The sequence below is a fragment of the Saccostrea cucullata genome, unplaced genomic scaffold (assembly GCF_032062105.1).
Source record: "Saccostrea cucullata isolate Sc308-1 unplaced genomic scaffold, CSIRO_AGI_Scuc_v1 ctg689, whole genome shotgun sequence".
Taxonomy (NCBI): Eukaryota; Metazoa; Mollusca; class Bivalvia; order Ostreida; family Ostreidae; genus Saccostrea; species Saccostrea cuccullata.
Genome location: NW_026929140.1, coordinates 1 through 101,481, shown reverse-complemented (window position 1 = coordinate 101,481; position 101,481 = coordinate 1). Strand labels below are relative to the sequence as shown.

The 101,481-nt window shown below is 33.3% G+C and overlaps 5 protein-coding genes and 1 pseudogene across 5 annotated transcripts; 4 read left to right on the top strand and 2 right to left on the bottom strand.

Annotated features, from left to right (window-relative positions):
* Positions 1-4,674: 4,674 nt before the first annotated feature.
* Positions 4,675-16,612, bottom strand: LOC134279892 (uncharacterized). Its single transcript, XM_062762305.1, has 11 exons — positions 16,490-16,612; positions 16,276-16,339; positions 14,074-14,106; positions 13,557-13,745; positions 11,808-11,972; positions 11,348-11,485; positions 10,860-11,060; positions 10,236-10,415; positions 10,048-10,113; positions 9,569-9,665; positions 4,675-6,115 (listed from the first exon to the last, which is right to left on the bottom strand). Exons 2-11 carry the CDS (start codon positions 16,337-16,339, stop codon positions 5,926-5,928), a joined length of 1,323 nt encoding a protein of 440 aa, XP_062618289.1. The 5' UTR covers positions 16,490-16,612; the 3' UTR covers positions 4,675-5,925.
* Positions 16,613-25,141: 8,529 nt separating this feature from the next.
* On the top strand, positions 25,142-43,775 carry LOC134279890 (von Willebrand factor D and EGF domain-containing protein-like). The gene is made up of 9 exons (XM_062762303.1): positions 25,142-25,189; positions 35,688-35,758; positions 36,081-36,275; positions 37,389-37,550; positions 39,408-39,422; positions 39,673-39,947; positions 40,059-40,145; positions 41,308-41,727; positions 42,746-43,775. Exons 1-9 carry the CDS (start codon positions 25,185-25,187, stop codon positions 43,016-43,018), a joined length of 1,503 nt encoding a protein of 500 aa, XP_062618287.1. The 5' UTR covers positions 25,142-25,184; the 3' UTR covers positions 43,019-43,775.
* Positions 43,776-50,378: 6,603 nt separating this feature from the next.
* On the top strand, positions 50,379-55,992 carry LOC134279885 (uncharacterized). The gene is made up of 4 exons (XM_062762299.1): positions 50,379-50,762; positions 54,271-54,586; positions 55,244-55,415; positions 55,534-55,992. The coding sequence occupies exons 1-4, from the start codon at positions 50,619-50,621 to the stop codon at positions 55,826-55,828; spliced, it is 927 nt and encodes a 308-aa protein (XP_062618283.1). The 5' UTR covers positions 50,379-50,618; the 3' UTR covers positions 55,829-55,992.
* A 6,759-nt stretch (positions 55,993-62,751) lies between these two features.
* Positions 62,752-70,275, top strand: LOC134279884 (uncharacterized). The gene is made up of 8 exons (XM_062762298.1): positions 62,752-62,845; positions 63,049-63,118; positions 63,390-63,422; positions 65,020-65,211; positions 67,263-67,427; positions 67,621-67,971; positions 68,289-68,373; positions 68,855-70,275. The coding sequence occupies exons 2-8, from the start codon at positions 63,049-63,051 to the stop codon at positions 69,219-69,221; spliced, it is 1,263 nt and encodes a 420-aa protein (XP_062618282.1). The 5' UTR covers positions 62,752-62,845; the 3' UTR covers positions 69,222-70,275.
* Positions 70,276-82,142: 11,867 nt separating this feature from the next.
* On the top strand, positions 82,143-83,778 carry LOC134279883 (uncharacterized; annotated as a pseudogene).
* A 363-nt stretch (positions 83,779-84,141) lies between these two features.
* On the bottom strand, positions 84,142-85,935 carry LOC134279888 (uncharacterized). Its single transcript, XM_062762302.1, has 5 exons — positions 85,759-85,935; positions 85,498-85,641; positions 85,173-85,311; positions 84,869-84,967; positions 84,142-84,384 (listed from the first exon to the last, which is right to left on the bottom strand). Exons 1-5 carry the CDS (start codon positions 85,869-85,871, stop codon positions 84,142-84,144), a joined length of 738 nt encoding a protein of 245 aa, XP_062618286.1. The 5' UTR covers positions 85,872-85,935.
* Positions 85,936-101,481: the final 15,546 nt, after the last annotated feature.

Below are 101,481 nucleotides of genomic sequence, written 5' to 3'. Positions count from 1 at the left end.
TTCGAGTTCTGAATTTTAAAAAGATGACTTGTTTCAATTTCTGCTTCAATTTTAATAATAATGAAATTTTTTTTCTAATTCGAGAGATTGACAGTAGTTTTTTTCTGTTTTTTTTTTTATCGTACATAGTGAGCTTTTTGTTATTTCGTGCCATTTGTATATATGCAAAGCCTTATTTTTAATAAAGATAATTTATTTCCACTTGGGGCTTCAGAGGCGAGAATTTTTACAATTGATGCTAGAGGTTACGCGGCGCCAAGTCAAAAGTATCTCGCAGTTAACCTCTAGCATGCTGGAGTAGATAGACCGTCTGATCTAGAGTCACGGTGTATGTAGTTCATTCTTACGTCGCAGGTTGAAATCACATATGGGACGTTAAGACCAGTCCTTCAAATGAGACTGTATAAACCGTGGTCTTGTGTCGCAGTAGGTGTTGGCATGAAATAAATCTTTCACTGCTTAATGACCATGGATGCCGAGTATAGGTTAAAATTTGCGGCCGTCTACCGTCGAATGGTTTTTGTCTCCATATGAATAAAAGAAATCCGAGAAGGACTTTAAACAACATATAAACAAAGATTAATAACTGCGGTTTGGAGTTTGAATATTTGGACGATTCTATGTTACAATATACATGTAAGAGCTTTGAAGCTTTACTTTCGACAGAAAATATTCCCAATAAACAATCAATATATGGTTAATATCGGACGAACAGAAACACCCTGTGTCTCACCGTAAGTCATCTGTTTTTGATAATCTGAAAAGGGTGTAACGTACTTAAAATGGCAAAGGGCATATGACAGTATTTTGTCAATGAAAACGTTTGGATGACATTTTCTTTAATATTGAGTTGCTTTTAAAAAAAATTGGAAAAAAATGAATTCCCTGTACATGTAACAATAGTATGGTTTTTTGGACCGGTACTTAATTATTCCGAAACTATCCTCTGCCACATAAAAAGAAATGACCTTACAATTGGAAACATGTCAAACCAAACACGACCTTTGTTTAACTTTTTCTGCAAACAAAGTCTTTAAAAATCATAAAAATTTTCCAAATCATTTAACAGATGTACATCAACTTTCTTGTCATTTGCCTGCTTCTGTTACATGTATTAAAATTTTCTTTTAAAAAAAACATATACAGGAGATTGTAGAATATAACTACATAAAAGCTATCATTTTGATTAAAAATATTAAAAAATCCACTTTGTCAAGTAGATTAGTTGTACAACATGATATTAGAGTAAATCATTACTCTTTTCGCATGGTGTCCTTTGGATTTATGTAGCGTAAGTAGAATAAAGCCAGACTTCTTTTTCTTTAAAAAAAATTGCTACAGATCTCACGCCTGAAATTGATTTCACGACCTCGAATTCATCAGTCTAATATTAATGCCTATCAATTTCTTCACATAATTCTTAATCTATGACTCAATAATCTAATGTATATAAACATGATTTCATTTCTTTGACACATTAAGGGAAAATAAAACAGAATATGTTCCAAAATAGTTTTTGCAACCTTTTTCGCCTTTCTTTCTACTTATATTCTTTGAAAATAACTAAATATTATAACTAACATTTTAAAACATTAAAAAGATTTTATGATGTACATGTTATATAGGGTGACGCATGCAGCTGTCATGGTAAGGGTGTACTAATAACTTAAGCAAGGGGAATGAAACAGTGATAATGCAAAAAAGTACTGAAATATTTATTGTAATTTTGATACAAAGTGAAATGTTTGACGTATATCTTGGAAATTCCTTTGCAGCAGAATATAATAATTTGTACAAGGTTTATGAAGACAAAAGACTTTCCAAAATTTAAATCATTAATTGGATTGATTGTTTTACTGAAGGAAGGAGACGCTTTAATAGGATATTTGTTTTTTACTCCAGTGAAAGCAAGCTCAGGAAGAAATGTGTCATTACTTGAGATATTTGTTATGATAGACCACCAAATTTAAGTGAGAAAATAGTTGAAAATCTTTACAATCACATAATTATTAAATCCATAAAATATCGCTGACCTTATACTTCAAACATATAAGATATGACAAAAAGAATGTACTTATACTTAATCCACATTAGATAAACGACACTGCAAAGACAGTGGACTCGGATCGTGATTGTCCACATGCTCATTCCTGGACAGGATATCCATATCTACCCATACGATTTCGAGATATGATCATATCTGACAATTGATAAAATTAGGCCGTGTTGTTATAAAAATAATTTGCCGGGTAAGAAATACATGTATAAGACTGTGAAAGATCCTTAAGCTTCCATGAACAGAACTCTATTGAGCATGTCACGCGACTGCCCGCATCACGTGATTTGCGGATGTGCAGAACGATGGCAATTGTGTATTAAAGTCGGAAAGAACTACTTTAAAAATAATGAACACTGAAACCTTATTTTTTTCTTTTATTGAAGAAGTTCAAGTAGTTGCGATCATTTAATCATTTCTCGTATGTTTCTTTTTGCACTCGTCTTATCTTGACATTAACAACAACATTTTACATGTTTTTCTCTTTTAATTGCAATTGTCAATAATTATATTTGCATAAAAAACAAATAATTGCCATGTTGTTACATGCTGATAGTGATTACTTTTAAATCCATTCAACTAGTATCAATTTCACTTAACATTCAAACAGTTTTTATTATATACTGAGCAAAATAAGTTTTGCAATTGATTTTCCCTTGGTATAATTTTAAAATATTTTTTCTCTATTGTTTTATTATGTTTCTACTCATAATCTATTGAGATAAAGTTAACAGAAGACAAACTTGTTTTTTAAACTTGACGCGCGGAATTCGTGTCGTTAAACGTTTTGACAATTTAACAATACAATAGGTTATGCTCGAACGCACACGGTCCGAGAAAAAAAATGTTACTCGAAAAACCTTTCGAACACGCTTGTAAAAGAAAACCGGTAAGAAATTGCAAAAACGTCTAATGGAGAAACGACCAGGACTTGCCGAAAATGAACGTCAGGGGGCTATAGGGATGCTAACCGCTGGCCGCTCACAAAAAGATGTTGCTGAACATTTTGATGTGCATCCGTCTACCATATGTCGGCTTTCAAACCGATTCCGGACAACTGGAAATGTTAGTGATCGACAGCGTTCAGGACGTCCACGAAAAACGACTGTCAGACAAGATCGTTTTATTGTTACGACGTCGAGACGTAACCGTTTCATGGCTGTTCCTGAAGTTGCAGAAGAGTTACGCCGCGCTACTGGAGTGAGATTATGCGGGCAAAGTGTTAGAAACAGGCTACGTTCAGCAAATCTTCGAGCTCGCAGACCCCTAAAAGCTGTGCCTTTAACTCAACGTCATCGGCAATTTCGCCTTGCATGGGCCAACACCCATCGTCGCTGGATTCAACGACAGTGGAATGAAGTTTTGTTTACGGATGAGTCACGTTTTAACGTCGATTTTGCAGATGGAAGAGTTCGAGTTTGGAGACGTCGAAATGAGAGATGTGACCCCGAAAACATCATCCAACGTGACCGTTACGGTGGAGGAAGTGTAATGGTGTGGGGTGGAATAAGCCATCGGTGAAAAACTGACCTTGTGACCATAAATGGAACATTGAATTCGCAGAGGTATTGTGATGAGATCGTCGTTCCTTTTGTTGTCCCCTTCCTGCGTCGAGGAAATGCAAGCATTTTCCAGCAAGACAACGCCCGTCCGCACACCGCACGCCACACACAAGATGTCCTTTATCAGAATAATGTTGAAATCTTAGATTGGCCTGCGAGATCGCAAGATTTGTCACCAATTGAGCATGTTTGGGACATTCTTGGTCGTCGTGTAAGACAGCGAAATAACGTCAACAACGTTGCGGAACTGACCCTTGCCCTGCAGTAGGAGTGTAACCAAATCACTATGCTTCAGATTAGAAACCTTTTAAGGAGCATGAGACGCCGCTGTATTGCTGTTATTGCTGCAAATGGAGGCCATACGAAATATTGATACTGAATGTGCTTTTACATCCTGTTTCCTCATCAGTTTCACGCTAGTTCTCACGAATCAGAACAAGACTGTCAATAACATTTGCATATTTTTCTTATGTGAATACAAATCTTACATTTTAATTTCATTATAAATATATTATGTCTAATTTTTTGGTCATGTTATAAATTAAATATCTCTAATTGCTAAACTTATTTTGCTCAGTATATTTGCTAATGAAATTCAAAGGCAAGGTATCTCTTTTTCTTGCGCTGAATACATAATGTACAAACCGGTCACGGTAGCCTAGTGGTAGAGCGTTCGCTTAGTGATCGGGAGGCCCGGGTTCGATTCTCGTTTGCGGCGCCGCGTCATTCCAAAGACGTAAACAAAAGTAGTAACTGTTCCTTCGCCAAGCGCTCGGCACTAGAAGTGAAAGTCACGGGTCTTTCGGATATGACCTTAAAGACTTACGTCCCGTGTCACGGTAGGCGCTGGCACGATAAAGAACCCTCACTGCTTAATGGCCCTGAGTGCCGAGTATAGGTCTAAATTTGAAGCCCTTCACCGGCATACGGTGACGTCCCCATAAGAGTGAAAAATTTTCAAAAAGGGCGTTAAGCAATGTACAATCAATCAATCAATCATAATGTACAATCACGACAAGAACACTAATTTCTGTAAAACATTTTATAATAACAAAAGATATTCAACTCCGAATCAACAGAGTGCCCCTATCCTTAGGAAACGCTCACATTTTCACTTTCAGAGGGAAAGCTGTACAAATTGTTTATTACCTTTTATTTCCGTTGCTCATTATTTCTTTTATCGTTGTAAAGAGTATCGAAACTCGTCAAGTGGCAAAAAATTACACCATGAAATGACATGTGCCATTCCCGGGCGGAGAGCAAAATTTAAAACAAAAATGAGTTGGTTTACATGTAAAAAAAAATTATTTCAGTGTTTAAATACTTTATTGAAAAAATGAAATTTGTTTACGACTTTGAGTATGAAATTTTTTATGATAAAAATTAATAAACAGATTCTTTAGCCAATCAAAATCTCTGACCAGGATCAGCACATACCATTTAATGGTGTAATTTAGAGATGAAATAAAATAAAGGCAAGAATGTTATATATGGTTGTAAAGATATATTATAGTAAAATACAATGGTACATGTAATAAACAGTTTTTCAATGAAATGTAAACGAGTATGTTTCTGTGAAGGGCGTACCCCATGTTATTCGTAGTTGGATACATTGTGTTATTATAACATTGCATAGTTAACATATTATTTTAACAAGTGCCTGTGAATTACAGGTATCTCTGGATTTTTTTTTCCAAAAAAAAAACATTTCAACTGATAGGTACATTTAGATAGACAATGTAACAGTGAGTTCGTACCGTAATAATTAACTTAAGTTCTCTAATTAAGAGTGGAACATTAAAAAGTAATAAAATTAAATATGTATATATGCTCTTGAAATTTAATGAACGTGAGTTTTTTTTTTCATTAAAAATCTTTAGTTTCTGTCATTTTGTACAATTTCGTAAGAAAGGTAAATTTCCTCAAAATTGACATTTTGAGATACCTCCTGTGTAAAACAGACGATTGATTTCTGTCTTTCTTGTATAATATATTAAATACGGTAATTACTCATTACATCTTATAAGTTAAGCAAAAACGTCTATTGTAGATTTGTTCTTATTTTCTTCAAAGTGCAAAAAAGTTATTTCCCATAAAATCCTTAAGTAACTGTACCCTAAAACTACCCAGATTGTATATACAAGTTATCACTAAACATTGCATGTACACTGAAGTTAACGTAAGTAATTACAATCTTCTCCAATACAGTTTTCACACAATTAATCTCTAGCCGGCTCCCTTTAACTGTAAGTTAGAACCTTCAAATTCTTTTAACATACCGTCTTCATAATTTGAAGTTAATTATAGTTACTGCACATCATTTATCATACAGTAGACGTTGAAATCAGATTGCCTCTCTTCTTTGGAGACAACATGCTCTGGAATCTTCAAATATGTGTATCGATTTTCCGGTGACTCGTAGTTGTCAATTAAATTAACCAGTTTCTTTGATTGAATATAAATATCCTCTTTCTGCCAAGGCCGTCGGACATTTTGTCTAAAAGAAATTATTTTAACAGCAATAAAAGTGTCAATTCTCAATCAATAAAACACATATAGCAGTTTATACAATTTCTTGTTGATTATTACCCCTTCTCTTTAACAGTTTTTCATGTTCACAGGGTATATTGTCTAAAGTAGTATGGACTTATATTGTCCTACTTTTATTCGTGTGGTAACATTTCCAAGATAAAACTGAAACAAAAACTGAGATTTAACTGCAAATGTGCTTACAATTTTTTCAGACCAAGCTACACGTACATTGTAGTTTCATAGTGCAGGGAAAAAATTTTTGCTCCAACATATTCATGCTGATTTTTTTTATTTATAAAAAAAAAACCTTTGTTTGTTGATCTGAATTCTTTCTTAATGCTTTTTGTGTTGATTTGAATTCTTTCTTTCTTTGCCGATTAAGTAATCCTTATCCTGAAGTTACCTTTCCTGTTTTAAAGTAAAGACATTGCTACCTGAAGAAGCATCATGCTAACAAACTTGGATGATTTAAACATTGCAGTTTAAAGCAATAAAATCGTTTTATATAATCATAGTGTACATTATATTTCACCAAACATTGCATTGATATCTTGAATAAACCAGTTTTCTTTGTCTGTTCTCCATTTTCTGCTAGAAATAGATTTTCTGATGCTACTAGGATTTTGAATAGTTCAAAGCGTAGTTATGCTACTTTTATCTTTATTTGATAATGATGGTGCAGGCAATGCTGTTTTTAATTGCTAATCCTGTTGCTACCTGTATGCTGATGCCTATTTTGCTCCTAGGCACCTTATTCAACCATGCAATGTAATTTCCAGCGGTTCATTTTTATGTCTTTCTCAAAATTTCACTTATTTTGCAAAGGAGAAAGATAATTGAAAAAAATTAAAAACAATTGCATATTAAACAATCATAAGAAAAATATAAAAATGGAATATTGTTTTGTTTTGTTTCAAATTAAAACACACCTTTTGTGTATTTCAGGCAGATATATATAACTTCATGCTAAAGTTTTTGTTAATGCAACTTGGGGGAAAGGTGGGGTTGGGGAAGAACTGTGAAAACGTTAACATCTGATGACAATTATGATCACTCATGTTACATGTTATGTAACATAAAAAAGTATTTTTCTATTTTCTATATCTATATAAATTGAGCAATTAAATTTGGGGGGGGGAGTGGGGTACCACCATCTTTATTCTTCATTCTTGTAAAATCCTTACGGTTTCTACGTGCTTGATTTTATGTAATTTACAGATTATCAAAATAAATAAGTTAGACATTAAGATTTGAATCTTAATTAAACTATATAATGTAAACCAAAAACATAATTAAGTTATCCATAAAAATCCGATGAAGTTAAATCTAAATCCTTATTTCCTGGAAGATATTATATGTACCTCTTATAAAGAACAATTGTTATATTAAGAAGATTATTGAATTGACACAAGTGTAAGAATTCTACTGATAACCTCTACTTTGCAACAAAAACACATTTATCAAATAAAAATTGCTAAAATGATAAGTTTTTGAAATAAGTATACCTTCTGATTCTAGTACAGTTAAAGACATATTTCAAAACAAAAATTGTTGCTATGTCAATTATTATATAATCATCATAATACTGAGATAAAGGAAACTGTTTTGAAAATAACACAGCTAAGTTAAGGACTCCAAAAGCTATTGCAGAGCTTCGAGAAATCGATTATGACGTCACGGTGAAAATTTACAGATGGATCTCGGCGAATAAATAATAATTTTCTTTTCCATACACTCTTACATACTGTGATTTCACAGTTTCTCTGTACTTTATTTGCAGATCAAGCTATTATTGAACTTGTAAATATGAAAATTAAAACTAAATAAGCGTGATCTGACTACAATTGAGCGAAAGTTTTGAATGCATTATTCAATATTTCACAGTCTTATTAAATTGATACCAAAGAGGTCTCATAAAGCCGCGGTCACGCACTTTTATACATAAATGTACAATCACAGGAACAACCCCTCAAAAATCACACTAAAGGTCAATGATATCCGCTGTTGTCCCTACTACATGTACAATGTATTTAAAAAGTTCTGGGAGCAAGTTGTTAGCTGTTGGTTTTTTCCATAATTTTACATTATTTCAATGTCTATAGCGTAAATGCCCGATTTTTTTCAAAAGACGGCTAAATTTTGTACAATTCCCGGGAATGGGGAAGCTGCTCCCAACACTTTTCGAGTAACAGAATTAAAGAAACACAATCAATTTCATAGTGAAAAATAATCCGTATATCGTTGAAATTTTACGTTCTTTGTATCCGTACATATTTTTTTCTAATTTTAACCATATCATGTGACAATCAAATGTACGTAAAGTCGCTTTGGCCGAATCCCATACATACATATATATTAGTACAATCCCCATTGAATTGAAAAGCTCATGATAATAAAAAATGATATCAATATTATATGATGATCGTCAAGCGAAAACCACCCTTAAGTGCATTATTATATAGCGAAAGAGCGTTTAAGTTGACGAAATAAATAATTGCCGCATTTTGCAAATACATGTACCGTGAAGACACATCATTAATTATATTTCTTCATACAGTAAATGCCTATACTAGACAACATAATGAGCAGTCTTAAGTGTACTGTAAATTCCAAAATCTAAGCGCGGAATTAATTATCGCGTAATTTCGCAAGAAGCACCACACGCGAAATAAAATTACTCGCCTTTATTTTTATAGTGCTGAAATCAATGTAAAATCTCTTAATCAAGAGTCCATTCGCGAATAATTATTCTCGCGATTTGCCGATGAAGATCCCATTCGCGATATAAATAAGTGTCCTGCTTTGTAGTGAGAAACTGATGATCCCATGTCCAAAACGTTCGTAGACAGTGTAGACATTCACTTTTTTGAATATCGAAACATTTCAACAGTTTGAATGTGTAAGAATTGTTGCGCACTGCACATTGAGTATAGTCAAGTAATCAGAAATGTTGAAGTTTGCTTTTATTGTGTGCTACTTAAGCGTAGATTTATATAGTAGATGTGGGATCTAGATCGAGGCCACAATGTGTTTTAATTTGTATTTATAAACTGAATTGTAAGATAAACACAAGTTTCTAATCGCTTTTTTAAATGTACCTTTTCAGAGGTATCTAAAACAAATATGCTAATAATCAGTAATAAATCATTGTCGCTAAAATGTCCATACGTTTCAAGCATTTTCATTACTTGTTATTAAATAATATAAAAATCTCTCCAACTCAGAAGTATTTTTAAAAATAATATCAATAGAGCAATCAATATCTCCGAGAAAGAAATCTGATTCAATTAAAAATGGACATGATTCATAATCAACGTTAAAATGTTCAGACAAATGACTGTACATGATTTGTTGTTTTGTAAATTTATTAATATTTCAAAATTTCTGAAATAAATCTATCAAAACGTCTCATACAAACCTTTTCTTGAAAGCAACGATTATGAGTGCTGATGCACTCACTAGAAGTGTTATCATTACCAGGGCAGTGACGATAACAGATAGCTGAGATTGGCTGTCTAAAAAATAATTTTAAAAGATGCTGTAGAGGAAATTTTATGCTAGACGTCCCTCAACTAAATAAAAGAAACAACATATATTCTATATTTCTTCTATTCATTTTGAATATTTTCTGATGACTCTATGTTAAAAGGGGAAATTGTTGCATTTATTCCAGAGCCAAACACTAAATATATACCACACTCTTCATGCAAATTGTTTGCTACAAAGTTAACCAGCAAGGATGCTTCACGTTTTTTTTCCTCGAAAAGGCACATGGCCAAGATTAGCACAAAATTTAATATTAATCGCAAGAATCAAGAAGCGCATATCACACAATTTAATTGGGTTTAAGCTTGGTTCATGAACTGTAATTTTTAAAGTAAAGGTACATGTACTTACCATATAGTAAGAAAGACTCATTAGACTTATCACCTGTAGCATGATCAGTACATGGTGCATTGTTATCTAAAATGCAAAACAAGATAAAAGTTTAATTAAAAATAAACAAGACACAGGTTTATTGTGTGAATTTACATTAAATTTTATTCATTATTTTTAGATATAAGTTCAGAAAAAGTATAAAATACCAAGGCAATATCGTTCTTCACATTTATTCAAAGGTTTCAGGCAATACGCAATGTGACGTCCACAGTTTCTCACATATATGTAATCATTTTCCTGGCAGCAGGACTTAGAGAATCCTAATTCAGGCCCAGCAATGCAAATTTTTCTTTTCACAATACCTTCATTTACACGAGGATGTATTCCTGAAATTGAAAGCTTAACATTATTTCACCATTGATTTTACTATAACTCTACCTTTGGCACTTTACTTTATTTCTTTCATTTTCATACTTTGATTTCTTGGCAATTAAATGACTGTTTTTATTCACAGGAAAATAGAGCTGTAAGAAAAAAATGCAAGTACATGAACTAGTATCAGGAAGTTGCATTCCATATCATGCAACTCATGTAACTCTTGCAACTCATATTTTCATGCCATTACCATCCTGTACCTTCGGGATCAACTATAAAGCAGTCGTACGAAGGTTTTTATGTTTCAGAAAAAATATAACATAATATTGAATTCAAATAATTTTCTTTCCCTTGTATCTTTAGCAAAGGTTTCTTCGCAAACGAACTGACATTAATTTAATCAGCAATGATGTTTCCAACAAATATGTCTCTCGTTAAGGAAGCATATCTTTTACCTTCCATCCAAACAGGGTATATTGCACCGCAAGAAAGAACACCTGGACATTTGTTCAGGAGTTTTGATTCTCCAACATCTGCCTTATACCACCCTGGGAGTAAAGTCCGGTCACATGGTTGCATCAAGTGTTTATATGTGCAATTTACTCCTCTATTCTCTGCATATGGAAATTTTGGCAGGTTGTTAGTTTTACACGGATCTGTATAATTTAGAAAAAAATGAAATTACATGTAAGTCAATTGTATTTTTTGAAAATAATGCGAACCAATGCCTTTAAGTTACCAACATATATGAACTAGCAATTAACGGTTAAAAATCATTTTAAGATACAACATCGAATTGTGCTACTTTAATTTTGTATACCTGTTGCTTCAGCACTAATCACAATACACTTCCTTTGGGAGTTAATGTAGCCTACTTTTATTTTAGCCTTCATACTTTATAAAGTTATGAACTGCATTTAGTTTTCCGAACCTCATTACTAACCTGATGAACAAAACTCAGATAAAAGTTTGTTGTTCTCTCCGGATGATGGTTTTCTCGGTGGAGTAGTACTTAATTTTCTTTCATTTTCAGTTACCATCCAGAATGGAATGATCTGCTCACAAGAAGAATCTTCTTCACCTTGAAAAATGTATTTACATGTATCAGGTAAGTCTTAAAAGTCAGTCTATGCTAAAATACTGATTTAAAATATTAATCAAGAAACAGAATTAAAATCAAGGATAGATATCATGAAATTTACATACACCACTGATTTTATATATTATATACATATGAAGAATATTATTATCATTATTATTATTATTACTGATAAATAAACATTTCACTTTAAGCAGTAATATGTAAGTAAGCTTTATCTGCATTAACAAGGTTATCAGATTATTCTTTTTCTTCTACGGACTTCCGAGATAAATTTTAGAAAAGCGAAATTCTAAATATTTACCAAAGCAATATCTTTCGGAGCAGGCACCTAAAGAGGGAAGACAGTACGCATTGAATGAACAACAGTGCTTTATTCTGATGGTGACTCTTTTAAGACATGTGTTATTAAAACCAACTTTGCAAACGCTTCTTTCCACTTCTTCGTTCTGCCTAGTTGGAAGAGTTCCTAAATTATTACATTAAATAAAAACTATCTGAATATCTCTCATTTAATCAAGGATAATTGAATATAAACATTGGTATATATACAGTGGTGAAGATTTCAAGGTTTGAAATTTAATATTATCATAAAGCATAAGAAATGACCGACGACACGAAGAATAAAAATTGTCAAATATTCGGGACGCACTGTCCCTTCCTCAGGACAAAGAAAGAAGTTATAAAGTCATAGGAACATAGGGAAAAAAAAGAGAAACTAAAAACAACTACATGTACCAATAGTACTAAACTACCAAACACTTTTATTTACAATGTTTCATGTTGAATTCTAAAGTTAATTAACAATAGTAAAGAGAGAAATCCAGACCGCTATGAAATACGTCCGGTCTGTCGGGTGTACTCTGGTGAAGTGGGATTTAAATAATCGAAGGAATTAATTAAGCTTTTCAATGACGACAAATCGTGCACTATTTCATTTTCTCAAAATAGCATTATTATACATGGTAAAGAGAACAAATTTTATTGTTCGTATCGTTTGTCAATTCTAGTACTTTATATACAGACCCTGAGACGTGCTACTACCGTCATGGCATGTGAATTAAAATTATAATACATTTTTTACAATAATGAGCAACAAATTTTATGTATTAAAAGGTATTAAATGACACATCGTTTCAAAACTTTTTTTCACGTTCTTTAAGTGTAAAGACAAGAGCGGAGTCCATATATATTTTTTGCTTCAAATTAAAAAAAATTATACCGGTACTTCTTTATTTCTTTGAGAAACAATATTTAATAAGCCATGATCGCCTTGATAGTATATTGAATTCAATGCCCTTCAAACTGTTGTACAAAGTTGATTAATTTGAACATATTTTCTTTAGAAGGAAAAGAAAACAAACAAATATATATTATACATTACCGTGTAATTTCGTTTTGTTGATCCATTTTTTTTTTTTTTTTGCTCCAAAAATATCACAATCATAACTAATTCAATAATAATATACTAATACAATTTGACATCCTGACCCATCTATTGCCAGATTTTAAATGAAATGACTTCCGAATGAATCTTTCACGATACTTGCACGAAAGTCACACATTTCTCACACGATTCTTACACGAAAGTCGCACGTTTCTCACAAGCTTCTTGCACGCTCGCTACACTGTTTGCACGAAACGCTTTGGAGCTTACACGAAACGCTGCACGGTTTAATCGAAACGCTACACGGTTTGCACGAAACGCTGCACGGCTTACACGAAACGCTACACGGTTTGCACGAAACGGAAAGCGCACGAAAGTTACACGAAAGTTTTTTGGGGTAGTAACACGTCTCAGGATCTGTATATACATGTGTATGTATATATTATATAATAATAATGTCTATAAATACTTTATGATATTCAGTGTTTTCTTGCTAAATATTATGATCTTAGGTTAAATTAATGCTTAAATACATTCAGTGGAAAAAATGATCGTGAAAATGCAGAATTGAAGCACATATTAGATTTGCCAACTTAAGAAAAGAAAAGCAATGAAAAAAGAAAGCCAAATAAAGAAATGTTGTCATTCGTGATATTTTTAAGTTACCATTAAGCCAAGAAGGGTACACTGCTCCACAACTAAACAAGCCTGGGGGGTGATTCAACATGTCATTCTTAAATCTGTACCAGCCTGGAGTTATGAAGCGATCACAATAGGGATTGTTATTAAAAGGACAGTTTTTGGCTCGTAGTTCTGGTTGGTAAGGTGCTGTCGTGTTTGCAGCATGACAGGGATCTACAATGGAAACATTATCAAGGTAAAACATATTAACATATTTAACACTAATTTATTAATTTTAGATTTGTAATAGGAATCCATTAAGTACATTGTCTGCATTTTATCACGCGAAAAAATGGAACACATTCTTAAAATATAAACGTACAATTAGTGATAAAATCTTGAAACCATTCTAGAAATTTTTATTAAAACCTCTTTTGAGAATCTCCATTTGAGTTGAAATTTTAAAAGTGCATAAAAATAGAAAATGAAAAAATATAATATTGAATGTACAATTGTACAAGTATCATATGATACATGAATATTCCACTTGCAGCCTACTTACCATCTGTTTCACAAAACCACATCCAACTTGCATCTGAAAATATGTTAATTTAGACAGTCATTGTTAAACGAAGAAACTCATTTATTCAAAACTTACACATTCATATCCTTTAAAATTTTATTTTTTATTTGCACTTGTTTGTATTTGGATATCGAAAGAAAGCACTACATTTTTGAAATTTTACCTACTTAAATATTTCTTTTTAAAAACGTCGGTATTCCGGATTCGAGTAACAAATTATATCTCGATGCAACAAAATACGAGATTTTCATTTTTTTTTTTCATCTATCTTCTCACAATAATTAACCATTTATTTGCACCATAGTTGACATAGTATTATTTATGTATATTTTGAATTTCATGACAAGGCAATATTTTTCACCAGAGTTGGACGGGTACAAAAAATATATGTAAGTTTTGGTCTCTTTTCTTACAGAATGATAAAAAGTATAAATCCACAGTAGATCATCCTCATCTTGTGTGAAAAGTTAAATTAAAATGACAACTTTAATAAGTGTCAGAGAGGGAGGTAAAGTATAGATAATTTCCACTTGTAAGGTGTAGAAACCATTCAGTTAAAGATTTTTTTTTCAAAAATATATGTTTGTGACATTAAATTTTGATTTTGGATAACATGCAACCTAATTGAGTTAAATGAGGACTATATGATCCATTTTTCATTTTAATGTTCCAGGAATATGAGAGCCACCTCTGCATTTTCAAACATTAATAAATATAATCTTAATTATCGAATATATTTATACAGTGAAAAAAAAATGTTACAAAATTTTAGATACATGAAGTACTGATTTGGAAAAATTATAGATATTCTGAAATTGTTAGTAGATGATTTTTCATTGGAAATATCCAGCGTCGTGTAAAAGTAAATCATTTGATATTTGTGTACTCTCTCAGTTTAACAATTCTGTTTTAATTTTCGATGAAATTTTGCAAATCTGGCATACGTTCTCAATTTCAAATTATCTTTATATTTCCAGTCATACGGACACGTGGTCGGAGGCAGAATACAGATTTGTATATAATGTCAGCTTTATATTGTTAGAAAAGAGGAGCCCCTGGTTTGATAATTTAAGTCAGGGTTATATATCACTTTACATACGATAAACAAATTTTCATTTAAAAGATATTTTTCTAAAAATTACATGATAAAATGGTATGATTTTTTGAAATTATTATAAGCAATGTGACTTCTAAACAATTATCCAATAAAAAAATCAAATATCAACTACGAAAATCAATGTACCATCACAAAGCTTGAAAACAATAAATCAGTTCTTTGTGGCACGTAATTTGTGTAATCAACTACTTTTTGCGACTATTATAGTTTCTTTACAATTGCTTTAATTAAATCAAAATTTTAATTTAATTTACCCAAGGCTGTTTTAGTGTTGACCAAAAGATATCTGTGTGATGCCCTGGCCTGCCAAACCGTCGGATATGACTTTCATTGGACACAATAGGATTTTAAAAAGAAATGTCTAATACAAGCTTCACCCCTCCACGGAGTTTCAAGGATCTAGAAAGATGCAGTAGATGAGGCGGCAGATAGGTAAACCCTTAATTCGGAAGTACATTGTATTTATGAGGAAACGATGTCTTGCATTAATTAGAGCGAGAACTGATCATTCTCCATTGTGATTATTTTTTGTGAATTTCCATTTTGAGGGTAACGTCATGTCATAAACACTTTGCTTTATAATCTGACGTAATACGTACATTAGATTTACGCAACATCAAATTGATACGAGATATGCCTCATTAACTATGAATTCAAGAAATTATTTATTTCTGCATTTGTTCTTTATAGCATAACAAATGTAAGATGAGCAAGCATACTTAAGAGTACATCTTTATAGCTTTGAAGTGTTTATTCACTCGTACAAATGAAAGAAATGCTTGTCCCATCCTATTGAATGCCCCAAAACTACTTGTCCATTAACCTTTTTAATGTTCTTACCCTGGTATTAATTTTCTTGACTGGTCCTTTATGTACCGAAAGGAAGGGGTGAAGGTAAACAATTTTAATCATGAAATCGCTTTGCGACTCTAACAATTTCCTGCCACATAGCCTCGTTGGAACATGTTAATCATCGTCATATACTTTTAGTTATTTTAAATTATGACTATTATGAATTTCTTTAAAAATATTCTATGTAACCAAAGATTGTACAAAGAAATCACCTGTCAAACTTATAGACACCATGCAAAACAGCGTAGTCTTTATTGCCAGGGATTGTGACTTCATCTTTTAAAGAAAAAAATATTCCAGAAAAATGTCAATTGAGAATACACATATTTAAGTCTACATGTAAGTGTTTATACATTCATTTTTTTACGAGAAAAATATACATTTTCTAGTAATAAATATTTAAATGATTAGAAAATCTTCACTGACCTTTGTAAACAAAATGGATGTCAAAATCCTAGTGTGACTGCCATCTTAGTGTGTTTCTTCCTATCAGGAAGGAAAACGTATGGCGGCGAGATGTTCCTAAAATAGGGCAGTTCATCGTAAACAAATCACTAGTTTGCTATATTACTGTGCTTAAAAAACTTGTGCCTGTTAACATGGTTAATGATTCTTGAAATAAAAAGTTCATTGTATTCCAATGATGTGCAATCATTACAGTGCTCTTAATACTGACGTACTCTTATATTAAAAAAAAAAGAAACATGTAAAACAGTTTTGAACATTGATCACTACACCAGAATATCCAACGGAATACATAAAAAATGTCACAGCATTCTTTCTCATATTTTCAAAAATAAAACTTAATGCTTAAAATTTTATATATATATTAAACGGAATATTGCCTTCTTTGCAGGTTAGTTGTAATGCTTATAATGTATGTGTGCATGTTTTATTCAATTATATGTTCTGTGCATAATTAAAAAAAATGCAATCAGCTGACTTTTTTACTTCTGAAACGCTCGAGCAACGTGAGTTTAACTTTCTGGCATATTTCATTTATATATACATGTAATCGTACAGGAAATTATGCCTACCTCTGACGTGCACTTTTCTCCCTGTCTCAAGCAGCAGGAAACCTTAAAAGCAGAATGCAGATTTCTTTGTCGGTTGTGTTTAGAGAAGACGTAGATAATGTTATGCGTACAAGATAAATTATAGCATTAACGTTATGGAAATAAGTTTACAGGGCTTGTTCTTACAATTCAAAATCTGGATTAAAACTATTTGAAATTAAACGCTTCTCAATATTATGTTTATAAGAAATTTAAAGACTGAAAATTTTGCAAACAAGTAAGGATTTTTACATTTTACAAAGTACAGTTAGGTCATGATACATGTTATAACAGAACAGGCGCTGATTATCATTCCGCTAACATTCTCAGATTCCAGCATTTTCCCGGATCGCGGCTTGATGAGATAAGTACGACATTCTTAAAACAATAAGCAAACTATTTGGATGAAATATTTAACGTGATCCTGTTCAGTGTTGAGGAAATTTATAATCAATCTTTTCTAACATACTTTATTTATGAATACTGTACCTTTATTTATGAATACTGTACAGATTGTTTATGAAAAACGGTTGATTCAAGAATTTTTCTTAAAGATTGATTGTGGGAGGCTTCATACTTAATCATTACAAAATCATCGAGGGATATTACAAAATAAAAAAATTGATTTAATGTAATAATTCATAAAAATGTGAAAATCATATGTGTTGGGTAGGCAAAGTCAAACAACATCATTCCCACTTAGCAACATATATACCAAGATATGTCTCTGCATATAGGCACAGCTTGTTACACTTTTGAGAAGGGAATGGGGCCAAAATGATCTGGATTATACTGATAATTTTTACTAACTGAAGGCAGCTCGTTTCTGTTTTTTTTAAAAATCAGGGTAATTCTCAAGATAGTAAACAAATAGGTATGCTGCTTATTTGACATGTTTCATTAAACCATAAATTAAATTGAAATGCAGTAAAAATAAATTTCACAGAAGTCAAACCACAAACTGAAAGCATCAAACAACTATAATCGGAATATTTTCCGCAGATTAGTGGGGATTGATGTGGTGGGACGGGATCTGGACAAATCAAGTGGCTAAAACGAGACTGTTCCAATGGACACACATGCTTTATATCATCATTGAACATTTAAATTTAATTGAGGACAAAATTAATTTTTGCTACATGTGCTTTTATAGAAAAGATAAAAATAAATTTAAAAAATCACACGATCTTTCATGTATGTAGCACCCATTACCAGTTTTTTTTTTTTTTTAAGAAAACATTTTTTGATGTTGCTATTTATATAAAATGAAAATTTTAATTCGAAAGCTGATGCTCTCTTCACACTTTTCGTTGTTATACAGTTGAACACTGGCAAACAGGATTAAATAAACAAGCAAAAAAATGTGGTCCCCCGCTTTCGGTGTCTTATAGTACATTGAATGCCACTATTAAAGACATATTGTGTTAAATAAGTATAAGCCCTATCATATGTCTTGCAATAAGAAACATAAAAGGTTTGAAAATAAGGTTAAACATGAAGGTCAAGATCAATGGGTTAAAAATAAAATCATGCACGGAAACATTTTGTTTCAAGCGATATTTATGTCAAACATGGAATCCCTATCTCTACTCGATCAAATGAAATAAGGAAAGATTACATTTTTGATAAGCAAGTCAAACTTCAAAGTCACAAGGACAAAAATTACCGTGTATTTGAGGTAATACATATGTAAAATATGAAAGTCCTACTTTTTTATTCAAAAGTTATGTTTAAGATTAGAGTTGTTGAAAAGTAGGTAAAAAATTGAAGATCACGGGATACAAAATAATATCCTATTAGGATATTGAAAAAGGTCTTGTAACAGGTTATACACATGTATAATATGAAAGCCCCTAGGCTACTTTTTCGCTTCCAAAAGTTTTGACCAAGATTAAAGAAATATATTAATTTTTTAATAGTAGTTCAAACTTTAATGTCAAAGTTGCAGTGTCAAAACCATAATGTAGAAGGTGTTTCAGCAAACATGTCCCGATTTTGTGGTTTCGAGATAAGGTTAGGAAGTAATATTGTAAGGATTTTTTGTTGCACCTGTGCTATTCTCATTTGCAATTGACTGGGTTATGAAGAACACCATACAAGGCAAACGACAGGGATTACAATGGACACTGACCTCAATCCTAGAGGACCTTGTTTATGCTGATGACCTCGGCCTCCTTTCAAACAGACACAAAGATATTCTGCAGAAGGCAGAGCTCCTTATTAAAACATCTAACAAAATAGGATTGAAGGTGAATACCAAAAAGACATATGTTTTAATAGTCAACACCACTAACATTAATCCAGTACTGATCAACGACAAGCCACTAGAGGGTTTTGAGAAATGCACATACCTTTTGAAAAGTTTTGTCAGAATAAATACTAATAAGTAATGGATTACTGTCTTTTGGGGTTTTTTTTCTTTTTGATTTTTGTTGCTTTTTTTTTTTTTTTTTTCTTCTTTTTCTTTTTGTTTTGTTTGTTTTTTTGCAAAGGTGGTCAAACTATGAGGGTCAAGGTCAAGATGTCAAATTTTGTAGTATCTAAAAAGAGAACTTGTAAAAAGAAACACACATTTAGAACGTGAAAGCCATAAACTCACCTAACCAAAAGATTTGAGCTATGTTTTAGTTCGTGCTGACAAAAAAAAAAACACGGACAGAAGGTTTAAAAAGTATATTCCCCCTAATTTTTCATTACGGGGGATAAAAAAGAAGAACAAGATTTGTTTGTGAAACACTTATTCCATGTATGGCATCTTATGAAAGCCCAAGTCCCAACCACTCAAAAGGTATGGCCAAGGATAAAGGTTTTGAAAAAGTAGGTGGACTTCCAAGTTAAAGGCAAATGGTCAAGATTAATGGTTTCAGGATAAAAAGACTTAGCCTTAAGAAATACACAATTAAATATAAAAGTCATAGCACTAACTGTTATGGTCAAGTTTTTCAAAGTAAATTTTATTCTTGGGTCAAGACAAAAATTATTTTTACCCATGTAAAGAGTTTTTGCCATCAAATACACATTTCAAGTATGAAAGCTTTAGCACCAACTAATCAAACGTTATGGGAAAGATTAATGTTTGGTAGTTTTTCGAAAAAAATGGTTCAAACTGCAAAGTCAAGATCAGGAGGTCAAATATGTCTGTACTCAAAATAGGTCTTTTTCACTAAAAATATACGTGTGAAATATGAAAGTCATTGTTCCACCAATTAAAAAAATATGGGCAATGTCAAAGCTTTTGCCGACAGATGGACATGGAAAAAACTATATTCTCACCCATCTTCGATTACGGGGGAAAATATGCAAATCGATAAGGTTAGACATTCATTTAAATGTACATAGCTAAGATATACGAGGGGCGTTCAATAAATAATGTCATTGGGGCTCAGAAAGAAGCAAACGACGCTTTTCAATGATTTAGTCTTCATGATTTTACTTATTAATCTCTTTTAATTCAAACACATGTCCGTAACATTTTTTATCCAATTTCTGATTGGTTTTAGAACTCATTTTTGGGTATGTCCCTTAGTATACTGGAAAATGGCAGATCCAATGATTTCCTGGACTTGTTTTTTCCTTCTGAAAAGTGTTTTTTCAAGTTTGGAAATAGAAACAAGTCAAAAGGTCAAAGATCTGGCAAATATTGTTCATGTGTAAAAACATTAACTTTCTGTTTATCCCGTAAACCCCTTTACTCTTTAGGGCATGCGGGTTTGAACGCTGTCATGAAGAAATTCAATGTAGTGGATTCCTGATTCTGGGTCTTTTCTCTGATAAACCTTTCGATTTCTTTGCAAAAAACTGCTTTGTAGACACCTCCAGATATTAAACTGTCTCCCCGAATACGAATTTGAACAGTAATACCACTCATATTTAAGAAAATTGTATAATAATTTGTTTTTGTGCTCTTGCAGACCTTTTCTCTTGACAGACCTTCGCCGTTTTTATCAAGTACAACTTATGTTAAATTTTGTTTTAATGGTTTTAAGCAATAGATTCATGTTTTAATATCTGTTTGAATATAATAAAAACGTGGATTACTACAATTACTGATATTTTAAAATAATTGTTAAGACTTTGGTACACGCTGTCGTTTTCACTCATTTTTCAAAATACAGGGTGACCTTAGAGTACCAAGCTTAATTACTGTCAAACGTTTCTTAAAAACAGTGTAAACTACTCCCGATATGTTGTCTATCAAATTTGCTATGTGTCTTAAAGTCATTCATACAAGATCAAATATTATTTGTTGAAATTTGGCAAACAGTACATAAGTTTTATAATTTTTGTTGGCAAGGAGGGTACCCATTTTTGATGCCCATTATATAATTTTTTTATCATTGAAATCCACCTGCTAATTTGTCTATAAAACAGGCATCGGTTGCTGTAAATATCACATATTTCAGTGAATATTTCTTTGGGATTTATTACAAGTTTTACAGCAGCGTTAATGTAGCTTTTATTTTCACTTTAGTTTACTGATTCTTTACCATTCATTTATAATGCAGTGTCTCGAATAGCCCTTGTTTCCTAGCTTCTCACGATAAAACTATGTGATGAAAAGTGGTCACATAAACTGTTATAAATTTATTAAAGATTCAATAATGAGAGAAAGTCAAGCTTTATGTCATAAGACTACTATGTTGTATGTCATCGAGCTAATGACATTATTTATTGAACGCCCCTCGTATTATCCAAACCTTTAAAAACTAGTTATAATACATGTAACATCTTTCAAATGTCATCTAGATGCATGTAGATATATACATGTTTACTCTATTATTAGTCTTATTGTGTAAATTTTTTTCATGCAAAACAAAATCAATAAAATATGCAAAATTTAAAGAAATACATCAAAAGAGGCAAACAATTTTATGATGCAAAGCATCGATATGCACCAAGGTTAAGTCACTTTCAACAACATCAAAATTGACGTCATTTTTTTTTTACTCCTTTTCAAAGTAAAAACCTTCGAGATTTATACAAAACTGACGTCTTAAAATTACTTTCTTATACAGAGCAATACCTGCTTTTATCTTGAGTTTTAATAGCACATAGACATTAAATGTTAATGTTTTATGTCACTATAATGGAAGATTCGAGAAAAAAACAGTTTTTGCTATGTTCGTCCGTTTTTCTGTTTATCTCTTTATTTACTGTATAAAGGGAAATATTCGCCCCCTTTTATCATTGCCCCTTTCGCCTTTCCTCCTCTGGGCGAATTTAAAACAGGGCGAATTCAAAGAATACAGTTTAATTTCTTAAAAATACAAACATTGCTCATATTTTTTGGTTTGTTGAAGCCATTACTCTCTTTTCTCACGTGTTTTCCTTTTAATAAGGCCTTTCGTTTGATAATGTGCCAACACATTTGACTTCATGACTTTGGAGTTTGACCCAATTTTACAAGAATTTCCCCGACATTTACCTTTGCTTCAACCTCAGAAATCTTAAGATCTTTCCAGTGATATTACTAGTTTTGACCTTGTCCGTTGAGTTTGACCCACTTTGGAAAGAAATTGGACAAAGCTCTTGAACAGTTAGTTTTATGGTCTTCATATTACACAGGTATATTCTCTGTGACAAGGCCTTCATAATCAGTTGGTTACGGACAATTTTGACCTTGATCTTTGAGTTTGACCAAGTTTTGAAAAACCTTAACATAAACCTTAACTTTTGAACAGTTTATAATAGCGCTTTAGTAGTTCACATGTGTAATTCTCATGACAAGACCTTCGCATGGGTATTTCTAAATCATTCCTTTGACCTTAGCCTTGCAGGTTAACCAACATTTCATGTAACCTTGGCCATAATTTTTTATTGGTTAATGTTTGGACTTTCATACTTCACAAGTATATCATATTAAGGCCATATCCTTTGGATAACTATCTTTTTCATCCCTTGGAGTTTGACTCGCATTTGAGAATCTTTATCCTTCTTCAAAAGGTGTCATACAGGGGCATTAGTGTTTCACATGTTACACATTCTGTTTCTTCATATACTCGATTGAAAAATTAAAAATGAGCAATTAACTGACTATTATGTCTCATTTTTAAACTTTCATCGTCATTAACTGCTGCGTCGCAAATGAAGCCAACATGACAGAGTAATTTTCAAACGTTTTTTTTTCAACTTCCATATTGAAATTATTCTTGCCACTTGTAAGCTGTCACTAGGGAAACATGACTCGGAGAACGATGATTACAAAAAGACATTTCCTGCTTATTTTAATCCTGTATTAGAAGATTAATGTTTAAAATAAACTTCATTAATTTTATAGCCCCAATAAATCTGAAACTGCGATAGCTCATTTCTTTGATCAAATCCACTAAAACATTTACTATAATATTTAAAATTTACAAAACACAGTGCGAAAATATAAATTAAGATCGAATATCATGTATAGCACATGGAAAGCACATTAGTTGTATTACCTTGCACTGTCGTGTAAATATATCACCTGCAGTAATTTATATTGGACGTTTTGGCTTCAAATAGAATGAACACATTCAAAGTAGTTCAAGACTCACTTTACGCTATTTGAAAACTGCAATGACAATTATTAAATCATATAGATACATAAGAGTATATCTATTGGAAAATAATTAATTTTCATTTTGTCCTTAAATTATTCTAATATATTAGCTTCTATATTTTTATTTCATTACTGTAATATTTTAATTTTTTCCCCTTCTGTTTTGTTTTCGTTTAACTTTGTTTTAGTTTATAATTTCAAAGATAGATAACTCGCGTTTTAAACCAAGACTGTTTTTCTCCTAAGATCGACAAGATGAACCGCGACGGTGTGATTAACCTAGATTGCTTAGCCGCGGGGGAGCGCGGTATTTACCTGAGACACCTGTATTAACCGTGATGAGATTCACACCGCGGGGTTGCGCGGTAAATGCATAAACCCCGTTGCCTGCACTGTAGGTGTCTCCGGCCATGTCAATCATCTGAATACTAGGTTTGATTCTTGAAGTGTTTTCTCTAGCTAGAATAAAATATTGATAACAGCTCGTTGCTTTATTTGTTATATTTCAATATCAATATTTACATTTCCAATGTCTTTGTCCTAGATAAAATTACCAATTGTAAATGTAATTTATTTCCTCATGAATGTTTTGGCGCGGTTCAAAAAAAAAACCACGTGCAGGGCGGGACAACACCTAGAGAGAAGCAGGCTTGGAGCCCGTGGATTGGCGGAATCAAAGCATGTAAATATAAGGAATAACTGTCAGATTTTTCGAATTCATGAAGATGATCAATGGATTGGCTTGTGTGATAATTTTATGCATTCGGCGTTTATGCAAATTATCACACAAGCCAATCCATTTATCACTTCATGAATTCGAAAAATCTGACAGTTATTCCTTAAATATTTCGTTTATTCTGCTTCTGTAAAACCAAGTGTTTCAACGACTTCACTATCTGACAAAATGACAGCCTTTTGTCAACAAACAAACCTAAATTGCAAATATCTAATGCCATGAACGAATTATTGCCTATCGTATATACATGTATTACTATTTGAATTTTTTTTTTTTTTTTTTTTTTGCAATTACCAAAGGTAATTTTTCTAATGATACAATTGATAGAATATTGAAACGTATATTGTGCAATCTAAATATATCGCCATCGTTTACAAATTAATTGAACAACATTCGTACAGAAGCAAAATTATATGTTAATTAAATTTTAAAAAGGTATATATTTAGTGTGCACTCAGTAATCAAGATGTGGTTATGTGACATCAAATATATTCTTACGGTGCAGGAACTTGTTTTTTTCCAAAAAAAAAAACAACTTTGTCATTTTACAGTTTATATGTGAGTAACTACAAGCACAGCAAGATGAATTTAAGGAAGAGCTTTAAGTCTTCCTGCTGAGATAATCAGGAAAAGTATATTTCACCTTATACATAAATACTTAAAAATAATTGCTACTGAAGTGGCTTGACTTCACCAACATAAAGAATTTTACCATAGCGATGTTTCATTTTATTATTACAAACACCATAAAAAGGAGGTTTAGGAAAGATTCTACATATTAACCGTCTTATTTGGAGAATGTGGTAAGTATTTTTCTTTGATATTTATTTACTTCTGTACCTAATATCAGTTTCAAATGCATGCACATAATTAAATGAAAACATCTAACCAGTGTATTTTAATTTTCTCTAAGTTGCTTCAATTTTTACAACAATTATAGCAATCATATTGAGATGTCACTAATTGTCGGTGGACGACTGCAAATTTAAACATAATCGATTTGTATAAAGTATGCAATATGAAACCATTCGTCTTGTTTCTTTATTGAATTTCGACACCATTTAATCAAATTTATCAGAAGAAGCTAGATACACCAAATTCAAATCTGCGACCGAGCCGGGCGTTTTGTAGTAAGATATACAAATGAAAGATAAAAACTCTTCAAATAGTTTCCCTAGTCTGATTTACACATGTACGACAGTTTACAAAGACATTGCAACGCTCAACTTTTAAATATGTCGAATGACAAGAGAACAATAAGGATATTTAAAATAAAATTTTTGACGTGATCTTTTGTTTAACCTTACCTGTAGATCTCCAATACGATTCCACTTATTGGACAGGTACAGTTAACATTCACATGAGAACAAAGGGCCAGGCAAATTAATAAACAGCACTTAAAAGGCAATGAAAAATCAAAAAATATGAACAATGTGAGAAAATCTAAATATTTCACAAAAGATCCTACACAAATAATCCACAGAAAATTAATTGAATGTCTCACATTCATTATGTCTCACATTCATTATGGCAGAGTCCCGTGGGGATCCGGGTTAGAATAGGTCCTCAGTACCCCCTTGCTTGTCGTAAAAGGCGACTAAATGGGGCGGTCCTTCGGATAAGACCATATAAACCGAGGCCCCGTGTCTCAGCGGGTGTGGCACGATAAAGATCCCTCCCTGATCAAAGGCCCTGAGTGCCGAGCATAGGCCTAAATTTGCAGCCCTTCACCGACAATGGTGACGTCTCCATATCAGTGAAATACTCTGCAGAGGGACGTTAAACAGTATAAAATCAATCAATCATTATGGTAGAAAATCCGTGGCTCCGATCAAAAATTTCATAAATTCACCGTTCAATTCTGAAATACATAGATTCATTTCACAATGATTGATCCACGGAAGATACATAGAATCGACGGGACACAAAAGAAGAATTAGAAGGATGCATTTACTAACACACAACATTGGTTTTTTTGCCTTTTTAAATATTCAATTTTTTCGCCTTTTACACAAAATTCCAAAGGATTCTGTACTTTCGTTCGTTGATTAATGACCATTTGTCCATCTACTTCGGCGTTGTTTGAGCGAGTGTCTGTTGTTGATTTAAGGAGTTGCTGGAGTAAATTCCCCCGAGTTCGAAACATGCGCACAAATTTTAAAGAGAAACTAATTCATTAAAAAAAATAAGAAATAATCTCCAAATTTTATAGAAAATGCTTAAAGAATGGTTGGAGAAATATTTTTTCAAATCCGATTGCTTTACAAAAATTATCTGTAAATGAGAAACTGTACTTGCGAATTCCGAAACATAAGAATATATATATCCGGATTTTACAGTAAAAAAGTTTAAAGCATTTTGGTGTTCTCGATGAATGGCATCGTCAAAACATCTTAATCTGAAGATTGATCGATTGATTGTATATTGTTTAACGTCCCTCTTGAGAATTTTTCACTCATATGGAGACGTCACCGTATGCCGGTGAAGGGCTTCACTTTTAAACCTATACTCGGCACTCAGGGCCATTGAGCAGTGAGGGTTTTTTATCGTGCCAGCGCCTACCGTGACACGGGACCTACGTTTTTTAAGGTCATATCCGAAAGACCCGTGACTTTCACTTCTAGTGCCGAGTGCTTGGCGAAGGAACAGTCACTACCTTTGTTTAAGTCTTAGGTATGACGCGGCGCCGCGAACGAGAATCGAACCCGGGCCTCCCGATCACGATTCGAACGGTCTACTACTAGGCTACCGTGACCGGTTTAATCTGAAGAAGTCTTTGTTTAAAAATGTACGTTGTCAACGTGCATGTGGTTGTTGCGTTGTAAATGAATAAATTGTCAAGAATTTAATAGACCTAACCTTCACGCGTGCGTAGCATTTAAAAATCTCGCAATGCGGATAAATAAGACTTAAGTTAATGTTCATATTTTTCAACGTAATAAAACAAGGCCCAATGATTCCTGCTAGTTAAAAAGTACTCTAGCCGGCCTAACTTGATGAACAGTGCCAGGTATTCATTGAAACAGAGCGAGACCTGTGGGGGTACAATAAGTTAAAGCCGCTTAACCCGAAACAGGCACAAATTATCTTGCACAATAAAAGTACTTCATTACATAGATAATGTATAAAAAGAAAGTATAAGATTGATTTAATAGTTTATTACAACAATCCTTACATGGAAAACGCAGATCATAAACCTTATTGACAAACAGTAGTTCCTGACGGAAGTTTAGATCTGTTGTGAAGTCAATTTTGAAAAAAAAAAAGTTTATCGGATATATCTAATAATGAAGATAATTCAAACCCGAGTATTTTTTTCTCTATTATAAGAAGCCTTAGTCATAATACATCTTTTCAAAATTTAGAATTTAATTGAATATAATCTATATAGTAATTTTTATATTAATATGCATATTTAAAGAATAAAGGAAGATGAAATATTTTAAATGATTGTTTTTTGAAAAGAGCTATATAATTATATGTGCAGGTTATATATATGTACTTTGTTGTGAAAAAAATGCTCGGGTTCGTTCTTCATGAGATAAACATGTAAGCGATAAATTTAATTTTTCGAAGGTGACTTCACGCAATATCAACAATGATCAACATAGGATTATTTTTTGTGTGACCCAACAAAAATTATTTTTTTAACTTTTGAATTTTGATATCTTTTAAAAGAAAAGGACTTTGGGGATATAATTTGCCAAAAGTTGAAACAATTTATGGACAATTATTTCTCAAGAAGAAAATCGAATATATATTTTTAGCGATTTGAATCGGACCAAGCGGCTTTAACAATGGAAATGTTCGACATTAGTGAAATAATTTAAGGTATCTGATCCATAATTGCGTAAGATTCAATGAATCTGAATGCACAACAGATACATATTGGCTGAATACTCATTATATGTAGACGTGATCTTCATGTTTTATTACCAATATTTAAGAATGGAATGCGTCCTATTTTTGAACCTTGACCAATCCTTGAAGAGTTAACCAACCCCCCTGCTTTTCATCAATAAAAATCAATCCTTTCTGCTATACCACTTTTGATATTCTTAAGATATTATTATTTTTTTTAAATATGTTTGCCTCCATAGATCTTAAAGCATTCTTCATTAATTGATTACTGCTCAACTAATTTTATTTCAAAAAAATTCTCCTGGAAAATCCTTTTCTACTCTAAACTACTTTGAATCAGTTTCATTGTATTTAATTCATGGTGGATATTTCAGGTTCGAAAATGTTGTCCTAATATGATAGGAAACGTTAAGTAAGTTATAAGCCTCCAACGAGTCGTATAATATCTGACATGATGGACAGTTTTCGGCTGAAAATTATTACATATCTTGTTTATTTTGAAGGGTAGTTCAATTTTGTTTTCATTTTAATAGGATATTGTGTTTTAAATAACTAAAAATCAATTCCTACTAAAGAATGTTGATTGATATAAGAATAAGTTAATTCCAGACACAAAACTATAAACAACATATCAAATTAACTCGATTTATTAATAATAAAATAGCATCAACATTTCGTGGCACGCGTTTGTCGCAATCTATTTATACATAATATATGAAAGTAAACCGGCGGAATCCAGGGAATCGCTACCTGCCTACCGAGATGTCCTCCCTACTAACCTGGCGCGATAGCGCCCCCACAGGAAAAATAACTGTGGTGGGAACAGACCTCTTATAACCGAAGAGTGACCGCCACATACGAATAGGGATTTCAAGTTCTGACCCAGGTCCTCTCTCTATGCTGTCTCCCCTGGTACAAAACAACATGGGGATAACACCCCCAGGGGTAGCTGAGTACCTTAGACCCCCAAAACCTGCCCCTGGTCCCACAAGGGTCAAGGCGGTCCCTCAGGTGCCGCTGAGGTAACCCCCAAATCTTTCCCAGTACTGAGACCTTTTTTGAAACTAAACTGAAATCTAATCCTCCACCAAATTATTTGGTGGTTCACTTGAGTTCTAATGAACTAGGCATTGTGCCTGGAAGACTACTTTATGAAAATATCAAATGCTCCTTCCTTCGTTGCAAGTTACTGGCTCCAAACATGTCTGATATGTTACCACGTTTATACTGGCACAATGCTAAATCTGCATCCAAAGTCGATTCTATGCGAAAAGATGTAAACCGCAGAGTTAAGCAATTCCTTAAAGCAGAAGGGGGTAGGGTCATCAGATATCCAATAACAATTACTTTTGTCCAAAAAGAGCTGTTAAGATATGATGGCACACATTTAAATGATTTAGGAAATTCTGTGTTTCTCAATAGTTTGCAGGGTGGTCTCGAAGCCTTTTTAGACAATCAGAGGGATGTAGAGGTATTCCCAGATGACACAGCTCGATAACATGATTTTCAAACAATTAACCTTTATTTGTATGTGTATATAGATATGTTTATATTTGCATTTATGACCTTGATATGTTACATGGAAGGATCGGTGGGTGAAAGCATTATAGGCGTAGGCGTATAGGGTACACACCGCGTTCATGGCGGGTGAACTTGTATAGACAAGTTCATTTGGCGGAGTTCGGGGATTACCACGAATGAGGATTTCTACCATGTCTGGCTCAAAACTCTGGGTTATCTATCCTCAGTACTGGGAAAGATTTGGGGGTTACCTCAGCGGCACCTGAGGGACCGCCTTGACCCTTGTGGGACCAGGGGCAGGTTTTGGGGGTCTAAGGTACCCAGCTACCCCTGGGGGTGTTATCCCCATGTTGTTTTGTACCAGGGGAGACAGCATAGAGAGAGGACCTGGGTCAGAACTTGAAATCCCTATTCGTATGTGGCGGTCACTCTTCGGTTCCAAGAGGACTGTTCCCACCACAGTAATTTTTCCTGTGGGGGCGCTATCGCGCCAGGCTAGTAGGGAGGGCATCCCGGTAGGCAGGTAGCGATTCCCTGGATTCCGCCGGTTTACTTTCATTATAATGTACTAATAGATTGCGACAAACGCGTGCCACGAAATGTTAATGCTGTTTTATTATTAATAAATCGAGTTAATTTGTTAGGAAAAAAAAATTAAGTGAATCTTATGTATAAAGAGTATGCCCCCCGACTTCCACCTGCCCCATTCTTTGATTATTTGATCAGGTATGCCCCTCATTGCTGCCTCGGTTGCCGCCCCTATGCGAAACGAGTGTGACCTAAAATGCCAATTCATAATGTTACAGAATTGTTAAGTTTTGACTAAAAGGGCAGAAAACTGGTAACGTCTGAAAGGCTTACCATCAAAATGCACCAGGAATTGATTAGCACTTGGTGTGCCTTGAGTCAGAAGCCCTGAAAATTTACTTATAATAGAAACAGGACAAGCTGGCCCTTCTGTACTAGACAAAAACAAGGTAGCCTTTTACGTAATTGGTCTGTTTTTGATTGTCTTATAGTCAGCCTAACCTGCTTTTGTTCGTTGATTTGAATGATGTCAATGTCGCTTTGTTGCAAAGGTCGTGAGTCCCGTCCTCTTAGTGATTTACAGGTCAATTCGCCTACTCTTAAGAAGCCAAAAAATGCCAAGCAAAAGACAGCCTTAAAAAGGTTACCTTCATAACTGGAGGAACAGACCTTCTCTAAAGCCTGTAGAAGTGCTACCAGTATCTCTAAAGTAATAGGGGCTCGTGTATCTTGTTTTGGCACAAGCCTTGCAGCCCCTTCCAATTTTGAAACAATAAAAGATTTTGTGACGTCTGCAAAACCATGAATTTTGTGCATGTATGACAAGCCCGAAATGTATGTCTTAATAGATCCAGGTGTTTTCCCCTCAGCTGACATATAAGCTATAAAATGAACTACATGATCTACCGGAGCTGGCCAAGTAGACGGAAAACCAAACAAATACCTGAAATGATTGAAACTTTCGAAAGCAGCCTTATATGTGTGCCATGTATTCTCAGCCATAGAGGCCTTTAACAGTTTATTGGTTTCCAAAGTCAAATCTCCCAGATTTCTAGGGGCAACTGGATAGGTGCTGGGTCTGCTTGTGGAGCCAAATCCCGAAAACGACGCCACTGGCAACGAGAAATAGAATCTGCAATTGCGTTTGATTTGGTATCTATGTACTCTGCCTTAAATCTTATGTTAAAATAAAGGATATTAAGCACAAGTTTCCTAACCAGTTTCATAACGTCTTCAGATTTAGAAGTTTGTTTGTTGACTATGTGTTCAACTGATTGATTGTCAATATGGAATAATATCTTTTTATTAGCCAACTGATAACCCCACACTAATATAGCTGCTACCACAGGGAACAACTCAAGAAATGTCATGTCACGCAGCCTTCCTGTTTCCGACCAATGCTGAGGCCATCTACCAAAAGCCTACCTATTCTGAAAAAATATTCCAAATCCCCCCGACCTACCCCCTACACTATCTGTATATAACTGGAGAGTATCATTGGAGACTCATAGTCTCTCAGGAAAGAGGGTCACTCCATTATAATGGTTAAGGAAATCGAGCCACATAACTCAGTCTAATTTCATAGAAGATGTTACTCTTATTACGTGTTTTGCCTTCCTTACACCTATCGTGGCATCAATGAGTCTCTTAATAAAAGCTTTACCTGCTGCAACTACCTGACAAGCAAAATTCAATAACCCTATTATAGACTGTAGGTCTCGTAAAGTAACCTTTTTGGCCTTTAAAGTGTTTTGAATTTTAGTACGTAGCTCAGTCAACTTGTCTTGTGGTAAGCGCATAATCATAGATACAGTATCAAATTCCACTCCTAGAAATGTCAAACATGTTGTGGGTTCTACCGTCTTGTCATTAGCTATTGGGACCCCCAGAACAGCACAGGCCTGATGAAATGTATCAAGAGTATGTTTACAAATACAGTCACTTGCTTTTCCTGCAAATACAAAATCATCAAGATAATGTATTAGGTTTTGATTATTTGATTTTTTACTAATGAGCTAATGCAAGAATGTACTAAACTGATTAAATAAGGCACAAGAAAGCTTGGAACCAAAATGGCAAACATTTGTCATAATAATATTTTCCATTGCATTTGATGCCTAAAAGGTCAAAGTCCCCTGGGTAAATGGGCAACAGGCGGAATGCACTCTTAAGGTCAGTTTTGGCCAATAAGGTACCCCGTCCCAATTCATGTATCATTGATACTGCTTCGTCTAGATTGCTATACTTCACAGTGCAAATGTTCGGGTCAATAAAATAATTAACTGAATCGAAGTCTGGGTAGGACAAGTGATGAATGAAACGAAAATCCCCATCTTTTTTGGGCACAAGGCCTACTGGTGATACGCGAAGTGTGGGTAAAGGAACATCGTGAAAAGGACCAGCCATCCTACCCAAGGTGACTTCTTTAGAGAGTTTTTGCTCTACAACTTGAGAGGCTACTCTGGCCGATTTAAGATTTCTTGCCTCCCTGTAAGTACTAGGGCCGGCGTAGTGCAGCGGAAAACCAAATTTAAAACCATCTAACAGTTGCTGTTTCTCTGTATTGAAAGGGTATGACTGTAATTCGTTGTACAGTTGGGTGTAATTAATGGGTGTGGTAGCAAGGTCATATAGAGTTGTATCGGCATTATTTCTGACTGAAGGAGCATTTGATTCCGGGGTGAGGTCCCCCACAGTTTGTGCATCTGTGTCTAAACCTGCAGGGATTAAATGAGCATGAGCCCCTATTAAAGGCAAAGCAGTTGCCAACAGACCTTGGTGACTGTGGTTTATTAATGTTATAGCCCTGGTTGAATCCGGACCTCCCGCCTTGGGTTGTTGTTCCGGGATATGTTGTTTGAGTCCGGGTGCGAAAGGAAATACCCCCAGCGTTTCCTGAAAGTATGCCCATATGAGATGTTTGTGAAGCAGATTGTTCTGGCTGCCCCGGTGTTATCAACATTACCCACAATTCAAAATCCACCCCCCCCCCATGATGAAGTAGAGTACCTCTCTTTTTTTAAGCGAAATTGCTCATCATACTTTGACCAACCCAAATGACCTTGTCTACTAGCGGCCAATCGAATACAATGCATATAATTAATCATTTCTTGGGCTTTCCCGTGAAACATCTCAAGGTATATTGACATGTATATAATAAACGCGTTAGTCCAAGTGTGTATATTATTTATTGACTTCAAGCGTTGTTTTTCGACAACTCATTGGCCATTTTTGATCACAAGCTCCCCAGTAATGTTAGGGTCTGTCCTAAGGTCATGAGCCTGTTTTAACAATAATGCCAGATCTATGTAAGAACCTGTCCATATTTTTTCTCGAATGGCTACAGGCACACGGCTGCCTATAGGGTCACAAATGCTAATTTCAGTCGATGGGCGACTACTTGTAACCTGCACCTGTTCCCCAGTCGAAAGACCCCCTATACATTGAGCTACAGAATTAAACGAGCCCGACCGATTCGTGTCCAAGCTTCTCGCTTCGTGCAAATTTTTATTGAAATCAATGTTTATACCTGGCCCTATACCTTGTTCGGCTGTAGTGGACCCTGTTCCCTCTGGTTACTAACACTTTCATCTAATGAGGGCACTGCCGGTGCTGCCTCGCTCTCTGGTTTGTCTGAATTCAGGGGCCCATCACTTTGACTTTGCGCTTCGACAAACCGTCTGCTCGGCAGGGATGGGGTAATCGTAATCAGTAATCGTAATCAGCTGTAATCGATTACAGTTTGCCAAGTAATCATGAGTAATCAGTAATCACCCATTTTTCTGATTACAAGTAATCGTTATTTAATCAATTACTCTGGAAAAAAGTCCTGTAATCATGATTACTTTTTTGATTACTTTACGATTACAATTATAAAAAACAAAGTTCATAAAATCATGTTTTTTGATGATTTTCAAGTTTACAAAATTGTTTATTAAAAAAGGTTGTTAAGCTATATTTAATTAAGTGTCTTCTAACGCCTCCAGAAATGCTTATAATCAGGTCCATTGTCCAGGCATTGAGTAAATTCTATCAGTTCCTTGCTATATTTAGTAGTCAGTTCAAAATACTTAGGCAGCTTAGCAATTCACTATTTTTTGACAAGATATATGTATATACTGATAGAAATTACTACAGAATCATTTTAAAGTTTGTTTCAATTAATGAAGATGCGTGTAATGCAACAATTTGTTTTCTCGGTAAGTCTTTGAAAAAAAAAAATTCATAACAAATGTTCCTTTATTGAGGCGTATTCTAAAATTCACTTTGCTTGATTTACAGTGTACATAAAAAGATAATGTGAATTAATTAGTCATAAAACACAGGTATACTAAAGTTGAGTCAGCTTGGGTAATAACAATTATTGAACTCTTCATGCTTGCCCAGTCAATGTGTTAATTCTAGTAAAAACATCTACCAGGTAATAATTGGCAGTTTAATTGAAAAGTCCATCACTGTCAAGAAGGGCAATTACTTGTGTAACAGCTCCCTATCGAATCCCTTTATCCCTACCTATCATTATGTCCAGTTTGATTTATTAAAGAAAACTTTAATAAATTCTTCTTTCTAATTCTCTCAATAGTAACAAAGTATTCACTTGTATTAAAGATAGAAATCAGGTGATATAAGATAAATATCAGGCATCTATATAAATACATATACAACCAAACTTTGTCTGAAATCTACCTTAAAAATATTAATGATATTTAAAATAGGAAGAATAAAAACATGACGTCCTTGAATATTAAGCAAAAAATTAAAACTTAGTGTAATCTAAAGTAATCAGAAGTAATCATGATTACATGAAGGAAAAGTAATCAGAAGTAATTGTTTACTTTCTGTCTGTAATCAGCCTATAATCGATTACTTTTAAAATCCAAAGTAATTGTAATTTAATCGATTACTTTTGAAAGTAATCGACCCCATCCCTACTGCTCGGTTTTCTTTTTCTTTTCGAACCATCGGAGCTCCATTGTCCTTCCTTGCGCCCCCTCTTCCTTGTTTTTGGAGGCATTGTAGCAACCTCTGGAGTTTCGATGACAGTGGATATTCACGATATTAGACTAAAAGTCTCTGAAATATTTTTAAAATGTCTGTCTGCTTCCACGCTCTTTTTCCAGAATGATCTAAATCAGTATCGCTGAGGGCTTGATTTAATTCATATTCATGGTCTTACGAAAGCTTGAATTTCGGGAATAAGGCTACAAGAGTTATCGCACTTTCACTGGAATTAAAGACATTTATCACAATATGGTGATAAATGCAATTAAGTCTAGTATGTATGTATAGTTATCAAAATAAACACTTAAGAAAAGTAATAGAAGACAACTTACAGTAGGTGAATATGAAATTGAGGTTCAAATGATGTTCACAGAATTATCTCTTTTACAGGTTGTGTTTATCAAAATTGAAAAATGTGTTTCTGATGATTATTGTCGCTATTTGGGATGTCTGTCAAACGTGTAAGTGGCATATTTTATTATGTTGATGTTGATAAATTCTTCTTAAACACGAATTAATAAATAGCATTTCTTATACAAGCATTCAAGGTTATTAGTTTTTTTAAGTTTTTGTTTTAAATTAATTTACAAATTATCTATAAAGAAGTATGTTTGAAATTTCTATTAAATTCTAGGCATTACTCAAATCAAAGTTTTGTTGTTTTTTGACCGTAGAGATTTTGGACAAATACGATCTCGAAGGAAAAAAAACCCTTTTCAATGGTTTCAATAATTCCACTGAACATTCTTATTACAACATATATATTTTTATTATAACATTTAGATGAAGATGATCCCTGTACTTCCTACAATGAAATCTCAGACCTACTGAAAAGAAGTCCATCCTACAATCAGGATGTGATGCCTCTCTGTGACAAACACCTGACTACTGGGTGGTATAGGGCAGGGTATCTTAAAATGCCAACATCTCCACCTGCTCTCGGATCTTGTGGGACAAATTATCCAGTCTGGTTAAATGGTAAGACTATAAACATTTTTCATATTAGAGATAGTGAAATGTTCTGCTTCGTTTGCAGGTAATATTTCAGACGAATGATAGTGAACAGAATCCATGAGTTATATTTTAAAAGCTGATTCGATACGCACTACGTATGAATAATTTCTAAAATGAGGTAAAATATTGACAAACAAGTTGATGAAACAAGAATATCAGCAGTCTCCTTTAAGGACATCATTTCGTTAGTTCTTTGATCGATACAAGAACCTTGTCAGCAAATACAATTTATGAATGAGTCAAATGCTGACTGACGTTTTTCATACTTATTGTAAGTCCATTATGTGTACACTGAATTGACGACAATTCATGAATTCATGACAAGGAGCACAAGGCGGATGAGACCGGTCAGCAGGGGATACTCACTCCTCCTGGCACCTGATCCCACCTTAGATGTTTTAGAGGTCCGTGTTGCACTGCTCCTATTTTGTATTGTTTGATGGACTTTGATGTTGAATACTGTTCGTTATCTCTATATCCTTCACACATCAGTATGTGTATTGATATGGAAGATATATCGTTTTGATAAAGCTTTCATTTTTTATGATAGAATAAAAATTAAGGACTTGTTACAGTTTCTACATGCGACCCCTTAATTTTTATTAACATCTAGATATGTCGTTGTTATATATAGTACTAAAAAGGTACGAGCATAAAATCTTATAAATTAACTACCTATTTTGTCCCTCAATATTTTTCTTGGAGATTGTTCTCTATTGAAAAAAATATTTCATTGAATATAGCATTAAGTTAAATGAAAAGAATATTTTTCAAAAACTCGTTTTTTTTATTTTCTTATACCTTGTCTCTCAAAAGACATTTTATTTGAATATCAAATTGCACACCGCGCCTAATCTATTAATCTTCAGAGGTAAATGTACCTGAGTCATTGGTTGTTACCTGACATGTTCATCGCCGCCCTATGTCTTAGTCTTTCTCCCTTTCTTTATATGTGAGGGAGTGTGTATGACAATGACAGACCATTGTTTATGCTTTCCAGTTCCATTGATATTTCTTCTTGTTGTACCTCTTCGAAAAGAAACGTTTTCATTTATTGTTATATCTCTATTTCTATAGGTGATCATCCTTCTACAAATGAAATGAAAAATGTTACAGTTTGCAAGGTTGGAACTGCAAATCCATGCTCACAAGAAATCGATATAAGCGTGAAAAACTGCAGTTCCTACATTGTTTATCAACTTCCCCAAGTCAATTGCTGTAACTCTGCTTATTGTTTTGGTAAGTTTAATATCATTTTTGCTACAATTATAAACCAGTAGCATATATATGTACATGTACTAAACCTTCCTGATGAATCTCTAGAACAATTTACTAAAAAGTAAACTCTAATGATTAAATAAGAAGTTTTTTTCTGTTCAGTGTTTCTTCTCACTGAGTGGTAAAGCCTTTTCTCAAGGATTAAGATTTTTAGCATTCTGTCTACAGGAAATGTTCACATGTTGATAATTATGGGTTGTATCTCTAGTATATAGAATGCTTCCAGATGACATTGCACAATTCTTCCAAAGGCAATTCTTTTATTGCTCGAGTTGTGAGAAACTTTTAATTTTAAAAAGAAATTAGTACTGGGCTGGCTTTTATGAATGACTAGTTTTTGACGATTTATACCCATATACGAAAAATGCTGAAGAGAAAAGAGAAAAAAGATCATAAAAAGTAATTGATACGGAATCCTATACATTTTTCATGCTGAACAAAACGCTGATTGAATTTGAAATTACCAATTATTTCCCCATTAGTGGAAGCCTTACCTACAGTATATATACGTTTAAAATTATCCTATGGGTTGTTTTCTTGAGAGATTGTTTTCTATAGAGTCAACTTCACCTTCGGAAAAATTGTTGTAAAGCATTTGAAAAAAACATCTGCTGTAAATACTACTAAATGCATAAATTCGTCGGACGGGGGAACTACAAGGGTTGTCCCGAAAATCGTGGACAAAACGTTTTTCTCGAAAAGTAATGGGCGCACTAAGCTGAAAATGTCAGTAAATGTTTATTTATCAGATTTAATTGCATGATAATTTTTTTGATAAGATATAGGCAAAAATAAAGAATTTATTATGCTTGAATGTGCACGGGGTATTGTCCTAGGGTGCACTGTCAAACAAACCAAAGTTTTATTAAATAATACACAATTTTGAATTCAAAATAAAAGTTTTAAATACATAAGATTTGGATTTAAATTATCCTAATTAAATTTCACAATAAATTTTGTAGTCTTTGTAAAAAATTTAAGACATTTGGTTAATTTTTGGCAGTTTCTCGCGCATTCGAAATGGGAAAGTGGTAAACACAACACACGAAAAATGGCGACGTTTTACATTTGTATGACGAAACGGCGCACCGGAGAACAGTTCACTTTTAATTCGATGTTGTAATGACTTCTTAAGAGACTTGAAATGACCATAGAAGAAAAAAGATTATAAAAATATCACCATATCTTAAGTATACAAATGAAATAGGAGTTTTCTTAGCGAAGTTGTTTTTTGATCGAGTCCCTGGGGAGTACAAAATATACGGACAAAATCCTAATGTAATAGCAAAAGACGCTGTCACAGTAGACTGCCGATATGAGATTTTATATTAGTTGAATGATGGTGAGAATATTGTCCGTAACGTACTAATAAATCTTCAGAAGATCGCATGAGGAAGGCAACTGGTTCATCGGCTGTTTAAGGAGACTAAAGAATGTGAATCAATGAAATTCCTAAATTTAAGTCGGACTCATCCAACTTCATTTTCAGCAAAGATAAAACGTGACGCTGTTTTAAACACTTTGACGTTATAATCCATGTAATGTAAGGTGATACAATACATGTCATAAAACCTCATGATTTGATTATTTATGCATATCTTTATCTGAAATTTGCTGTGTATATTACTAGCTACAATATGTACTAAATAATAGTGAAAATTTCAGAACTCAGTGATGTTTATTTTTCACACTAGACAACTTGTCCACGATTTAATTTACGGGACAACCCTCATACATAGTTAAATTTTATGATGAGACTTGCTTTGCTTAAGGTTCACTATTTAACACACACCCTTTTTCTTCTACTTTGCTGCACAGAATCTGACCAAAAGTGTGAGTACATGATTTGAATTAGATTAAATAACTTTAAAAAAAATATAACCTGAATTGATCTTTAAGAAAGAACGATTCGTATATAAAATAAATATTGGTCATTCAAAAAATGTTTGTTGATGTAAGAATGTATTTACATTAAAATAAATGGAGTGGAGTTAAACTTTTATATAGCTCTATCTTTCGAATACACGTAAATATACATATTACTTGTAGATTCACTGTGTCACATTAATGCTATTGTATTTAGGTACTCTAGATGTTCCAAAGGATCCTTCTGTTTCTTATTATAATCTTTCATGGAATCGCAAGGATTTTGGCAGGGGTTTTAGTAGATATGACCCAAGTGTAAATTTGATATGTAGATTTACGCCCTTAAAGGACGATTCGTTGTTTTACGATATTTCTTGGTATGTAGACGACCTTGAAGTAGTTAAAGGTCAAACTGTTACCTCTCATACACTAGACCATGCCCTGCTGTCTGCTTTCGACATACTAAAGAAAAACAAAACAGCGGGGTCTATGGTAAGAAGAAAAGATACACCTATTTCTGTAACATTTCTCCAGAAGATATTTGTTTTCATCAAATTTGACATATAATAAAAGTCTGCAAATGATACTGATTTTCTTTTGAAGATTCATTGTGTTGTCGGAAGGAAACCAATTGAGGATGGCTCTTCGTGTGCCGCAAAAGCAAGCCCACTATTTTTTGCTGGCATTAAAGTATGTAAATGTCTTACATGTTTAATGAATGCAGTTTGTACCACAATTCTGTTACATTAACTAAAACTCAGAATGAACATTTACAATAAATGATAAATGAGTTCTGGTATGATAAATATGACAAAAGGTCGGTATGGGATGCTCACTTCTCCATGGCACTGGATCCCACCTATGATGTTCTTGTTTGCTCTACTGATGATCTCTTGTTTGTTCTGAGCTTGAATACTGGTTAACACAGTATATTTGACTTAAGTTATCTTCACACTGGCTTATTAAATGATATACCTTTTATAGAATACATTTCGTAGCATGACGTACTCTTGTTCTCTGTGGTAGATAAACAAAAGACTTAAACAGTGTATTACATGTAAGTGTACTCTCCACAATCGGTTGACGGAACTTTTCAAAAACCCATATTCCTTTTCAAGGAAAGTGTTGGTACAACAAAGAATCCTAACTGTTTAACATCTTTAAGTTGCGAATATAACAATTTTTTCAAATGAAAGAAATATGTTTCATACAGATAATTGAAGTTGAAAATAGAAATAAAATAAGTAGAAATACCGGTACGCAAAACTCATACATATAAGATATGTGAATTTTTTTGGGCAGCACAGTTATCCGTATGAAACATATTTCTTTCAACACATCCCTAAATAAGTGAAATCGAAGGCTGTGTAAGTTCTTTTTCCTCCATCTATAACGTCGCCCGCGTGGCACAGTGGTTAGAGCGTCTGCTCTAGAGTCACGAAGTAAGTTGCTTATCCTTAAGTCGCGGGTTCGAATCCCACTGTGGGAAGTGGAGACTGGTCCTACGAATGAGACCCATAAAGCGAGGTCCCGTGTTGCAGTAGGTGCTGGCACGAAAAAGACCTCTCACTGCTCAATGGCCCTAAGTGCTGATTATAGGACTAAATTTATATTACAGTGTATCCATGGTTCATCAGTGTTAGAATCCTAGATTTTGTTGTTATAATTAGTTTTTACTTTCGAACAGCTTAAAAAACAGAAAAGTACCCAATCAGACCTATCGTACTACAAAATATTTTTTGTCTACTCCTTGACTGTAGCGATTTTGTATCAAATGAACTACTTGCAGCCATTTAAGTTCAAAAAGTTAAAAGCTCACTTATCACCGTTTGATACTTCTATATTTACGCAGGTTTTGACTCCCCAACTTTACATTAAGAAAGGAAATAGTGCTGATTTGAAGCTGCAGTTAACTATACCATATGCAGATGAAACTTTCGTGATACCGGCCGGTTATGCCCATAGTGCACAAGAACTGATTGTGATTGTCAATATTTCTACAAATACTTTACTTGAATGTGACAGGGACTATATGGTATATAAGCGTAATGATTTCATGATTTGTGAAATAAGGATTGAAGGATATTCATATCAAGAACGAGGTAATTATGGAACAGACGTTTGGAAACGGATATACAGTATGTCCATACACAATCACAACTACGGAGACGTTGCTTTGTCTGATAGAGTAGTGTCATTGCAATTGAGAACTCGGAGTACCCATGGTTCAGGAAGCAGAATATTCAGCAATATAAAATTACAAGAAATACAGGTAATTCATACATTATCTAGCAACATATTATCTGTTGATCGTTATGCACTGTTGTTAATTATTTTGCTTTTATCTACAATGTAATTCATTTTGGCGTATATATTTTTATAAAATAAAAGCGACAAAATTGAGCAAAATGCATGGAACTCCATTTTCCTACAGACTACTGTAGACGTCTTTAATTTCACGTGTCCTTACACCATGCTTTTAATTTCACGGTGAATCCTGAAAAATATTCAGGTGCTTTGCCTGTTTTTCGCCAGAAATGAAGTGAAATAATTATGGCGGACAATTCTTAAATCGTGAACATAGTGAAATTGAAAACACCATAAAGTATTCTACTTCTACAGTGCCTTAATGACTCTTCGTGATTATGCGTTACGTTTCACAAATTAAGTCTTTTCTGGACATCGTTCATCGTTCAAAGGAGTTGGTCCGTTTTTCTTAAAGCGCCCGCACAGTATTTGCAATTGAAAAGTATATCTTGTCAGTAATATTGTTAACAAGAGTTAATTCGTTGCAGCTTGTTCTACATATGGATTCAGCATTTCTGTTACCCATGAACTAAGCTTTGTTCTCAGATGTTACAATTTTCACCACACACAGCGGATACAACAATTAGAATTGGAAATGAGAGTTCTTTATTTATCTATTCGCTTTGTGTTTGGCACCAGATTGTCTCTTAAACTTGGGATATGTCATGATCTGGTTCCAGGATCACCAAACATACTCAGACCTATAAGTAAAATTTTCAAATGCGAATAAAATGTTTATTAATTATTTAAATAATCCCAAATTGGTAAATATCAACACTTTTGTGAATTTAAAATTGAAAAATATTCTAAATTTTGATCTGCTGTACCTACCCAACATTTTAATATAATATAAAGATTTTGACTGAAGCTTAAGATTTTCATGATCCCGGGGCCAGATTTACAACGTTTCACTTTCAATATATAAAATGTTCTGTAGATTTTCAAAATTTCGATTTGTTTAAATATAAAATGTATTCATATAGGTAAATATCTATAGCGACCAAGCACCTCCTAAACCAACAGTGCCTTCAACAACACTACCAACCTCTGATGACTGTGCAGCAGTTATCTTTGATACAAGTACTCCATCCACTCCGATGATGATGACGAAAAATATGACAACATCCCTGACGTCACAAGCAGCAACAACAAAATCAAAGATAATTTTAAACAAAACAAAATGTAAGAAACGTAAAAGAACGAGATTTTATTTTTGCATAAGGGTCCGTGTACTGAGGAATCTCGTTCTTGTATAAATTTAGAGTTGGCCGTCCTCATCAACAAATGACGTAATCATATAAAAATATTAAGTAACATATTAACATACAAAAACTAAATGTACTGCAGTACTAGTGCTCCTCGTCCTTTAATAGTGATTAAGCGTATATGGAGCAACACTTTGTTATGTATTCCTATCAGGAATTGTGAACTAAATGTGAAAGACACCGAGCAGCGAAAAACATGTGCTAAGGTCGCTTAAAATGATAACAACCAAAATGTAAATGTTGCCTTCAATTAATAATATTTAAGTTTATAGCCACTGATGTATAAAGTTTAAGTATTTATATAGTTAAAAATATTCTTTTTTGGCCTTATCATGATAAATAAGGTTGAAAAGGAAATGAATGCAAAATTAATTCTTCAAATTGAGCCTTCAAATCATCTCTAAAATAAATTCCTAAATAAAAATTTAGCATCGTCCTTTATGGTCGGGTGTTGAAAGGATTTTAAATAACGAAGGAGACCGGCGTTTTTATTACAAGAAGACAATGTATGAGAGAATTCGACTGGAGAAGAGGGAGCACCAAAACATAGTGAGTAGTAATGTCATTTTTGGGTCTTAACAGCTTCCACACTGTTTTTTACCCTTTCATCCAATTTATTTTGAATCCTTTTTAAATTTAAATGTTAACGTTGCAATATTCTATCCTGGTGAAAAAAATGTGAAGTTTTAACAAAAAATATTTAGTTCATACAAGTTTATTGTTTTAAGCAGATTTTGCAAGGGAATAAAAGGTCTTGTTCAAATTAAGGAGGCTGGGGGGTCAGCAAATTAATCACAAATTAACCACCAGATTTAACTTATTTTTTTTGATACGGTAACTTAAGCTGTCTACTATCATTTCACAAAGAAAAAATTCATACATTTTAGTTTTAAAATTTGATCATTTTCTATATCTGCATATGGAGCTCTCCTTTTAAAGGAGATAAAAATAGTCTGAAAATGGCTGCCACACCCCAGCCTCGTTAATTACAAAACTATCGTTGCGTTGTTGTTTTTTTAAACTGCTGTGATTTTGAGTTACTTCTTAAAATTCGGATGGATGATCTCGTATGATTCACTTGAAATTCTATTCTGTTAACGAGTATCTCATTTCAATTTCTATTAATCAGGAAATGGTACTTAGGGTAATTAAAAAAAATAAAGTATTAAAAATAAAAATAAAATATTTTTCAAAATTAATTAAAAAATTGGAAGGTCTTTTTTTTTACAGTGAAAACAGAATATCCTAATTTGAATAGAATAAAAAGGCTTTTTTTATTTGCTGCGTTTTTCTGCAAATCCAACTATATGAAATTACATTGTAGTTTGAATGCCATTCTTATTTCATATGTACACTTAAGCGTAGAAATAAATTTATACATGTACTAGGCTTGGGCTAAAGTGACGTCACAGTCGAGTTTCGAAAACGGTAATGAAACTAAGCGATAAAAGGCAGAGAAAAATTCAATCATTTGATATTATTTTTAATGCTTTTAAAAAAGTTTGATAACATTAAAATAAGTATAGCTCTTTTCAGTTAAGTTTTAATTATTTGTGAGTTAATCACACAGACTTGCGTTTTGGCATATTTTTACAGATGGATGCTAGCTGTCTTACAACTTCAAGGGAATTTCAATCCGTGGGTCCGATTAGGTGTATGAGAAAAGAAATTCAAAATATGTGGAATACTTTTTACATACTCTGTTTTGGATTGAACAGCAGGCATAAATGCCTACGACCATATTTGCTTTTCTTTTATAGAGAGGAAAAAGTGCATGAAATGATTTAAATTGACGCTTGTAGGGAGCATTTTCATTTGTTTATTTTAGCTCATATTACACAGTAAGGAGGAAGTGAAAGGGTTATTTGATCTTCCCGGTCAGCAAATGAGGTAAGGTGTTCTTATTTATGAATTTATTTTTTTTATTTTTCTAATATTTTATTGCTGTACATGTAAATTAATTATTCAACATATTAAGGGGAATATTAACATTAATTTTAATCCCCCCCCCCCCCATTTAGAACTTATGTTGCTATGGGGAAATTTTTTTACGAAAAATACACAAGTGAAATATTAAAGCCCTTTCACCAGTCGTTTAAAAGGTTTTAATTTTATTGAAGTTGGTGAAAATCAAAAGTCAAGTTCAGAATATCATAACTGTTGGTGCCCCAAGGGAAAGCTTTGTTACCAGAAATACAAGAAATCTATTAAAGCCATAGCATCAAGTTTTTAAGGTAATTTTTTTTAAACGTATGTCAAACGCCAATTTCAATTAAAGTGTCAAAATTGTTTTGTTTTTTTTCAAGTCAGGGTTCATTTTTCCTAAGCAATACACATGTGAAAAATGCATGTCGTAGTACTTACTGTTCAAAAGTGATCAAGGTTGAAGTTATATTTAGTGCTTAAAACTCCAGGGTCAATGTCAACAACACTTTACCCAAGAAAGGGTCTCATCACATAAAATACAGATGTGAGATATGAAACTCTGGCGCCTACTGTTCATAACTTATTTTTGAAAAGTGTGTAGAATTCCAAAAACTAGGTCAAGGGGTCAAATTTGTTTGTACCCAAAGAAAGCTAGCCAGCTAGATAGACAGACGGGAGGAGAATTGATAAACCATATATATGCAACCGAGACTTCATTCAAGGGAGCATAAAAACAATTCATTTGTATAAAATATCTAATTTTGAATTTAACAAATGTAAATCTTACCACATGTATGAATTTCATATGGAAAAAGAAGGTCGGAAAGGATGCACTCGTTTGAAATATATTTTTTGTAGATATTGCTGAGAATGAAAATTCCTTTTTTAATTATCCTCACCGTTGTCAAGCTCATTAATGAAAGCTGTAAGTAAATGAAACAGTTCAACAATATTTTACTAAATTCTTTAATTTTTATCGTTTTAAATATCGTACAAGCAATACATCAATTGATGAAGATTATCTAACATAATATTAAGTACGTATCAAGCAAATTTGCATTTTCTTCTAGTTTTAAGCACCATTAGCATAAAAGTCATTTTAAGTCCTATTTAATGGTGAAAAATGAAAGAGTATGTTGGTTTAAAGAATGTTCTTAACTCACTAATTTTACGCGATATTAGCTAACTTGATATAGTCTTTTCAATATCTATAAAGTATTAATAAATATGCAAAAAAAAAAGCCATTCCCTTAATCGTCGAAAATATTTCGTTTTTTTCTAATTATAATTTATATATATATATATATATATATATATATATATATATATATATATATATATATATTATATATATATATATATTCCCTTGATGTTTTTGTGGTCAGAACCCTGGATATCTATTCACCCACCCCCCCCCCCACCCACCCCCCCCCCAAGAAAACCACAGATAGGTTTACGAATACGACTAATCATACGATATTTTGTGAAAAGATGTCTTGAACTTTATGTAAAATTGTCCTCCAACACAATTTTCATTACAACGTCAATGTCTCAAATGTATTTCTCATATGCAATACAACTTCAAAGACCATAATAAGTATATGATAATTTTTAAAAAATCAGACCAGGAGGACCCTTGTACAGAATACAGTGAAATCTTGGATTTACTGAAAAGACGTCCATCCTATAAACAGGATGCCATGCCTCTCTGTGACAATCACCTGACTACTGGGTGGTACAGGGCAGGCAACCTTAAAATGCCGACATCTCCACCTGCCCTAGAATCATGTGGGACTGATTATCCTTACTGGTTGAATGGTAAGAAAAATGGCGAAAATATAATAAGCAAGGTGACTTTCGTGGTTTTTTTTTATTCTTTAAATATGTATGTACATGTAGTGAAAAAAAATGTGTATCTGAATCTCACATTCCTACATGTATTTTTGTATACACATCTATAAGCAACAAAAACCACAAACTTAACATGATAATCTATGTATCAATACTCGTATATATGTTGAACCCCAAAGAGCGATGGGATTCCAAAGTCCGATGATCACGCCTAAGTCCAATGGTCTGCACTAAACCCTGATGGTTTGACACGCGATGGTGCGGAAATCAATTAACTTTATGACGTCATAGTTCTACTGGACAAAATGCACTTCCGCCCAAGCCAAGTTCAGAATGTTTTTAAAAAATACAATTGAATTTTAAATGCAAAGACTTACCCTCATCTTTTGGATAAAGTTGCGAGACTGTAATCATTCGAAAGATGTGCAAGAACTTTAAACTACTGGAAATCTGTTAATTTATCCCGGTGAAATTAAACAGTGCATGCGACATGCGACAGGCGTGGATTTCAACTTTTAAAAATCGAATTTTCTTCACCAATAATTTGGCACCTTTCTCTTTCTCTTTCTCTCTCTCTCTCTTCAGTAAATGCAAAGGAGATTGTAAATACCTCCAAAAACCCCTCTAGATCTGAAACATTATGACTGCTGTTTCTTTCTTTTGTTGTTGAGTTGTGGCGGGAAAATGTTTTGCACATTTTAAAACGCGCTTTATCCTATCCTGCTGGACCAAAAATATCGTTATATCTTTTTATTAAAGACACAACAAATTTATAAATAAGTTTTTTTTATTCCAAAAGGAAATGTATATGATTATAAATCATGTTTAAATATATCTTATATATATGAATATCTCGGTCTTTGCTTTAGTTAATAACCAGCAAGTGTGCTTTATATTCTCCTCACTTCAGTGATTTGATCAGAAAAAAAAATAATCAAATTATTTATTCAATTAACATCAAATTAACGACTGCCTCTTGGCGACCGGTAATTAAAAGTCACTTGTCGAAGTTTTGAAGTAAATTGTAGGGCATATGACTGTTTTGTAGCCATTTATTAATAATAAATGTGCAAAAACAAAGCCACGAATGGGCGCATCATTGAATGTAATGGAGTACCGAACTACTGAAAAATCATTTCTTCAGACAGACAATTGTCTTAAAAAGAATAAAATGCTTCTAGATAATGCTGGGAATAGTCTATAAAGAAGACAAATATATTGAAATGGTACGTAATAGCTTTGTAGAATGGAAGGGCATACAATTTTAATGAGCAACCCCTGATGAGTAAGCGCCGATTCTCAATATGGCATTGGTGTATACAATCAGCAGAAACGAAGAGCAATTTTGCGCTGGTAACTGAAAAGTTTAAATAGAACTTTCAAGCGATGGCTTATCGCTTGTTGCAAAATTTAGAGTGTGTCGGCATAGATTGAAGCTTTAAAGGATTGCTTAAGCCATGACAATGTTCGATGACCTCGAATCATAAAATGATAACAGCAGAAGCACGGGATTTTTTAATGATCATTCAAAGTCAACATTTGGTTATTTATTGAGACGTAATAATGTTCCTATTTGTAAATATAAAAAAAAATGGTGTATATACTCCAGGAGTATAAATTTCTTGGTTGCAAATGATATACATGCTTTCCAAAAAAATGAAGACACAGGCGAATAAAACTGACTCTTTAATTTTAAACAAAATGTACAGAAACTGATAAAATTTAGTATTGTTTCATGTGTCTCTTAATAGGTACTTGCAAAATGCTTTTTTAGGTGACCTTCCACCAACTAATGAGATGGATAATGTTGAAGTTTGCAGGGTTGGAATTTCAAATCCATGTACACAAGTAATAAACATCAGCGTAAAAAATTGCAGTATGTACATTGTTTATCGTTTACCCCCAGTAGATTGCTGCAACTCCGCTTATTGTTTTGGTAAGTTCAATAGCAGCTTTCTTTAAAAAAACATATTTTTTACGAGATGATTGTTTCTTTGACAAAGATTTATAGAAGTCCACGATTTTCTTGTATTTTAGAATCGCCTACGCAGTGTAAGTAATTTTGTTTTAATTTGAAAGATCACAGAAAACTTTGTAAATAAAGCAAATAAATAAGCAAATAAAAAGATGCCTTGTTATGTTATCGTAGTAAATTTCTTTAATTTAAAAGGATTTTTTTTTTGAATTGTTGTTGTTTAAAAACCAAATTGAATGAGTATTTCTAAGATCTGAAATTTCTACAACAGATGAAAAAAAAGAAAGTTTTTTGTCATATATACTGTATATATTTAAGAATATTTTCTTACACCATCTGTGTTATTATTTTTAGGCAAATCAGATACGCCAGTGGATCCTTTTGTAGAAAACTACAACATATCATGGGTTTATGAAACTTCAGGGTTTTTCTCACGATATGACCCTCGTTTAAATTTGATATGTAGATTTACTCCATTAACTGACGAATCATTGTTTTATGACATTTCCTGGTATGTTGACGATATTGAAGTAATAAAAGGTCAAACTGTAAACATCAGTACTAAAATGCCTTGTTGCCAGTCAGTACAATTTTAGCGAATAACAAAACAGCAGGATCAATGGTTTGTATGATAAAATTTCAGTTCTCTTTTTTTCTTTACAAAAGATCTAATCGTAGTGTGTTTTAACCTTTTGACTACTTGTGCTATAAACGATTGATATGTATTTTAGATTCAATGTATCGTGGGAATCAAATCAACTGAAAATGGCTCTTCGTGTGTTCCCAATGCTTGTCAAACGTTTTATGCTGGAATTAAGGTCAGATGACGTTTTGATTTAATTTATGAAAAAAAATTTTTTTCATAAAACTCTCAATATGAATTAAATACATATGTAGTAAAAATTAAGCGAAACGTTGATTAATTTAAATATTTTGCTTGATTATCTCCCGAATGCAAAGTACCGTGACCAATGAGCTACCGCAAATAGTTCTGAAGTAAGCTCTGCTTATATAAATCAACTTCTGAGTACTTCTAAGTACAATCAGACTGTTTTAACAATGTAACTTTTCAAATGACAGTTGACAAATAAGTAAATTTACGAGCTCCAGATTTATTAAAAAAAGCAGTTATAAATTATGTTAGAAAGCTTGAATTTTCAATATATAACATTGGACGTTTTTTTTTTATGGTGTTTTGGTAAAATTCTGTGATTTAAATGTTTCATAAGTTTCTTTGTAGCCATATCTGATTTACATTTTTCCTTCTTTATATTGTTGCAACGTAAATCTGAGGTTCCTCCGTCACTACTGCTGATAGTGAAAGAGGCTTCAGTCGGTGGAATATTTACTAGAACCCGCTATGTATCTTTGTTTGAAAGGATTTATTTGAAGTTTCGAAATCAGGACAAGCCTAAAATATGATGTTTAGTTCTCGAAGTTATGGCCATTTGGAAATTTCAATAAGATTATGCCCTTATAATGTATGAGTTAAGCCAAATATGATTATACATATACATGATTGTTGTTAAACTTGCATATGTTTGCTTTCTAGGTCTTAATTAACTCCACAACTTTTTTACAGACATAGGCAGAAAGGCTGACATTCTCCTGCAATTAACAGTACCTTACGCGGCTGAAAATGTCGTGATTAATGGTCAAGATTTTGAACCGGATGATCTCAATGTGATTGTTTATAATCCCAATAATTCTTCACTTTATTGCGAAAATAGCGCTTTACAAGACGATTTGATTTACAGACGCTGTGCAATTAGGATAAAAGGCTATTCTCATAAAGACACAGCTAAATATGAAACCAGTATTTGGAAACAGGTTTACAGAATGACAATTTCTGAACAAATGCAAAGCAATGCATTTAGAAATTTGACCATGTTAGAAAGAGGCATTTCACTACAGTTGAAGACCATGACAACTACAGGCGAAGGAAGTAAAATATTCAGCAATATAAAGCTACAAGAAATTCTAGTAAGTAAGAATTTCATGAACTCCCTTTACAGGTATCATTGTCAATCGATACTTACATTTTTTTCCCTTGTCACAATTAATTTTTCTTAGGATGTATTTTGTTTTGGAGAATAACATTTCAAAGGGAATTCTTATGTATGCAAGTCATATTATCAGTTGATTGTTACATGGTCACTTAATGTGTCAGTATCTAGTGGCATGGAATATTTTTCTGATAACATGTATACAACATTAGAATTAAAGACTTCCATGAATAAATATTCATGAAGTAAATTTTTAAAAAATTAAAAAGATTTATTATTTTTTATCATTAGATTTATCTCTTGCTTTTAAATACAGTTCGTTATTATTAATAATAGAAATGAAAAATCATTTGACCGTTGTTGCAATGTGTATTTTGTTTAATACGGTAATTTAATTTTGATTCTAAGGATATATTAAAATGAAAATTCTCGCAATTTATATTAGATAAAAATTCATTGATCGTGAAATGAGATATTGGAAAGCAGATAAAATGCATTGAATATGGGAAACGATAATTTTTAAAATTGGATATTCATAACATAAACATACACTCGATTATGCCTTCTTGAAAGGGGATACAATGATTAGATATTATTATGCTTCCTGTCAGTTTGTCTCTATATAACCCATACCCTACTATTCTCGCATAGTGGTCTAAGGATTTATATAGCGTAAGCATACTATGCCGAAATAGTGCACGGCTTTATTTACTGAATAAAATTCTTCCATGCACACGCCGGGTATCGAACTGACGACCATGAGATTGTCAGTTTGATGCCTTATCGATTATGCCACAGAGACGATCACTGATTGGTAGAATTTTATTAAATATATAAACTTAATTTATACAATTGACACAAGAAGGAGAAAATAGACAAATATTATTTGAAAACAGTTATATTATTCTAAGGAACTTTAGATTAATGTGTACAACAAACTTTCAAACTAATTGCATACAGATCGTTAGATGAACTGATTTCATAGGGTCATTAAAACGCTTTTTTATATGACGCTTGATTGAAGGATGTAAAAGAAAATTATCAAGGAGAATCGACGTCTGCAAACAAATAAGGCTTACATGTACTAACAAAACAGAAAATAAAGATGAGTTGCTTTGGGACAGAAAATCCCGACTTATTTAGAGAAAATACTAGTAACCAAAATAAATAAGCATGCAAACAATTTTAGCATGAAGATTTTGAATGAGTTCTTGCAAGTGCGCTGCATGTGTAAGCACCGATATTTTCAGGAAAAAGTCAAACAGATTGCCGCATAAATAATTACAACAGTCAGCATAATAATAACAATAGTGTTGCATTATGCATGTACTATGCCTAAATAGTAGGCAGGGTTTGACACATAGTGCACTCGCCTCCGGCTCGTGCACCATGTGTCAAACCCTGCCTACTATTTAGGCATAGTACATGCATAATGCAACACTATTATATAAATAGAATTCACAAATCAGACTTGTAAACTATAAGCAAGTGAAACGAGTTTTAACTGAACATAATTAGTATACCTATTGTGACTCTTGATCATCCGTTTATATCTTCACAAATTAATTCCAAGGAAAGCTTACATGGCGCAGTATTGCACTCGATTTTTTTCTTTATTCGAAAATTTCTATATGCCATACCCCTGCATGGATGATATGAAAAACCGGTAATATCTTATGATGTAATATGCATTAATATTTTAGAATATGACTATTGCTTTTCCGAATGATATATATTAAAGGATGGATTGCTTTCATTCTCGTTATTCAAAATTCAGATGTGCATTTTATTATTAAACATATTATAAATAGTTACACTGAAAAGGATGATAAAACATTTGTATCAAATGTAGTACAAAGAACTATATGCGGTATATTGTATATATTTGCCCCCACAACAGTCAAATTTTGAAAAGTTCCTGAAATGTGCTGAATTCAATAAATTAAATGAGAAATATAAATTAACAGAAAATATTATAATTTCAAAGCAGTGTATTCACAATTTTTGTTTTTATGCCGTCACAAACTAGTCCGATTTTATATCCTTTTTCAGAAAGAGGACAAAATGGACAAAATTTTAACAATTTTAGCTCTAAAATTTATAGAGCGCAAGTTTTTCAGGAACAATATTGACATATTTCATTGATATTATAATTCTACACATTATATCAAAATATTGATCCTGAACACACATGCGCTCGGTGACTTTTACTCAAAATATCGACGAAATATGTATATTTGTCTGTAAAATTCATACAAAACTGAAATTTACGTCATCTTTGTGACGTCATTACGTACATATGGCGTCATAACTATTGAAAATATTCAGTGCTTTGAAGTCAGCATATACTCCTCTGTTTAAGAACTTAATTAGATATATCTCCATCAAAGTTTGATTTGGAGGGCAAATATTGGTTATTACCGAATAAAGTTCTTTAGAATCGCAGCACAGTTAAGGTTACAAATGGAAATATTGGAGATTTTTTACAGATAAAAATACATACTTAATTAGGATGGGCGATCTTTTTAGGACTTCACTGATATCAAATAAATGTAATGTGGTTTAAATCTACATGTTTGGGAAATTTAGATTTTTTATTTAGACTTGTCACGTGATGTCGACGTCACATGATTTTAGCTATTATACTTGCATTTAAGAGGTCATTTATAAATTCCAATATTGCAGGGGCATAACCAAGTTCAAAATCTCAGTTCAATATATAATCCTTTTCAACACTATATGTAGTTTGTGAAAAGTGCTGCGAACCTATATAGATTCCCTTTTTTAATTGATAAAATTTAATTTGTTGGACGGCAGGTTGAATATTTTGCTGGTCAACTACATTAAATACAGCTATGATTAATTCATTTGCAAAATTTCATGAGGTTTGCAGCACTTTTCAAATATCTTAATGCTTCTTGAGTTTATGTGTAAAAACTTGACAAGATACATTGAGGGTATGCCCTTGCAATAAATCGATTTATTAGGGCCCTTTAATTACGTTTTCAATGAATCTGCATAAAAACACACGACAGTATCACTTCTCTGGAGAATGTACGGACAGTTTATAAATAAAATATTAAACTAAACATCGTATCCAAGTTAACAGCCTTTTATTTAACTGCAAATGATATTTTATTTGAGAACAAAAGACATTTTTCATTGCACAAAATGTGACTTGATCAGCCTCTCACTGTGTACAAACTGCATCATTTTTTGCGAGATGACGTCACATTGACAAGTGCATTGCGATCGATGCATCGCTTATATACTGTTGTGTGGGATATAACAAAAGGCAAAATTGCATGTAATAGTAAGTTTGTATGCAGTAAACAGTTATCCAGCTGTTCAAAATAGCAAATAATTTCATTTTGAGGTATTTTGAAGACCTTATATTATATGTGACGTCATAGTAAACATTTCCCGTACAAATTAGGCCCCGCCTTCTTACTGTAACCTTAACTGTGCTGCAATGCTTTTCACAGGTACACAGCAATCGAACATCGTTAATACAGTCAATGTCTACAATATCAATACCAATCCAAGATTGTGCAACAAAGTCAACTACTTACACATTTCCAAAAACAACAATAATGACATCACAACTTAATGATTCAATGACAATGACAAATATGGTATCAGCAACAAAAATAACAACGGTAACCATGACGTCAACACCAACAAAAACGGCAACTCAAACATCAGCAACAAATTTGCTTACAACGCCAACTATGACATCATCAAAAAATGAATCAGTGAAAACAACAACACAATCACCAATGAATGCAACCATAACAGACTGTAAGCAAAATACACTCACTAAGGTGATTGTGTCCTTTCTAAATCTATTGCTTTGTTAGTTAGCCGGGGCACTTGACTTGTGATTCAGGCGTCCCAGGTTCAATAACCCATTCAACCCCACATTTTCTCCTTTCTTCTTTTGTTTCCATTGATCACCATTCGACGTAAACGTCCTTCCAAGGGCAAATAAGAACTGAATCTTGAGGGCAAAGAGTTTTAGAAGAGATATATAAAGAAAAAACTGAACTGGTATAAGTTAATAATGGCTTTGAGTCTCGGTCAACCATTAAATAACAATGTCCGATTTATCAAAATAACCTCATCAAAAGTAATTATTGAATAATTGAATCGTGTTGTAAATGAGGATTTTCGCCACCTTTCAATATCAACTTTGAAGTACTTATGAAAGATTCCCTTTAATGTTTTAGTAGAGGGTCATGATATAACGAAATATGAAAATCTCCGAGCTCAATTTCTTAATACATTGTTTATGTAGTCTTTCAAATTCTTTTACGACTTCTGATTTAGTGAAAACTAAGAGATTTATAAATTTGCATATTGTCTTTTAGTTAAGTTTTCTTATGTGATTTTAATATATATGTATTTCTTAAACACTGAATCGAATCTGACATTGGTTTTAAAACGGAATACTTTTAGGTCTTGGAATCAACAGAAACAACAGTGAAGTCTTAAATTCAAAAGAAAATTGTGACCTACTGGTTACCTCAACATCTGAGCAGTTTACAGTCCCAGGATATGTATTTATAGTTGTTGTCTCAGTTTTGGTGGCAGCTATCATTATTGTTCTTTTGATTTGGCGATGGCGTTTGTGAGTGATAATTACTATATTCATCTTAAAAAGGATAATTATAAGCATGATATTATTAACAATCAACTGAAAAAACTTTTAAAATATTGATTATTTCTTTTATTTATGTCCTTTAAAGAAGACCCAGCAAGTACAAGAAGTCAGAAACCAGAAATGGCAATCCGGATGTATCCTGCAATAAAAATCACACTGCGGCAGAAAGCTCTGAGGGAAAACACATAGGTGGTGTATATGAAAACAGTGAACAAACTACCTACGAAAATGAATATGCTTATAAAAATATTACCGAATTAGAGGAAAGTATACCAAAAAACAAATCACACATGAATGAGAATTTTTACCAAAAACTGGGTGAAGACGAAACTCGTTTTTACGAACAGTTGGGAGAAAATAAACCTGTACAAACACCTTGAAGAAAACGAAACACATTTATGTGAGCAATTGGCTAAAAACAAACAGAGTGGTTAGAAAATATGTCCATTTCAATATTTTTTATGTGTTAATTTGAATCCATAAGTATATTTGCTTAAGAACCAATGATTCTTGAAAAATCATAACGTTTTACAGGAATTTATTACTATGATTAGCTAAATTGTGTATTCTACATCTCATTAAGTTACATTTCCTTGACAAAGTTCTGTTTTTACACACACACACACACCCTCACACACCCTCTCATATTCATCACACACACACACACCCTCACACACACACACACACACACACACACACACACACACACATATATATATATATATATATATATATATATATATATATATATATATATATATATATATATATATATATATATATATTTAATAAAATAGTTTACGATTGAAAATATCAACAGTTGTTTAAAGTTAGCTTCCTGATATGATACTATTAATTAATAATAATTTTCTCTTTTTTTCAAAATAGAAATATACATTGTAAGTGAAAGGCCTTCCAAGTGAGAATAGAAAATCGTGAAAGATCAAACACGTGAAATTAAAAACCCTTATAATGCCTTATAGATTATTGTTTAAACATAATTATAAAACACACAGCAATCCATCGTAAAATATATTTTTTTCTGCTTTTTCGACGTAAGGACGTCTAGGAAATATACTTTGTTTGGAAACATTATTGTACTTATCCATATAAAATAAATTCATTAAGCCAAACTAGTTGTTATAAAATTTATCCTTTTTTTTTGTATTTCTCAGTCAATTATTCAATTTTTTATGTACTGTAAAATTTATTCCTCGTCTAACTTTGAAGATATTTTTAGACTGCATTTCTATGTACTTTTAATCCTGTCGTCAGTGTGGCGCAATGGTAAGAGCGACTGCTCTAGATTCACGGAGTAATGTTGATCCTTACATTGTGAGTTGAATCCCACTGTGGGCATGGAAACCAGTCCCTCGGATGAGACCGTATAAACCAAGGTCCTGTTTCGCAGAAGGTACTACATTGTAACATGGAAAAGATCCCTTACCGCTCAATAGAGAAACACCGACATCTTACGAACAAACGTAACCAAAAACGGGGATCAGTCATTGTAGTCTATTGTTTTCACGGTTGGATTATTTATTTCTTCAATTTTACAGGGATTTCGATAGAAAAAAATCCCCACAAGATACCTCAAATCCACGCCTTATCGTAGTCGCTACCGTGACGCTACAATACATTTTAATGGACATTTAAACGAGCAAAGGGGTTCGAGAAGGGAAATGAAAGGAAAATTAAAAAAAATGTCATTCTGTGGCATGAAATAAAAAATAATAGTATGTGCGGATCTAGAAGGGGTCAAAGGGGGCGGGGGTTACTTTACGAAGGGCGGTCGGGACAATAAGAATTTACGGTCTGAAATTGAATTGCAAATACCCAAAAACTTTAAATAAATTCTTGTTCAAAATACTATACGCTGCGAAAATTAAAATTAATTTGGTTTAATATACAGGTATTATAGCCATATTATAAATCCATGGGGATGCCTGTTCGCAATTTTTCGGTTGGTAAAGCTTCTTCTTACAAACATGTATTATAAAATCTTCATATAATTCTCACGGTTGCTAGTGGACTGGACCCCCCCCCCCTCCCTTAACATCCCAGACCCAAAGCTATTTTCTAATTTCACTGTTAAAGCTTCTCGAGATATTGCTCGAAACAAAAGTGTAACAGACGGACAAAATTATAAGACGAACGTGCAGACCGAAATTAATATCTCCAACTTTCCGGGGGTCGGCTCAAAAATGGAAGTTTAGTGAATTGTGTTTTTGACATAATTTAAGATATATGAGAGCAAGTTCCTAATATCATGTCATCGTAGCACCTATGCCCCCCTCCCTCCCCCAGCACCTGGAATATATATAAATCGGAGTCCAAAGATATTTTTTTGGCTTTCTTTCATTTATAACATTTACAATTTACAACATACAAAATTGATACCTGCAGTTAAAAAGTCAGAGGTGATTTAAGACACCACAGGTATGATTGTTTTTAAAATAAAATGCAATTTCTACGTACTTTTTGGATTTTTCATATGAAATACATTGTGAATATGCACTAGACGGTTAATTTATGACAGAAGACAAATACGATTTCTTGGGACCCGGTATGTATATTTGGGATGGGGTGGGGAAGTTGTTTGGTCTACAAGCACTTGTGATAAGCATATGTGTGCACATAATTTTGAAGGATGCCATGACAACTAGGTGACAACTACGTTTTCATATTATTCACACTTTTAAAAGTCCGTATATATTATTGTCGGTATTCTGGAATCAATCTTTTTTTTTTGTTTTACAACAGGATGGTGAATATATATTTTTCCTTACAAATGAAGCAAGTTATAATTTCGGTTATAGTTTTTATTTGTATATTTGACCTTCGGTCAGAATAATTCTGTGTGTGGTCAAAAGTAAAAAGTGTATCTTCTAATTTTATATTTTGACGAATAATGCATGGTTAGCAAACAATGACATAGTGGAGCATAACTTTTGAAGACAAAGAAAAGAACTTTACTAAGAAAAATACACCTCCTCCATAAATGCATATTTTCAGCCTTTTTTTATAATCCACACATATAAACAGATATACATGTACACACGGTCGTATATAGGAACGGGGTTGAGGGGTTTGGGATACCCCCCCCCCCCTAAGGAAGTCGATAAATAAACAATGTAATACCGGTATTATAGAACACTTAGCTACTGTATACTTGTGCCCCTTCAATAAAAAAAATCTTTCATTTTGGCTTCCCAAGATATTGTTTGGTAGTGACTCTAAACTTTTGGTTGTCCCCACTCCCCAACTAAATTTTCTTGCTTCAGGCCTGTTACATATATATAAAAAAAAAAAGCAGCCCAAGATCATTTAGTTAAGATCGCCATTTAATACATAAGAAGATTATGTCTACCATGAAGGCTCGTTTATTTCTATGAAGTGATATTTTAATAATTTTTAAAAAGAATATATCTCTCCTCCCCCCCCCTCTCTCTTTCAATACAAGACACTTTATAAAGCGCACAACCTATTTACTTGATTGCACGGATTTATTTTTTTTTTCATGCTGTAAAAAGTATCCTTTCCCCATATGAACAAGGCGCACACTATTTGTATACGTTTAATCACTGACGCATGACAAACGTGTTTCCTAATCTGTCTAAAGTATTATGGTGTATTTTCTTCTATTTGTTCCCTTTCTAAAACATTGTAAGTGATTACAAAAAAATTTACATGAGCAATTTTCAAATACAAAGTGGTTAAAACACTATCCGTTCTATTTTACACATATACTTATTTTTTCCGATTTTAAACTTTATATGGGTACAATTACTGGTCCCGAGAAAACTATTGAGATACGGGAAGTTAGGGAGAGTTACGTTCGTTCGTAAGATGTCCGTGTTTCTCTATTGGCCATGAGTGCTTAGTATGGTTAAAAAAGAATTATAGCCATTCCACTGGCAAGTAGTGGTGCTTCTGTATGAGTGAAAAAAAGACTCGAGAGGGACGTCAAAATAACAACCAACAAAAACTACTTATTCTGCAATTTCATCCTCTTCACAACACTTAATTTAAAATTCTAATATTCCGTCATTGATTTTAAGAATAGTCATGTTAACAGTATTACACTGTACACTGAAAAAATCTATTGATAGGATAGTTTTATGCAATTAGAGTGATCTTTCCTTAGAAGCAAGATAGAAAAATGGTTAGTAACAGTTATTTTCACAATTTGATATCAATTATTCTAAGCAGTAAAGAAAACCAAAAACAGACGTTTTTCATACTAATTGTTAGTCCATTATTTATACACTAAATTAACGACATATTTTTCCGTTATTTTCCGATCATGACAAGGAGCACACGGCAGGTGTGACCAGTCAGCGTGGATGCTCACTCCTTCATGGCCTCCATAGTACCTGATCCCACCTCTGATGTTTCGGAGGTCCGCGTTTGCTCTGCTCCTATTTTGTATTGTTTTATGGACATTGATATTGAATGTACTGTTCTCTATCTCCATATCCTTTATGAGTTTTAGACAGTTTTTGATATATATATATATATAACAACCACGCACTTCCTTAATCATCACTTTCTTCAGCAATATTACAAACCGTGCAGCAAACATCTCTACTCCAGTAATGATGACAATAAATGACATTACATCCTTAAAAATAGGGGCAAAACAGAAAAAAAATAACGATAGTTTTAAACAAAACTAAGAAACGTAAAAGATTATAATAGGATTTATTTTTGCAGCATGGCGCATATACTGCATAAAACCTTTCATCAAAAGTGATGCTAGAGTAAATTGTAAAATTATTGGGGAAAAAACATCGTGCAGAGAGGATTTGTTATAGCCCTAATAGGAGGCTAATAACGTACATGCAGTATGAGGTCAATGAATACTGTAGTGATATAAAAAAGGATTTTGTAAACGTAAAACGTATGGGTCTCAAATGTTCAATTTGATTGAATGTGTTTGTACAATTTAATACAATGGAATCAATTTTCCAAGAAAATATTGATCTAACAAATTGTATTCTTAAGGGAAATAATCTACATTCATATTGTAACATGATTTTTAGGTGAAAGAAAACGACATCGATGGCATAGATAACTGAAGAAATTACACGTACCGCTGTATAGATTGATTCACCCAGAGCAATTCATGCATGTACGTCTTATCCAATATTCGAAATATGAAGTTAAATATGCAAAATAGTTAGGTATTTGAAAACTGGAATTTTAACCCCAAAGCAATAATTTAATGCAATTTTGACGTTAACTAACCAGCCTCTGACTGGCCCCAACGGTCAATGAATGTGAGAGATGAGTGATATATAATTATACTATATACAGGGAAATCCCTCCTCCTCCCATTTTATTTCGCACAATTCACCCTTGTCACATTTTGGCGTATTAAAAACGGGTCGAAATCAAAGAACACTGTATTATTGTCTTTAACAGAACTGTGATTGGACGAGGTTAAAACTTGATTAAATTGTAAGCAAGTGTGAAAAGTTGAAATTAAAGGGGAGGAAATAAGCACCTCCTTCAAATTTACCTGTTCTTGGAACCTCTGTCAATCATCTGAAATTAAGCCTGGGATTGGATACTTTGATTTGATTGACATTAATCTCTTTCTGCCGTTGTGTAATCTTGTGTACCTTGTCCGCAGATTGTACCGACCATCCAATTAGCATTCAGGCTTTTGATGCCTACCGCATAGGCCAACATGATAAAAAAAAAAGCAGTCGAAGCGTTCTTTTTTAATTTATAAGAATATGCCTTTAATATATTCAATCTATCAAATAATTAAAAATAATAAGAAGAAAAATCATGCATATATATTATAATTTTAATATTAAAAGGGGGACATCATTTCACGATTACAATCGATAATTTTAATTTCAGTGCCAAAACATGAGTTAACGTACATTTATTCCTCCTTAATTAACACAATATCCGGACCCGCGCTTGAAGCTAGTATCATGGAACTGAATAAAATTGTTTTTTTAAAACAAGTATGACAACATTTAACATTGCTCAGGAGACAAGTGAAAAATTATATTTATTTAATTATAAGATAAACCTGTACGTGTCGCTTTTCTTCTAGAAAGAACCCGGATTATAACATAATGCTTTGCATTTGATATTTGAAATTATGAATCCTGAAAGAAAAAGGTATGATGCAGTTGATATTAGATTCCAGTTTCAACCATAGCTGTCGGCGAATCACCCCCGTCCGAACCCCTGGCCTGGCTATTTTACAGACCATGCATTATGGAAAAATCAAGTAGGGTTTACCTTAAAAAATATTAACACTGTATTTAGACTATTATTTTCTATTTCAGCAGTTTGTTTTCAAATCATTGTTTCTAAGTTTAATTGTCATTTACCGAGAGAATAATTTATGATCAACTTTCTTCTTGCGTACACAATGTATAATTTGAATTACTTCCCTTTTTGTCGCCAGATTACAACGACAAATTTTGGTACTAAATGTATATTTTCGATACAACATACATGTATGATTAAAAAACACCACAGTATACTAAAATTGTCAAGTTATTAAAAATACAAGTTTTAAAAGAACGAATTTGAGAAGGATTCAAGCTGTCCGCAATAAAAATATGTTTAATTTCATGCATTTCAATTCATGAGCTAACATGAAAAAACGACTTCGTTTTACAATATTGTAGGAAAACGCATACAGGTAATACACTCAGGTAACACCCTATGTATATAGGTAGTATACACAAGCCAATGTCGTTCCCTCGGGGCTTCTCAGCCGCTTCGATTAAGCTCCATCCCATACCAAACTTACCTGAGGAAAACCGACCGGTTGAAAACCTCGGCCCTTTACATGGAGCGAAAATTACACTTTATTTAGTATTTATTTTTTTCTTTATATTACTTTTTTCGCATTTAAAGAAGAACAGCGGACAAAGATTGCATTAAATTTGGACAATTTAATGCATATATAACTATTATTAAAGAAAAATTTTTCAAAAAAAAAAAAATATATATATATATAATTATAAGGAAAACACATTCACACGTAAATAAACAGGATATTGAGGTACACACTAGTGAATAACAAAATTTTAATTAGAATCATTGACAATATATTAAAATACGTGATTTTAACAGAATTATGCAAATTCGATCTTTCTGATTAATATTTCATTAATGAACTTTGAAATGCTGAAGCTTTTGTCTTATTTTTCGTTTACATGATATAGTGAACAATATCAGTTATATAGGGGAAAAAGCACACTGAACACTGAAGTATTTTAACAGGAAGTCTTATTCAGTATACGTCACACTGTTCAATTAAATATGTGGTTTTACTTACATGTAAATGTTGAAAATACTGGTGAAGATGACACTTTTAACTTAAATCAACTATATGAAGCTTCCCTTAAAAATACAAGGTAAAAGTTATTTTGATACTGATATGCTAAAATTTAGAAAAGTTGTATCTTTGTTAGGCAGAGCATAAAAAATATGACATAGAACATTTGTAACACAGCAATTTTAAACATGTCAATATGAATTTGTAGTTCACAGAAATTAATGTACAATGTGTTACAGATAAAGTAGTTGACGAAAATGATTAATTAGCAATGTATTTCAGATGAAGTTTGTATATGTGATGCTGATGAATACTATTATTGTCTGTTCTCCGTGGTTTGATGTTTTTTCTGGTAACGATTTACACAACTTATCTTATGTTATGTCAAAGTTCAGTACAATTTTTAAAAGATGTATTTTTCTTTTTAACTTGGCAATTGTATGAGACTTTAATTTTTTCTTATGATATATGATATGAGATTTCTTAAAAGCATTTTGACAAATTTGTTGTTCACAAGTCAAACCTTAAAAATAAATTTTGATTTTCCTTTGTCTTATTATTTTGAAATTTGAACCTTTAAACTAAATAAACTAAAATTTTCCTAAGATATACATTTTTTCTAGATGGACAAAGTCTTTACCACTGCATTTCAGAAAGTGAGTTTTTATTTTTGTTTTTCCTTTTCTGAGTTTTGGTAAGCTATTTTCATCAATTCCTTTTTCAGGAAGTTTACAATTCAAGATCAACCACCGTCTACAAAAACAGGGAAATATAACTTATATTGGTTAGAAATATATTCGAGGATTGAAATCTACGGGTTTAAGAACAAATTGTTCACGTGCATAAATGATTGTCATGATTAATATATGTATATGCAATATTTTTAGATACATCGTTTTGTTCTGAAAAATGGTTGCACGTTTAAAATTCGAATCTGGTTCTTTTCTTTTCTATGTTATTTGATTTGTTTTGAGAAAATAAATTAAAGTCTTTCTTTTCATGAATGTCCAAATCCCAAGTAATAGACCATATTAAAACTATATCTTATTTACAAATTTTCTTTGAGGCAATAAGGAGCACATACATTTGTCGACACATTTTAAAACAATGTTACTTTTCAAAGATTTAACAACACATTTCCTAAAGCAGGGAGCATAGGTCTGTTTTATTACGGACAATTATCTCTGGAATACGTCATTTGGCGACTTTAGTTAGAAAGAAGAAAATACAGTTTGGGCATTATTGTGCCTTAAAAATTTAGTGTTCTTAAAAAGTTATAAAATTGGCTTTAACAAGAGTTGAGCAATTGAATATGATAGATTATTAAAGAATATGGCATGAAGGAGGACCGTTCTGAAATATGACGTCATTAATTTGGTACAATTCTAAGTTTAATGCAGAAAAGCCTCAGAATCACCCATTTTTGTGTTTATTTTCCTTAAGAAAATAGTGTCTGCCACCGTCGCCCACTTTAGTTTTTGGATATATTATGCAAACTGCTTTGAAAAATTACATATATCAAAATTTTTCTTGACGACGGTGGCAGAGTATGTTTTCTGAAAGGAAATATCACTTAAAATTGATGTTTTCTGCAACTTTTTAAGAAAATACGGGAAAATGCACAGATAATGACGTCACAATAAGCATTTAGGAAGTCGTATGAGAAAAACAATTTATGTATTCTTACTGCATGGTATTCCTATGAATCAGAAATAATGAATTTTAATTTCTCATATCACTTTCATATTTTAGAAAAATACAGGGGTTAATTAGTATTGAAATTGTACCTTGTTCCTAACAAATGATGTCATGTTATTGAGGATGGTCTCTCTTTTCTTCATACCGCATTGGTTCATGACTTAACTGTTTGTATATTTACTCTTCGACAATACAAACGTATATGAGGTACAGGAAGATATTTACATATAAAGAAAATACGAAGTCAAGTAAAAAAGAGTAGTGTCAAATAAGAAAATAATTACTGAAAGCAGGCCAATATCTTTTGAGCAAACAAAGAAAGCTTTCACAGGGAGTCAACATTTGTGATGGACATAATTTTCTCAAACTTATAAGTATTAACATGAGAGCAATACTTCTTATCAATAAGTTTTATACGTAAAACCGAAAAATATGGACACTCACTCAGAATGTTATAATATTTAATACATTTTCCAAACGTAAAAAAACTATATATTTTAGAGCGTAATATAGCTATTACTGTACTTCTTTAACTTCTTTTTATTTTCGTTTTAGAAGCTTGTGAAAATGCAACTGCAGCCACTCTATTTGAGCCCAAACATAGAGCAGTAAATTGTCGATACAATGGATCCGAAAATTACTGTGATCGCTATATCACCCCCGGATGGTACCGATTTAACTTTGACATGGTCACATATCCCCCCGCCTTAGGAAGCTGTGGAACTCTGTATCCATATTGGTTAAACGGTATTGTATAAATTCATACCAAAGAAAATCTCATCTAACTGTCAGTTACCGATTTGATTTTCTGGAATATTTTGATTTATTCCGAATTTATTATTGTAACTGTATATTTGTTGATCGTATCTTCAGATAGTAAGATATTTCATTTCTCTGATCAAACTAATGAGCTCACTATGATATGCCCGCTCAACAGGAATTGTTACTTCTCCTAGGTACCTGATACCACCTCTAGGGTTTCAAGGATCTGTATTTTGCTCTGTTCATTGCTCTTTCTGTCTAGATTTATTACAACTGTCAAGTAAGCTTGGACTTTCAGTAAGGCGTGGCATTCTTGGTGCAACGTCTGTTAAATGGCAAATAGATTGCTTCAGAAATTAATAATATAAAAAACTTTAAATTGTTGCTGAAAATGATGAGATGAATGAAGACCCGTCACTGTGTCGTGAGAGAACTTTTAATTGGCTACACTATTTGACATTCAGCCGAATTTTTTTATCTTAAGCATATTTCAAAAGTGAAGTAAATCTGGCAAATTTCAGGAGCTAATAATGTTACGTCGAGAATGCAACGCCTTACTAAAAGTCCAAGCTTAAGGTGTTTCCACTCTCACACTTTTATAGGTTCAAAGTACAAAAACTGCATTTATTTTCATTTATTATAATTTAAATTTTCCAATTATTGCAAAAAATGTACAGGTCACCATATTATTTAAGATGCGAGACATAAATAAACAGAAGTGTATGTCAACATAAAAAAATCACATTTTTTGTAAACAGTATTATGAAAAATATGTAAAAACTGGTTAAAATGCATAATTCTGATGCTGAATGTTCCTACATACTTCCTACTTAAAAGATACTTTTGAATTGTGACTATCAGGGAAACTATTTTACAATAAAGTAAATGCCTGAATGAAGAGACCTGAGAAGGAGTTATTGCCCTTGTCAACATTTTTTAAAGATTGAATAATTGATTAAATATAGCAAATATGCATTTTTTAAATTCTTTAACTTAACAATATTTATCATTACACCAATTGTAAAGCATTCTTCCAAGAGATATTGTTCTATTAGGTATGAATTTAAACTAATTACAGTTTTTGCAAAAATCTATGACATCATAGGAGGGTGGAATTACCTTAAATTGTCCTAGGTCAATGAACATTATAAGTTATCTGTACTTTTGTCGATATGAAGACAGTCCTTTTTTATAGATTTTAATACTGTCAAAAATGTTTAATATGTCTTTGATGCATTTACCTTAGTTTGTTTGTTTTCCTTTGCCAAAAGGGCTAGAATAAATTGAAATATGAAGCTTAGATGTAAAAATCTTGATCAAAACTCATTTCAATCAATACAAACTGGACGAACAGAAAACTGGGGTGCGTAAGAACATTTCCTACATAAGGAATATTCCGTTTTGTATTAGTATAAATGACCTAAACGTTTGTATACAAATGTCATTCTATAAATTACTAAGACACAGATTACATCAGTTAATAAAAGCAATGCAGCAGCTAAAGAATATTCAAAACGTTGAGTTGAAAGTACATTGTACAGACGCACTCGTGTTCCTCATGTGTAAAATTGGTCTTTTGGAAGATGAAATATTATGGGGTTTTTTTTTTACGAATTAAAGATATCTCATTTTTATTTTCTTTTTATATTTCTAAAGGTAATATTATTTTCCAGCCATTTATTGTTTGACAATCAAAAGAAGCTAAAAGAGGTGGATATGATACTACCAGCCCACATTATGTGAATCTCTGTTATACTTTAAACTCCCCTACCTCTACGAATTACAAAAATGTTTCCCAATAAATGTTTTCATATGTAATACTAGTTTGAATGTAGAAATGATATTGCTCGGATATGACAATATAGCAATAAATGTTTTAAGCATAAAAAATCTTCAAATCTGTCAACGACCTTTATTAACATGTATTTCTACAAATGTTAATTTTCAGTGTTTAATTTCCATCTAAAGTTCTTATAAATGTAAATAAACGAGTAAAATCTTAATTTTTAAAGCATATCTTCTTTCTATCAATATAGGAACTATTCCATTGGGAGATAAGGAGGAAATTAGTGGAACCGTGTGTCAAGTTGGTTTCTCGCACACTTGTACTAAAAAAGTCACAATAAGAATTCTAAACTGTCGTGTATTCAGAGCATATTGTCTTACGGCTCTAGATGCCTGTCCAGAAAGATATTGTTTTGGTAAGCATATATACAACCATGAATATCAAGGCGTATTCATTCGGCTCATTGTATGCTACACTGTTTTGTAAATACAAAAACAAGTATACAAACACAAAATTAAACTTGCGCCTTTGTAAATGCAGACTGTAACGAATTTCTAACTTTGAAAAGTTAACATTTTTATTTGGAAACATTTTATGTCGTATTCTAGGAGAAGTAGATCCCAGTTGTCAATCAACAACGGAAGGAGAAATCACAACAAGTGTAACAGCGAGACTTATTGCAACATCACGTGGTGGTACATATTCTGTTATAACCAATCAAGTCATAACACGTAGTGGATCTGATCCGCTACGGGATGCGATTTCCGTACCAACTCAAAATACAACACTTCCTGGTGCTGATTCTTTTACCACCGCCAGGATAGCAACACCTTCCGATTCTGTTACAACCGCCCGGAAAGCAACACCTCCTGATTCTGTTACAACCGCCCAGATAGCAACTTTTCCTGATTCTGTTACAACTGCCCAGATCTCAACACTACCTGGTGCTGCTTCACTTGGTAAAACTAGATTTTAAGGATATCTTTTTATAGGAGTTTCAAACGATATAGAATTTTTTCCATACATCTCATTGCAGAAAAGTATAAATGTCGAGTGAGAAAAGTTAGTTCAATATTTATTGAAAACAATCCCGATAACTTTTTTTTACTTAACAATACAGTGTAATTATGTTGATATGCTACCTTCAATCTCCGTTGTATTAAAGGTTTTAATTAATATTTTTCCTCATGCAATCTACAACAATGTTTCAGTTGTATGTTTATTCAACGTGATATTTATAATGAATCATTTAAAAAGTACATTCAAATATTTCCAGATAATTTCAATGCATTGCCTACGGTGCTTTTGGTTTTAATCCCTTCATTACTGGTGTTGGTCATTTTGATTGGAATTTTTATAAGGTGACTTAGCTATATTTCAAATTGTAACGAACGTAAGTTGATTCGATTTAAATCTAGTTACATTTCACTTTATATAAATTTTTTGTTACAATATTTTCTAAATATACAGCTGTACTGAAATCATAACAACGAAGGTAACGAACAGAGATCAATATCTCAAACAAATCTACAAACGATGCAAATTTTTGACTGGAAAATAAAAAACAAGGATCCGGCAAAATTTCTTAGGTGAGATCGGGTGCTTAGGAGAATTAAGCATCTCCTATTGTACAATTACATCCGCCATGTGAGGTCATTATATATACAACTAGAAAACAATGTGAATAAATACAAAATGTTGTTAAGTGTGTGTGGTTTATTTTTGCAACCCTGAGCATATAAATATTTTATTGAAAATACCGTGGGTTTTTTTTTTGTCCTACGTTGAATGCTTTTGTCAATAACAAAGCATTATTTATTCACTTATGTATTGACATTTCAGGATTATATGTTACTCAACAATTTGCAAGAAGCCACTTGCCGTTATTACTCCAGAAAAGGAATATGACCATATCGACACAAGTGAGAGAAATGTTGAGGAAGGCCCATATGATCAGCTTAAAGTGAGAATGGGGGAAGTGCAGACAGTGACAGAGAGTAAGGAAAGAGAATATACTGATCTAGCAGAGAGAAAGGATGGAGAGTATGTTGATATAGAGGAGAGTAAGGATGGAGAGTATGTTGATATCGCAGAGAGTAAGGATGGACAATATACCGATCTCCTGGAGATTAAGGATTATCAACAAAAGGAACAAGAAGGCGAATATCAAGCATTGGAAAAGATCACAAACCAGAGTTTACAGTGTTAGTGACAGATACATGTAAAACGGAATCCGAATATAATCAGATCAAAGATGTCAAGAATGTTAATTTCAATTTATTTTATCAAAATGCTTATCAATTGTGCAATGTATATTACATGTACTAAGTATTGTTATAACAGTGTTTTGTTTGATTTTGTAAACAAGTGTATGTCAATTTGATATTTCAAAAAATGCTCATTCTGCGAACAGATATCAATGTGACATTGATCTCTTTAGAATAAAAACACTTTGAAACTAGAACAATTCTAATTTATTTTAACTGGTTATAATCAATCAAAATTTGCATAAGAAAAAATTTAAAAGACTACAAAAGACACAGTAGATATTCATGTTTGTCTGAATTCTATTGTTTTTATCCAATTTAAGATTTTCCCTAAATTCCGCTAGATTGTTTTCCAAGTCTAAATGTTTAACTGAAGTCAATTGGTTTGTTTTCCGAGTTAAAATGTTTCACTGAAATCGTTTGGTTTGATACACGTGTATAGATGTTTCCTTAAATTCAATTGGTTAGTTGTAAGGTTTTTAAAGTTTTGAAGAATTTCATTGGTTTGTTATCCGAGTTTAAAAGTTTCGCTTAATTTCATTAGTTTGTTATCCTAGTTTAAATGTATCGTTGCATTCCATTGGTTTACTATCCGAGTTTTAATATGTTGTTGAATTCAATTCGTTGGTTATCCGATATAAAATATTTAACTGATTTCATTGGCTTCTTATCCGAGTTTAAATGTTTCGATGATTTCCATTGGTTTGTTTTCAAAGTTTAAATGTTTCACTGAACTCCTTTGGTTTGGCTTCCGAATGATAATTTAAACGTTTCTTGAATACCATTGGTTTGTTATCCGAGTTTAAATGTTTCGTTAAATTCCATTGGTTTGTTATCCGAGTTTCAATGTTTCGTTAAATTCCATTGGTTTGTTATCCGAGTTTAAATGTTTCGTTGGTCTGAATTCCCTGTAGTTTCTCTGATATTCCTCCACCTCCACGCCCTCCCAATGATGAAACGTCAGGGGGTCTATAAACCATGAAAACATGTAAAATGAAATATATCGATAACGCGCAGTATTAAAGCTAAAATGCCATCATACAATAAAATCGTACGCATATAAAACACAGGAAACATGAGTCATATGCTTTGAGGAATGAGCATCCCCTGGCGACCAGTCACATCCGTTGTGTGCTTATTGTCTTGATCGGGAAATAAAGGAAAAACGGTAAAAATGATGACAACACGGTATATAACATTTTTGAATAAGTTTTCCTATTATATCACAAATGTAATATGTTTCGCTATAAACCCTGAACAATGCTGAGTCACACCGGAAACAGTTATGTCCGGCCGGAAACAGTTATGTCAACCCTCGCCGGAAACAGTTGTCATCCATTCGATCACGTTCACGTGTTGTTACGTTACGCATTTTAGCTCGGGTTTGAGATGTTATGACATCGGTTGCTAAGCAAATGTAAACAATGGAGCGTTATTCTTAACGTCAAGTAAGCATTTCTGGATTATTTGTGAAAATTTCAACGATTTTAAATGATTTGATTTTTTTTTTAGTTTTAAAAATGTCATATAACATATACCACATAGCTTCTCGGGCGACTATACCAGAATATTTGCCCCTCGTTGACATGAAAGCCCTGGAGTGTTATGTCACCCTCTGCCTTCGGCATCGGGTGACATAACACTCCAGGGCTTTCCTGTCACCTCGGGGCAAATATTCTGGTATGTCACCCTCGAAGCCATGTGATATATGTATAATGATAACTTTAGTTATTATTCTTTAATGTTAAATAATAAAATCAGATTGGATTAGACGCAGTAAACAATTTGTTCTATTACACTCAGCCTTAGCAACACAGTAACAACGGGTAACACAACAGTTATATAACATTTTTTAATAAGTTTTCTTATTTTATCACAAATGTAATAATTTTCGCTATAAACCCTGAAAAATGCTGAGTCACACCGGAAACAGTTATGTCACGCCGGAAACAGTTATGTCACCTCGATCACGTTCACGTGTTGTTACGTTACGCATTTTAACTCGGGTTCGAGACGTTATGACGTCGGTTGCTAAGCAAATGTAAACAACGGAGCGTTATTCTTAACGTCAAGAAAGCATTTCTGGATTATATTGAAAATGCCAACGATTTTAAATGATTTAATTTTTTTGTTAGTTTTAAAAATGTCATATAACATATACCACATGGCTTCTCGGGCGACTATACCAGAATATTTGCCCCTCGGTGACAGGAAAGCCCTGGAGTGTTATGTCATCCTCTGCCTTCGGCATCGGGTGACATAACACACTCCAGGGCTTTCCTGTCACCTCGGGGCAAATATTCTGGTATGTCATCCTCGAAGCCATGTGATATATGTATAATGTCACATGCGTGGAAAATATGCGCGTATGTTTCACCGTAGAATTCTCAAAACGCGTTTGAAAGAACCGGAATAAACTTGACGTCAATAACAGCGTGCGTCCGATGTAGCATCGATGAAAACAACAAATGACAGACGAAACATGCTTGCGATTGCAGAAATAACGAAACTTTATATGATAAAGGACTCCTAGAGTATCAAACAAACAATGAAGAGGTCAGTTAATCTTTTTCGCAGTAACAAGGAGATTGAAGGCTTTCTGAACTTGAACATAAAGACGATCGACGATTTTTTTTTATTTTATTATTTTTTTTTTTTTTTGTTTGCTTACAACCTTAATCAATAAGACATTCATTATAATAGAATAAATAATAAACAAATAAAAAACAACCTCCACTGTCGCGCCGATTGACAATGGTTTTCCTTTGGGGTGTCAATTTCAACTGTTACCCTCCAAAACAGGCACTATCTATATATTGTAGAAGCAACTCTTTTCCTTGAGGATATTATACTCGGCGACAAACGGTTATTGTGTCTTGCAGTACAAATATCTAAGATTAGATTTAGTTCAGATCCTGCTGTCGTTTGTAGCTGTTTTTAAACGTTTAAGTCATTTCTTTTTCACAAATCATGTAAGGAACTAATTTTAAATGCTGAAGCAATTTAAATTCGTCTCGATAAATCCAACTACATTCAAGAATTCAACTCCGCTTATCTTACGCGCTTGGCAAAACTCCGAGCTTAAAAAGTTCCAGCAAATCCCAGACATGAGTACAAAAGGAAGAGTTTTAGAGCTTATTATTTTAAAAGGTAAAATACAAGAGTTATTTACACACAAATACATCTTTCCTACCAAAAATTAAAACATTAAATAAATTATATATCACTGATCAACTATATTGTTTAGTAGATTTGAATAATTTTAACGATTATACTAAATATCATGTGTAAGACAATGTATTAATGAATAATAACGTAATTCTAAACGTAAAATGCTAATTAAATACCTTTTAATTATGTCAATTATCATGTTCCTGTTTTGATAGAGATGAATTGATTGCTGCCATATTCTTTCTAAGAATCTCCAAACTACAAATGAAAAATATAGCGTTCTTGATAGTGCTTAATTACCATTCCGAAATTTAAAAATATTTCATTACATAGTTGTTCAATATACAGTTCCTTAAATACAATAATTAAATATTTTTCAATAAATGAAAGCGAATTTGTGTTAGTTTTAACAATAAATTTAATAAAATTCAAGCCGCAAAAGTATCAAATTGCAAAATCAAACCTAAACCGTGCAGTGCTAAATAGAGTTGTATCAACACCGGAAAATCACATAGTATACGCAATAACCAATTTCATATATATCACAACCACTCTCCTTAAAATAAAAAAGATAAAGCTGATTAAATAAAAAGGGATAATAGTAGTTTTGTTCTTCAACTAGAGTTAATAAAAATGAATCAAAATTAAAGTCAATCAAGTTATTTGTATTTTTGCATATTTACGTGTATTGTCGTCCTCTGTGATCTTGTCTAAATTAAATTAAATGATACAATAATGATTTCTATGACACATATTTTACAAAACGTCGCTGCTTTGACCCATGCGTCTTTAATGTCCTTCCGGGCCGGGTGCCATTCCGGGGGGCCTCGATTAGACGGCAGACCCATAGCTATAGGGGAGGCATTAATTACGCCTATCCCTCTCTCCTATGATGTAAAAAGGTAGATATAACGAATACATATGGATTGCAAGAAATCTAAGAAACAAAAACAAATACATCAAGATGGCCTAAACACGGAACCCTGGAAATTGTAGAGGTTCGATCAGGTCCATATATGTAAGAGTAGTAGGCATATTTTATACTTATTAAAGCTCCAATTATTAAATTGGTGGAATTATTTCTGTTAGCAAATAATTTTTATCACTTTTTCATCTTGATCGTAGAACTTAAATTTGCTCACTTGAAAAAAATGGAATATATTTTTGAAGACTGTTGTCATGGATACACGCTCTACAGTAAGTCAGTATTGTGTCAATCTTCACTGTACTTCTTTCAAGTACTTTTCTAAGAGATACAAACAGAAACAGGCAACTGACTGAAACAGGTGTGGAATACATTAAATTAAACAATATTCACAACGGGTATGATTGGTTCACAGGGATGTTTGCCCTTCCAAGGCACCTGATCCCACTTCCTGCAGTTTTCAGGGCTGTAATTTGTGCTCTGTTCACAACGTTATATTGTATTTCAAAAATCTGATTTCGATTGCTGCTTTGTGCTCTGTTCACAACGTTATATTGTATTTCATAAATCTGATTTCGATTGCTGTTTGTTTTGTTCATGGAATTCTCAAATCATTGTTGCTTATAAAATTAAACTCTGTCAAGGTCCTATACTATACTGAGTAAACTCGCTCATGTATAAATTTAGAGGCGGCCGTCCTTATCAACAGATGACGTAATCATAATATACAATATGTAGTGACATTTAAATTCAAAAACTAAATTACGGCAGTGCTCCTCGTCCATTAATAGTGATGTAGCATATATGGAGCAACACTTTATTGTTTATTCGTATCAGGAATTGTGAACTAAATGTAACGACACTTGAGCAGCGACGCCGACAAACCTGTACAAAGGCAGCTTAAAATTATTACAGGTAACAGCTGTACATGTTGCCTTAATAGTATTTAAGTTTAAAGTCATTGATGTGAGTTTAATATGTATATTTTGTAGGAAAAATTTATCGCGAGAAACACAGTTGAAAAGCAAATGATTAAGAATGCAAAATTAATTCTTCAAATGGTCACTACAAAACATCTCTATAATTATTTCCTAAAATAAGTTTCATATGGTCCTTTTATGTTCGAGGATTCAAAGGATACGAAATAACGATAGCAATCGGTTTTTTGTATGTACGAGAAGATTATGAGAAAATTCGACTGAAAAGGAGAGTACCAAATCATGGTGAGTAGCATTGTCATCTTGTGACCGTTCAGTCTCCATACTTTTATTTAAAAAAGCTCTCAATCCATTTATTTTGGATCGTTTTGAATATGAAATATTGCAATGTTCCATCTTTCTGGAGTAATTAAAAATAACAAAACAAACACTATATAAAAATCATATATTGTTTTCAACAGAATTTGCAACGTATTTAAGAACATGTATATTAGATGTTGTTCAAAGAACTGCGAACGATAGTATTCACCCCTACTAATGTGTTCGTGAACCTTTTATTTTTCGGTGTTCTTTAAATTATAATTCCCGATGAGTTCAGAATAGCTCTGACAGTGGCTCTGGCAAGAGTTAGCGAGACTACAGCGAAATAGGGTAAATAAATCACGGAAATGTGGCTAGGAAGTGACTAGCACGTGGAGACATGGTAAACAGAAAAGTTATGTTGCGTTTCAGTTTTTACCACCCTATAATATCTGTAGAAATGCACTTCATTCGATCTACACTACATTCATTCAAATTTAAACAAGTATTCTCTATATTACAATTTACTGCAGTCATGAATTAAAATTTCTTTTTGGACAAATATTTTTATATGGGAACCGGGACTATAGGCCTTCACAGTGCCCCGCGAGACATCGCGAGATTTCGTTTCTGGAGATAAACAAAGAAGACGCCATATTACTCAAGGTATACGCGATTGCGGTATGGCGTTCTCCGTTCTATATTGGTCAAATTATACAGCTAGTACAACAAAACTTATGCGGAAATCGGAGACTGCCGTACAATCTGACCACGTTTTAAAGTTTGTGTATGACAAAGATGCCAGTTTATAAGGGGAATTGTCCAAGCCTCCATGCGAGACCGGAGCTACCAGGTTACTGTAAGTTCATCCCATTTCTTTTGGATTTTTGGAAGAAAGAAAAGTTTTTTTTAAGTCTTTTGTGTAAATCACGAAATAATGCATAATGTAAAACACGTCTGGAAGTATATATGTTTTATCCTGCCTATGCAATAAATCCAGAACAAACTCTTTCCGAATTTCCTAGACTGAAGCGACTATGCAATGTCTTAATACATAATAATCTACAACAATTCTTTTTTTCTCTCTCCACAATTTTCAAGTTTCCATGTAAACATGCTTTTTACTTTTAGAATTGATAGTAATATAAGTAAAATGCTAAGTGCTTATTTTTTATTATTTCATTATAGACAACTCTTGGTTCCAACTACACAGTTGAGCAGAGTACCTGTGAATGTGTAAATGGGATGGATAAATGTCACCATAAAGCCAGCATTCTTCTCTAAGGGTAATTTATATGCAATTTATGTAATATGTAAATTCACTTGGTCTCTTTTAGGTATGCTTTACCAAAGAACAAAATACGATTGTTACCACTATCGGCCTAGTAAATTCGTCAAAAAGAAACAATGATATCTTCAGAAATAAAGTGTTGATTATTTTGTACACAATCAGGTCTATCTGATCACGGATGTAAAATGGCGCCTAAACGTCACACAAACGCTACGTGAATTTCAAAACCATACCATGTGTCAATATATTCTCCAAAAATGGCAGTTTTTATATCTTTGATCGCAAAATTCACATTGGCCGCAATGAACGCGATTCATGAGACTTACATATATTTTTTATAACGCAACAATGTTTTGATTTAACAACATCTCGTGAATCGCGTTTGCTGCGGCCAATGTTGAAATTGAGTTTATATGACTTTTTTGTTATTCCGGATTTCAAGTTGAGAAATCTAATGTGAACTTATTTTTCAATTAAAGGCACCGTAAAAGCTGTTAAATTTTTTAGAAAGTTACAAAATGAGTAAATTAGTCTAATCATTATCATTAAGAACATAGACTGAACAATAAATTAGGTAGACAATATATTTTATCCACCCTCCAGGTGAAAATTACCGATAGGGATAACGTTAGATCAGCATGCTTAACGATTGAAGTTAAAGTGTTACTCTGAACCCCCCCCCCCCCCCCCCCCCCCCCCCCCCCCGCAAAAAAAAAAAAAAAAAAAAAATTAAAGAGAAAGATTGTAAAAGTACGCAGATAAGAAAATGTTTAAATAATCAAGATTTTTAGCACTTTTTATGTTTGTTTTGCAACTGATATAATTGTTTAATTCTCGCCTGGAAATGATTATGAATATTACGAATATGAACATTACGCAATAAACTCATAGATGACGTCACAATAGATCGTGTAAAAAAATACTTTTTTTTCAATTCTTTCTAAGTTGCTGTTGATAATATTTTTAGAACATCAAAATTCCTCAGAAAAGGTAATTTGAAAGATATATGACAATTTATAATTGTGAAGAGATCCTGAGATTATGTGGACGAGAAAAGTCAACTGTTTTCACCATTAATATGGAGGGGTTTTTTTTGTTCAAGTAAATTCAATCGATATAGGCCTACTTATTTAAAATAAAAAAAAAATGTTTGTAAAATTGTTAACAAATAAATTGTTGCATGTTCCTTCTGAAATACGTTCTGAAATCCAGAAAAAGAAAATACGATAGATTTATTTTTTCAAGGTAAGTTGTCCAACAAAACTAGTCATTGTCGGTGTAAATATCAATATCTCGTACACCCGATTGTATATGTATAAAGATCATATAAGTGGGCTTCATTGTTTTCAGTGTATTACGTAAAATGAATAAAAACCAATGCCTTTATGTATATTTAGTGGTACATATTGCATAATACATGTTACAAGTTCATTACACTGTTTATAAGTATAGAATGTAATTTAATTATAAAATTGGGGGGGGGGGGGGGGGGGGCATGCCCCTTCATTTGAGAGAACCGTTTTTTTTTTTTAAATTTTACTTTTTTTTATACAATTTACCTGTATAATAATCTCAAATAATTCAACACGTAACATTTAGAAACTTAGTTTTTTGACTGATTCATAAACATGTTCTTGCAACAACAAAAAAATCTTAACCTACCCCCCCCCCCCCCCTCCACCCTTCCCTTCCCGTGACAATTTGTATGTACCTTGTTTTTCCTTCACCTTATTTTTCCTTCTATAAACAATACTTGAACTGACTCCGCATTGTTGTTTTCCCCCATAAATTGCAACAAACTTGTAGGGGATTATATAAATGAGTTATAAATAAATAATATATATAAGTGCGTGCGAATAAACAGATGAGTAATATTCAATTTCTGGCTTGCACTTGCATTTTGTCTTATTACGATTTGCTTTCCTTATTTTACTCCAGCAATTGCATTTTAGTGTCATTGTTCAAAAAACTTGTGTAAAATCGGATTCGGAACTTTCTTTCGTCGACTTGAAAACAGACAGCGGTAAATAAGTAAATACAATTGAATTTCAATTGACGACATTATAAGTAAATGCATGCTGCATAAAAGGTGTCTTCTATAAATCTTTTCAAGAACAATTGGACAAGTAAATGAAGTATATTCTGACCTTGACTGGGGGTATCTACACCCGTCCAAAAACACTATACGTAGTTTTGATTTTTATGCGTGTCAAATTTACCGGGAATTAAATAAAATGGTCTCTAAACATCTTGGAAAAGCTCATTTTGTCATACAGCGGTTTAAAAGTAAATAATCTAAAAATTGGCGACCCCTACCGTATATTAAATTAATGGCCGTCCCTTAATTAATAACCAGGAGTTCAGTTTTATTGATACTGACTTATATTCTGTTTTGATATATATTACATGTACATATATCAAATATGGCAGATTGTAAAAAATGTTAAATAAAGATTTTTTTTTGTATTAAACTTGATAAAAAGACATTAGTTTTAGCTATGCTACGAAGATATTAATTGTACGGAACGGTTTTCATGTCTCAGAAATATAGTGTTTTGGGGGTGGCGTGGGGGGGGGGGGGGTATGTAATGGGTATGTTCTCTTCTATGATGTGACCTTGTTACATAGTTTCCCAAGAAGACTCTAAGAAGTTCTCAATACACACAACAAACTTACAATTGACTATATGTGCAGTTGCATGCACAAAGTTGTGGGTTATAAATGTAGAGCTGCGAGAATGTTTTGTAGCATGGTGGGGTCTATCACATATTTAAATGTTCTTTTCACAGTTTCTCTTTTCCGCGATTCGACACAACTTTTCCGAAAGAAAAATCTTGCGTTTCCAAACAAGTTTTACTGCTTTTCCGCGATTATATTTTTTGATTTTCCGCGACTTGTGGTATTTAACCATGTACCTCTTAATTCCGAGAGCTAGGTAAAATCTGTTTCTCCTTGATCACCACTGTCTTAAGTCATTTTCACATTTTTTAGATGTTTATTATTTTGTTTCAATTGCAGCAATCTCTTTTACACCGGTTTTTATTGATCGGTAAGACACATCGACATTCTTTAAATTATTGAACTTTCTGAAAATAAATTCATCATACATTATGTCTTGTACGTGTATGCATTTGTACACATGTAAGGAGGGAAATGCATGTAAATGCAGGTATATTTTGGCAACCGTTTGATGATAAGTGCTTACCGTACATGTATAACTATTTAAAGTCGCGGAAATTCACAAAATTGATGGTTCCAAGCGTTAATTGTGACTCTGCTGTTTGGCGACTTTGCTTCAGGCAGTCTTAGAGCTAGCATCCAGAAGCTCTAAAGTTAGGACTTTGTGTCCAGGTACAGAGTTTGTATTCGTGGACGACATTATATGCCGGTACTGCAGAGGTCCAGACACTCAGAGAGAACTCATGCTAAGCTTAGGGTCGAAGCTTCCATAAGCCGGGGGGGGGGGGGGGGGGGGGGTAGCGGACAGTACACTGTATATATGCAACTTATACTGCCTCGATAGTGAGTCAGGTTTTCAGCAACGGCGAGCCTGTTTAACCCTTGGATGGATGACCGCTTCACGTCACAATTATTAATACATGTGCAATGTACATTATTATAGAAGCATGATAACAGACCCGACTACCACAAATACTAAATACAGATTATGTGTGATTGTCAAAAGGACAGGGGATGACATAGCTGTCGTTGTTGGGAATATTTTCTCATTCATACACTTAAGATAAATATATTTGTCTGTTCTTTGTTTTTAAAAAAATATGTAACGTTATTAAGCTTCATATCAATAATGAGTATATACTATTAAAAAGTACTATACTGTAGTAATAAAACCGAAACAAAGTAATGCATAGATAATGTCTTAGCTTAATCAAAACTAAATCTTTAATAGGAAAAAAAATTCAAGGAAAATGCTGGCATAAAAACTGTGATTATTATTTTGCAGTCAAGATTTTATACGCAGTAAAAGCACATCTTGCGCTTTTAAGTGTACATACATAGAATTATGTATGTATATTCTCGTACATGTATATACCTAAATAAGTATATAAAAGGTAAGCATGATTGTATGGTATACTGGTATTTCAAAATTTAATTCAGTATTTTAATTAATATCATGAATTTTAGGGAAATGGAGAGGGGAAAAATTCTGACAATATATACGCTTTCTTGGAGAAATAGTTTTCTCGGAAAATTATCTCCTTAAATGACCCATGCCACGGTTATTGTAAATATCAATTCATATAAAGAAAAAAAAAATACTGAAAGGTTTAGAACAAATTATATAAAAAAATAAGTAAAATAGACTTAAATATGAATTTATTTAAGAGAATATATTTTTTTAGGTTGAGAAATGTACAACTCTTTACGCTGTACCGGAATCATTACGTTGAAAGTTGATAACGCCATGTGAACGTCATGACGTCATCAGTGTTATTTTCTTAAGAAAACATTGCATTTTTAGTGAGTTGTGTAGGGAAAACGGTTTGAGATATTTTCAAAAAATAAATTGATTTAGAACAGGGGTATCCAAGACACACTATTTAAATATTATCACCAGATTTTGGGACTAGGCGGATTTTGGTGCCTAACGTACCTTCTTTTTTAGTGTTAAATAGAAATTAATCAAAACATGCACACCAATTATATACCCCGTATATACAAGTGTGCAGTGCACCATGTGACTGGAGGTAGGAGGGTAATTTGTGCCCTGGAACCTCCAGGTTCACTACCTTGGCATATATAAGCATACTTGTAACTAAAAAATCTAACTTTAGGCCCCAGGACTATAATATAACTTTAAATTTATGGAACATCTTGATACAGGTACAAAAAATGTCAGCAAAACTGATGTACGCCAGAGTTGGATTAAGCATCCAAAGAGTGTGCCACCTCGTCAAACTAAGACGATGGAAGAACTCTTTCCTGCACCTGACAGGTTTATAAATTACAGGTAAGCATTTATTATGACTGTTTCATGAATGGTGCAAAATTTTAAAAAATGACAGTACCCCAAAAGTGAAAATATAAAAAAATGAGAAATAGCACATTTTTTATCGGCAATATACACTTTTTTCAATGGATGGAACTGTATATCTCTGGTCGTCCATCCTAATTTTTTTCAGACCAGCAAGCTACAGATCTGCAGCTAGCATGGTATATTGTAAAACCATTCAGTGTTGTATTATGCTCCAGTTTTCAACTTTTGTCAAAAATTACTAGGGCAACAAATAGGCCAGTCAATGATAGGGACAAGGAGTTCCTATATCAGAAATTGACAACTCTAGGGAGATTTTCAGGTTAATATATCTGGTGTTTTATTTTAGTGTCACATTGTTTTCGAGTTTATTTTATTGTTACTGTTTTGAAAATTTATACTGTGATAGGATAGAATGCATACATACATGTATATATATATATATATATATATATATATATATATATATATATATATATATATATATATATATATATATATATATATATATATATATATCCACAAAACACCTAACTAACTCATTACACCCGGACTTTGGACTTCAGATATTTAATGGCTTATTTGACATTGGACTTAAATTCTGACAATATTTGCAGTCTTTCCATTCTCTTTGCTATTTTGTCCTTTACATATTTAGTTTTGTTCTTGTCTCTTTTGTTTTTGTGTTGACTTTGTTTTAAACTTTTAATTATACATTTATACTATCAATTTCAGTTCAGTGTGAAGTTTTGCATCACATCACAATCTTTTTTGACAGATGCATTCAGCGTAAACAATTCATGTGATTGATTAACTCATATTATCAACCTTGACACAGAAATAGTTTGTTGTACAGGCAATCAATCAGCGATAAGAAGAAAGTTCCAGTCATAAAGCTTGCGGTTAGGAGGCGTGTACTATTTACCTTGAACGCATCTGTCAAAGTACAAGATCGTGACGTAACATAAAACTTCACACTCAACTGCAACCTTTAGTAAAATATTTAAATATTATTTACCCTATTTCTCATACTTAAAGGAAGTTATTTGTACATTCTTTTCACATGTATACATATTGAAATCCAAAATTTATTTGAAGTAGTGAATAAAATAAGTTTGAAAAACTATTAAACATATATACCAGTATTAAGAATTGGTGATGTAACTGCAATACAGGTTTATTGAGTATTTGCCGTCTTTTTCACTGAGGGTTTAATTTTTCTTTTTAATTAAATCAACTGCAATGCATTAAATACTATCCCCCGAGCCGCTCGTGCCCACACTTGCAGTGCCTCTAGTTGAAGACCTCATATCTAGCCAGGAATTTATCTCTGCAGAGAATCCAATCGCTTGGATGAAGCAAAAATTAATGATAAATGAGCAAGAAATCCAACAGGTAAAGACAAATGAGTTGCGTAATGAATAGAATGTATTCTGTTTTATTATGAATGTTGTTTAAGTTATAAGATTTTTGTCACGTTTAAGATTGCCTGTCTTACCACTGGTCAAAAGGAAAATTGCATGTGGTCATCTGTTAGGAAGAATAGATTAACAGCTTCAAACTTTGGTTGTGTTTTGGCAGCGATCAAGAGAAATAGGTATACGGGTAGTTTACATGCCTTTATATGTATATGTAATTATAAATGATACTTGTAAAAGCAGTTAATTATAAAATCAAAAATATTGAAAGTTTGCTCCTTATTTAACAGATATCCTGTCTCCTTATACAAAAGATTATGTTCAGCTTATGATCTGTCAAAGAAGGATGCCATTATTTGGGGGACGTGCAATGAAAAAGTCGCAATTGAAAAGTATAGAACTTTTGGGGATGCAGTTGTAGAGCCAACAGGTTGGTATATTTCTTTCCTAAGCAAAATTTCAATTTCTTTAAAGCAAATAAAAATTGATGATAAATAAAAAATTTTCTTGAGCTCATTTATTTAAAATTCAGTTATTAAACTGAATTTGAAGATAATGAATATAAATATACTGTTTTTATGTTCTATTTATAACAAGTCATCAATGCATAAGAAAATCAGAGTGTTGCATATTAATGCTATTTTGTAACTTTATAATACTGTTCATATTAGGTATCTGGCTACACTGTAATGGGGTTCTTGGGTCAAGCTCTGATGGACTCATTCGTCGTCCTGCTGCATTCGGATTCAGCTATCAGAATCTAGGACTCGCTGACATATTAGAGATGTCAAACGTTAAGCCAGAAGTACTGGAGGTGAAATGCCCCTTTTCAGTAAAGAATATGACAATCCCAGAAGCTATTGAAAAAGTACATGATTTCTGCCTAGGTAATAATAGTGTATATGTATTTGTTTGAATATGTTTCATGTACTTAGATATTACTTTAAATAGTTCCAATATATTAGTTTGGATAAATTTAAGTACAATTTATCAATTGTTAAAAAAGTTTTTTCCTTCTGTTGTAATGTTAGTCCTTAAGGCAGATGATTTGCCTTCTCACTTTATTGTACAGTAAGGAACAAAATACTTATAAATATTTATTAGTTAAATAGTTTTGTCTTATGTTAATGATTGAGGCACCAATGAAAATTCTTATTCTTTAAAAATCTTCAATATATATATTTCTTATAGAGGTTCAGGATTTTAATGGAGTCAAGTCCTTCAAACTACGAGAGAACCACCAATACTATGATCAAGTGCAAGGACAGCTTCATATAACTGGGAAATCCTTGTGTGATTTTATGGTCTGGACACCAAAAGACTGTGCGATTGTGAGAATTAACAAAGACATCTATTGGGAGATCAACATATCTGTTTTGACGGACTTTTATTTCTGTAAATTTCTCCCGTATTTACAACAGCTATAAGATATAACATTAAACATGGTGAAAACATTTTAATTTTAATATCTTAGTTATCTACACTTGCAAAATTCTGAGCAATTTCCTGCATAAGGGGATCCTGAAAATTGACTAAAACACAGCATAACTGAAAGACTTTTGTAGAAATATATCTATATTGCTGAGGAACATGCCTTAAAATTTTATAATTCTTAATACGCTCATTTGCTCTTTCAACATGTATGCGTGACTTAGCAATTCTTCGACATAGTTGGACCTCACTGGGGGTGTATTGGGATTTAGATGTAAGAAAGGGAGGAATATTTAGATGTACTCCTTGGGGCAACAACTTGTGAATAGTGAACCCTTTGTCTGCTAAGATCATATCACCAGGAGATAACTGTTCTAAGACTATACAATGTTCTACAATTGCCACATCAGATGTGCTGTTACAATGTTATTGACAGATGACGGACTCGTGTTAAACCTCTCAGCAAGGTCTAAAAATGGGGTGTTCATTGTCAGTTTCATAAAAGTCATCAACAATTGGTCAGTCAATGAAATGAAAGATGGTGCCCATCCATCAATATACTTTATCTGTAACCTCTGCATCATTTCATCAATGGCAAGAAACATGCCAGGACGTAGACTTGTGTACATTAGCATCTATATTAAAACATGACATTAAAAACAGTGTCAAGAATTTTTTTTATTTCATTATTCAAATTTATTTGCCCATAATAATACTGCCCAGCAGTATTTCAATTAAATAATTTTACAAGATATTTTCCTGACATTGCATGTTCTAGCACTTATCCAGTCATTTTTCACCGGCTGATGAACTGTCCAGCAGTTGGCCCATCATCACAATAAACATGTCAACTGAAATGAAAATACTTAACCACAAAGTATCGTGTTCAAAGAAATGCATGATCATAGCTTATTTTTGTGACAGGAGATTATCAACTATAAATTTAAACATTTTAACAAGCTTTTTAAAGCTGAAATTTAATTTAATGTCTATTTTGAATGATTACAAAATGAAACTTATTTATCTTATATATACTATTTACAGTATAAACACTAAAATAAACATGTAATATAGATGTAGTGTTTGATATATTTACAGTACCTATTTTCCAAAGCGTACCTTTCTCTCATCACTTAAGATATCACCAATCCTGAAAGCACGCTTTGTTGACATCATCCTGACCTGTATTCTTAGTTCTTCAACTTCACGCCGCAAATTCTGGGGAATACATGTAAAATGTACCTATACTTGTACCGACATCAAAATCAGAATTAAAACATCATGTACCAGGTTAAATGGAAAAGACACAAAGTTTTAATCTATCATATCAGACAACATTTTGTATTAATAAGGTGAATCTATTGATTCTAACAAACTACATGCAATATGCCACAGATTTGTGTGTACAACTATGATATAATACCTGATTATCTTCCTTTAACTGATGATATGAAGCCTGATAGGTGTGGTCTAGAGAAACATGTGATGGTTGACATGACATTGCTGTAGATTCACACTGGTCTTCAGAGACTGCCTTTTCTTTGATCTCTCTTTTTTCAGTTCTCGATAAACCGAACAAATTACAAAGTAACATTTTATGCATTGAAAACTAAGCTTTAATACATGTACATGTTTGTTTATTATATAGCATCAGACAAGCATATTAACGATTCATGTTTTATTACACTATATTAAAGTAATCCTCAGTACTCTGAAGTTTTGTTGGTAAACAGAAAAAGATACAGTACCTCTTTATTTTGCTCGGATCTGGAAAGTTGAACATTTTTCCACTACTCCATGGGAAGAGGGTGGGGCCATTACTCTTCTCGCCATCTGCAAAGTGACAGCTGCAGATTCTGTCATTCTGGGGGATCATGCTTCTATCCTTACGTCTATTTAATTAATAAACGTTTTAAAAAGTCATATATTGATACACGCTTTGAAATGTAAACGACATATTTCGATTTTCGTACAAACAGTTGACAAAATGTCAAAGATATGATATATACCTGTAAAGTATTTCCCATTTCTTCGCCAATGCGGAGCTGGCTGGGAAGCGAAACATCTTACATGTTTTCCTCAGCCCTTGGTGGTTACAATCAAAAACAAAACAGATCGTCATGACCTGTATGCGTCGCTAATATACCGTATTTCGCTTATAAGTCAACGTATAACAATAGCCTGGTTGTCTCCGGAAGTAGTTTACCGGAAGTGAGACTTTACGAGACTGTGCAGGCCTATATTTTTGGGCGTCAGATGAGCAAATAAGGCAACAGCAAGGTTTTAACTGACCAATCATTTGAATCAGTATTGCATTATGGTTTACTACGAATACTACAGGAATTTTACAGTTGAATAAAAAAGGAAATTTTTATGGTAAACGAAAAGCATTTTTTTGAAATTCTATACAGTGGACCCTCATTTATCCGGACACTTTGGTTCCCAGTCAATTTGTCCGGATATGTGAAGCATCCGGATATCTGAATCACCAGTTAAACAAGACAGAATAACATTTTAAGATTTCGTTCCGATGAAAAATCGTCCGGATACTGAAGCATCCGGATATCTGGCGTCCGGATATCTGAGGGTCCACTGTATTATATATTTTCATGCTCAAATGACAAACAAATTATTTGTTAAAGTCTAGGTTTCTCAAAGTCATACTGCAAAGCGTTTTGCGTCTGTATTAATTCCATTGTTCAGTTGTTGTACTATCGGTGAATACAATTGTCAGGTGAATTCCCTGGCCAAAACACATGATTACGAGTATTGTTATGTAAACAAAGTTTTGTCCATTTAAATGCACAAGACATGTTGCTCGTTTTCCTTACCCTTGAAGCGCTGGTGTTCTAAACTAGACAAAGACTATATTTTATAAAATAATAAACATATTTTTTTTCTAGTTAACAACAAATCATTCATAGTTTCTAATCTTTGTATTTTGTTCATAAGAACATTTTTTTATTTTTCACTCCATTGACCTGATCATAGATTGACCTGAAACACTTGTTCGAAGTAGAATGTAAATATTTATTTGGCGTAAACAATGCTATTCATTCTACAATTGGTCAGTTGCTCGTGGTAAATCCTCTGTGCGCATTTATAGCAATAGCCATATAAGGCCCACAAAGGTTTGTCAGTGTAGATGATATTACACCTATTTTTTACCAGCGAATCGGTCGCTAGTGATTTAGAATTTTTGCCGTAAAGTATGATAAGATATATTATTTGTTATCCTCCCCTTTAGCCACTCTTTTCCTGTATAAAATCATAAAAGTCTTTCAGAAAGGTCTGGAAACACATTTTTACAAACAGACTATAGCAATTTTCTGTTTACTGCCAATTTTATTTATAAAACCGGTTCCACCCTATAACCTTTGAATAGGTCAACCTTAACCACGTGCCTTGAATTTAAATCACAATAAAATTAGTAGGGGTGGTATTGTTTTCCCTCTTACCTCCAATTCAATTTTTTTCAAAATTTTAAGTTAAGATATTCGAATTATTTTTATAATGTATATTGATTTTTATACGGATTTTCATAAAACATTTTTTTTCTTTTCTTTTTTTTAAAAAACAACGAGAGATAATTCTAAAATGTTGGAAGAACACGTGTTTTTATATATAGAAATCAACGTAAAATGAAAATTATTTTTACCCCTTCATACGTCCATGAAACAAAACATCCTTTTTACTGGTAATAATGGACTATCATTTCACAAATTTCACCAAAGCATTTTGTTTTTCATGGGGGAGGGGGGACATACGAGGGTTGTTAGAAAAGTAAGCAGACCCTTTGATTAACGGAAAATCTATAATATTATTATAAACTGTGAAGTGTGGCCTATGTCCTATTAAATTACTATCTTATGTTTATTGGTATGTAAAAAAAAAATCAGGTCCATTTACAAAAATCTAAAAAAAAAAAAAAAAAAAAAAAAGTACAAAAATTTTTACTTGTGGTCATAGAGTTCACGGAGCAATCACTTCACGTTCAGTGACGCGACAATTAAATTTCAAACCCGTTAAGCTTTTTCAGAGTTCTAAATATCTTTCAATCTTTAGACTTTTTTTCTCTTTTTTCTACTTAAAACCTAAATATTTATATCAAGAAAGTCACTTTTCTTTTATAATGTCTTTTGAGCTGTTTTGGATATTAGTGGGATCTTTAAATATGGGGTCAGCGCAGTTGCAGAAGGATAAAACGTACGCTCAACCAGGACCTCGGGTTCCCCGCAAATAGTTCGTCATTTTGCGTAGTAATAAAACATTTTAGGAACTCTTCAGGCATTAAAGGCACAAATGTAAATTCATCGATATCAATACGGAGACCTCGGGTCACCTTATCTATGAATTGAATTTTATATGATAGACAGTTTTCTTTGTCTTACTCCAAAATAATCATATTTATAACTTTATACAGATCTACTTTCTAATATATATATTAGCAGAAACGTGAAAGTAATAAGGGGGACCAGAGGTAACCTTATATTATACTGTACATCAGAAGGGAGACCAGTGGTCATCTTACCCTATTGTTATATTGTATAACATAAGAGGGGTCATAGATCACCTTTCATTTTAATTTAATAGGGGTCAAAGGTAACCTTTAATTGCACATCGTAAGGGGGACCTGAGGGCACCTTATATTGTACATCAGTAGTGGTACCAGAGGACACCTTATATTGAACATCAATAAGGAGACTAGATGTCACTTTATATTGAGCATATAACTTACATTGGTAGGGGTACTAGAGGTCACCTTATATTTTACATCAGTGGGGGGGGGGGACCAGAAGACACCTTATATTGAACATCAGTAGGGGGACCAGAGGTCACCTTATATTGTACGTCAGTAGGGGACCAGAGGATATCTTATATTGTACATCAATAACGAGACCTGAGGTCACTTTATATTGTACATCATTTGGGGGAGGAGAGGACACCTTATATTTAACATCAGTAGGGGGACCAGAGGTCACCTTATATTGAACATCAAAGGAGACCAGAGGTCACCTTATATATGTATTGTACATCAATAAGGGGATCAGAGGTCACCCTATACTGTACATCAGTAGGGGGACCAGTTGTTACCTTTTATTGAACATCAATAAGGAGACCAGAAGTCACCATATACATATATTTTACATCAGTAGGGGGACCAGAGATCACCTTATATTGTTCATCAATAAGGGGACCAGAGGACACCTTATATTGTACATCAATAAGGAGACCATAGGTCACCCTATACATGTATTGTACATCAATAGGGGGACCAGAGGTCACATTATACATGTATTGTACATCAATAGGGGGACCAGAGGTCACTTCATATTGTTATAATTTGGGGGACCAGAGGTTGACTTATATTGTACATCAGCAGGGGGACCAGGGGTCACCCTATATAGTACATCAATAGGATGAACAGAGATCAACTTATATTGTACATCAGTGGGGGGACCAGAGGACACCTTATATTGTAGATCAGTAGGGGGACCAGGGGTCACCCTATATAGTACATCAGTAGGGGGACCAGAGGAGACCGCATATTGAACATCAATTAGAAGATCAGACGACATCTGCCCCGTGGGGATCCGGGTTAGAATAGGTCCTCAGTACCCCCTTGCTTGTCGTTAAAGGCGACTAAATGGGGTTGTCCTTTGGATGAGACCGTAGAAACCGAGGCCCTGTGTTACAGAAGGTGTGGCACGGAAAAGATCCTTCCCTTCTCAAAGGCCGTAAGTGCAGAGCATAGGCCTAAATTTGCAGCCCTTCACCGGCAATGATGGCGTCTCCATATCAGTGAAATATTCTGGAGAGGGACGTTAAACAGTATACAATCAATCAATCAGAGGACATCTTATATTGTACATAAGTACGGGGCAAAAGGTAACCTTTCATTGCACATCATAAGGTGGACCTGAGGGTACCTTATATTGTACATCAATAAGAAGACCAGAGGTCACCTTATACATGTATTGTACATCAGTAGGGGGACCAGAGGTCACCTTATATTGTACATCAGTAGGGAAACCAGAAGACACCCTATACTGAACATCAATAAGGAGACCAGAGGTCAACTTATACGAGGGCAGTTCAATAAATAATATCCTCGGTACTTGGAAAGAAACAAAAGACGCTTTTCAATAATTTAGTCATAATGATTTAACCTAATATTATCTTCTAATTAAAACACATGTCCGTTACATTTTTTTTAAATCCAATTTCTGATTGTTTTTAGAACTCATTTTTTGGGTATGACCTTTTGTATCTGGATTATTGCAGATCCTATGACTTCCTGGACTTGTTTCTTTTTTTCTGAAAGGCGTTTTTTTCAAGTTTGGAAAATGAAACAAGTCAAAATGCGAAAGATCTAGCAATTATTGTTAATGTGAAAGAACATTAACTTTCTGTTTATCCCCAAGACTTTTTTACTCTTCATGGCGCGCGGGTTTGGACGCTGTCATGAAAAAATCTAATATAGTGAATTTTTGATTCTCATCAACATTTTGATTTTTTTTTTTTTTTTTGCATCAAATTACTTTCTAGATTCCTCCAACAATTAAACTGCCCCCCCCCCCGAATACGAATATAAACAACAAACCACTAATATTTAAGAAAATTGCATAAAAATCTGTATTTATGCTCTTGCAATCCTCTGCTCTTCTCAGACCTTTGCTTTTTTTGTCAAGTACAATGTACAACGTATTGTAAATTTTGTTTTGAGAGTTTTAAGCAATAGATTGAAGTTTCATTATCTGTTTGAAATTCAAACATAAGCGGATAACTACAGTTACTGATATTTTTCATAATTGTTTAGATATTCTTACACGCAGTCGATTTCACTCATTTTTTTAAACATAGGGTGACTTTTGAGTACTAAGCTTTTTTACAGTCAAACTTTTCTTTAAAACTGTGTGAACTACACCCGAAATGATGTCTATTGAATTTGCTTTGTGTCTTATAGTCAATCATACACCATCAGTGATTATTTGTTGAAATTTGACAAACAGTACATTAGTTGTTAATTTTTTTGTTTGCAAGGACGGTATCCATTTTTGATGCCATTATTATATAATTTTTATCATTGAAATCCACCTGCTCAATTGTCTATAAACTATAAAACAGACATTGATTGCTGTAAATTTTACATATTTCAGTGAGTATTTCTTTGGGATTCTTAACAAGTTTTACAGCAGCAAAATGAACTGTTTCATTTCACTCTAGTTTACAGATTCTTTACCATTCATTTTTAGTGCAGTGTCTCGAATACCCTTGTTTTCCGGCTTCTCACAATGTAACTATGTGATGAAAAGTGGTCACATAAATTGTTATAAATTCTCTAAAGATTCAATGATGAGAGAAAGTCAACCTTAATGCCATATGATATCTGTATTGTAAGTCATAGAGTTCAGGACATTATTTATTGAACAGTCCTCGTATTTTGTACAACAGTAGGGGGACAAGAGGTCACCTTATATTGTACATCATTAAAACTAATGATCACACTATTTTGAACGACAATGAAGAAACCGTAAGACACTTTATATTTTACATCAATAAGAAGACCAGAGGTCATCTTATATTGTAAGTCAACAGGGAGACCAGAAGACACCTTATATTTTACATAAGTATTGAGACCAAAGGAATCCTTATTTGTTCACCTGAATCAACTCATGTGACTTATTGCTCTCTGGGTTTTTTTCCGGCGTCGTGCGCTGTGCATTGTGCGTAAGCATTTTAACATTTTCAGCTTTTCTCTGCAATCCCTCAACCATTTACAACCAATTTTAGCATAAAGCATCTATGGGTGAAGGGGAGATTTTTTAAATCATGGTCCCTGCCCTCCACCCCCTAAGGCAAGAAAGTTGGAGCGAAACTGCTACAATTGATGAAATCTTTAAAAATCTTCTTTACTCATTGACTTCAAGCCGTCTAACTGTTGGCATAATTATTATAAGCATTGACTCATCTACCAAAATTGTGAAATTCATTGTCCCAGGGTCAGGGGCCCTGGGAACAGGACAGGGCTATAAAAATTTATATCGTGAAATGCATTTATTCTTTAAAAATCTTTCCCTCTACCCCTGGATATTAAACAAACTAAATGCATGCATAGATATGATGAGGGAAGGATATTCTCTCCTAAGTTTTGAAATTCGTGACCCAAATGTCAGAGGTTCTGGTGTTACGGTAGGGCTATGTACATATGTACATTGTAAAGTTAAAATTCAGTAATTTCGAAAATCTTCCTCTCTGCACCTGGATATTAATTAAACTAACTGCATATAGTTATGATAAGCAAGGGAGCCTCTTCCAGAATTATAAATTTCAAGGTCCCTTGCTCATGGGTACCATTTAGGGGTGGGGGCTCTAATTAAATACTGTAATTGAACTCTGCTTTGAAATGTTCATTGGTATAAACCAATATTTTTAATGAACAAGTGTGCCTTTTCCAAAATTGTGAAATGTATGACCACAGGGTAAGGGTTTTTGTGATCGATGGGCACTACTCATTATTGCTGATTATAACTGATTATTTGAAATGCACTTTTTGTGCCCCTACGCTCTATATAGGTATTAAGTAGCCAAACTAAGCATGCTAAGTATATAGTTATGATGAGCAATGGTGCTGTTTTTCAAATTACGAATACCATGGCCTCTCTCTCAAAGCGCGAATCAAATTCAATTGTTTTAAAGTTTTTACATGATGTTCAGAAGACCTATAAGACCCATAGGCCTCTTGTCATGTTCTTATAAGAGAACCCCTTGTATCCCGTTAATATGCATTTTATCTGTAACCTCTGGTCCGTCCTCATTATCTTTTTAGTTGTCTCTTGGTTATGATGGGTCTAGAAGAATCCTTGATGCCTTATCTCTGCATTCATAAAAATTTTATTTTATGTCTGGTTTGCTTGAAAATGTACAACAAAGGGGACCACTGGTCTCATATTTATGTACAATATACAAGGTGACTTCTGGTCCCCTTTGTGTTGTAAAATGTAAAGTGACCTTAGGTCCCCATAATGATCTACAACATAGGGTGACCTCTGAGCCCCAATTGATGTATAAGGTGACCTCTGTTTCCCCTTTTGATGTACAATATGATCTGACGTTTGGTCTTATACAGTATAAGGTGACCTCTGGTCCCCTTTCTGTTGTACAATATAAAGTTGACCTTTACTCTCATTAATGAAATAAAATATATGGTGACCTTAGAACAACCTATTGATGTACAATAATAGTTAACCTCTGGTCCATCAAGTGACGAACGTAAAACTGATCTGAAGCCTCTGGTCCCCCTTCTTATGTACAATATAAGGTAACCTCTAGTCCCCCTACTGATGTACGATACTAGTATAAGGTTCCTCTGCCCCCCCATTGATGTGAAGTGCAATATAAGGTGTCCTCTGGTCCCCCTACTGATGATCAATATAAGATGACCTATGCCCCCCTCCTTATGTACAATATAAGGTGACCTCTCGTCCCCCTACTGTTGTACAATATAAGGTGTCCTCTGGTCCCCTTCTGATGTACAATATAAGGTGTTCTCTGGTCCCCCTACTTATGTACAATAAAAGGTGACCTCTGGTCCCCTTCTGATGTACAATATAAGGTGTCCTTTGGTCCTGCTACGGATGTACAATACAAGGTGACCTCTGGTTCCCCTACTGATGTACAATATAAGGTGACCTCTGGTCCCTCTACTAATGTACAGTATAAGGTGACCTCAGGTCTCCCTATTGATGAAAAATATCATGTAACCCCTGGTCCCCCTACAATTGTACAATATATGCTGTCCTCTGGTCCCCCTACTGATGTTCAATATAAAATTACCTATGGTCCCCCTACTGATGTACAATATAACGTGACTCCTGGTCCCCAAACTGATGTACAATTTAAGGTGACCTCTGGTCCCCCTACTGATGTACAATATAAGGTGATCTCTGGTCCCCCTACTAATGTACAAAATAAGGTTGCCTCTGGTCCCCCATACGATGTAGAACAGAAGATAACATCTGGTCTCCCTTTTGATGTACAATATAAGGTGACCTTTAGTCCTCTTCCTGATACAATATAAGGAAACCTCTGGTCCCTCTACTGATGTACAGTATAAGGTGACCTCTGGTCTCCCTACTGATGTACAGTATAAGGTGACCTCTGGTCTCCCTGCTGATGTAAAATATAAGGTGACCCCTGGTCCCCTCTACAAATGTACAATATAAGGTGACCTCTCGTCTCCCTACTGATGCACAATATAAAGTGACCTCTGGTCCCCCTATTGATATACAATACAAGGTGACCTCTGGATCCCCTACTAACGTACAATATAAGGTGACTCCTAGTCTCCCTACTTATGTACAATATGCGGTGTCCTCTGGTCCCCCTACTTATGTTCAATATAAGATTACCTCTGTTCCCCTTATTGATGTACAGTATAAGGTGACCTCTGGTCTCCCTGCTGATGTAAAATATATAAGGTGACCTCTGGTCCCCCTACAAATGTACAATATAAGGTGACCTCTGGTCCCCCTACTCCCCCCCCCCTCTTTTATTCTAATACCCATCAGATGGTTATTCCTTTGACAAAAATAAATCTTCTGGGTTTTTTTTTACACTGTAAAGGCTTCACAGTACAACGATTTATTCTATTTTCACTTTACGTATGCAACGCACTACATTTTGTAGCGGAGTAAACAGGCCCGATAGTCGTGAACTGAGCAGGGGACCTAAGGTCCTAGTTGAGCGTACGTTTTATCCTTCTGCAGCGCAGTTAAAGGATTAGGTATGAAATCAATGCAAAATCCCTTGGCGCAACGTCCATGCAATAAGCAGGGTGATGCGGTATTGCAGGAGTTGATTATTGAAAATGTTAATCCTTCCATTTTTATAAAGCTGCTACCTTTCGAATACTTTTGTTCTGTGTACGTAAGGCAATTTCAGCAGCATTTTAGTCTCTTATTCGACATTTTCCTGTATGCACACATAATTTTAAGTAGCTCTGTGCTCTATGACGTTCAATGACTTAATTTTTACGCGTTGATTATTTATAATTTGTTATAAAACAGTCATATACCCTCCAATTAAATTCAAAATTTCACCAAGTGACGTTTCATGAATAATCAAGCGACGGGCAAAATATCATTAATTTTTTTGCGCTACAACTGTGCAATTTTTAATATCATTAAAATGTCTATGTAAAGTGAACGTGCGAAAACGAAGCATGCTCCGTTAAGCATGTTTTATCAAAATAAAATAGCTGTATATTTTTTAAGGATCATCGGGAAACACGAAATCGTTGTTTATTAATTGAAAAATATGTAATTCTTTTATCTTAGGAGTTTTATTGGTTTCATTAAAAGAGGGCGCTCACAGTAGGACTTGTCCGCGAACTTTTCTAACAATATTTTGAATGTAATTTGTAAGAAAGAAAAAAAACCTTATAACTTCCTTATTAATAGATTTTAAAAAATAATGACACGGTATATGCAGATGTACAATGTAGCTAAAATGCACCATAAACAAATAAGGGTATGTCATTTTTCAGGTTTCTCATTATACGACCATATTTGATCTAAAACATATTTATTCAAATTTATGAACTAGATTAAACAGAAAGCATAAATGCCAACGACCGTATCTGCTTTTCTTCTAAAGAGATAAAATGGTGCATGAAATGATTTCATTTGACACATACAAGAAACATTGCAATTTGTTTATTGTATCTCGTATTACACGGTGAGGCGGAAGTTAAAAAATCATTTAATATTCCTGGTTGAGGACATGAGGTAAAGTGTTCTCCTTTTTTATTAATTTATTTTTAATATTTCTAATATGTTAGTTTTGAAAGTTTATTTTTTAACATATCAAAGAGAATACTAACCTTATATTTTATTCTTTAAAAAAATAATGGCCAAAAATATCTGTCAGATTTGAATACCATGTTGGTTATGCATAATCTTTTTAGCGCCGGGAAGCTAGGATTTTAGTGTTTATGAAGTCTACCTTCTTTCTTTTAGTCAATGTCTTCTCATATTTTGTCCACTGAACCGTGCGTTTATCCCAGTTTCAGAATTTTTTATTGCAAATAATAAGCAGTACAGTGAAGGTATGCAATGAAAATATCGACGATTATTATTATTTTTTTTGTTGCGATTAATTACATTTTAATGTAATATTGGGAACCCAAGTTATTGCCTATTTTAATTTTATTTGATGGTTTGATTTGCATGATTTTTATAAAAGTGTCAAACTTTGCATAAACGAATGTTGATCGAAAGTTTCTTGGAATTTCTTACAACAATTTTATCGTAATTTAATGAAAGCAAACAATTGGCATACAGTCGAACTTCGTTATCTCAAACTCTGATAGGGCTACGCAGCTAGGTTAAGGCCGCAAATAGGAACTACATTTAAAAATATTCTGTGAAAATCAATATAATGTTGATATTATTTTTACTAGCATGAGTTTTTATCAAATTGGAATTCATTGCATATGCATGTATCGGTCTCTGCCAAGTTCGTCCAAAGCGACTTCACTTACACCAGTTGTTTGTCACGTGACATGTTTAAAGTTAGAAAAAAAATGTACGGAAAAAAATCGTAAAAGTTCAACGATGGGCGACTAATTGTTTACTATGTAATTGATTATGTTTTGTTTAGGACGAATTTCTTAACCCAAAAAGTACTAGGAGCAAATTCATCATGCCCGGGAATAATATAAAATTTAGCCTTCTTCTGATAAACATGCATGTGAAGGTGTATGAAAAAGGAAATAAGTATTTAATTATTCGCCGAGATTCATTTGCACAGTTTAATCGTGACCTCATAATTGAATTCGCAAAGCTCTGCATAACCTGAGGTACCTAATGGAGTCCTTAACATAACTGCGTAGGAAAAAAAATCCGATATTTCCAAAGTATTCGAGATATCGGAGTTTGAGATACCAAAGTTCACCTGTATGTATAAAACCACTATTCAACGATACTGGAAAATTTCATCAAGTTCAAACTTTCATAAAAGTCTGACCTTTCTAAGCATGGATATTTGTGCAATCCGGGTGAAGGGTGAATTTGTTTAAAATATACATATCTTTAAAACAATTTTTTGCAGATATTTCTGAGAATGAAAATGCTTTATTTCCTCATCCTTAACGCCGTCAGGTTTATTCAGGAAAGTTGTAAGTAAATCAAACAAGTCAATATCTTTCCCTTTATTCTTGAATTGTCATCTTTTTGAAAATTCTATGCAATACCTAAATTGATGAAGATTATCAAACAGTTTATCAAGAACAAATAAAACATTCACCTTACATTCTAAAATACAATTTTTAAAATTTCATTTATACCATGGTCTTCAAACTTCCTCAAATAATTTATTCTCTCCATGCATGAGTCTACTCTGCTCTGTTTTTTTTTTATTTTTTTTGCAAAATATAAAAAACAAGAGGCCCAGGGGCCACAGCGCTCACCTGAGCACATCAGGCTTGAATTTACTCCCCCCTCCAGGCGTTCATCATTTGAACTAACTAGAATCTACACTACCTGAGGATGATTCCATATAAATATCACTAATCATAGCTTTGAAGTACTTGTAAAGAAGATTTTAAAAGGTTTCCCTATATATACGTATGTAAAACTTGGGTCGGCCATTTTGGCCCCACCCTAGCCCCGGGGGTCATGATTTGAACAAACTTAAATCTCCTCTACCGGAGGATGATTCCACATGAGTTTCATCTTTCCTAGCCCAGTGGTTCTGGAGAAGATGATTTTTAAAGATTTTTCCTATATATTCCTATGTAAAACTTGGGTCGGCCATTTTGGCCCCACCCTAGCCCCGGGGGTCATCATTTGAACAAACTTGAATCTACACTACCTGAGGATGATTCCACATGAGTTTTATCTTTCCTGGCCCAGTGGTTCTGGAGAAGAAGATTTTAAAAAAATTTTCCTATATATTCCCATGTAAAACTTTGGTCGGCCATTTTGGCCCCACCCTAGCCCCGGGGGTCATGATTTGAACAAACTTGAATCTACACTACCTGAGGATGATTCCACATGAGTTTCATTTTTCCTGTCCTAGTGGTTCTGGAGAAGAAGATTTTTAAAGATTTTTCTTATATATTCCTATGTAAAACTAGGGTCGGCCATTTTGGCCCCACCCTTGCCTCGGGGGTCATGATTTGAACAAAATTGAATCTACACTACCTGAGGATGATTTCACATGAGTTTCATCTTTCCTGGCCCAGTGGTTCTGGAGAAGAAGATTTTTAAAGATTTTTCCTCTATATTCCTATGTAAAACTTGGGTCGGCCATTTTGGCCTCACCTTTGCCCCGGGGGTCATGATTTGAACAAACTTAAATCTCCTCTACCTAATTCATGATTATCTCCCCTTGGAAAAGGGCGTGGCCCTTCATTTGAACAAACTTGAATTCCATTCACCCAAGGATACTTTGTGCCAAGTTTGGTTGAAATTGGCCCAGTGGTTCTTGAGAAGAAGATGAAAATGTGAAAAGTTTACGACAACGGCGACAACGACGACAACGACAACGACGACAGACAACGGACAAATTTTGATCAGAAAAGCTCACTTGAGCCTTCGGCTCAGGTGAGCTAAAAATGGATGATACATGTAAAATGCAATGAACACCAGGTGAATTTCCTTCATGATTATAAGGTAAAAAACCTGACTGAACATGTCTTCACAAACATAAAACGATAGATTACGACAATTACTGATCGTAAGGTATTTTGGAAAAAAGAAGTCTTGAACTGTTTGTAAAAGTAACTCACAGCTTAATTTATATTCAACCTCAATGCTTTAAATTTATTTCAAATTGTTATACACCATCAAAGATCATTCTATAAAAATTATAGTAATAGTTTACTTGTAAATCGTCATTTAATTAGATAAAACATTTGCTTTATATTGTTACAGTATTAACATTAGTTGTCTACGCCACAATTAAGTTACGTTAAAAACGTATTAGTCCGCTTGATGGAACTTTAGAATATATTTTTTCAATTTTTAGGCCATTTTAAAACAAATTGTCTTATTGTCGACACTTAAATTAAATTACAAGGAATGAAGCCTCTAACCTATTTAAAACGATATACCATTAATTTTGGCAGTTTACACATTTTAATAAACCGCTTCGCAATTGATAAAACGTAAACGTCCTCAAGTTATGTTATAATTATAATTCATGTATAATAGGTTAGAGATCAAGCTTTCATTCCTTAAATAATTCAGACCCAGGAGGACCCTTGTACAGAATACAGTGAAATCTCCGACCTATTTGAAAAGAAGTCCATACTACAAACAGGATGCCATGCCTCTCTGTGACAATAACCTGACTACTGGCTGGTACAGGGCAGGCTACCTTAAAATGCCAACATCTCCACCTGATCTTGGATCTTGTGGACTTATTATCCTTACTGGTTGAAAGGTGACAATAAAAAGAGTAGATAAAGTAATACACATCAAAGCAACAAAATAAAGAAACAGAAACGGGTGCTAAAAAGACTTCGCACTTCAGTGATTTGATCAGATAAAACATTTTACCAATTATTTATTCAATTACATATTATGCGTTTTTATTTAATATTTAGACACTCTTTATTTTATTGTATATGATTGTTATTTATAAATACTTTTTCTGACTCCTCAAAAACATACAACTTCAAATATTCATTTGACTCTTTAAAACATTCAGCTCCGAAGCTATAAACCACATACATGTATATGTAACAAGAGGCCCAGGTGCCACAGCGCTCACCTGAGCACATCGGGCTTAATTTACCCCCCACCCCTCCAGGCATTCATTATTTGAACAAACTAGAATCTACACTACCTGAGGATGATTCCATATAAATATCACTAATCATAGCTTTGAAGTACTTGAAAAGAAGATTTTAAAAGGTTTCCCTATATATCCCTATGTAAAACTTGGGTCGGCCATTTTGGCCCCACCCTAGCCCGGGGGTCATGATTTGAACAAACTTGAATCTACACTACCTGAGAATGATTCCACATGCAGTTTCATCTTTCCTGGCCCAGTGGTTATGGAGAAGAAGATTTTTAATGATTTTTCCTATATATTCCTATGTAAAACTTGGGTCGGCCATTTTGGCCCCACCATAGCCCCCGGGGGTCATGATTTGAACAAACTTGAATCTACACTACCTGAGAATGATTCCACATGAGTTTCTTCTTTCCTGGACCAGTGGTTCTGGAGAAGAAGATTTTTAAAGATTTTTCCTATATATTCCTATGTAAAACTTGGGTCAGCCATTTTGGCCCCACCCTTGCCCCGGGGGTCATGATTTGAACAAATTTGAATCTACACTACCTGAGGATGATTCCACATGAGTTTCATCTTTCCTGGCCCAGTGGTTCTGGAGAAGAAGATTTTTTAAAGATTTTTCCTATATATTCCTATGTAAAACTTGGGTCGGCCATTTTGGCTCCACCTTTGCCCCGGGGGTCATGATTTGAACAAACTTGAATCTACACTACCTGAGGATACTTCCACATGAGTTTCATCTTTCCTGGCCCAGTGGTTCTAGAGTAGAAGTTTTTTAAAGATTTTTCCTATACTGTATATTCCTATGTAAATCTTGGGTCGGCCATTTTGGCCCCACCATAGCCCCGGGGGTCATGATTTGAACAAACGTGAATCTACACTACCTGAGGATGATTCCACACGAGTTTCATCTTTCCTGGCCCAGCGGTTCTGGAGAAGAAAAATTAAAAATGCCATTAATTTTTAACAAATTCATTATTATCTCCCCTTGGAAAAGGGCGTAGCCCTTCATTTGAACAAACTTGAATCCCCTTCACCCAAGGATACTTTGTACCAAGTTTGGTTGAAATTGGCCCAGTGGTTCTTAAGAAGAAGATGAAAATGTGAAAAGTTTACGACGACGAACAACGACAACACAACGACGACAGACAACGGACAAATTTTGATCAGAAAAGCTCACTTGAGCCTTCGGCTACAGTAAGCTAATGATAGCTAAAATCTACACATGTGAAAATTTTTTTTCTCAATTGATGAAGTTTAAAAAATTACTAACTGCGATTGTTCCCAAATTCTAAAATATATTTCCACTTTTTAGCTGAAAATGATATACATGTTAACGCTTTCAAAAAATACGTAAAGAACCAGGAGAATAATTAATTAACATTGAAATTTTCAAATTGATTAATAGGAACTGTTTCACTTTTGTATTGTTTCATGTTATTAAATAGATACATGTTTAAAAATGCTTCTTTCTTTAGGTGACCATCCATCAAGTTATGTGATGGATAACGTTGAAGTTTGTAGGGTTGGGATTGCAAAACCTTGTACTCAAGTTATACACATCAGCGTAAAAAACTGCAGCACGTACATGGTTTATCGTTTACCCTGTAGATTGCTGTAACTCCGCGTATTGCTTTGGTAACTTTCATAGCAGCTTTTACCAGAGAACTATAAAGGAAAGATAAGTTTTCCTTTTTACAATTATAAGCACAGAAAACAAAACGATTTTCTGATTTAAGGGGGCCGACTATAGTTTCCATTGCGCAATATTTCGCGCATCATAGTAAAATGAAGCGTATTTATTGTTTTAATGCAACTTTTTTCGCTTAATTATTAAAATTAAACAAAATTAAGAAATTATAGGTATAAAAATGTAATTACAATTTGATATAACTGATTATTTAACCGATTTTGCAATTGATAGG

Excerpts from the sequence above, each read along its gene's own strand:
- LOC134279892 (XM_062762305.1), bottom strand. The coding sequence starts at position 16,339 with ATGAAGTCACAATCCCTGGCAATAAAGACTACGCTGTTTTGCATGGTG. Across the intron at positions 11,486-11,807 it reads CTCCGAAAGATATTGCTTTG|GTGAAGAAGATTCTTCTTGT; the intron begins GTAAATATTTAG and ends ACATTTTTCAAG. Across the intron at positions 11,061-11,347 it reads ATCTGAGTTTTGTTCATCAG|ATCCGTGTAAAACTAACAAC; the intron begins GTTAGTAATGAG and ends TAAATTATACAG.
- LOC134279890 (XM_062762303.1), top strand. Across the intron at positions 36,276-37,388 it reads TTATCCAGTCTGGTTAAATG|GTGATCATCCTTCTACAAAT; the intron begins GTAAGACTATAA and ends CTATTTCTATAG. Across the intron at positions 39,948-40,058 it reads ACAAAACAGCGGGGTCTATG|ATTCATTGTGTTGTCGGAAG; the intron begins GTAAGAAGAAAA and ends TTTCTTTTGAAG.
- LOC134279885 (XM_062762299.1), top strand. The coding sequence starts at position 50,619 with ATGACAATTTCTGAACAAATGCAAAGCAATGCATTTAGAAATTTGACC. Across the intron at positions 50,763-54,270 it reads TAAAGCTACAAGAAATTCTA|GTACACAGCAATCGAACATC; the intron begins GTAAGTAAGAAT and ends TGCTTTTCACAG. Across the intron at positions 54,587-55,243 it reads GAATGCAACCATAACAGACT|GTCTTGGAATCAACAGAAAC; the intron begins GTAAGCAAAATA and ends GAATACTTTTAG.
- LOC134279884 (XM_062762298.1), top strand. The coding sequence starts at position 63,049 with ATGAAGTTTGTATATGTGATGCTGATGAATACTATTATTGTCTGTTCT. Across the intron at positions 63,423-65,019 it reads TTACCACTGCATTTCAGAAA|AAGCTTGTGAAAATGCAACT; the intron begins GTGAGTTTTTAT and ends TTTTCGTTTTAG. Across the intron at positions 68,374-68,854 it reads TTGATTGGAATTTTTATAAG|GATTATATGTTACTCAACAA; the intron begins GTGACTTAGCTA and ends TTGACATTTCAG.
- LOC134279888 (XM_062762302.1), bottom strand. The coding sequence starts at position 85,871 with ATGACGATCTGTTTTGTTTTTGATTGTAACCACCAAGGGCTGAGGAAA. Across the intron at positions 85,642-85,758 it reads AAATGGGAAATACTTTACAG|ACGTAAGGATAGAAGCATGA; the intron begins GTATATATCATA and ends TTAATTAAATAG. Across the intron at positions 85,312-85,497 it reads GATCCGAGCAAAATAAAGAG|AACTGAAAAAAGAGAGATCA; the intron begins GTACTGTATCTT and ends CGGTTTATCGAG.